The following is a 144,179-nucleotide window of genomic DNA, read 5'->3' on the forward strand; positions in this document are numbered from 1 at the left end:
TTTATTGAATAGTTTTTTATTTTAAATAATATGGAGTAACCGTAGAAGAAAAAATCAAAGTATAGAAGATATTTTGCCATTAAAATATTTTCATTTGACTGCTTCCAAATTAAACTGGTACTTTAGTATAGACAAACATTTTTTTAAAAAATATCAGCAATAAAGTTGCAGTTCAACATGAACATATTTTTAAAATTTTTACCAAATAGCTAAGGAGAAAATGTTTCCTTTTTTATTGTGAGCCTGTGTAATACTGACCAGATTGAGACAACAAATAATGGCATGTGAGTATTAATTATAAACAGTACAAAATATTTTCACAGTACAAAAATAACATTAAATTTCCGTAATTTCAATGAATTTCTCATAAAATATTCAGCAAATGCAAAAAAAAATATTCTGGAGTTTCCTACTAATTACAGAGTCTATTTGAACAAATAAATATGGAGCTTAAACAGCACTATCAAAGTATGTTTACTTTTCCCCTAAGTTATGTGTGTATCCCCACTTATAAGGGATCAGGGAACATAATCTATCTAATCCCCTGGGGAGATAGATTTTACTCCCAAAGGTTCATACTCAAATCATTTAAATCTTGGAGCTGCATCCAAGAGGAAGTTTAACAATAGTGATTGTTTATTTTGTAGATTTTAAAGAAGCTAGAGTGCCAGAGAAGACCTTTGAACTGTGAAGAGATTTCCTGTAATTGAAGCCAAAATGTCATTTATAGATCCTTATCAGCACATTATAGTAAGTTATTTGCTGTTTATATATTCTTTCATTGGGGGCAGGGGGTGGGGTGGGGAGCACAGATATACTTCTTTACATGAGTATTGCAAGCATTCCTAGTAAAGTAAAATAAAACTGTGACAAATCTTGAGTGTTTTAATGAAATGCATGTGAACGTGATGTGATTCAAATAGGCTAAATACATAATGAAACTAACCCACTTCCTAGCCTGGTAAGTTTCCAGAAAAGAGGGACTTGGAGGAAAAAATACCACTACATCTCTTACATACGGAAATTTCATGGAACATTTAAAAAGCATATTTATCACTTAGCAATGATCAGCCTGCATTAAGTTAAAGCCTTCACATGAATTGGTGGAGAAAAGATAATTATTAAGGTGAGAATTATATTTTAGTATGCACTGCCAGGGTAATATTCCCTTAGTCTGATATGTTTTTAAAAACTAGTTAATGGGTGGTTAATTTTTAGCAAAGACTTGAATAATTCACATTTTAGTATGTAATTTTCCAAACTCCATTGAAAGTATATGCTCACTCTTCTGATTAAAAAAAAGAGAGAGATGTTTTTGATGAATTCAACACTTGAGATCTAATGAGATTTATAACGACATGAAATAATTTTTATGGATATTGAAGAATATCACAATGTCATTTTTACTTAAAATAGAACACTGTTCTCTTACCCTACAAATAGTATACAATGGTGTATATACCATTCCCTGTCTTTCCCTGCCTAGCTAACAAAGACTAGTGTATCACAATTCTTGCCATTCACAACTAGATGCATTAAATATTGGACTCAGATCTTCCACTTCAGGAGAAGGTCTTCTCAAGGATCCTACTGGTGCTGAATCCACTGGATTCTTCACTTGCCTTCACCCCTGCCTCTGTTGGTCATTCTCTTAACCTTAAAACTCTTCTCAGATTTCTCTGCATCTGTTTCTTCTTGTCTTGCTTGTTTGTTTGCTTCTTGTCTTGCTTGTTTGTTTCTTCTTGTCTTGCATCTAAGTTTTCTTTTGCAGCTTCTCTTTCTGTTTGACTTTTTTTTAAATTGAGGTATAGTATATAAAGTTCATAAATCTTAATGATTTCAGCTTGGTGGATTTTTACATATGTATTCTGCCTATGAATCTATCATCAGGAGGAGTTGATCATGTCACTTCTGGTGCTGTGATCTTAGTGTAGATAGCTATTCTCAACATTTTATGTATAAGATTCACTCATGTTGTGAGAAGCAGTTCTGCATTGCTATGTAAGTGTTTTGTTATCTGAATATACCACAAATCATTTATCTACTCTGTTGATAATCAGGTAACCATATACATGTGACTTAAATTTTTTAAAAAGATTTATTTATATATACAAGCACTGGGTACAGTCAGAGCGCAGGAGGGTGAGAGAATTCACCAGAGCCAGAGTGGGGAACAGAACAGGCAGACTGATGAAATACACTGCTGAGGGGAGCAGCGGGCGAGACAGGAGAGGTCTGCTGCGCCATGTGGGACCCTCGCCGTCGGCCGGGGATCGAACCGGCGCTGCAGAGGCTGCGGACAGCTTCGCAGCCCAGCACTCAACCGCTGCGCCACCAGGGGAGGCCCTTAATTTAAAAAAAAAAAAAAGATTATTTATTTATACAAGCACTGGGTATAGTCAGAAGCGTGGGAGGGTGAGAGAATTCACGAGAGCCACAGCAGGGAACAAAACAGGCAGACTGATGAAATACACTGCTGAGGGGAGCAGCAGGCGTGGCATGAGAGGTCTGTGTCGCCATGTGGAACCCTTGCTGGTGGCCGGGGATGGAATGGGTGCTGCAGAGCCTGGGGCAGCTTCGCAGCCCAGAGCTCAATCGCTGCACCACCAGGGGAGGCCTGTGACTTAATTTTTATTCACTTCCTTAGGTCTGCTAATCTTGTTTTGCCCAAATACAAATTTATCTTCATTTCTATAGCTTTAAATGTGTGTTAAACCCTCCAACTTTTGGCTATTTTTAGTCCTTGTATTTTCTTTTCTTTTTTTTTAAAGATTGATTTGTTTATGCAGGCCAGAGGTGCGGGGTAGGGGGGAGGTGTGAGAGGATTCATCAGAGACAGTGGGAAACAGAACAGGTAGACTGACTGAAATACACTGCTGAGGGGGGCAGTGGGCAAGCTGCTGATAGCGTCATAGTGCTGTGTTTAACCCCTTGCGCCACCAGGGAGGCCCAGTCCTTGTATTTTCATATAAATTTTGGAATCAGTTTGTCAAATTACAAACACACACACATACACAACTGCTAGGATTTTTTTCTACTACTGCCTTGTCCTCCCTAATTAAATGAACACCTGAGGAAGAGTGCATCAGTTTTGTGGGACAAGGGAAATTTCCAAAGTTCCTCTTTGCCACAGGAGCTTGCAGATTCAGCTACATTTCCTATCTAAGAGAATCCAGTAAACTGTCACATTGATGGCATCATAACAAAGGGGCATGTTTTCTCTCTTTCTTTTGTTTTCTTTATTATTATTTGGGGTTGGTGCTGGGATTTTTACTAATACTGTAATGATTCTGTATTAGAGGAGATATGACAAAATAATAATGTTGAATCTTTCATTAACAGCACATGAATCTAATTCAAAAGTAAATGCTATTTAAATATCTTTAATTTTCTCAGTAATGTATTGTTTTCAGTAAGAAATAGTGCATATCTTATTTAGATGTATTTCTTGATAGTTGGTGTTTTATCTCATTGTAAAGGTATTTGTAAATTTCATTTTCCAATTAGTTGCTGTATTTATATGGAAATACAATTGATTTTTGTAGACCCAGTGAACATCATTTCTTTATTCATTCTAAGAGTTTGTAGGTTTTTAAAAATATTCAACTTATACATTCTTGTGAAAAATGCCAGTTTTCCTTCTTTCTTTTGAATCTTTAAATGTTTATATACGTCTTTCCAGTTTTACTAATTGTAGACCATCTATTTTGTGGTATATCCTGTAAAATTTGGAAATACCATTTTCACAAGAGCTCAATTAAAATATTTTCCAACTTTTATTTTAATTTGTTCTTGGACACATGAACTATTTAGATATGTATTTCTTAATTTTCAAATATTTGGTCATTTTATGAGTTGTCTCTGTCATTGATTTCTAATCTATTTCTACTGTGTTCAATGGACATACTCTATGATTTTTTTGTCTGTAGTATGTTTACATGGCTATGGCCTAATATATTCTCTATTTTGGTAAATATTCCATGTGAAACAGTATGTTCCATATCCACCTTTCACATTTTTGAATTTTGAAGATATGTTATTAGGTGCATACAGTTTAAATTTTTTTGTTGAATTGATGTTTTATTATAATTATAGGCCCTTTTCATATCTAATAATGACTTTGCTTTAAATATTACTTTGTCTTTTATAAATATAACCCATTTTAGTCTCTTTGATTAGTATATGCATCCTTTAATTTTCGATCTATAATTTTTTTCTTCTACTTAAAATGTGATTATTTTTAAAAGAACACAACCAGGGATACAAAAAAAAAAAAAAAAGCAAAAAAAACTATGAGATAATCTTTGTTTTCTGAAATGGTATCGTATTTTCCTTTCACAATTATGGTTTTCAATACATGGATTTAAACAATAAATGTAGGTTCCTTTTAATTATTTTTATATTAACAAAGATTTTGTCTTAAGGGCAGATTAATTTTTTTCACCCTAGCAGCTTAAGAGCAGTGGGTAATTTCTGTAATTCTCAAAGAACTTAATAAAAACATTTATTTGTAAATTTTTAACATAAATTTGGCTTTTGGCACTGAAAAGGGAGAAAGAAGATAAAAGTCCATAACCTTGGGCCTCCCTGGCTGCGCACGTGGTTGAGCGCCGAGCTGTGAAGCTGCCCACAGCCTCTGCAGTGCCGGTTCCATCCCGGCCAGCCCGCGAGGGTCCCACATGGCGCCCAGACCTCTCCTGTCTCGCTGAAGCTCCCCTCAGCAGTGTATTTCGGTCCATCTACCTGTTCTGTTCCCCGCTCTGTCTCTGGTGAATCCTCTCACCCTCCCGCGCATCTGGCCTGTATCCCGGTTCTTGTATAAATAAAATAAATCTTAAAAAAAAAAGTCCCTAACCTTGAGTTTGAGGCAAAGATCAATGAATTCTAAATCCTAACATTTGGACTTTCAATTCACTCTACCTATTAATTTATTTCAATTTTTTTCTGAGCATTTGTCACCATTTATTGGTTGTTCATTGTTTACCACTCTCTGTCAGTAGGCATTGAATTCATACATACACCAAACAGAATTCCTGAACTGTGCTTATGTCTATCTGAAGAACCATTTATTTATAATAATCATAATTTTTAGTAAGAGTACTGATAAGAGACAATGAAGATTACTTTGGAAATATGCAACATGAATAACTAATAAAGGAGACTTTCTGGAACTCTTAAGGAAGAGGCATGTAAGCATAGATCAGAAAATTTAGAAGTTAGATAAAAAGGGAGGAAATGGTTTCTGATTTGGAAATAAAAAGAATATGGGAGGTAGGCTGGAGTTGACAAAATACATGATTTAAGAAAATGAAAGAAGTTCAGTATGATTGGATCATAGTACATTTCAAAGTACGTGATTATTTCAGATGACATTCATTTTCCTACCTAATCTGACCCGGTCTAATTACTACTGCTGAATATTTGCTGCTTGCTTCTTGTCCATGGCCTTATGATCTGACCATCCAGCTTCTTTACCATGGCAGAGTAAATATAAAATCCAGATTGTTTCTGGATATTTTAAGACTCATTGCTATCACCTTTACTTGCAAATTCTATAACTGCAGCTACATATTTAGGCCATAGTCATTATTTACGTGATATCTTAATATGATGAAACCCAAACCACGTTTTGTTACCCTATTTTTCTTTCTTTTTTTTTAAAGATTTATTTATTTATTTGTTTGTTTGTTTTATTTATTTATACAAGCACTGGGTACAGTCAGAAGCTTGGGAGGGTGAGAGAATTCACCAGAGCCAGAGGGGGAGCAGAGCAGGCAGAAGGACCGAAGTACACTGCTGAGGGGAGCAGCGGGCGGCAGGAGAGGTCTGCGCGCCATGTGGGACCCTCCTCTGGTGGCCGGGGAGCAGCCGGGGATCGAACCGGCGCTGCAGAGGCTGTGGGCAGCTTCGCAACTCAGCGCTCAACCACTGAGCCACTGGGGAGGCCCCCTATTTTTCTTTACCTTCCCCAGCATCAGAGTGGGTCATGCAAATAGTATTCCAATTACAGCCCTTTCAAATGAAGAGGATCCTAAAATTCTATAGTTTTGTTTGTTCTGCTTCTTGCTGATGTGTGAAAAAAAAAGTGCATGGGTGTGTGTGCATTGATTGTTTTAGCGACAAAAAAATCCCTCTTTTTTTCACAGAAAGATGCTTTTCAAAATATAGAGAACAATTTCAGTAAAAATGAAAGAGAGGGAAAATTAAGCAAGCTCACTGGTAATGAATGGTTCCAGAAAGGCCAACAGTTTTGGATGCCTTGAGGCACAAATTGGCCTCATTTTTACCACATCTGTGATGCAGGGACATGTTAGTGAATTCAATGCAGCAATTACAGCCAAAAAGTCCTGCTGCTTCAAATAGTGCTGATTTCCAATAATGCTGTTGAAAAGGGAGTGACAAATATATGGCAGAATTCAGTTAGCTCACTAATATCTAGCATTTTAAAGTGCTTTCTAACTTTAAGGATATTCGTGCCTCTAAAACATACAACTTGTGTCTCTAAAATTTTCTGAAGTTCTTTTAGACCAGGAAGGCATCCATTTGACAAGGATAGGTCAAGTATAAAATATAATAAAAGTTTCCATTCTTTTTTACTCTGAAAAAAATGAGTCATTTCCCTGGAGTGAAAAAAAATTCACAACTCTTTTCAATACCTGATAGAAATGGAGGGTCACTGCTCACCCCACAGAAATTAAGTATTTTTTTAATTACTTAATTTATTTTTATATATTTTTTACATCATTGTCCATTTTTAAACAGTGTTTGCTTCCCGACCCTCCCTCAGGTGTAGTCCCCATAGAATTTCCTTCACCAGTGCACCCGTGCACCATCACCTCCCTCCCTCCCTCCCTCCCTGTTTTTAGATTGAGATAGTTAACCACATGGTATACTAGCAGGTCTGCCTGCTAAAATATAAGGGTCTTTGAAAAATACCATTGTAGGATGACTGCAAATTTTATCAAAAAAGTAGAAAGTTATTATTCTGGATTATAGTAACAGAGGGAGAAAACACTGATAAGTAATGAAAGAAATAGTGTTGTAATGGCAGCTCAGTCTTCAGATAATTGCTGATAAGCACGTGGATACTGAGTCTTGGTTGCTTCATCTGGGAACTGGTAATGATCAATTCCTGCTGTGTCTGCTCCCCTGGGGCTTATATCAACCATGTATTATTATGTTTACAAATGCATTCTTTAGAAGTTTAATACGTTAAGTTAGTGTTTCTAGGGGACATCAGAAAGTGAGATATCGCTACAGGAAAATAAAATAATATAAACATGACAAAGGCACAGCATTGCACACAAACTAATGATGAGCTTTATGACAGAATATTTTTGTGATCATGAATAATTCTAGGAAAGTGAAGAAGAGCACAGTTAGTAATAATTTTCTAACTGTTTCTGTTCTCTCCTTGAGCTCTGATCTCTGTCCTGGTGGTTAAGGCCTTCCTATCTTGTTAGGTCTTTGTTACTGTATTAGAATTCTCCAGAGAAACAGAATCAATAGGAGATGATAAGTGACTGATAGATGATTTATAGGTGATAGGTAGGTAGGTAGGTAGGTAGGTAGGTAGGTAGGTAGAGAAAGAGAGAGAGAGAGAGAGAGGGAGGGAGATTTAATTTTCTTGGGCTCCTATAGCAAAATGCCACAGACTGGGTAGTTTATAGACAACGAAAATGTATTGCTCACAGTTCTGGAGGTAGAGAAATCCAAGATCAAGGCACCATCATGGATTTCATGGACACTTTCTTCCATGTCCTAACAAGGTGGAAAGGGCAAGAGATCTCGTTAGGTTCCTTTCCTAAAGGCACTGATCCCATTCATGTGGGCTACTTGCATCTCCCCAAAGGTCCTTTTCAAAGTCTCCTAATACCATCAACTCTGGGGAATAGGAGGTTAGGATTTCAATATATGAATTTTCAAGTTTTTGGGCATCACACATATATAGATAGATAAATCTAAATATGTATATTTAGATCTAGACATAGAGATTTATTATGAGGAATTATCTAATATGGGCTTGGAGGCTGAGATGTCCCTTAGGAAGTCTGAGATGTCTGCAGACTGAGGACCCAGAAAGATGGGGGCATAATTCAAGTCCAAAGGCTTGAAAACCCAGGGAGCCCAAGGTCCAAATAGTAGTCCAAGAGCAGGAGATGACAAAATGACATGTCTGAGCTCAAGCAGAGAGATCGAAAAAAAGGAGTGAAGTTCTCTTTTTGCTCTTTTCAGGTCCTCAATGGATTGGATTATGTCCATCCACAGTGGGAGTGACAATCTACATTCCCAAGTCCCCTGGTTCAAAAGTGAATCTCACCTGGAAGCACCCTTACAGACACACTCAGAAATAATATTTAATCCGGGCACCCTATGACCTATCAGGTTCACACATAAAATTAATCATCACAGTTATGCTTCAGGAAAATGCTTGCTTATTTTTGTAAAATGTTATCTTATTTTAGTTATTCTTTGTGGGAAGTCATCCTCCAGATTATTTAATTAGCTTTATTTGTGGAATTCCCCAACTATTTTTGATTTAAATGAAAAGTTGCCTCAAGAGCATTCCAAGAAGACAAGTAATCATCTTATCAGAAAAGATTTCCACAGATGGTAAATTTAGCCTCCAAATTTGATACTTAGTATTGCCCCACATGCAATTGTATGCTGGAATCTGGATCTATACCAAGGGAGCCCTGATAAATTTTGAGTATGTGGTGATACTATAACTGCTATTTTACAGATGAGGAAACCAAGGCAGAAATATGAGATAGAAAATATAAGACACTTTCTTGTAAGTACCCTTCTGACTTTTGTCTGTGTTTTTGCTTGAGTTTTTCATTTACTGCTCAATGAAAAGAACAAGCAACACAAGGAGATGATTTTTTAGTGTCTCTTAAAATAAAGATATATTATCCAAAATGGCATTGGTAAATGCCCATATTTTCAAGTCTGTTATGTCTGTTAGTGTTAAATTTCACATCTGGAAATCATCACTACAAAGACATCATAAATTTGAATGAATATGACATATTCCTTAGGTCAGTATTTCAGAACTAAATAAGTATCTGTGCTGCCCCTAAGGTCTTTGAAAATATGTGGGGAAAACTTCCCAAAGGCACATGGTATATTATGAGTTCTACACAGCCCCTCCAGAGGATGAAGGTGTGTCCTCATATATCATAGCCTTTAACTCAGCCATAGTTACTCCCAGGAGAGTCTAGGTTTCTTCAATTAATGAAATACGATGTTCAAATTTTTTTGGTGAGGGCCTTCCTGGTGGCGCAGCGGTTGAGCGCTGGGCTGCAAAGCTGCTCACAGCCTCTGCAGCACCGGTTCGATCCCCGACTGCCAGTGAGCGTCCCACATGGCACGCAGACCTCTCCTGCCACCCGCTGCTACCCTCAGCAGTGTACTTTGTCACTCTGCCTGCTTTGCTCTCCCCTCTGGCTCTGATGAATTCTCTCACCCTCCCGCCCAGTGCTTGTATAAATAAATAAATAAATCTTCAATTTTTTTTTGGTGATACTACTTAATTACTGCGGGTCTAGAATGTGTACCTCAATTATTTTTTAAGAGCTAACAATTTGAGTGTTTTAAGTATCTTGAATGTATTATAGTCACTATAAATTCATAATGAATATGTCATTAAATGAATATTTTAGACCTAAGCATTTACCATCAGATACTTTTTGTACTTACTGTTCAAGTGGCAAATTTTTTACTTATGAGGGAGAAAAATCTTGTCATATTTCTGACCATGACTTTTATAAAAGATGTCTGCAAGGGCTAACAAATTCTGTTGCCAAATTAGGTGTTTTGAAGACTAGGATAATTTGTGCATATAGCCAACCCATGACTAAGAATTCTTAAAGCAAGGTTATATAGCATTGTAGATTGTAAATAGATAAGCTGATCATATTTTTAAAAATGTGAAAGAGTAATAATCAATGCCTGTGCCTCTTAAGTTTTAGAATGAAATGCTACACCAGGAAGTGAAACCAAAAATAAATACCTTATATAAAAAGTATCATGACTCTTATATGACAACAATGCAGCAATTCTTTAAAAAACGTTTCCGAGATCTGTTTCAAGTTTCCTCCTATTGATTGTGGTGATGCCAATCTCTGGTTCAGTAATGAGATTCTCTGGCCTCCATCAAACTAACAGTCTTTCATTTTGGTTTGGATTAAAATTAATCAATGGTAGTGGGATCAAGAAAAAATACATGTTGAATACACCTTCTCTTCCATCAGATTTGCTTTGTGATTTGCTTTGTTTCTTGATTGTAACAATTGAACTTTCAACAGCTAGAACAATCATCAAATTGATTTTGTGTAAATTGACTTATTCTTTTTTACAACACCCAATCTTTGTAAAACAGATGCCAATGTAATTCTCCATAATGAATTTAATGCAGTAAAGGAATTTAATGCAGCCGCTTTCATAATGACTTTGGAAATTGTAATTGTGAAAAGAAAAGGGGTTGTGATTTTTCAGTGTGGAAAAGATCATCAATGAAGATAAACTCCCAAAGTGAGGTAATTCAAGGCTGAAGACCAGAAGGAGAGGCCTTAATCTTGGTGACTAAGTTAATGTTTGTTTTGAGCTTGTATATGACATCTCAATTGAAATATGGCATCTCCTTTTGCCAGCTACCAACTAGCATTGTGCTGAGTCATTAGTTTCCCCTGGGGAACACTGGTTGTGGATTCATTAATATAATTTCACCTGGCACCATCCCTGAGACAGAGGTGAAACTTTCCTCTCTGAATCAGAAACTTGCTAGCTCAGTCTATACTCGTTTGACATTGTATGTGATATTGACCCCAGGAAATGGCAAGAGATTATCAAAAGATTATTTGGGCAATCAGCCATATGAACTGAATCCTTTTCTTCAATAATTTATAGTTTCTTTATATATTCTATTATTGATTCTTACAGCTCATAGAAAGATATGGCCATGATTTTGACATTGTGTTTTGAAAACAATTTACAAGTGATCGGAAGACATGATGCTTCTAAAATTAACTTTAAAAAACAAGAAAGTGGCTGATTTATTCCTTCTTTGTTTTGAATAGTATGTAGGTGTTTAGTTAATTATAATTAAGATGTAATTGAGGTTGGGCCTCCCCGGTGGCACAGCGGTTGAGTGCTTCGGTCCTTCTGCCTGCTCTGCTCCCCGCTCTGGCTCTGGTGAATTATCTCACCCTCCCGCGTTTCTGACTGTACCCAGTGCTTGTATAAAAAAATAAGTAAATGAATGAATGAATGAATGAATGAATGAATGAATAAATAAAATCTTAAAAAAAAAAGATGTAATTGAGGTTATGAAAATAAAAGCAGGTTAAAGTGAAGAGCTGAATGATAATTGTAAATAACCCATTTACTTGAGGGACTTTAGATCAACCTCAGATATAATAAATATCTATGCCACTTAACAAAAGGAAATAGCCCTTTTTTAATTATCAAAGATATTAGTATTGGCATTGCTAATATCTGTGTAAGTAAAGAAATATATAAAGAATAAAAACATTTGGAACAGCAAGAATAGATTCTAATTCAATATCTTTTTACTAGGAGATACTGAGAAATTATTTAAGCTCTCAGAATCTCACTTTACTCATCAAAATGTAAAGAATATTTATTTTATATGGTTATTGAGAAGAGTAAGTGAGAATTCACATTCTAGTAGAATATCTAGCATATGATTTAGAATTAGCGTATTCCTATAATATCATCTCTCTGTACTAAAGATTTGACATTAATACATTTGCAGCAACTTAAAAAATCAAGTTTTAAATAATAATTTTTATGTCACAATGGAATTTTTGACATTTAAAAAACCATGTGGTATTAGATATTCAAGGATACGGAAAAAGCATAAATGATTTTGGGAGGGTGTGCTATTATTTATGCAATAGTTATTCTTGAAACGCTCTCTTTAATGGAGAAATCTAATCCCTAAATTGAAATTTTAAATTCAGTTTTGGCAAATGGATGTACAGTGGTTCTAAAACCATTCATTTCATTAGGTTATGAAATATGTTCGTAGTAGTCCTTTAGTGTTTTTCTAATGTCCATAGAATCTGTAGTGAACTTTTTTCATTCATTAATGACATTTGTAATTTGTGTTCTCTCTCTTTTTTCTTATTTAATGTAACTAAAGATGTATAGTTTTATAATATTTTCAAAGAACAAATTTTGAGTTCATTCATTTTCTCTATTGATTTTCATTTTCAATTTTATTTTCTAATTTTTATCATTTTTCTCCTGCTTAGTTTGGATTTAATTTACCAGACATTTTATAGTTTCCTGAAGTAGACACCTAGATGATTAGTTTTAGATCTTTCATATATATACAAAATTAAATGTTGTATATGACTTTTGCCACATCCCCCCAACTTTGATTAGTTGTGCTTTAATTTAGTTACAAATATTTCGAATTTTTTCCTGAGACTTCTTTGACAGATATGCTGTTTAGAAGTTTATTTTTAAATCTCTGATTACTTTGTGATTGTTCTTTCATTCTGTTATTGATTTTTAATTTAATTCCACAAAGACTGGAAATTGGATGATCATTCCAAGTGAGCTTAAGACAAATGTGTATTCTGCTGATATTGGATAAAGTAATCTTTTGACAATTTTGTCCATTCAATTAATAGTTGTTGTGTAATTCAACTATGTCCTTGCTGGTTTCTGCCTGCTGGATATGTCCATTTCTGATAGAGGGTTGTTAAAGTCTCCAACTATAATAGTCAAAAAAAAAATTTGTGGTGGAAAAGTGCATGTGATGTTCAGTTGTAGTGTGAGGCAAAATACTTTTTTGCAAACATTCATGTAGTCTTCATGGTTGATAATTTGATTTTATAGAATAATATTTGCCTACTCAGAGTTCTTCTGAATATAGTGTTCTCTGAAAATAAACTTAAGAATCATCTTGAGGGCCTCCCCGGTGGCGCAGCGGTTGAGCGCTGGGTTGCGAAGCTGCCCGCAGCCTCTGCAGCGCCGGTTCGATTCCCGGCTGCTCCCCGGCCACCAGAGGAGGGTCCCACATGGTGTGCAGACCTCTCCTGCCGCCCGCTGCTCCCCTCAGCAGTGTGCTTCGGTCCTTCTGCCTGCTCTGCTCCCCGCTCTGGCTCTGGTGAATTCTCTCACCCTCCCGCGCTTCTGACTGTACCCAGTGCATGTATAAACAAAAACAAATGAACAAACAAATAAATAAATAAATAAAAAACATGCCTCTATTTAAAAAAAAAAAAAAAGAATCATCTTGAAAGGTTTTACTTGCTTTCTGCCTTTTTAACAAGATATGCTCATTGTACATGACTTCATCTATATTTAATGCTGTATTGTAAATCTGAACATAAATTACAGATAGTGTTATCTTTAGAACTCCTAAATTATCTGTTAATTTTGACCCTGCATCCCACTATTCTTGTGAATATGTTTTACCATTTTTTCTTTCTCCTAGCTTTTATTGTCATTGCTCACTTCTCAATATTGTACCTTAGTTTGTTTATAGTCAACTATAGTCTTATTAAAATTAAGAAAGATGGAACTAGTTAATAAATGTGGACACCAATTCACAACATTTTTGGCAATTTCTTAAAATCATAAATATAAAACTACTGTATAATAAACAGTCCCACTCCCAGGGAGAGAGAAATTACAATGTAAGTCCATGTGAAGACTTACACACAAATGTTCTTAGCAATGCTATTTGTAGTAACCCCAAACTGGAACAACCTAAATGTCCACCAACTAGTGAAGGAAGATAAAATATGGCATATTCTTATAATAGTATGTAGTTCAACAACAAAACAACAAACTATTGAGACTAATCATGGGTGAAACTCAAAAACATTAAGAGAAAGAAGTCAGACAGTGCTACAGAACTGAAGCACCAAGGGAACTATGGCATGAGAGGGGGCAGGATGTGAGAACAAAGAGGGAGCCCACAAACCATGGGCTATGGTGGTGGGCACTATGGGTGATTTGGTGGTGGGTGCACTATGATGCTGATCCCTGGGTTTCCAATATTACCCCAATTAAAAATAAATTAATTAATTAAAAAAAAGGAAAGAAGTCAGATGAAAGAGACCACATGTAATATGATTGTATGAACTGCTCAGAAAAAGCACATTTATAGAGACAGAAAGCAGATTAGTGGTTGCTTGGGTTTTGGGGTATGAGGCAAGGTTTACTATAAATGGAATGAGGGATCTTCTGGCAGGAATGAAAAATGTTCTGGAATTGACTTATGGTGATGATTGTGCCACTTTTACACTTTCTATAAATTATGACTGCACTCTTGAATTGAGAAAATTTGTCAATATGTGAAATATACTTCAATAAAGTTGTTAAATAAAAGGCAAAAATGAAAATAAATGTGGGCCTCTCCTAAGAGTAAATAGAACTGTTTGAGCTTTTGATAAAAACTTTATAATCTTTTCAGCTGCTCGGAGAATTATGTGAGTTCCTGCTCTCCCCTTCTGTTTCTGTAGGTAAAGTTGTTTGATAATGAATTTCCAGTTAGATGAGGTGCTTAATAAAGTAATGTATGAGTACTAATAGCTCACATTAGACTAGTAGAGACTTTTAGCGTTGCATGTAGTTTATAACAAATACAATAAAATCAACATTACTGGGGCCTCCCTGGTGGCACAAGGGGTCAAGATTCAGCACTGTGAAGCTATCTGCAGCTACTGCAGCATGAGTTTGATCCCGGCCAGGGAGCTACTCTCATGGTGCAGCAGACCTCTCCCTGTCTCACCTGCTGCTCCCCTCAGCAGTGTGTATTTCAGTCAGTCAGCCTGTTCTGTTCCCTGCTCTATCTCTGGTGAATCCTCTCACTCCCGACAACTCTGGCCTGTATCCCAGTTCTTGTATGCATAAATAAATAAATCTTTTAAAAAAAGAGAGAGTCTTTCATTGAATAGTAACAATGAAATAAAAAAAAACAATAATATAACATTGTTCTGATGTTGTTTTTTGAAGCGAGACTTCCTAGTCACCCAGTGTAAAGAGTCATTGTGCTTCTAGAAACCCTGATTTACATGCTCTTAAACAGTTGGTTAACCTGGCAAAGAATTCTTAGTAGTCTGGCTGTGCTGACATTTTAAAGCATGAACTAAATGCCTTAATACTTCTGTGGTGGGAGAAAGGGAAGGATCAAAAAGAGGATAGGATCAAAGTATGTTTTTGGTATGCATGTCATTTACTCCCAATTACAATGCTTTTAATTATCTCAAGGAAACAGTGAGTACAATTTACTTGGACTCTGTATTGGAAGCTACAATTGTTATCTTTTTATTTCCAGGTGGAGCACCAGTATTCCCACAAGTTCACAGTGACGGTGTTGCGTGCCACCAAAGTGACAAAGGGGGCCATCGGTGACATGCGTAAGTTCTTTTATTTGCTTTTCTATTGCAAATTCATAGTTAGGGTTTCCCTTTAGATTATCCAAGTTCCTTGACGGGTTCCTTCTTCAAACAGGTCATCTCTATCTAGATCTTTGAATGATACTGTTTTGAGCAGTTCTTGATGCTTTCATTTGTCTGAATATTACTTCCCGTTGGCTTTTTAGTGGAGAGAGCATGGAGTCAGACAAAACGATTGTTTTATACAATACAGATCCTGGAATTCAATGAAATTGTATTTCATTCTGTCTTGGAAAGAGTGCTTAGTCAGGACTTCAAAATAATCTTCTCTGTGAGGTATTATGCTTTTAGGATTAAAAAACTGCCATCTGACTCTGAAGCCTTTGCATAGGTTTATCATGTGTGGAAATAGAAGTGACTGTAGCTTCTATTTTAAGTGACAGCTTAAAATAATGCAACATAGCTAAGGAAAATGTTGAATTAACTTGCTGGCAGTATCCCTCTCCATGCTTTTAAAAGCAGTTTTCTGTTTAATGTTACCACCCTGAATCATGGAAATGGGATTAAAAAGAAAGATGGGTATTATGATGAGTTTAGTTGAGTTTTAGATTATTTATAAAATATGGGAAAGACAATGGCAATTTAACTCAGGAAAAGGTTTTAAGGAAAGGACAGAGATTACACTTTACCCATCTGGAAAATGGGGAAGGCTTTCTCGCCTAAGTGATATTGTAAATTGTAAACTCTTAAAGGAGAAATATCTCAGTGATGAGAGCAGGTAGAAGCTTTGGGCAAATAGATAGCATGTGCAAAGTGCAAAGGAGAGCAGAATTATAGAGAGCAGTGTCATTTGAGAATATAAAGCAAAGGTAAGGGAGCAATATGACAAGGACTAAGGTTGACATTTTATCAAAAATACAAGAATGTGATGGCATTTGTGAGTTGTGGCAATGTGAGTTGCAGTCACGTGATGGATTTTCATTTTTAAAAATGTTTGTTCTGACCCCAGTATGTTAAATATATTGGGGGTGAATGTGAAATTTCCTTTTTAAAATTTTTTATTGAAGTAACTTTGCTTTACAACATTACGTAAGTTTCAGGTATACCTCATTATAAATCAGTGTGTGTATATATTGCATTAAATTCAACAGTAGAAGTCCAATTCTATCCTTTACCATATAGTTCACCCTTTTTTTTCCCCTCAATTTTTTTTTTTTTTTTTTGGACCCTTGCCGGCTGCCGGGAAATGAACTGGTGCAGAGGCTGCGGGTAGCCTTGCAGCCCAGCGCTCAACCGCTGCGCCATGGGGGGAGGCCCTATAGTTCACCCTTTTTACCTGATTTATTCACCTTCCTTTTCCCTTTCCTTCCACTAAGCACTAAGCCATCTTACATCTACATTTATTTTTGTTTTATTTAGTCCATGTGCTTGTTCTGTTTCTCTGCATACCACAGAGTGAAATACTGTTAGTTGGAATAAACATTTCTAATTCAACTAAAGGCTGTGTCTCTAACTAGTTGGGCAGGCATGCCATTCACCTAATTTGAATTTGAAAAATAGTTCTCTCTTATGCAAAACGCAGCAAGGCTTTCTATAAGTACAGCCTCTGTTATGCGGAGCCTCAGGTGGTTACTAGGGTTGAGTCCAATAGCAGTTCAAACTCTACACTGTGAGTCTCCTTTAACTGTTGTGCATCTGATTTCTTAGCTACATTTCCCATAGGCTGTAGGCGTGATCGCGATGAGAGTATTTGTGATAATTAGCACAGAGAACTATCTTTTGAAGGGTCAAAACTGATATTTCAGGGGGCCTCCCTAGTGGCACAAGGGGTTAAGTCACAGCACTATAAAGCTATTGAAAGCCAGTGCAGCATGAGTTTGATCCCCAGCAAGGAAGCTGACCCATCTGACACAGTAGACCTCTCCTGTCTCGCCCGTTGCTCCCCTCAGCAGTGTATTAAACCACGTGTTCTGCTCCCCACTCTGTCTCTGGTGAATCCTCTCACACACACCCCTCACCTCTGGCCTGTGCCCCAGTTCTTGTATGCATAAATAAATGAATCTTAAAAAAAAAAAAAAAAAAACCCCTGACATTTCAGTTATAGCATCTCACTTATTTCCTTGTTTTCACCTGAGGCTTGGGACAGCCAAGAACTAAGAGCTGCCAGTCCTTTCCCAGACATGCCTGCTAATTTCACTATTACTCAAATGTTCCATTTAGACCCAGTTGCCCATGCCAACCCTTCACTGTATCTTTATGCTCATGTCATACAAAGAGGCAGTTTGAAATTTTGGTTTGTACTTGGCTCACCATAGTCTTATTTTTAAACTAAGTAACTTGCAGTATTTTGGCAATACAAACATAACTCTTACTTTTTAAAGATATAGGAAGTTGTAGTGGATGTAACAGAGCATGTCAACACTGTGACTGGTGCTAAGGTATTGGTTGGATGAATTTTAAGCTCTATTTATATTCTACCTACAAATATATACCGAAGGACTGCACCACAGTAAAATTTCAATTGGTAATAGTTTCCTTTGTCCATATATGCAAAGAGACATTCACCTCTGTTTGCAAACCTCATTTTATAACCAAAATAAATGACTGGTGCAACACAGCGACTAACTCACTGAATTTCCACTCCTTTTAAAAAGTGTTGGAAAAATACAGCTCATGCGTGATATGGAGCAAGTCTCAGAATTCAGAATTTGATACAGTCCTATTTCTTTCCCTGAGATGATCAAATAATGAATACCATAATGTTTTTGAAGCAATAAAATATCATACCGACGTTAGATATATTTAATATCCTGATTGTACACAAGTACTGGGGATTCTTGTTGGCTTTCCTTTGACACTGCACCCTTTCTCCTTCCAGAATCAGCATCTTATGTTAGGGCTCTGAGGACAGTTGCAGACTGCAAACAGATCTACTTTCCTTCCATATTTAGAAGACCCCTGTTTAATGTCAACATTTAAAAGTGAAGAAAAAATAAATATCCTTGGGAGAGCTATGGATTGTATTTAAATCAACATCTGTGTCTTGGATAAGTGATGTTTCATTTCAGATAACCTCATAGTAAGATCTAGATCAAGTTCCTAATTTTTAAACGGCTGTGCCATTGCAGGCCTAAGGCTGACCTTAACTCTCAAGCAGCTTCGCAAACTTTAATGTCCATGTTACTGGGGGCTCTTGTTCAAAATGTAGAATGTGATCAGTAGATTTGGAGAATAGATTTTGCATTTTTAATATACAAGTAACACAGACATCACTGGTCTGTGGATCACATTTTGGGAGGCAGGCTCTAGACAGTGTCTTTCATGAGGTCTGCATAGCTTATGAGCAAAAAAAGTCTTTAAATATTCTGAGAAGGGATATGCTTTTAAGGTTTTTGTTCTGTGTTGAGCTTACTTTTTTAATAAAATAGCCATGAACTCCCTAATACTTTTTAATTCCTATATTTTTTAAAAAATACATCCTCAGTGAGAAGGATGGAAATAAACCTGTAACACAATTATATTCTGAAACTCCAAAAATCTTTAATATTGTAATCATGATCATACCGGATTTCAAAAAAGTAGGGCATATATTTTTTTTGTTTCAAACTTCACAGCACTTGAAGTTAAATGATCAAATCTATGGCATGTACTATGTGCACACAGATTCTTAAATATATACTTTCCTTTGTGTACATAAATATATCCTCCATAAATATTTCAACATTGAATGAAATATTTATGCTCTTCTCTCAAATGAAGTTTAATGCTCTCTCGCCTTATTTATGATTATGTGATATCTGGGACTGAAGTAAGAGCCCAGTAAGGGTATTTACTAGGTGCTCTATGTTTAACCACTGTAATGTTTGAAATATTATTTACCTTTCCCTTGCAAAGGGAAACGTTTGAATGTGAAATAAAACCTTAATTTTAAAAACTTTTTTAAAGTTGAGTGACTCTCAGCCTCCTTTTCATATGCTAGAGTAAATTCTCTGCCAAAAGTCATTATACTTCTATACTGAGATGGTGTGATTAATATAATTAAGTTTAAACACAGGTTAAATATTTCAAATTTTCAAATAAAAATATGCTCTGAATGTTTTTATGTTAAAGAAAATGCCTTTGTGATTCTAAAAGTTTAAGCACTTACGTGAAAATATTTAGTATATGTTATTTTGGCATACTTCAATATTTTGAATTTTTCCTTAAAAATTATGGAACAGAGAGACTGAAATGACTAGTTAAAGTTAAACTTAGCTGAGGTATAGTCTGGGAGTCTTTATAAATTTTCCTGAATCCTTGGAAGTCCGTTTCCACTCTCCTTCCTCTCTTGATATATCAATATAGATATATATATATATATTTAATTTATTTAATATTTCTTGGGGATTAGACAGTTTATTCCATTTTTTTAATTTTAATTTTATTTTTATATTCCCCATACAGTTGCAACCCCCTTATTTTGACCCCAGTCCCTCCTTTCCCTGCCCCCCACCCCCTATAGAGTGTCTCTGGTTCATAGTTGTTTGTTGATTTTGATTTTTACTTTCTTATAGTTATTCTTTTTCGTGGTCTCTTAATTAAGTTTTCTAGATTCCTGCTATGAGTGAGACCATTCGGTATTTTTCTTTTTCCTATATTTTTAATGAAATATTTCCGATAAAATTGTAAATAATTATTTTAAGTTGTTAGACCAGAATAATTCAAATCTCCAGATGCAATACGAAATGACAATCTTGAAATTTTAATTTTGGAAAAGAAATGTTAAAAAAATATAATTCAGTGTTTTGTTTTGTTTTCTTTCTTTCAGTAAGACACTATTATCAATAAATGCAACCACACACTATATGCTACAGTATTCATTCAGTGAGTTGAAGAAAAAAAATAAGATAAGCAGAAGGCTTGTGGTAGATAGCATCACTGAATGTCTGTATGAACCTGCAGAGGAAGCTAGAACTGGCTTGCTTACTTTCAAGTGCCCCTTCCACTCTTTATTAGCCACATGAATTTAGACCAGCTTTCCTGCGCCTTTTTATTCAACTGTTAAATGGAGTATGAATTATACCTTCCAAATAGTTTTTTTGGTATGAGGATTAAATGAGGTTATCAAATCCTTACAAAAGTGTTGATGCGTATTATACACAATGTGTTTGTTAACAAATGCTAAGCAGAGTTATTATGGCTGATGCTATATTTAATATAGCATAATTTAATTTTAGTAATACTATGAGATAGGTGCTGTTTTTAATTTTACAGATGAAAACATTATGGTAGAACTTAAATCTCTCTCGCTCTGGTGTTTAGTTGGGTAATAGTTTTGTCTTTGAGCATTTTAGGATCTAACTGGGGAGATGAAAACCAACCAAAGAGAGAATACATACTTAGCAAATGTGTGTTTAGATTATACAGTGTTGCTGATTTTGAAAAAATGGTGATATACTTCAGAGAAGACATTACAACTTGAATGGCGATTAAGATAAACTTTATAGTTTATGCAGAGTTGTAATGTTTGATATGGATTTGGGAGAAAAATCATAACAAAATATTTTGTTTTAAAGATTTTATTTTTATTTATTTATATAAGCACTGGGTATAGTCAGAAGCGTGGGAGGGTGAGCGAATTCACCAGAGCCAGAGCGGAGAAGAGAACAGGCAGCTGAGGGGAGCAGCGAGCACGGCAGGAGAGGTCTGCGCTCCATGTGGGGACCCTTGCCCTGCGGCAGGGGATCGAATCGAATGGGCGCTACCGAGGCTGCGGGCAGCTTCACAGCCCAGCGCTCAACCGCTGCGCCACTCGGGAGGCCCCCATAAGAAAATATTTTTTGAAGTAGGATTGTCGGGGCCTCCCCGGTGGCGCAGCGGTTGAGCGCTGGGTTGCGAAACTGCGCGCGGCCTCTGCGGCCACGGTTCGATCCCCGGCTGCTCCCCGGCCACCGGAGGAGGGTCCCACATGGCGCGCAGACCTCTCCTGCCGCCCGCTGCTCCCCTCAGCAGTGTACTTCGGTTCTTCTGCCTGCTCTGCTCCCCGCTCTGGCTCTGGTGAATTCTCTCACCCTCCCGCGCTTCTGACTGTACCCAGTGCATGTATAAACAAACAAACCAGCAAACAAATAAATAAAGCATGCCTCTATTAAAAAAAAAAAAAATAAAAAAAAAATAAAAAAAAATAAAGTAGGATTGTCACAGTATGCCTAATAGACATTATTATGGAGTTTTTCTTTTTTGAATGGTTTGTGCTTGTGAATGAATGTCAAATAGCTGGGATTATTCTTTGTTTTAATGCAGTGGTTCTAAATTGGGGGATCGATTTTGCCCCTCTGGAAAATTGGACAATATCTGGAGACATTTTCAGTTGCAAAATTGTGGGAGCCTACTGGGAGAGTAGGGGCAGCAACTCAGACCAAAGAATTACCTGACCCAAAATATCAATAGTGTAGAGGTTGAGAACTCCCAATTTAAAACAAAATTATTCTTGCATGCAGTAGAATGGTTAAATCATTTGCCTAAAATTAATAATATAAATTAATGTTTTATGATACTACATAACAATTTCTAGAGAGTTACTTGTCCCATTCAATCTTTACAGTTTCCAAGAAACATTTCTAGGTTATGAACTTTTAAAATACTCCAGGCATCCATACTGATAACAGTGGCATTTTAATTTCCTTCCAAAAACACATCATGGACATTTAAGTAAAAGGGCAACAAAACTTTCATTTCTGTTTTAGATCTACATTTAGCTTCCTTTGGGTTGCTTTGGCATGCATCTTTCTCTGTCTTCTCATGAATGTCAATATTCTTACAATCGTTTTGACACATTGGCTCGATGCCATTGTTAACCCACTTCATTAATGTAATGAGTCAATTGTTAACACAAAATGTACTGAGTCAAACTATGAGTTAAGCTTTCTTCCTGGTGTCCCTTTGACTGATGGTACATTCTGATAGTTTCTCTGTCTTTACTAAAGGAAACATGTGGCCTTAAAAAGTACTCTTGAGACTATGAGCAAAGGAAATGAAAAATAGGGAAAGCTGAAATGGGAGACTGCCTGATAAAGGGGTTTCAGAATGGTCTTAATAAAACTGCTTTGTAATTTCAAATGGGAGACAGGTGTACCTATGTTTGCTTGAGTTCCTAGTTGTCCTTTTCTTTCATATATATATAATATTATATATAATATTTGAATATATATATTCATTGCCAAAGTTCTCTTCCACTAAACCACATTGGAGTCTTCACTAACTTTTTCAGCTCCTGCATCTCTACGAATTCAGTCACTTCCCTTCAGCATCTATAGCCATAACAATTCCAATTTAGAAACCATTCTGAAGGACCAGAGGCTGCTACATGTAAATAAGCTGGTCCCCTGACACTCTGCCCCATTCCTGGGAGTTCTTAAAGGAGGCATGCTGGGATTTAAGCACTTTTTTTTTTTTGACATTTTAGTGCTTGAAATAAAAGTTGAGTAAAAATACACTTGAAAGAAAGTGTGACAGTGATTTATATTAAAATGCAAATAAATGAGGTGAAGACAAAGAAAGCACCCAGAGAGGGGAGACCTGTTACCCAAGAGTAAAAGAAAAAGGCAAAGAGGTGAGATTGCTGTGCCTATAAAGATTACCTTTCTGTAGTGTTATTCAGGGCTAGTCTGTCATCTCTTCAGCCACATTTATTCTGTTCCTGTAATGTTTCAGGCTTTGTGCTAGACTCTGACACAATATTGAATAGGAAAAATGTGGCCTCTGGCATTCTGGAGTTTATAGTTTAACAGAAACAGAAATAGATAAGAGTTGTTAGTGTCAGTATATTTCAAAGGGCAAAGAATTTGGCTTGGAAAGGCTAGGTTATAGTTCTGTCTATAAATGACCTTGATCAACTTACTAACAAACTCAGTTATCTACATGATAGAATAATACCTGAACCAGGAAGTTGAAGCTTTAGGTGAAATTACTTTTGTGCAGATGTACGCAGATGAGATCTCCAGGGAACATGACTCATAGAGACCAATTTTACCCAATAGCAATATGGTTAACTAGTCCACTAGGGATGTATGAGCTAGTTAAGGGAATAGAGGGAACATGTCTTTTCTCTCAGCAGTGTGCAGTGTGCAGTGTGCAGTGTGTCTGTGTGCAGTCTTTGGACTCTTTATCTTGTATCTTTTTAGAACAAGGAGAATGACTTGAATAACTTTCAGTTATCAGCTAGAATGTCAAAAGAAAACATGATGATATGCACAAATAAAAGGATGGCAGTGTTTTCTTAGAATGAACATTCCAGCCGCCACGTGACTATGTGGAATGTTCGAAACGTGGATTCCAGAGCTGCTTAACAGTTAAGTGTTGATCTGTGAGAGTGATCAATGTGTGGTGAAAGAAGATCTCTGACAGAGACCGTCTGCTGTGGGGGTTCTTGTGGGTCTTTCTCAGCACCTTTAGACTTGTCTTGATAGGTAGTCAAGTCAAAAGTATGTTGCCCCAAAATCCAAAAATGGGAGGAAATAAGCAACTATAAGGTTAATAGTCCACATGACAAGTGGTACTGCATTTCGTGGGGCAGTGATATTTTGAGTAGAATTGAGGAGTCAAAAGTGATAGGTGGAATAGGTAAAACTTGGAGACAGATGGTAAAAGGGAATGACTTATGTTTCTAGCTCTGGAACTAGGAATTAAATAAAATAGAAAATTGAGTAAAAAGAACAAGTATTTACTTTTAATTGGGGAGTCGTTTAGATTTTTTTCTTTTGTCTTGCATTTCGGGAAAGAAAGATAAAAAGAAAATGGATTTAGGGCCTGCCTGGTGGCGCAGTGGTTGAGCACTGGGTTGCAAAGCTGCCCACAGCCTCTGCAGCACCAGTTCGATCCCCGGCTGCTCCCCGGCCACCGGAGGAGGGTCCCACATGGCGCGCAGACCCCTCCTGAGCCCGCTGCTCCCCTCAGCAGTGTACTTTGGTCCTTCTGCCTGCTCTGCTCCCCGCTCTGGCTTGGTGAATTCTCTCACCCTCCCACAATTCTGACTATACCCAGTGCTTGTATAAATAAATAAATAAATCTTTATTAAAAAAAAAAGAAAATGGATTTGTCTTGTACACATTGAGTTTGGGAGATTTTCCAGGTATTTGCAAGACATACGGTGATTTTTCAAGGCATCCAAGATGAAAGGTTTCAGAGTAGAGGTGGGACTCACAGATGTGGATTAAGGAGACAAAATATTTATGTGCAATCCATAGTCAAGGAAGAGTTAAAGAAAATCCAGAATTGATTCAGAATGTTTCAAAAGCTTCCCCATCTTTCAAAACATATTCCTCAGCAATAGATTATATATGGACATGTAAACAAAACCTCGAATTTGTTGTGTTTGTACCTCCTCTTCTTTGCAGCCTTGAGGAAATGAGGGAGTACTTCATGGTTGCTCTTTAAACCTTGAAGAAAATTAGCTTTAAATGATCTGAGGTCAATTAAACTATAGGATTGATGATGCATTGTTGGCTGAGGGGGCATTTTAACATCATTGTTCATTTTTAAAGAATATTTGCTTCCACCCTGCCCCCGGTTTAGTCCCCATAGAATTTCCTTCCCCAGTGCACCTGTGCACCATCACCTCAGTCCCCTGTGCTCCTCCCTCCCTCCCTCTGATCCCTCTCCCTCCTCCTCCCCTGCAGGATGTCTCTGATTTATAATTGTCTGTTTTTGTTTTGTTGTGTATTGTATTGTTATTATTTTTTTACACTGATGTTTTATTTGGTTCCCCTATATTCGTGCTATAAGTGAAACCATCCGATATTTTTCTTTTTCCTTCTGACTTATTTCTCTGAGCATAATTCCTTCTAGCTCCATCCATGTTGCTGGGAATGGCATCAGTTTATCTTTTTAGATTGTCGAGCAATATTTCATTATATATATATATATATATATATATATATATATATATATATATATACACACCACATCTTCTTGATCCAGTCATCTATTTTTGGGCATTTGGGTTGTTTCCAGGTTTTACCTGTTGTAAATAGTGCTGCAATAAACATAGGGGTGCAAGTGTCCTTTTGAATCAATGTTTTAAATTCCTTTGGGTAGGTCCCTTGGAGTGGAATTGCCCGGTCATATGGTAGCTCCATTTGTAGTAGAATGAGGAACCTCCAGACAGCTTTCCACAGTGGTTGGACCAGTTTGCACTCCCACCAGCCATGTAGCAGAGTTCCTTTTTCATGTTGAGTGTTTTTAAGACTATATCAAGAATTGTGACAACTCCTTTACAAATTGGTTTTGACTATATGCACATTAAATGTCTTAAAGGGTTTGCTTCCTTTTGAAGGAATATTATAAAGATTTTTTAAGATATGTGAAGAGAAAGCCTCCAAATTAATGTGGTAAGTTAAGGGGGAAAAGTAAGGGGAATATTGAATATACAATGAAGAAACATGTAGATAGTTAGGTCTGGAATCACAAAATAATGATAAACCGATATCACAAAAAGAGACTAATTGCACAAAGATATCATGTATATGTATGCCAAAAATTGACAAAAAGCTCACTGAATTTTACATAAAGTTACAAAAAGGGCATGTTGGTCAAATGGGTCAGGGGATGAGGGAGATGGGGAGAGAGAATCAAATTATGTAAAGTTCCAGGTAAGAGAGGCACATGCTCTAGGGACCTGACATATAGCATGGTGACTGTCATTAATGCTTCTATATCATGAACTTGACAGTTGCTCTAAGAGAGTAGATCTTAAGTGTTCTCACCACACATAAAAAGAAATGGCAATTATGTGAGATGATGGAGGTGTTAACTAACATTTATGTGGTAATCACTTGGCAATCTATTAGGGTATCCCATCATTCTATAAATTTACATAATGTTACATATAAATTATATCGCAGTAAAACTGGAGAAGAACTTTACAATAGAGAGATATGGTAAGAAAGAGGAGAATAGTAGATTGGAAATTTATGGATAACAGGATTTATTTATTTATTTATTTATTTTTTTTTTTAAAGATGCATGTATTTTTTTTTTATTCATGATTTTTATTTATTTGTTTGTTTGTTTTGTTTATACATGCACTGGGTACGGTCAGAAGCATGGGCGGGTGAGAGAATTCACCAGAGCCAGAGCGGGGAGCAGAACAGGCAGAAGGACCGAAGTACACTGCTGAGGGCAGCAGCGGGCAGCAGGAGAGGTCTGCGCACCATGTGGGACCCTCCTCTGGTGGCCGGGGAGCAGCTGGGGAACGAACCGGTGCCACAGAGGCCGCGGGCAGCTTCGCAACCCAGCGCTCAATCGCTGTGCCACCGGGGAGGCCCCGGATAACAGGATTTAGGGTGAACAATTTTAGCCTATATTTAGTTTTTCAAAATCGTTGGTGGAGGAGAGAGAAGTTCTTGAAGAACTGGCAGAATTAATGAGAGTTTATTTCTTAGGATAATCAATGTTTGTTTCTATTTATAGATTGAGAGGAAGCAACCAAGGGCAAAGCAATTATGGCATAATTTTTTGAGTAGGGAAAAATATCTGAAAGGAAGTGGAATAGTATAGAATTAACCAAAGTGTTTATGAATACTTTTTCTTCAGAGACATGAGAGAAAACTTAAGTATGGTAAAGAAAAGTTTAAATATATGTATATTAAAAGTATGAGATATAGGGAAAAGAGATTGAAAGAGTACATCCAACCCTTTCATTTTGCTTTCCCAGTGAAGTGTGAGTCTTATTTGTGTCCTTATGTGAGGACTAATGAATATGGTAGGGGACTTGAGAAAGTAGGGTAAATAAGATTTTTGAAGAAATCAATACAAATCTTATGAATTGAAAAGTTAAAGTTTTCTGAACCAAGGACAAAAAGCTGACTGATAAGGAAACAGATGGGCACATTTGACTATATTCAAGGTAGGCATTTCTTTTTGTTAAGACATCATTAAAGTAATGGAAAGAAAAAAACCCAGGTTTTTTTTTTTTTTAATAATTTGTGTGTTTGTTGAAGGACTCATATCCAGACTATGTACTCTGCCAATCAGAAAAAAAAAAAAAAAAAAGGCAACCCAACAGGAAAACAATGGACAAAATCTTGAGTAGGCCCTTCATTAAGAGAATATCCAACAGACCAATACAAATGTATGAATAAATACTTAATCTCACATAGTCATAAAGGATGTATGAATTCAATCCACATGGAAGCACCATTACACATCCCTTTGATATTTGAAATTACTACACTTACAATCCTGAGTGTTGGGAAGGATATGCTGCCACATGACCATTAACATCAGGATATACAATGCTATAACAACTCTATGTTCAAGTAATTCTGTGTCCCAAGAAATTCTTGGATATTTTAACAGAAGCATTTGTATGTGTGTCAAAAAACATCTATCAAAAACCATGTACAAAAATGTTCATAGCAACACCATTGATAATTGTCTAAATTGGACATAATACAAATCTCCATTAACATTGGAGTAGAGAAACATTTTATGAAATATTTATAACTGTCCCTTTCCCTTTTTAATATCAATAATACATCAGTAATTAGTGAATATGAAATTTTACACATGTTGGTATGAATGACTCTCATAAACATAATGGTGGACAAAAAGAAGTCAGATCCAAGAGTATATTCTGTTTTGCTATTTCTAATTATAGAAAGATAAAAAAATTACAGGAAAATTATTTTCTTAGGATGAAAGACAGGTAGAGTCTCCCTCATGGAGGTGAAAGAGGGTTCTGGAATTCTGGTAGTGATCTGTAGCTTGATCTGGGTTGTGTTATCATGGGTGAGTTCAGTTCATAAAAATTAAACTACACATTTACAATCTGCCAACTTCTTTGTATTATCCTTTAAAATATTTACATTAAAAAAGGAAAGGGATAGTTACTGAATTTTATATATATGTGTGTGTATATGTATACACACACATATATATATTAAATATATAAAAATTTTATTTTATATCTATACACACATTAAAAAGGAAAGGGACAGTTACTGAAATTCATATATTTATCATGGAACTAATCATCACTTCTCTAGGTTTTATGCAAGCAACTCAGTCTACAGAGTGGACTTAGGGGTAGTGAAAATGTTGGCATAAAACCTTTAAGTTTTTAAGCCTTTAAGTTTTAAAGCTTTAAGTTCTCCATGTACTTACCACTATCATGAAATCATAGCTGTTTCAAAAGAATGACCGCATTTGACAACAGTATTTCAGAGGCATTTCTTTCAACAAATGCTTATTGGATTTCTGGTCTTGTTCTGGCATCACACTTGATGGTGACTGAAGCAGAACACTCGATTATCAGGCCATCATCCTCACTAGACTGCCAACCAGCACACCCACATGCACTTTATGCTTGGATTTATTTTCATGTGGCCACTTGAAAATTAATGCCTGGAGGGAAGCAGAAGTGAATTACTGCCTGCACTTGATACAGTCTATGGGCAGAATACTCCATGACAGAAGCTCAGGGTGCCCACTGATTTATGAATGCCAACACCTCTCTGCTTGTCTATGTGTGTTATTACACCATTGTTCTTTTTTTTTTTTATAGAGGCATGCTTTATTTATTTAGTTTGTTTGTTTGTTTGTTTGTTTGTTTGTTTTATACATGCACTGGGTACAGTCAGAAGCACGGGAGGGTGAGAGAATTCACCAGAGCCAGAGCAGGGAGCAGAACAGGCAGAAGGACCGAAGTACACTGCTGAGGGGAGCAGCGGGCGGCAGGAGAGGTCTGCGCACCATGTGGGACCCTCCTCCGGTGGCCGGGGAGCAGCCGGGGATCGAACCGGCGCCGCAGAGGCCACGGGCAGCTTCGCAACCCAGCGCTCAACCACTGCGCCACCGGGGAGGCCCATAATGGATTCTAGTAATATACTTTTAAATAGTTGTTCAAATGTATGTGCATTAGAATCATCTGGTCAAGTTGTCAAAAATGCAGATTTCCAAACCCGCTCTGAAGACTTAGTGAAGATGCAAGGTGTCTGCGTTTTTAACAACACTTCAGATGGTTCTGTGAAGATATTTTTGTGGACTACAATTGGAGAAACATTGCTTTAATTAAACTCACTCTCAGCAGACCATAGCTGTTAAGGATGTGATATCTTTGCTGTGAATCTGTGGGGACTTTTCCTTTTGGAATTTTTTTTTTCTGTATATCAAAAGGATTATAGTCAGTTATTAGGTCATCTTTATTTGAAACAAAAGGGTCAAGTTGCTTGTTAGCTAAGTGACTATGAGAAAGTAAATGGAGAATAATTAAAATTAGGAGTTTAGAAACTATCATCAGCTTCTATAATGTAATCATAAAATATATTACTTGGACAAAACCAAAATGTCAGATGGACCTGTTATTGATTTAAACCACTAAAGTTTACAAGAAGTTTTACAACCCTGGAATTCTGAAACTATTTTTGGTGCATGTAGTTTCATGCCATCTTTTGGGAAGATCTGTATCCCATACCACTGACATTTTTGTTTGTCAAGATTTAGATAAAAGGATGTGAGTCTTTGCCCACACATTGCCTCTTTGCTTCACCACTTGGGCTGGAAATAATTAAGGTGGAGCTGAAACAATGACTCAATACCTATTTACCCTATGGGCATTAATTCACCAAGTGTTGAAATAAGTACACAGTGTAAAAAAGAAACAATACTGTTTCTTTTCCTACATTAGACATTTGTTCCTTAATGCATTTCTAGGAAATTTTCAAAGTGTTGGGCTAAGTTTTGCTATAATTTATCCTTTTCAGAGCTTCCCTCTCCTTCCATGCCAGCAAAGATTACAAATTAAGTGAAGAAAGTGAACTGAGATGTGGTTATCATAATCCACTCTTAAACCAGCCTCTTAAAATTACTTTTCATTCTATGTCTCCCACTGCTACAGATCGTAGCTTGCAAAGATGAGACTTTATGCAGACTGCAGTATCAAAGTTTGCAGCCGTCAGTGGTTTTCCACTGTCCTGCATCCTTTGGCAGCTTAACTTTTGAAGTGGCTTACTAACAAAGCAAGAGGAGAAACTAGGAAAATTACTACTCTTGACAAAAATTCTAAAATATTGTCTTTACTGAAAAATAAAAATAAGAAGAATTGAAGGGGAGAGCTCCGCACTAGTTTCCAATAAAAGTCTATTGATATTTTGACCTATAAACACAGTGTAGCCATGCTGTTGTATGGTATTTTATCGTTTTGTCAGAATTTGAATTCATTATATGACCCACTGAGTCTACAATAGCAGAGCCAGCTGGTTATATCACTGTTAACTTCTGCCAATTCAATTTGCTGCACTCTCTTACCACCTGGTCTCTCCCAGGGAAGTTCCCGTTCTGCTTTCCCTTTCTTGTTTGACCCGAGAAAACCTCTCCCTCTTCTTCAAAGATTCAAATGAAGATCAAGCCTCAAAAGACACTTTCTCAACCCCTGCTTTTGACTTTACTTGTGTGTAATAATCCAGGTGACTGAGTTACGAGTCATTGGCATAATATATCTGGTTGTCTCCTGTTTATCCTTGCCTTTGAAATTAGGCTATTAGCATCTGACTCACTCCCATAATTCACATCTGCAGTTTTGAGTGTGGCTCCCTATCAAAGCCCAACTGCTTCTAGACAGACACTTCCTGGCAAATAGTAGTCACTCACATTTGTTGAATGAATGAATGATGTTTATGGTCTGCATGCCCCTCCTTCCCACACACTGTGTTTTTTCAGTTGCCTTTTGCCTAGTTACATGTTTTCTAATATTTGGGGGGAACATAAAAGAGATTGTTAGCCCCATTAGAAGGAATGAACCCTAAGGGATGATGATGAGATACATTTTTGTACATTTCATTTGAAATGCTAATTGAGGGTCTCTCTGGTGGCACAAGGGATTAAGCACAGCACTGTGAAGCCTCTGCAGCACAAGTTGGATCCCTGGCCAGCCAGGGGGCTACCCATATGGCGCAGCAGACCTCTCCTGTCTGGCCTGCTGCTCCCCTCAGCAGTGTATTTCTGTCAGTCTCCCTGTTCTGTTCCCCACTCTGTCTCTGGTGAGTCTTCTCACCCCTCACAGCTCTGGCCTGTACCCCAGTTCTTGTATGCATAAATAAATAAATCTTCTTTTAAAAAAAGAAGTGCTAATTGAATATTCCCCTTAAAATCACATGTTTACTTAACATTTTAAAATCATGTTTAAATAACATTTTTACTGCTCTTCTTTGGTCCATTTTCCTTTGCCACCCTCCCACTCAGTCTTTTTATTTGCTAGTTTGTCTGCCATGGCCCTGTTGGAAGATATAAACATTGAGTTAGAACTTGCAATAACTACCTGTTTCCTTTTCTCTAAAATAATATATCTGAAGTATAAAAAGTATAAAAAGTATCAGACTCAGCTGGATTATTAACTATCTCAGGCAGATTAACTAAAATGCAGACATCCCACTGTAAAGCTACTGATTATAGGTTTTAGGGGATGGGGGACAGGAGTATGTTTTCAGCAAGAACCCTAAGTGTTACTTTTGAGACTTAACTACCCTTGACCAAAAATGTATTAGCTCCAAACTGGAAAATTAAATATAAAACAGAACTATTTGTTGACTATTAATGTAAATGCCACCACTTAAGGGTTGTGCAGTACCCAACCTGCACAACCATACAAGGCAACCCTGTCACAATTAACAATATTTATCTCACACTTTCATTATTTTGTTTGGTAAATAAAAAGCTAGGTCAATTCTTCTAATGAAGACAAGCATCATGATCCTGAATCCCTGGTCTTGTCATCATCATGTTAATTATGTTAACCTTCCTTGTTGGGTGAGATCACAATGATTGTCTAGTAGTTGGACTGATATGTTGGCTGCAGTGAACAGAAATGTATATCTCCTCTAGGTAGACAGAGGAATTCTGGATAAATCACCTAATAACCCATTCCTCTCACAGAAGACATGCAGGGGAGAGGCATACTATGTAATAAGTATATAATCTGTGGTATTCTATATTATCTCAGACATTTTGAATAGATTCATTGAAAATATCCTTACAGCACATATTGATATAAACAAATTAGAAATCATAAATCACATTTTTGCCTTCTTCTTTTTGTGTTTTCTGTCTCTAGTTGACACTCCAGATCCATATGTGGAACTTTTCATATCCTCAACCCCTGACAGCAGGAAGAGAACAAGACATTTTAATAATGATGTAAATCCTGTGTGGAATGAGACATTTGAATTTATTTTGGATCCCAATCAGGACAATGTTCTGGAGGTGAGTGAATTATTTGGGGACTGTTAAATGGTCACCTTCATGTTGACACTGATGCTCAAGTAGGTGTGGTTGGCATCCAGCTGTGCAACATGGTAGTCTAGCTTGTAAATGGTGCTCATCAATTCTGTGAAGGTCCAGTGGAAATGAAGACATTATGTAGGGCTAGGAAGAAGCCATTATCCTCCCCCACGTACTTCAGAGAAAACATATTTTCTGTTTTAAAGAAGATCCAAGTATGAAAGAATAAAAATATTTTCAATTCCCTTTCAAATAAGTTATAATAAATCCTTTTGAATGTAATTGCATGGACTTCCTGCATTAATTTTTGTCTTACATTCCAAAATGACATTTCTTTTGAGAGGGGATAAAGTTCCATTTTTGAAAGCAGGATAATGAAATAGGTCAACTGGGAAGATTTTTTATAATCATCATTATTTCAATAGCAAATGTAGACTTCAGGAAGGAAAGACAGCTGTATTGTTACCTGTTGAATATTGAGGCTCTCAAATGAGAAATATGAATTAAAAAATTTAATTTGTTAAATGTCATGGGAATTTTTGGATGTAGATTCCATATATCCAAGGGAAACTTTATAGTCATGGTCTAGCTTTCCCTCTGTATAGATCACGTTAATGGATTCCAATTACGTCATGGATGAAACTCTAGGGACAGCGACATTCCCCATATCATCTATGAAAGTGGGAGAGAAGAAAGAAGTTCCTTTTGTTTTCAACCAAGTAAGTAACACAACAGAATTACATGCATGATAAAAAGATATCACCATACTATGAGATGTGTGCCTGTGAGGTGTGTACAGAGTGCTGTGGGAAGACAGACTAAAGATTGTGTTATGAGAAGAGGACAGGAAGGGCTTGGTTTCAGTAGATGACTTGTAACCTCTTGATGTGGGGATCAGCTTGGCATTTCAGGCCAGGCTGTTTGGTGTTTAAATCCCAGTTCTGTCCCTTACCATCTGTTTTATCCTGGTGAAGTCACTTAGCTCCTCTCCTTCTCAGTCTTCTCATCTGTAAAATGGAGATTATATCTCACAAGAGAGTCATTATGATTAAGTGTTTTAATTTTATGTACATATAATCTCTTGTGATACTGTGTATTGGCAATAAAATGAATATTACAAATGTATATCTTATATCCATTTAGATATTGTCATATTATTACGTGTAGTCGGGAGGCACAGTAGTGAAAGAATTCACCAGAGACCGAGTGAAAAATAGAACAGATGGATTTACTATGAGAGGCAGCAGACAAGACAGGAGGGGTCTCCTCTGCCACTAGTGAGGGTCCTGGGGCTCTTTTTATTTATTTTTTAAAAGATTTATTTATTTATTTATACAAGCACTGGGTACAGTCAGAGGCAAGGGAAAGTGAGAGAATTCACCAGAGCCAGAGCAGGGAGCAGAGCAGGCAGACTGACAAAATACACTGCTAAGGGGAGCAGTGGGCGGCAGGAGAGGTCTGCGCGCCATGTGGGACCCTCGCCTGGTGGCCGGGGATAGAACTGGCACTGCAGAGGCTGCGGGCAGCTTCTCAACCCAGTGCTCAACCACTGCGCCGCCACCGGGGAGGCCCCCCAGGCTCTTTTTATACTCCAGGCACCATTGGTTAGGGTGACTTGTCTTGGGTGTGTCCTAGCTGATTATGTGAATTAGCACAACAAAGCATCAGCTTTTTGGAGCATCAGCTTAATACTCAGGTTTCCATGGCAGTTCCACCTCCTCCCTTTATCCAGTCAAGCCTCCCTAACTTGCCTGCTGGGCAAGGAATGGGGACTTGGGTTTTTAAATTTAGCAATGAGGGTCTCCCTAGTGGCACAAGGGGTTAAGACGCAGCACTATGAAGCTACCTGCAGCCACTGCAGCACAAATTTGATCCCTGGCCAGGGAGCTGACCCACCTGGCACAGCAGGTCTTATCTCACCTGCTGCTCCCCTCAGCAATGTATTTCAGTCTGCCTGCCTGTTCTGTTCTCCACTCTCTCCCTGGTGAGTCCTCTCACCCCCCACACCTCTGGCCTGTACCCCAGTTCTTGTATGCATAAATAAATAAATCTAAAAAAAGATAAATTTAGCAACGATACCATGAGTTACCATGAATTATAATTATATTTCACTTATATGAAATATGATTATATACTACTTAGTTTATCTTTATCAACACATAATTTATTAGTTAAATATATAATAATCATTTATTATAGAAATATATGTAAGTGCTATACTCACATAGATGTATCCACATCATCTAGTGCATCTTAGAACAGTACCTGGTACATAGTAAACATTACGTAAATGCTTATTATTTTGGTTGCTGCTGTTACTGTACATAAAGAAATTAAGAATTTCAGTGGTCAGAGAAGCAGTTATGAGCAATCCAGGCAGAAGAAACCGAAAAGACATGGAGTCTTAAAAGAAGAGAGCAAGTTAAGGCCTGGCAAGTTCAAGGGCCTGGTGGGTAAGGGTTGTTGAGTAGCAGGGTAAAGAGATTAGAGGTAGTCAAAGGTTAAAATCACAGACCTCACCAATTACGCGGTGCTAGGATCCCATCTCACTACATGTTTATTGAGACCTTTGTGAGTGTGAATTAACTTTCCAAAGTGTACTGCTTCCTTCCACTTTTCAGTCTCTCTGACACAAAGATTGATTCTAAGAGAAGATTTTGTGGGAAAACATGTATTTCTCCTTCTCTGGTCATTTCCTCTGCTTAGGTGTATACCTCCAGGGTCTAAAAAAGGCTTTTAGATATTGTCATATTATTACATGTAGTCTGGAGGCTACAGACTGTTTTTTTCACATTCCTGAATTTAAAGTAGCTTACATGCTCAGCGAAATAAGTCAGAAAGAAAAAGAAAAATACCGGATAGTCTCACTCATAGCAGGAATCTAGAAAACTTAAATAAGGGACCAGGAAAATGAATAACTATAAGAAAGAAAATATCAAAATCAACAAACAACTATGAACCAGAGACACTCTATGGGGGGTAGGGGCGGGGAAAGGAGGGCTTGGGGTCAATATAAGGGGGTTGTAATTGTATGGGGAATATAAAAATAAAATTTAAATAAAATGTGGAAAAAAAAATAAAGTACCTTACATAATCACTTTTCTTTTGTGTGGCCTGAGGAAGTGGTTAGCCAAACTGCTTTTCTTCATGCTGTGTTCTGAAGTCCTTTACAGCTTTAATCTGAATGACAGTTCTGTGACAGTGTGGGGAGAAGGTCAGTGTGTGTGGCTGTTGGGGAAGCCCCCTCCTCCTCAAGTCAGGAATGGCCACATTGCAGGTTTTCTATGATCCAGCAGACCGGGTAAAGGAGGAATCAGAGTCCTCAGTGGTTTTGCAGGGTTTTATTGGTATTGCCAGGTACACAGCAGGCAGCGGTACTGGGGCGCTGGGAGGCTGGCAGGCCTCCCAGCCCCCAGCAAGTCTTCACTCTATCCGGGCTCTCCGGCCTTCTCTCTGCTTCTCTGCTCTTGGCTTCTCTTTCAGCTTCTTTCTCTGCTTCTGCTGGTGTCCCCGTGACGCCACCCTTAAAGGCCCAGTCTTAGCCCAGGTGAATCCCATCTACCTATGCCCACACCCTACTCCAGGTGCCCGCCATCAGGCATGCATTCAGGACCGCAGGGTTCTGTCATCTATCCTAATGGCGGGAGGGCAGAAAAGCCTGACATTTTTTCCTTACTCTACACGTGCCCTCCTGCTAGCCTTTCAGTCTCTCCTCATCTCTGAGAGATCAGTCTTTTCTCTACAATCTTCACAGAGAACATTATCAGTAAAAACTTCAAAGTTTTGTCATCCTGAAGTTATCCTAGGTCAACACAGAGTGATGTCTGTGTCCAGGAGCCAGCTGCAAAAATAACTGGGAATTGGGAAAGTCTGAATCTCATTTTGTCTCTATTGCTAACCCTTTTCCAGAATGTTTAACTTATCATTCTCTCCCTCTGTCTTATTTTCTTCATCTTTAAAATAAAGGTTTTGATTAACTTATTTCTAAGATCCTTTCTAATTTATATAATTCTGTGATGTAGAAAGAATGCTTTATTTTTCATTTGACCATTTTCACCCAAAAGCTTTCAGTTCTTCCCATTTTATAGATAGGATCACAAAATAATAATAGTGCAATAATACAAATTTTTATTATTTAATTTTAAATGTCTGACCTGTCAACAGATTATTTTTCTTAATAGGATAAGTTGAGCTTTTATTGTGCTCTTAAAACTTTGCTAAATATTAAAGATACTGCAAAAATGCCATACCAAGGAATTTGTTTGAAAAGGAATACATACTGATAAGTAATAAAATAATGCATTTATGCACTCATTTACCTACTTAGGAGTTATTTATTGAACATTTGTATGTTCTAGGCAAAATTCTATGTGATGGGTAAATAGCACAGGGAATGATACATGACCATTTGGTTCCTGGTTGTAGGGTAAGTGTAAAGGGCAGGACATGGGCACAGGGCAGGTTTTCTGATCCCATGCAGACCGGGTAAAGGAGGAGTCAGAGTCCTCAGTAGTTTTGCAGGTTTTTTTATTGGGGTTCAGTGGGTACGTGGCAGGCAGGGGTGCTGGCTGGGGGGCTGGGAGGCTGGCAGGCCTGCCAGCCTCCCAGCCCCCCAGCAAGTCTTCACTCCATCTGGACTCTCTGGCGTTCGTTCTGCTGCTTCTCGGCTTCTGCTGCGACTTCTGCTGCTGCTGCTGCTGGCGCCCCCCCGTGACGCCGCCCTTAAAAGCACAGTCTTAGCTCAGCTGAATCCCATCTACCTATGCCCACACCCTACTCCAGGTGCCCGCCATCAGGCATGCATTCAGGACAAGGATCCATCATTCTATCCTGATGGCGGAAGGGCAGAAAAGCCTGATATTTTCTTTACCCTACAGTAAGGAAAAATGTCAGGCTTTTCTGCCCTCCCGCCATCAGGATAGATGATGGATCCTTGCGGTCCTGAATGCATGCCTGATGGCGGGGACCTGGAATAGGGTGTGGGCATGCGTGGATGGGATTCACCTGGACTGAGACTGGGCTTTTAAGGGCGGCATCATGGGGACACCAGCAGAAGCCAAGAACGAACAGAAGCCAAAAGAGAAGCCAAGAAAGAAGTAGCAGAAGCCGAGAGAGAAGCAGAGAACGCCAGAGAGCCCAGATAGAGTGAAGACTTGCTGGGGGCTGGGAGGCCTGCCAGCCTCCCGGTCCCCCAGCACCCCTGCCTGCCATATGCCTGGTAAATCCCAATAAAAGACCTGCAAAAGCCACTGAGGACTCTGACTCCTCCTTTACGCAGTCTGCTGGATCAGAAAACCTGCACTGTGGCCTGTCCTGCCCATACACTGGGACATCTACATTCTAATGGGGAATGTCAGTGGGTGGCAGTGAAAGTATAATCAACACAGTATCAGTGAGTGATAACTACTGTATAGTGCTACACTATAAAGAAAATAAAATAGATAGTGTTACACAGAACAGCTGGTGTGCCGCTAAAGTTTATATAGTTAAAGAAGGCATCTCTAAAGCATAATTTTCCCCCAAATTTTATTATAAAAATTTTCAGGGCCTCCTTGGTAGCATAGGAGTTAAGTCTCAGCACTATGGCCTCAGCTCCTGGCCAGGGAGCTAACCCACATATGACAAAAAACAGACCTCACCTGTCTCGGCTGCTGCTCCCCTCAGCAGTGTATTTCAGTCAATCCACCTTTTCTGCTCCCCACTCTGTTTCTGGTGACTCCTCTCACCCCTCTACCTCTGGCCTACACCCCAGTTCTTCTATGCATAAATAAATAAGTAAATCTTGAAAAAAAATTCAAATGAAATAAGTCAAAAGGAGAAATACAAATACCAGATGGTGTTACATGTGGAACACAGAGAAGCGATACAAAGGGTCAGGTAAAAATGAATCATAACAAACCCTAAAAACCTGACTGTAGAACTGAGCCAATGCAAGGGGAAGGGTGAGAGCAAAGCCATGAGGGAGCTCAATAGAAGATGGTGGAGGATAATGGTTGCCTTGGTGAGGTGCAGTGTGGTAACAACACCCGAAGGAGGAGATCACAATCAAAGTACAATCATAAACACTGCAAATCAGTGTTACCACAATTAAAAATAAATTCATAAAATATAAAGAAAATTTCAAACTTAAAATGTCGAAAGGTTTAGGACCTCCTTGGTGGCACAAGGGGTTAATCACAGCACTGTGAAGCTATCTGAAGCCTCTGCAGTGTGAGTTTGATCCCCAGCTGGCCAGGGAGCTTCCTACATAGCATCGCAGACCTCTCCTGTCTCTCCCGCTGCTCCCCTCAGCAGTATATTTCAGTCAGTCTGCCTGTTCTGTTTCCCACTCTGTCTCTGGTGAATCGTCTCACCCCCCACACCTCTGGCCTGTACCCCAGTTCTTGTATGCATAAATAAATAAATCTTTTTTTAAAAAGCTGAAAGGTTTATAAAGCAAACACCCATACTACTCCCTCCTAAATTCCACAATTAGTTCTACTCTATTTGTTTTGCCACATCTCTCTCTATCCTCCTAGCAAACCATCTTACTTTTATGATACATTTATAAACAAATTACAGACCATTGATATGCTTTACCACCCCTAAACACTTCATATATCATTAAATACAGTTCTGTATTCACATATTAAAATTTTGTGACAAATAAATCATGCAGACAATATGTGTAATGAGAGTTATAACAAGTTATTCATTTAGCTCACAGATAACAATTGAGCACCTACTATGTGGCAATCTTTAGGCATTCCTTGCTCTTCCTTGCTCAGCAGCAAGCAAAACCAACAAAAATCGCTATCCTTGCTAAATGTATGCTTAGTAAGATAAACAAGAAGCAAGATGAATCAGGAAAAGGTACTTGTTTTAGTGTTAGTAATAAGTGCTAAATAAACTCGGAAAGGCAGAAAGGGGGTTATGTATACGAGTGTGAAAGAAAATACAGATGTAGTCCCCAAAATGTTATAAACACTTAAATCTTTTATAAATTTGTAACAGTTATAATGTAGTCACGGATATTTATAATTCCTAGAAGAGGTGGAGTTCTTCTCACCTAAGCCTCTCTGATGATACCTGAGGGCAGAGGGCACTCTGAATAGAAAGGTCCTGAGTAGAGGTTTGCTGGCCAATTGAGTAGCAGGAACATGATGAGCAGTAGGTGGGGCAGTGGAGATGAGGACAGAGAGGCAAAAAGCTTACAGGGGGTTTTGGTGGACATCAGTGGCTTAGACTTATGTGGTTGGATCACTCAAGAGGTAGAAGGTTGTCTAGTGGAGAGAACTACCTGAGCTACTCATAGTTTTGGGACTAGAGGGGAAAAGTATGTTCCAGAAACAGTGTCTCGATGAGTTGATGGGAACGGGGCATTCATGCACGGAGGAAGAACAGGTACACTGGAGTCAGACAGTAACAGCTCAAATTCCCAATGTCAGAATGTGGATATTCTCTTTCTGAGTTACAGAAGGGAAAAATTATATAAACAAGCTTTGACTTTTTCCTCAGTAGCTTTAGTAATGATACAGAGAATATCTGATACTGAAAACAGAAAGTTTTTTTAATTATTGACGTAACATTGATTTATAGTATATATATTGGTATGTAATATTTTCCATATTAATAAACTTTATATATATATAACTTTATATATAATATTATATATATATATATACATTTCAGGTGAACACAATGATCATCTGTATATGTTTTCATTCACCACTAAAAGTCTATTTCCATCCTTCACCACACAGTACACCACTTGAACCTGATTTACTCATTACCCTCCCTGCTTTCCTCTAATAACCACTAATTTAGTCTTATGATCCAACAGTTTATTTTCACTTTATTTAGTTCATTCATTTCTTTATGTACCACATATGAGTGAAATCATATGGTATTTGTCTTTCTGTCTCTGACTTATTTTACTCTAAGTCTATCCACGTTGTTGCAAATGGCAGGATTTTATCTTTTTTATAACCCAGTAGTATTCCACTAGATATTTATACCACATGTTTTTTATCTCGATAATTGCACTGATAATGCTTAAGTTGTTTCTAACCCTTAGCTATTGTGAATAAATGCTACAATAACATGAGGATAGGTGTATCTCTTTGAATTGGTGTTTTCTATGCAAAAACACCCAGAAGTGGGATAACTGGATCATACAGAATTTTTATTTTTCGATGTAGCTTGTAGCCAGTCTTCCTCTAGTTCCCCTGTTCTTGTCCCTCTTCCAACTGAATGTCTCCCAATGTACACATCCGAAATTGTTCTCTATGTGAAATTCAAAGAAGAGATTGTTGTTTTCCACAAGAATATATGATGAGGACAGCCTCCTTCTAACTTTTACAATTCCTGCAAGAGATGGAGTTCGTTTCGTTTGCTCTGGCTCCTAGCTATGTATCATGGCTTTGGGGCGAGCGGGGAGCTTTGGTTACCTTTTCTTCTAATTGCCTTGATAATGAAGCAACCTGGAAGATTGTAAATGCAGAAATGCTTTATACAGTGTGTGGGAAGGAGTTTACAATAATTGTTCAATGCCTCACAGGAAGTACATATTTTTGTGGCTATTTTATCCGAATGACATGTTCCAGCTAAAAAGGGGTAGAGAGCTTGTGAATGTCAATCTTCATAGCATGTCTGAACATAGTACATCTAGTGCAGGAGTTTAAAATGGCCTCTGTTGTGAGGAATTCACTTGAGCAACATGTGGAAGTGAGGCACCCAGTCTGTGTGACAAGAACCATGCCAACACATTCTGTAATACTCCCAAATGCCAGAAAAGTCCTCTGTCTTCTTGTCTCTCAGCCAGCCTTCATTTAAGAATCATATCAATCTGTCTAGGATCACGAATGACTCAGCCAAGAGAATGCCATAGATGGATGTAGAAGCGACGTTTTCTGGAGAAGACAAATAGGGCCATGAACACAGCACCATTGGTTTTCCTTTAATTTATTAAGTTTTCAGGACAAGTAGGCATTAAAGATATTCAGATATTGAATACCTTAATATATGGTTGCTTAGGGATCTGCCAATTGGGAAACTAGCCTTTTCCTGAACACTTTCTGTCATGAAGGTCTTCATTTGATAAGCGGGTTCATATCAGCTTTCACATCTTTCCACTTGTTAGAAAAAAAATCCATTTTACTGGATTTAATTTCCATTATCCCATGGTACTTCCAGAGATAAAAACATTAAATCTAATTTCACTTTGATGTCAGCTTTCAGATATTATTTTTTGGGGGGGAAATAAGGCTGTTCTGCTCATGTTTTTCTTACTAAATATCCAGAGTAACCTCATTTAATACAAAATGTTTTCCAAACCCTCATTGGGAAAGACTCCAAATAAAATTTGGAAGTAGAAAATAGACATAACATGTGGGATGTGGTGTGAACAGTGCTTTCATTGATATATGACAGCAACCACCTTCATTGTTTTAAATCCAATCACCTTCTGACTTATAGTTGAACTATGATTCATCTGGGCATATATAATCCTGTTTGTACTGGGATTCTAGATTATTTTATTGACTTGAAAGTAATATTTATTTGCTCCTTGGAAAAATAAAAGTTAATGGAATTCCAGACATAGGAATTGCTGTGTGGGTTAGACCGTCATGATTTTATCTCTGGTAGTAATTACATGTTTCTTGACAAAAAAAAAAAAATTTGCTTGATCTGCCACACACATACACACATGCATGTGTGCACACACATATACATGTGCACCATGATTCAACAATTTTTACTGAGTATATATTGTATCCAATTGCTGTGCAATGAGTTAGTAACAGAGGCCTATGTAAGACAGAGTTTACAGTTTAGTGGGAGAGGCAAGTTTTTGTACTGAGGGTTTCAATTCCTTTTTCTTACTTATTAAATTCTAACCTAAGAGCTATCAATTAACTTATTTTAACCTTTTAGGAAAGTTCCTTCTAGTTGTTTTTTTTCCATCCCAGAAATCAAAAGGTAAACAGAGCCCCAATAATCTATAGCATTTTATGTTGGTTCTAAAATTATCTTCATATTTTAAAAGGTACATCCATACGTCTACTTGAAGGTATTGAACAGATACATTCTATATTCTTTTCTTTAAACATTTATTTATTTATGCATACAAGAAGGGGGGTACAGGCCAGAGATGCGGGGGCCGGGGGTGACAGGATTCACCAGAGACAGAGTGGGGAGCAGAACAGGCAGATCTACTGGAATACACTGCTGAGGGGAGTAGCAGGTGAGTCAGGAGAGGTCTGCTGTACCATGTGGGTAGCTCCCTGGCTGGCCAGGGACCCAATTTGTGCTGCAGAGGCTGCGGATAGCTTCACAGTACTGTGTTTAACCCCTTGTGTCACCAGGGAGCTGCGGATAGCTTCACAGTACTGTGTTTAACCCCTTGTGTCACCAGGGAGGCCTCATTCTATATTCTTATGGTAACTGATATAATAAAAAAATAATAGCAGCAGCTTATAATTAGGCAGCAACTTCCAAAGTATTTTCTCATTTGGTCCTCATAACAATCTAAAATTACATTTTTTCGTGAATAATGGCATAGATAATGTTGAGAAGTTCTTTCTATACAAAAGATTTAAAGTGTCTGAAAGGACATCTTTAAATATCTCTTCTGTGCTGTAGATATTGTTAGTCAGTCTTTTCCATTAAACAAAAATTGCACCATTAGAATGATGGGGTCCTCCAATATATTTGGTTGGCTCATATACATGTTGAAAAAAATTAAGGCCTAAGCCCCACATCCCATTGGCAGATATTTCTTGAGTGGACCAAGTGAACTGGCCCCTGATTGCCGCTGCCCATCTCGGCTTGGTGCCCTGCCTACTCCAACCCACACTTACCACATGTAGTCTTGTGAATTTTTACACACACTTTTTTTTAACTTCCCAGCCTCTTCTGCCTTTGAATTTAAAGCCTAGGGAGAGCTCCTCAGTAATTAATGCAACATCTCAATAGTTCTTAGATTTCAGGCAATCATCATGTTTTGGGAACGATGATTATGGAACTGAACTACTTCATCTTAGTGAAAACAGAAAGCACCATGAAAAGACAATTCTTTCATTTGCTAAGATTTTAGCAAACATGAAATTTATTGGCAAACATAAGAATTGCCTTTTTATGTTTGTTTTATTTTTTTATGTTCTTTTTTTTTTGGCATGATCGTTAAGTACTTATGAAAAATAGCAAGAAAAATATATTGAAATATATTTGTAATGGAACTCTTACTTTTTGTTTTAGGTGTTTTATTAGGTTAAAAGTAATCTGGCACTCAAAAATTATTTTGACTTTGCATTCTATGTAATACATGTCCATTTATCATCTAATCTGATCAATATATCTATTTTAGGTCACTGAAATGATTCTGGAAATGTCTCTTGAAGTTTGGTAAGTGCACTTATTTCATTGGATAGAAAATATTGGGAGTGATCTCCAGACCTATTTTAATTGATTTAAAGAATGTATTTTTATATGTGAAATAATAATCCTGACAGCTTGGTGTTCTTCTCCACCCCCATTTTCTTATACTCTCTCCTAGCTAAATGACATTTTTAAAAACTCGCAAATATACCATTCTTTGCTTCCATTTTTTCAGTTGGTGATTAATTGATGTCAGGGTAAGAACTTTTAGAAAGGGCCTTTCCTCTAGAAAATTGAAGCTATCAGATGGGGATGAAAATGGTGTGAAGTAAAGTGTGGAAGGGCCCAATTGGGTATGGTAGATGTGGTCACATATACTTGAAGTGATGTGAACCTATACCTCCAAATCATACGATGTTGTACACCAATATTCCCCCAATAAAAAAAGACACAATACAAAAAATAAAATAAATGAGATTTTTCTTCTAGCTATTTTTGGACTAATCTCTCTGAACAGCTATATTCATTGCTTTGTTCATAGATTTTTTTTTTATTCCTGCTTTTTTTTTTATTCCTGCTTTTTGTACTTAATGTAAAATAATGATCAGTATAGCATATTATAGGAAAGATTGATCCCAGAATAAAAACTGGATTTAAATCTCCCCCCACTAATTATGTTAAAGCTGAAAAATTTCTAATTACATTTTTACTCATGTAAAATAAGAGTACTTTATAAGCAGCTCTATTGTAATGATTCAATCAGATGTTCTTTCTAAAGAGGATATTTTTAGGAAACTTTTCCACATTCTCATAGTGTTACTTTTAGCGATAGTTTCAAAAAATGGAAGCAACCTTAATGTTAATGGGTAATTATACTATACTCATATAATGAAAATGTTCCATAATAGTAAAAATATTTTGAAGTAGTTCTACTTATATAAACAAATGAACCTCAAAAACAAAATGGAAAAAAATTTTACTGAATATATACTGTTTCTAGCATTTATTTTAAGTCTATAAAATGATTTTACATGTTATGTAAAGACTGCATGTATATTGCAAAATTTTGAATCAATACATTAGAATAATAAAAAAGCAAGCTTAGGGAAATAGTTTACTCTGAGGAGCAGGAAAGGAAGTGGAAATGAAATTGAGAGGGATTCAGAGATACAATTGTGTGGGTGGGATTTTTATTTTTAAAATGGTTAAATGACAACAAACCTAATATATTGTAATAATAATAGTAATAGAAAAAGAATTTTCTCCAAGACTTGGCTTAAAAAATAATGTTAATTCACTATCTTACTCTTTCCCCTCATTACATAATCTTTATAATAAACAAAATTAATAATTGTGTAATCCAAATCTTTGATATATAATTTAATGACCACTTCCTTATTACTGAATATTATGATTAAGTGAAATTTTCAAAAATTTCAGTTACTTAAAGTAGATATCCCAAAATACAATTACGGGGTAAAAGGGTGCACACATACGTAATTTCTTTTTGATGTTCATTGCCTGACCATTTTTCAAAGTATATTGTGAATATGCATTCCCAAAATAAATGTATGAGAATAGCAATGTCACAGTCATTTTCCAGAAAATAGATATTTAAAATATTTTTAAATATTGCCTCAATACATTTTTTAAAATTATTAGTCATACTATTTTTTAAAATTTTCATGGAAATTAAATATTTACAGTTACATTTTTCAGTAACAATCATACCTCTTCTTTTTTGGGTTATTTAATTTGTTCTTTAGCAAGTAGTAATTAAAATATTATTTGTAACAATCAAATATTACCATAGAATAAACAACCCAGACCTCCCCTGGTGGCGCAGCAGTTGAGCGGTAGGCTGCGAAGCTGCCCACAACCGCTGCAGCGCCGGTTCGATCCCCGGCTGCGGAGCGAGGGTTCCGCATGGCGCACAGACCTCTCCTGCCGCACCCACTGCTCCCCTCATCAGTGTCCTCCCTCTGTCTGCCTGTTCTGCTAGAATTCTCTCACCCTCCCGCACTTCTGACTGTACCCAGTGCTTGTATAAATAAATAAAAATAAAATCTTAAAAAAAAAAATACACAGCCCAGAGGATTGACATCTCTTGTTCTATAGTTCACAAAGAAGAAATATAATGACCAAGTGGAAATTAGTTTGAATTTCTAATTCAAAATAGATAGACTTAAATTTAATTCATTCTTAGAGAAAAGACTTTTATAAATGTTAGCAAGATCATATTTTATTAGTGATAGACTTTCTACATTTTGGATTATTCATAGCACATTATAGAATATTAGTGGTTTTTTGTATACTATTTTACTTATTTACTTGTTAATTTTTTAATAATATATTTTTATTGAACTACCATTATTTTACATACTTCTTCACTTTTTTTAAACTATAGATTTCTCCCCTCAAATGTAGTCACCATAATTCTCCCATTACCGAAGCACCCATAGTCCTCCACCATAGTCCCTTATGCTCTTCATTCCTCCTTTTCCCTCCTGCCCGCCCCCCCAATACTTCAGATCCATAGTCAGTTTTCAAGAGTTGGTTTTAAAATTTGTAAACTTGGGCCTCCCCGGTGGCGCAGCAGTTGAGCACTGGGTTACGAAGCTGCCCACAGCCTCTGCAGCACTGGTTCGATCCCCAGCCACCAGGTGAGGGTCCCACATGGCACGCAGACCTCTCCTGCCGCCTGCTGCTCCCCTCAACAGTGTACTTCATCCGTCTGCCTGCTCTGCTCTCTGCTCTGACTCTGGTGAATTCTCTCACCCTCCCGTGCTTCTGACTGTACCCATTGCTTGTATAAATAAATAAATAAATAAATAAATAAATAAATCTTTAAAATAAATAAATAAATAAAATTTGTAAATTTGAAACTTGACCATAGATCTAAGGCATACAACGGGCAGGGAGGGGGGGAGGGAGAAGGGTCAAAACAGGGGAGGAAAGAACTCAAGGGACTATGGTGACAGTTCACAGGTGATGTGGAAGAACCATGGGTCCTACACCTGAGGGGAGAAATCAAATATTGTACAAAACAAACAATGATATAAGAAAATAAATAAATAAATTTTTTAAAATTAAAAGTTTGTCTTTATATATACTATTTTTATTTTTTTAAGATTTATTTTATTTATAAAGCAGCAGGTGAGTCAGGAGAGGTCTGTCACGCCATGTGGGTGTCTCCCTGTCTGGCCGGGAATCGAACCCGAGCTGCAGAGGCCGCAGACAACTTCACAGGACTGCGCTCAACCTGCTGCACCACCTGGGAGGCCCTATATATACTATTTTTAAATTCAGTACTTCAGTAGATGGTTTTAGAGTTCAGTATTAGGACCGGTCTTTGTGTGGCATTGGTACATGGTGGTAAGCACATCACCCATTTGTCCTGTGATCAAACCTCTCAGAGTTTAGTTTTTATTTTTTATTTATCGAGATATAACTGAAACATGACACTACATTAGTTTCAGATGAAAGCATAATGCAACAATATTTCTATCTATTGCAAAGTGATCACTATGTAAGTCAGGCTAACATTTGTCCTCAATTTTTCTTCTTGTGATAAAGGCTTTCATCAGAGCCTCAGATTTTTTGATCAGTAAAAACAATTTGCAGAAACAATAGTCTATTGCATATTAATGTGCAATATTTATTCCTATAATTGTGGCAGTAATACATGTATAATTCCTACCATGGTTTCTGGTGTGGTTTAGGAGATTCTAAAATACTCCAGAGGTAAACTCATTTGTGGTTGTCTATGATTCTACTAGAAATTCCTTTCTTTGTCATAGGGAGACATCCATTAGACAAGGTAATTTATTGATATTTCTGCAAGTATGCATTTCGAACACAGTCTCTTTGGGTTTCTGTCTTGTAGGGGAGAAAGGGTGAGGGACACAGGGGAAGCGATTCTTTATCAAGTAAGCTTTTGAATCTACATGAAATGGATTTCTTTTCTGAAACATTTCCCAAAGTCTTTACTGTCATAAATATCTTCATACCAAAGATGACTGTTGTTGTGATTTTTTTTTTTTAAAAACATCTTTTACTCCTTGTTTTCTAAAAACAGGCCTTGGAACATCTGATCTCAAAGAGTCATCATTTAGTACTCTTGTTTTAGATCCCTTCCTAGGAAATAGCTTCAAGGAATCCATGACCTTTGATCACTGTAGCTATCAGGGATGGATCGATTACAAGGCCACTGGGGACCACTGCTTATTGCCTGTTATTGTAGTATATGTTGTAATAAGTTATATGTAAATTCATGCCTGTTTATTGTGCACACAGCTCTTCCCCAGACCTCCGGTTCAGTATGGCTCTGTGTGATCAGGAGAAAATTTTCAGACAACAGAGAAAAGAAAACATAAAGGAGAACATGAAAAAACTCCTGGGCCCAAAGAACAGTGAAAGCTTGTGTTCTTCACGTGATGTGAGTCAAAATGTTTAAAATGTTATTTCAATGTAATAATGATTTTCTTTGGATGCTTTCTCCCATCTTTCACCCAAATTTGGAAATATTGATATTGAGCTTTATTTCTTCCATTTTTTAAGTTAAGGTGTTTTATAAATGGAATTGATTTTTAGGAAGAGCATCACAATTGCTGCCCATATTTAGATACTGATCAGATGTCGTCTTTAAAAAGCATATATTTATGTAAAAACAAGATATCCTATCAGTAGGAAAATTTTAACCTCAAGATTCAAAAGGATCATTGAATTAATTCTTTTCTTGATATCAGTAGATACCATATTGCACCCACCAATTTTCTACTACAATTCACCATTATCATCCTTCTAACTACCCTTCCCTTTCCCCTCTAACAACCACCATATTTTTCTCAGTGTAAACTTAATTCTGTTGTGTTTTGTCCTAATTTGTCAGTTAGTATTAACTAAAATTAAACAGCCTTGAAAATTATCAATATTAAGCAAGAAGAAAATTCTATTAATTTGATAATGATAATATGATCAACAAGAATTAGTAGATATAAATGGGGCAATAAAAGAAGATATTCCAAATTCTTTATATTTCATACTGCTGCAGGGCAGGGAGAGGGGTACCTCAGGACCCCCGCCAAACTACCTGCTCTAAATAGCTTCTGCCATCTCTGCATTAAGACAAAATGTGTAAGACCTTTAATGAAAAGGAACTTTAATACAATTAGTGAACAATAAAGAAAAGACAAAGAATATTGTTTCTAAATCAAGCACCCAAAGTTACCCATCCCCTTGTGGGTAAGAGTCTACCCACCCAAACATGATTGGCCCAGAGCAAGGCCCGAAAACCTGTCACAAGTCTAAAGCACCTTCCAGCAGGAACACATAGAAAAGCATCAGAAACAGCCAGATCGTTCTGGGGGGAAAGAGCAAAATCAAAATCAAGATGAAACGTGACGTTGTTAACCTCCCCACTGGTCTCCCACCCACATCCATTTCAACCAGTCCAGGACCAAGAAGCAAGTGCAGTTTCTTCATGTGTCTCTCTCCTCCATGTGCCTCCTCCAGGTCTCCCTCTGGCTCTCCATCCTGCTTCCCTCTTCTCGGGTCTCCTTTCCTGCTTCCTGTTCTCCCCACTCAGTTCCACCTTCTTTGGGTGGGGCAGGGAACCTGGACCCTCCCCTTTTTCCTGGGCACCACCCTGTTACATTACCAGAGAATTAAAAGGAATATCATTCAAAATTGACGAAATAGTTAAAAACAATGTTTTTTTAAGTTATGGTGCTTATTAATGTTTTTACAACTCTAATTATAGCCATCTTAAAATTAAAATATTTTTGTGAAGAAATATTAAAGTGTAAACCTTTAATTATACTTTAATTTATTTTCTTTCCTTTGAATTCCAGCAGAATATAGTAAATTTATGAACCAATAACTTGTGCTGTGCAATCTACTTTTTAGCTTTTTATCCATTCATTTATCCCTTCACCTCTCTCTCTCTCTCCTTTCTTCCTTCATTCCTTTCTTTCTTTAGCTCTATCTACCAAATGATGATTCTATTCATGCATCCATCCACCCATCTATCCACACATCTATCCTTCCATCCATCTGTTTATCCACTGGTGTATCCTCCTATATGAAATCTGAAAAAAATAAATAACTGCAATGATGTTTATCATATGGTAATTATAAAATTTCTTATTGGCATATCAGTAATTTTTTACTTATTTTCTTTGAATTTTTCTGCTAATTGAATATTTTAAATGAGCATTATTTTTAGAAAGTTACTTTTTTTGGTGACTGCCTAACACATATGTACATACTCCTTTGTGTATACACACACACACAAACGCACACCAGGGGCTCAAGATTATTGTAAATTAAGGGCAAAACACCATTGGAAATGAGACATAAATTCTAACTAAGGAAATCATGTGGGACAACCATCTTCCATGTGTGCTCACAGATTTCCAAAGGTATTTTTATGTGGGTGCTTGGGTGGGAAGCCAGTCTTTTGAGGTTATTGTGGTTCCTGTCATTCATCTAAGATAAAGTGATGTTTATGGGGAGCTGTTACTGAGAGGAAGCTAAGAGCAGAAGTGAAAACTCCATTGAAGTTTCAATTTTTATAAAACAATGGAGACTTCTCTACTCTGTATCTCACTTGTCATCAGACAAATCTCAGGTAGAATTTGTGGTTGATTATTGCCTCAGGATAATAAGTCCTTGAAGACACTTCCTTTTCTACAAGTGACTCAGAAGTTTCTAGCTTCTAGGGAAGGTTTTTTTGTTTCTTGTGTTTTTCACATATCTATAATCAACCACTCGGCTGTCCATACCTTATTTGATATTGTTGTACCCTTGGAAGAGAAAAATGACATTCTGAATTCCTTTCATTTCTGTCTTTGTCATGTATTGAGACACTGCCCTAAGTACTCTCGAGGTTAATACAACTGAAATACTTAAGCCTGAACAGTCAGTTTCCTCAGTGAGTTTAAATTTTAATTGGGGAGAAAGAAATTTAAGCAGATATCACAGTGATGTGGTAACTTCTTTGAAGAAGAGGAATGTAAGGACTTCCAACACAGTGACTTGCAGTAGAGAGGATGGTGATGGGGTTCAGGACATGCCACCCCAAAATGTAGCACCTTGACATATGGAATATTTTAGGCTGAAGAAATCTGGGCAAATTGGAGAAGCAAGAAAGTCTCTCTGACCTTTCTTCGCTGACTCAGATCACAAGACCTTGTATGAGGGCTATATTCCTTTTACCTGAATAAAGGAGAATCCTTATTTCAAAACAGAGACTCTGAGAAGTATCTAAACAAATAGGCCTTATTAAAGTTCCTGCAGTTTACCCTGCTTTTGTCCTACTCTCTGACCTATCATGTTTATACATATATTTATACATTACCCCTTCTTCATCACAACTAGCATAAAAATACTCAGGCCCTGTTTCTGAGGTATTATGAAGTCTCCCTTGCCATGTAAAATTTAGATTGAATAAATAAATATGTATACTTTCTCCTGTTATTCTCTCTTTGTCATTTTAATTTTCAGACTCAGCCAGGGAACCTAAAAAGGTTGACAAAATCTTTTCCCTACAAGGGAAAATCCTCTTTGAGTCTAAGACTGTTTGGCAGGAATTGGATGAGTTTGCTGGAAGAAATAGAAGGAAAATTCCATTGATTCATGTTCATCAACTTCATTTGGGAGACTCCTTACAATCTTAGTGTTTCCCTGCCTGTTTGCTTTCTACATATTTGCAATAATTATTTTCTTCACTCCCAGCTGTGAACTCACCCTCTGCTCCCTTTACTGCTCATAGAATGGTCCCCTAAAGGAAGAGAAACTAAAAGTCATCAGATGACAAAGCCTTCATTTCTCACGGTAGGATTGAGAAGCTCCCTGACCTAAATTTATCCTTTGCCACTTCCCTCTGAGTTCAAGGGAGGAAATGAAACGGTGGTTTTTCCTTCAAATGCAGATGCATGTCAGATATGGACGGTAATCCCCTTTAGGGACCCCCAATATATCAACTGTCGAGGCCTCCCTGGGCCACCCCCACCTCTACTGTCTGCCTGTCCCTCTGTGAGAATACATCATTTAAAAATATAAACTTGATGTAAACTCCAACATAAACAAAATAACCTCCCAGGAATGTGCATTCCTTCGCCCTTCTGGTCCCTTTATCTTCACAAACTCCTCCAAAGTTTTCTACCCAATCTTATTCTGTTTTCCCACTTTCGTCAGGTTCCTGTCCTCCTCATTGCACTTAGCAGCTCCACCCGTCGCCCGTGGTAACTAGTAGACACAGAAGCACACCTTCTGCCCTCTATTACCTAACCCTGCAGCTGAATTAGCAAGTGTCTCCCTACTTTCTGAAATAGTCTCTATTCTTGCTGCTAGCTTCTAGTATTCAACAAGCCGGTTTGATTTTCTTTGCCACATCTTCCTCCTCTGGGCATTCTTTAAGTAGAGGATCCTCAAGACTCAGAATTTTCTCTCCCTGCATGGTGTCCCCCAGTGCCCACGTGCTGAGGATTGTGAGTGACAGTCAGCCACTTAGCACCCCCTTCTGAGCCTGAGGCCTGAACATTTACCCTGCCTAGATCTCTTCTATGTGCTCCTCACGTCTTAGATGCTGCATGTCTAATCTGAACAGACTCTCCTCGCCTGTACTGTTGTGCCTACCTGCTCACCCACCTTCTGACTTTCTATTCACACTGAAGTCAGAGTGATCTTTTAAGCACAAACCTGATTTAAAAACTCAATTTTATTTTTTTAATTTTTTAATATTTTTTATATTAATTTTTTCATTGTTTACATTTTTAAACAATATTTGCTTCCCCCCACCCCCTCCTGTGTAGTCGCCATAGAGTTTCCTTCCCCAAGGCACCCGTGCACCATCACCTCAGTCCCCTGTGCTCCTCCCTCCCTCCCTCCATTTCCTCTCCCTCCTCTTTCCCTGCAGGATGCCTCTGATTTATAATTGTCCATTTTGCTTTGTTGTGTTTTGTACTGTTATTATTTTTTTACACTGATGTCTTATTTGGCTCCCCTATATTCCTGCTATAAGTGAAAGCATCTGATATTTTTCTTTTTCCTTCTGGCTTATTTCACTGAGCATAATTCCTTCTAGCTCCATCCACGTTGCTGTGAATAGCATGAGTTTATCTTTTTTGAATGCTGAATACTATTCCATGGTGTATATATTCCACATCTTCTTGATCCAGTCATCTGTTTTTGGGCATTTGGGTTGTTTCCAGGTTTTACCTATTGTAAATAGTGCTGCAATACACATAGGGGTACAGGTGTTCTTTTGAATCAATGTTTTTGTGCCCTTTGGGTAGATCCCTGGGAGTGGAATTTCCGGGTCGTATGGAAGCTCCATTTTTAGTAGACTGAGGAACCTCCACACAGCTCTCCATAGTGGTTGGACCAGTTTGCACTCCCACCAGCGGTGTAGGTGTAGGAGAGTTCCTTTTTCTCCACATGCTCGCCAACATTTGTATGCAAATATCTTTTTTTTTTTTTTAACAAAATTTTAAATCTTTCTTCTGCTTTTAGGATCTTGGATCCATACATTCCTCTAGTTTTGTTTTGTTTTTTATTTTTTGACAGTCCATCCCAAATTCCCCACTCCTGCCAACCCTCATGAGGTGCTGCCCCTCCCCACTTCCTTCCACTCTCTACACAACCCTTTCCCACTTGGCGCCTTTCCACACATGGTTGTTTTCCCAGCAGAGCGCTTCTCCTGTGCTCTCCTCTCCTCCTACCACCATGTGCTTTTCAGTTACCTGCCCCCCTCCCATTCTTTACTCAGTACAGTAAGACCCTTCTCTGACACTTTCTCCCTCAACTCCGGTAGGGTCAGGAATAGACACTGTGCAGGTTTTCTGATCCAGCAGACTGGATGAAGGAGGAGTCAGAGTTCTTAGTGGCTTTTTGTAGGTCTTTTATTGGGATTACCAGGTACATGGCAGGCAGGGGTGCTGGGGGGCCGGGAGTCTGGCAGGCCTCCCAGCCCCCAGCAAGTCTTTACTCTTTCTGGGCTCTCCAGCCTTCTCTCTGCTTCTCTGCTCTTGGCTTCTCTTTCAGCTTCTTTCTCTGCTTCTGCTGGCGTCCCCGTGACGCCGCCCTTAAAAGCACAGTCTGAGCCCAGGTGAATCCCATCTACCTATGCCCACACCCTACTCCAGGTGCCCGCCATCAGGCATGCATTCAGGACCGCAAGGATCTATCATCTGTCCTGATGGCGGGAGGGCAGAAAAGCCTGACATTTTTCCTTTACCCTACAGTCCACCCCCTCAGGGTTTTCTGCCATATAGTCTTCATATATACAATTTTCTTAGCAAACATAAACAATGCAGCCATGGCCCACAAAAGCAAATACATCACAATATAACAACAAAATACAACAGAATACAAATAAGTCCAGGCAGGGCCCCAACCTAGTGCAAAAGACAATTATTGGAACCAGCAGATGAGCCACCAAATCTGCTGCCAAAGGCACTGCTCATACGTGGGAGGGGAATCACTCATGGCATCTACTGTAACACACCAGGAGCCATCAGGCTTCCTGGCCTTCTCTGGCTGTAGTCTCGGCTACAAGCCACACATCACATCCACCCCCAGGATGCACTAGCTCTGGGATTGGCGATTCTATTCTGTTGGGGGTAATCGCCAACCCTCAGGGCTTCTGTCTGCAGTCGCTCCAACACTCGGCCTTCATAGCCACCAGTGCTACTCGCAGACCCCTGCACTCAGGCCAACCCACTGCACAAGCACATGGGCCGGGGATCCAAACTCTACATTTGGCTTGGGCTCCACCCCAAGCCACGTTCCCCACCTGTCCCCCAAGGACGGGTTCCTCAGCTCCTCACCCTCACTCGACAACGAGCAGGGCATCACCCACAGGTGATTTTACGAGACTCACAGGTCTTCAGCATACTCAGGCTGCTTAACAGCCACTCAGGGTTTCCCAAACTTAGCATTAGCACCAGCTTTTGCCTTCTCAGTTGGCTTTTCTCCTCCGCCTGGCTGCTGGGCATACACAGGCTGCTTTTGGCCATCAAGGCCCACTGGCTACCCCCAGATTCCCATCTCCTGGGGTTTACAAACAATAGCATCCTCCCCCAGGGTCCCAAAACAACATTAACTTGCCAAAGTTCCTCCGCCTTCTGGTGGGATTGTCAATCCAAGTTCATCAGTCCAAGTCCATTAGTCCAAGTCCGTTGGCCTCTCCCTGCATCAGCACCGGTGAGCTCCGAATCGTGGTCCTCTCCTCCCCGACAATTCTGCTGCCTCAGCAGTTGTTGGCTGGTCCTTTCAGGTGTCACTGGCTGGTCCTCTCGGGCGTCTCCTCCTCCAGGCGTGGTCTTATTCCGTAGCTCCCGGACCTTGTCCATCAGTCCCTCCAGGTCTTCGGAGGGCTCCATACCCGTCTGCATGGATCATCTTGCCGACTTACGCCAATTGTAGGGTCAGGAATAGACACTGCAGGTTTTCTGATCCAGCAGACCGGATAAAGGAGGAGTCAGAGTCCTTAGTGGCTTTTTGTAGGTCTTTTATTGGGGCCAGGTACATGGCAGGCAAGGGTGCAGGGGGCCGGGAGGCTGGCAGGCCTCCCAGCCCCCAGCAAGTCTTTACTCTTTCTGGGCTCTCCGGCCTTCTCTCTGCTTCTCTGCTCTTGGCTTCTCTTTCAGCTTCTTTCTCTGCTTCTGCTGGCATCCCCGTGACGCCGCCCTTAAAAGCACAGTCTGAGCCCAGGTGAATCCCATCTACCTATGCCCACACCCTGTTCCAGGTGCCCGCCATCAGGCATGCATTCAGGACCGCAAGGATCCATCATCTGTCCTGATGGCGGGAGGGCAGAAAAGCCTGACATTTTCTTTACCCTACAACTCCTCACCCCCAAGTTAAGTCTCTCAGTTATATTGTCTGTGGCCCCCTTAAGCATGTTATCTTCTTAGCATTTACCATAATTGTACTTAAACAACACTTCTGCAGCCATTTATTCAATGTCTGCTTCTCCATTAGAACATAAGTTTCAGGGGGACCAGTACTATGTCTGGCTCACTCACCTTTCTGTCTCCTTCCCTAACCTAGCTCCCAGCATCTGCCAGATGCCCAGTGAGACTTGTTGTGTGAGAAAGGGCACAGATTTCAGCATTGCCTCCAGGGGATGAGTTAGCTGCAAAGACAGCTGTCAGAAAGGAGACACAGGTCGAGTAGGTTGGGGTGAGAAGGTTCCATTAGGAATTGCTGAATTAGAAATATCTGGGACACATTGGTGCAGACTTTAACTTGGCCTTTTTCTCAGGTTTTCCTTTTTAAAAGGAAAGTTGCTGGGCCTCCCTGGTGGCACAAGGGGTTAAGCACAGCACTGTGAATCTATCCGTAGCCTCTGCAGCACAAGTTCGATCCCCAGCAGCCAGGGAGCTACCCACATGGTGCAGCAGACCTCTCCTGTCTTGCCTGCTGCTTTCTTAGCAGTGTATTTCGGTACATCTGCCTGTTTTCCCCACTTTGTCTCTGGTGAATCCTCTCACCACCCCCTTCCCTGCCCCTCTGGCCTATACCCCAGTTCTTGTATGCATAAATAAATAAATCTTAAAAAATAAAATAAAGTAAATAAAACAAAGTTACTGTGATAGCCTCTGGGTGCTCCTCCTTTGGTGGGAAGGAGTCTTCCTGGGAGAATGAAACTTAGACTGATGTTCACATGAATTGGCCTACAGCACAAAGGGAATGAGGTCATGGTGCTTTTTCTGTGGGACAGCCTTCAAAACTATTAAAGTCATGTATTTGGAAGTCATTCCTAGAGTTAAAAGTTTTGTTGTCTTGGTTTTGGCAAAAGACTTTCCTTTTAGTAGAAATCATCAGCTTAGAAGCATTCAGCACCTCCCATTCCCATAACACAAGTAACATTTCCCCATTTTCATATCATTCCTGGGCATGTCATTCCCTATTCCTGTTCTCCCAGCCAAGATCTTCACTTTCTATGCAGTGCTGGCTGAAGGGCCTCCTTAAGGCAGGAAGGAGGGACTGTGGTAGCTGTTTCTGTAGAAAAGGAGAAGGCGAGGAGGGGGGGAGGGAGAGGAAGAAAAGAACAGTCTTACTCAAATTTCAGTGCAGAAACAGCCTGTTTTGTTCCCAATTTTCAACAAATAGATAACATCAAGTTTAGGACCTTTAGAATTAAAAGGTGGAATGAATTTGGGCAATATGAATTTAGATGAGTTGCTTCATTTTTGTATTAATTTGTAAAATGGAAGCAATGTCTCTTACTAGGTTCAAAGGATGAGAAGAATGTTTTAAAAGCATCCCACAGGCACTGTGAAAAGCACAGGCAAATTACTCAATAATATAATATCTACACTAGATATTCTTGAGTGTTGCTATTCTGTTGCAAAGCGCTGCAGAACATGATTGTCAATTTACTAAAACCTTAGCTTTTCTGTCTGGATAATAAATTAGTCAAATAGTTAAGATTTCTTATAATATAAGAGTTTTAAATTTTGTGTTGATTTTAATCTCTTAGGAGGAAGTCTTTCTAAAATACGTCATTCCTGGCCCAGCTTAAGTTGATCTGAGAGATCTCGTATCTTGTTTCCATTGCAATCAACTGCATTTCCTCCATGCTCTGTATATTCACTTGAAGTAATTTCTTCACATCATCTTGTTAATTGAAATAAAAGTTCCAGGGTCTCCCTGGTGGCTCAAGGGGTTAAGACGCAACACTATGAAGCTATCCGTAGTCACTGCACCAAGAATTCGATCCCCAGGCAAAGAGGTGACCCACATGACACAGCAGACCTCTCCTGTCTCGCCTGCTGCTCCTCTCAGCAGTGTATATCAGTCAGTCCAACTGTTCTGTTCCCCACTCTGTCTCTGGTGAATCCTCTCACCCCCCGCATCTCTGGCCTGTACCCCAGCGCTTGTATAAATAAACAAATAAATCTTTAAAAAAAAAAGGAAAAGAAATAGAAGTCTCCATGATAGTTAGGCAAAGACTTTATTAGATAATCAAAGTGAGGATACCAACCCAGGAAACAGTTTAAACAGATTTTCATCTGTTAGAACATCTCCAATAACCACAAGTTTAAGGCCAGTGTATATACCTTGTTACATAGCAGCATGTGTGTAGGGGAGGAAAAAGAACTGTGAGTCATTGATCATAAAAATGTAATTATTCTTGACAGGGGCCTCTGCTTTTTGTCTGTAAGTTTAGATCTTTTGATTTCCTAGGTTATCGTGAAGAAATACGGAAATGCCGTCAGTGTGCAGAGCAGGGAAAAGCCTAGGGTGTAGACACTTACTGACTTCTAAAAAATGCATTATGGAGAAGCAAAGACTAGATAGATCCCCATTGTTAAAATCTACTTTAGTTCATCATTAGCAGAGGCTGAAAGGTTGGTTTACCCACAGGCATCAGATTCTTGTGTGACTTTCACAGAGCAGAAACTATTTTGATTTTAAAACTGTGCAGATGCCTTTGCTCTCTTGCCTGCTAAGCCAGGAAGGAGGCTGCAAAACATTCAGGACATATTCACAACTCCCTTCACTTTGGACTTTGTGGTTGTGCAATCCAAATTTTATTTTATTTATTTATTTATTTATTTATTTTAGTTTCTTTTTTATTATAAATTTTATTTTTATATTCCCATACAATTGCAACCCCCTTATTTTGACCCCAATCCCTAATCCAAATTTTAAACAGACTTGTTTTTGGAACAGTCTCTGGGTAGTGTCAATTTTCCATTGAAAAAGTGCTAAGAGAGCTTTGCCTGGTGGTGCAGGCGGTTGAGCGCGGTGCTATGAAGCTGTCCACAGCCGCTGCAGGGCCGGTTTGATCCCGGCCAGCCCAGCGAGGGTCCCACATGGCGCAGCAGACCTCTCCTGTCTCGCCCGCTGCTCCCCTCAGCAGTGTATTTCGTCAGTCTGCCTATTCTTTTCCCTTCTCTGGCTCTAGTGAATTCTCTCACCCTCCCGCGCTTCTGACTGTACCCAGTGCTTGTATAAATAAATAAATAAATCTTTAAAAAAAAAAAAAAAAGAAGAAAAAAGAAAAGTCAAATGAAAACCATTAGAACTCCCTCTCTAGGAAAATTGTAAGCCAGAAACAAAACTGCCATCCTGGAGGAATCATAAAAATTCATGGTACCATTAAGGACTTGAAAAATGCAAGAGTAGGGCCTCCCTGGTGGCACAAGGGGTTAAGTCTCAGTACTATGAAGCTATCCGCAGCCACTGCAGCACAAGTTTGATCCCCAGCCAGGGAGCTAACCCACATGGCATAGAAGGCCTCTCCTGTCTGGCCCACTGCTCCCCTCAGCAGTGTTCTTCAGTAGATCTGCCTGTTCTGCTCCCCACTCTGTCTCTGGTGAATCCTTTCACCCCCCTCCCACACTTCTACCTACACCCCAGCTCTTGTTCGTATAAATAAATCTTTAAAAAAAATGCAAGAGTGGGCTTCCCTGGTGGCTCAAGGGGTTAAGCACCACACTATGCAGCAATCCACAGCCTCTGCAGCATGAGTTCGATCCCTGCCCGCCAGGAAGAAACCCACATGGTGAGGCAGAACTCTCCTGTCTTGCCTGCTGCTCCCCTCAGCAGTGTATTTCAGTAGATCCACCTGTTCTGTTCCCCACTCTGTCTCTGGTGAATCCTCTCACCTCCCCTCACCCCCACATCTCTGGTCTGTACCCCAGCTCTTGTATGCATAAATAAATAAATCTTTAAAAAAAAATGCAAGAGTGGTGATTCCAACCACATCCCTATTCAGCCTACCTATTTGGCCTGTTGAGAAAACACATGGATCTTGGAGAATGACATGGATTATTATAAGCTTAAGCAGGATGGGGCTCCAATTATAGCTGCTGTGTCAGTTAGAGTTTCTTTGCTTGAGCAAATTATTCATCCTCTGATCCCTAGCTTGTAGCTATTGACCTGGCCAATGCTTTTTCTTCACCCCTGTTAATAAAGACCACCAGAAATAGTTTGTTTGCAGCTTTTCTTTCTTATCTCAGGGATATATCAACTCTGTACCCCTCTATCATAATTTAGTCCACAGGGGTCTTGATCACCTCTCCCTTTCACAAGATATCACACATATCCATTACATTAATGACAGTTTGCTAATTGGATCTAGCAACCAGTACTTTAGAAGCAGCAATTACTTTAGACTTATTAATAAGATAGTAGGAAATAAACCCAACATAAATTCAGAGCCTTATACTTCAGTGAAATTTCTAGGGATCCAGTGGTGTGGGGTTAGTCAAGATACTCCTACCATGATGAAGGACAAGTTGTTGTGTCTGTCCCCTCCTTCAGCCACAAAGGAGGCACAATGTTGAGTGGGCCTCTCTTTGGAGTGTGTCACTCTGCCGCATTTACCAAGTTATCTGAAGATCCAAAAATGCAGGTTTTGAATGGGTCCCAGAATAAAAAGAGGTTCTGTAGCCGGACCCACTCACTGGCTATGCAAGCTGCTCTGCCATTTGGGCCTCCTGATCATCTGGGCCCATTGGTGCCTGAATTGTCAGGGTCCGATGGTTGCCTTTAGCAGCCCCCTCTAGGTAAATTGCAGAACAGGCACTTAGGATTTTGGTGCAGGTCCTGTTAGCACAACAGCTACTGGGTGTCCTACTTTTAGAAAGTGAACATTTTACCATGTGTCACCAAGTTATCATGATCTGAGTTGCCCATCATGAACTGGGTATTATTCAGTCTGTCCAGCAGTAAAGTTAGATGTGCACATCAAATGGAAGTGCTATATATAAAATAAGACTGAACATGTCCTGAATATATAGCTAAGTTGCATGGGGAAGTGGCCCAAATGACCTCAGTGGTCATGGTTCTTTACCTGATGGGCGACTTATCCCTCCATTACTAAAGGGTCTGGGCCTTTATCTGTCCTGGGTCCTGATAGTTTTCCATTGACTTTACTCAGAGATCAGGCTACTAAGAGAGTATTACCTTGCCCATGACCAGTTGAGGTATCTGATGAAGGCAAAGGGGATGCAGAATGGGTAGTGTAAGAAGGTATTTAAAAATAATCAGCTATGACTATGTCACCAGTTATAGGAATGAGAACTACTATTGTCATGAGTATTTCTTCTTTAGTTTGTCATGAATATGTGCATGTGTATACACACAGAGATTCATGTTTAACTTAACAAGACATCAGGAAGAATAAATGTCATCTAAGTACATTGCATCCTCTTCTGGAGAAGGATTAGTACATTTCCGGTTGTACACAGGATAGTGGCATCATGTTAGCCAAAAGTTTGAACTTGTGATTATTTTTATTTGGAGATTGAGTATGACTTAAGGATATGTATGTGGATACCAAGTTAAAAAGTGGTGGACTTGTGATAGTTAACTTACGTATCAACTTAGAGGATGTTTCTCATGAATAAACATTCTAATCAGTGATATTTGCGTAAGCAGATTGCTGTCCACAGTGTGGGTGAGCCTCATTCAATTAGTTGAAGGCCTGAATAGAAAATTAGACCAACCTCCCCAAGCAAGAGGGCATTCTCCAGCAGACTGCCTTTGGACTAGAACCACACAGTTGGCTCTTCTGATAATGAAGTCTATTGATTCATGTTGCAGATTTGGACTTGGTATTGTCAAAATTGCATGAGTAAATTCTAGTGAACTAATTTACAATGATGATAAATAATAGATACAGAGAGAGAGAGAGAAATAAATCCTATTGGTTCTGTTTTATGGAAAATTTTGACTAATGCCAGAGCCAAGGGGACAAACGTCTTTATGTAATTATCAGACCTTAAGATCTTTGAAAATTTAAACAAATCCTTGAGCATGTAGTATTTCTTTTGCAAGAAAGGAAATTATCTGTAAGCCCACGTAGCAGGGCAATATAATTAAAAGAAAAAAAACAGGGTTTTTGTAACCCTGTTCATTTCCTGTAACCATATGAAAGAAGTATGAGAAATATTAATAACACAAAAATGCTATCATACAAATACGGGTGCCTTTAGGTCTAAATATAACCTATGAACTCCCAACAATGTTGATGTTTGGATTCTTTTAGATGTACAGCCAGAACTAACAGCTGCACCTTATAATTCCCCAGTTATTTCTTCGCAAGTTATTTCAGAATGACTAAGACTATTAAAATATCCATGTTTTTATCCACATTTTAAAATATCCACATATTCATAAAATTGTTGCATAAAATTGTGCTGATATCAATTGAATTGATACATGAATGTGAAATATAGTTTGGATAAATAGCCAGTGGTTTCTCTCAATAAAGATTTCTCCTTTCTTTTGGAATAATGTAAGAGGAATGAGCACTAATGTTGGTGGAGATGACACCTGATTATACTTAACTTATTAGCTTTATGCATGTGAACAAGGTATTATGTTTGCTTAACTCCTTATATGAGACACAGAAATTATAATGATCTCTTTTTGAGGACTGTGGAGCATGAAAAGAAATAAATTGAGTGAAAGTGTCCTCACTAGTGCCAAGCACACAACATTTTCTTGATAAGTCTACTTTTTCTTTAGTTTTAGATATCCTAGAGCAGTGATTAACTCTGTGGCCTCAGAAATCCTTTATCCACTTTAAAAATATTGGAAACTGGACCTCCCTGGTGGCACAAGGGGTTAACACACAACCTACAAAGCTATCTGCAGCCACAGCAGCTCGAGTTTGAACCTGGCCAGGGAGCTACCCACATGGTGCAGCAGACCTCTCCTGACTTGCCCACTGCTCCTCTCAGCAGTGTATTTCAGTCAATCTGCCTGTTCTGTTTCCCACTGTCTCTGGTGAATCCTCTCGCCCTCCCGCACCTCTGGCCTGTACCCCAGTTCTTGTGTGCATAAATAAATAAATCTTTAAAAAATATATTGGAAACTCCCAAGAGATGTTGTTCATATAGATCATATCTATCAGTGTTTGTCATACTGAAACTGAGAAAATCTGTTGGAGCATATATTTATTTAAATAAGTCCATTTCATATTAATATAAATTATAGTTTATGAAAGTAATTGTTTTCCCAAGCAAAAACCTGTAAGAAGAATGGCATTGTTTTACATTTTTATAAATATCTTTAATATTTGACTTAACAAAATGCAACTGGAATCCCAGGTCTCTTGAATTCACACTGCTTCTATATCACATTTCGTGTAGTCTCTGGAAAACCCCACTGTATACTCATGAGAAAATAAGAATGTGAAAAGGCAAATAGCATCTTAATGTTCTTATGAAAGTCATTTTGACTTTGTGGACTCCCGAAAAGCTCTGAGAGCTACTGCCCTATGGTACAGAGAAACTTCTAGCCGTGTTGGTTCAAGAGACGAAGGCATGACAATCTCTTCCTCTGCAAGCACACATGTGCTTTATTTATTGGCGGCCTATGCTGCTCTACTTTACTGTGAAAACTCTTCATTGATTCTCACTGCCTCCATTTCCAAAACACTCTTCTGCCCTCCCTTATTCCTCCCTGGTGAATAACAGTGCCTCTTTAAGAGTAAGTTCAGGTTGTCCTATGCACTATCTTTGTGCGTTGTTAGTAATCAATGTATTAATTAAAACGCTTTGACACTGTATTATCAAAAATACAGTTTCTCCCCCTTTATCTGTGAAGTCTACTCTGCCCCTCCAATTCCTCTAATGGGAATTGTCCACATCTCTGGACCCTATGTCCATCCAGCCTGGAGCACTTTATAGCAGAGAGGTATTATTAACCTAAGCCAGCATTTTTGTATAGGAAACATAATTTTCTTCTTTTCAAGGGATGAATGAACTTCATGATTACATAATTAAAACGAAAAGGATATGTTTTATGATTTTACTTTGCAAATGATCTCTGTGTTTCATTATTCCAGGTGCCTGTGGTGGCCATACTGGGCTCTGGTGGCGGGTTCCGAGCCATGGTGGGGTTCTCTGGGGTGATGAAGGCACTGTACGAGTCAGGAATTTTGGATTGTGCTACTTACATTGCTGGTCTTTCTGGCTCCACATGGTTAGTATACATTTTAAATCTCAGTTATATCACCCTAAATGTTTATCATTGATCAATATGAAACAATAAAAAGGAAAAGGTGATTTATGAAACTGAACATTAACTTCAAGTTACTGAAATGTTCCAGCTTGATATAGCAATTCACTCCTTAAAAATGTTTTTAAGGCAAATTCATAACTAACAAAGATTTTTCATAAATGATCATAAATGAAATATCATAAATTTCTCCTTTTAAGCCTGCTTGTAATTTAAAATGTAGTTAAATATATATATACATATCAATTAAAATAAGTCTATATAAAATACTCCACCCATAATTAATTAAATCTGCTGATTTGTCATCTTTCAGCAATCGTGTCTAAGTCTCCGTGATTCACTAGGTATTCATTTTCTTCTTTAGGGCAAATAGAATAAAATGCAAGATAATTCAGTACACAGAAGAGGGGAAACACCTTTTCAATGCAGAAATGTAATATACTTCACTGATTTGTATCTAACTAATTATGAAATTAATGCTTTAAATATGTTTAAGCTTACTACATTGAAAGAAGAGTGTTAAACCTGCATTTATTTCTTCGTATGCTGTAGATATCTTTTTTCACACGTATATAAAATGTTTTCAAAAAAAGATACTAAATGTTTTTTGCTCTGCCTACCTTTTTAGCACATTGGAAACCAAATATTGTCCTTGCTTAGATTTCCCAAATAAGAGTATCATCTTATTACAGCATGTCTGCTTTGATTTACAATGCTTTTTAGTCACTCAGCTATGGTAAAACTCTTCCATGACAAGATTGCTTTATATGTCTGTCATTTTTAAATGTTTGTGTCTTTTTATCCTTCATTTTTCCAGTAAAGAGAATTTGACTCAGAAGTCAAGTAATTTGTCCAAGGTCATCAGTAGGGTCACCGTAAACTCAAGCTTCTGTTCCTCCTATTTGGGATTCTCAACTAATCCACAGCCTTCCCTTAGACAGTTGTATATTGCACATACAGATTTACATTTAAATAATCTATGGTTTTTTCAATATTTGAACCAGATGCTGGAGCTAAGTAATGAAAACCTGGAACCATGGTTACCACCTTCTTTTTGAGTGTACCCTCAAAATGATTTATCTCTTTTGAAAGAAGGGTGTAGGCCATCATTATTCTTGTCTTTAAAGGAAAGAGCAGGCACCTGCCTGTTTAATGAGTAATGTGATGGGAAAATTTGGACCTTTACATTATTTCTCCGACTCAAGTATTTTGTTATTACTTGTCAGTGGTTTTCTTTCTTTGTTTTAACTACTTGTTAGAGCTCTATGGTCTGTCACTGATGAATATACTCAAGAAGCTCACTTTCTTAAACTCAATAAAGAAAGACCAGATTTGAGTGCTGGTTTGGGTGTATAAGAGTTTGTGTTTGGACTGGTTAGAGCTGCTGTCATTGCTTTGGTTAGATTTATAGATCTTACATAATGCTGTCAGGGTTCTGAAACCAAGTGTAATTAAAAGAATTTGAAATGTGATAGCCCAATCATTTAAATATTACAGGCCATGTGTTTATATATATATAAATGTTTGTTCTATCCTCAATGTCTGATTTTCCCAGAGATTAGCTTTATCTTATTTATTTCACTTCTTGAAAGTCTACTCATTCTACATTCCATAAACTAGATTTTCACCCAAAGACCACCTACTTTGCAAATAGAAGGGGGTCTTTTCTTATTTTTTTACTTTTCTTGGAAGTCAGGGAGAATTTAGTTGGAGGTTAAAATGCTTCACACCTTGATTTTCTTTCTTTCAAATCACTCCTATCATGCCTTTTTAAAAATCTGCTCTGATTTCTCCCTCCTCCACATATACCTTTTTGACATCCACTACTTTTCTCATTAATGTGAGTTTTCTGCCAGGACTCCCTTTTGTCTCATTATATCTTCTTGTCTACCCTTGGTAAAGTTGCAAACTTCTATCCAAACCAGTTCCTCCTACTGATAACTTAATTCAAGGAATTCTAGAACATCCCAAAAGTTAGTGAACCAGAGAGGGACAGAAAACCTCAATGAAGACTTCCAAGAAGCCATCAGAGAAGAGAATCAGGTACAAAAAACTCAAGGGTGGGCAGGGAGTAGTGACTATTTTAGTAGTAGCATTCATATGAATTTAACATTAATGTTTATGCCATTTAAAAAATATATAGTGAATATTTTAATAGCGTGGATACCTGTGAAAAGCTTAGCTTCAAAATAGATTTGGTAATCTTTGTAGTTTGAAAAAGATTTGTTACAAAACAAAAGTAAGGGGCATCTTTCATCATGAAATTGTAAGCATAAGAATCTAGTAGAACATTAGAGAGAAAGGTCAGAAGGTAAACCTAGTAAGAACCAGCTGTTTTTCAAGAAAGGAAATCTAGGACCCAGTGAAGGGTTTTTGTTTTGTTTTCAGAATTTGGGAGTTGAGCATTTTTGTAGTGTAAGGTGAAGAAGGCAGTATAGAAAAACAGATGAAAGGTAAAGACAGAACTGGATCATGGGTAGAAAAAGATCAGAGACAGGACCGATGAAAAGTGCTGGTGAAGCTGTTAACCATGGGGAAAGAAGATACTTCCTGAGACGGAAGGAAAGTCAGCCAGGATGATTCACGTTAGCAATTCTCTCTTGAAAAATATGGGTGAGAAGGTAAAAAGTTCAAAGGAAGGAATTCGGAAAGACTTGGAAAAACAAATTACACTCCTGTGTTGTGTAAGTTTTTACAGTCTGCTGATTATGACCATTGCTTGGCACGCATAATGTAATACGGAAATATCTGAGAAGCCCTGGACCTCCCAAAAAGCTTTTTGTGATCACTAGAAAGAATGTTACGTAGGATAAAATTTCCCTGTAACTGCTACTGCATTTGTTTCTGAAATTATTTTTGGATGATGCTTGTTATTCAATTAATGTAAAAGTATATATAAAACCAGGAGAACTGACATGAGTGAACTGGGAGGATCATGAGAGTGATCCTTGTTCTCTTATTTGGCACAGTTCCTTTTCAGTACAGCTGTTCACTGTTGGTATCTTGAGGGGCTATTGGATACTGCCTGCCGTGTGTGTATGGCATTCCCCCTTAGAGGAAAATGAGAACAGCTCCATACCCACACATAATGGAGCCAATTCATTAAACTGACTAAAATGCCTTTGAAGAATGAGAGCTTTCAGTTTGTATATTTTTCTCATTTTGTTTTTGTTCTCTAATTGCTTATTATTTATTTTTATCTTTTAAACAACCCTGTTTATTTTTTCATTATATAGGATTTCTCTCCTCAGGCATGGCCACCATAGTTTTCCCACCACCACAGTACCTATAGTCCTCCACCATAGTCCATTGTGCTTGTCTACCCTGTCTCCTACTCTCCTCCTCGCCCTCTCTGTCCCCTCCTGAATGTTTCAGATCTATTGTCTGCTTTCAGTTTTATCTTTGTCTGTGTCTTTGTTTGGTTTCTCTAGATTCTTGCAATGAGTGAAACCATACTGTATTTCTCTTTCTCCTTGCTCACTTCATCTAGAATAATCCTTTCTACTGCCATCTTTATTGCTGCAAATGGCCTGAGTTTATCTTTTTTGATCATTGAGTAGTATTGTATTGTGTATGTGTACCACATCTTCTTGATCCACTCATCTGTTCTGGGGGCATTTAGGTAGTTTTACTGTCTGAAGAATTTCTGGAACATTGAAAAATAAAACAAGTTTAATAAGTGTCACACAAGAGGTGATGGGTTAAAAGGTCAAGATGGGGCCTCCCTGGTGGTGCAAGGGGTTAAGCACTGCACTATGAAGCAATCTGCAGTCTCTGCAGCACAAGTTTGATCCCCGGCCGGCCAGGAAGCTACCCACATGGTGTGGCAGGCCTCTCCTGTCTTGCCCGATGCTCCCCTCAGCAGTGTATTTCAGTAGATCTGCCTGTTTTGTTCCCCACTCTGTCTCTGGTGGATTCTCTCATCCCCTGCATCTCTGGCCTGTGCTCCAGCTCTTGTATGCATAAATAAATAAATCTTCAAAAAAAAAAAAAAGGCCAAGGTATATGTTAGAGAAAACAATACTATACTGGTCTTGTTCACTAATGAATCTCTCCCACTTATCATGTTTGATGACTAAATGAAGACTTTATAAGTAACTGCATTTGTAAGAAAATTGATCTAGGAATTCTTTAAGGTTTCTGGATATTTGCTTGACTAACATCAAGAGTCTTCTCAAGTCATTCCAAATCTTAGCTGTGTATGAAATCATCTCTGACACTTTATAAGCACAGATATTCTCATTCAGCAAATCCTAAGAGGCCAGTCAGTGATATTTTAAAATATTGACCATGTGATTTGAAGGCAGGGACTGAATTAAGAATTTCCTCTTCTCTAGTATGCTTTAGCTTTTAAATTTTCACAACTAACTGAAAATGCTAACTGTGAAGCATATGGAGAGAATGAGGCGTTCCATCATATAAATGTGGTGAAAAATTAGAGGCAATATTTTCAGATTTATAGAGGTAAATTAACTTCTTATAAAGGTCCTCCTACGTGTAAGACAACTTTTGAAACAATTTGTATAATTGGGAGTCATTACTGATAAAGTTTAAAATCAGGGTGATATTTATGTGTTTTCAATCATAGCTCCGACACAGAAAACATTAATAGTTGAATCCTGCTTTGGTGCAACCAAGGAAACAAAAACGATATTTAGGAAAACTAGCCATTGCCTACTACTCCATATTTAGCTATCACCAAAGTCAAAATCCAAACCTTGGATGTCACCACAATGATAATATGAAAAGTCTGTCAACTCACACATAAGAATTTTAATGAAAGTCTCCCCTGGTGGCCCAGGCGGTTGACCACAGCGCTGTGAAGCTGTCCGCAGACTCTGCAGCGCTGGTTGGATCCCGGCCACACGGCGAGGCTCCCACATGGCATGGCAGACCTCTCCTGACTCGCCCGCTGCTCCCCTCAACAGTGTATTTCGTCAGTCTGCCTGTTCCGCTCCCCGCTCTGTCTCTGGTGAATCCTCTCACCCTCCCATGCATCTGATCTGTACCCTGGTTCTTGTACAAATAAATAATTTTTTATAAAAATAAAAAAAAAAGAATTTTAATGAATATGGGTTCAAAGATGCCAAACAGAGAACATTTACCCAGTGGGAATGGTTGAGGTATTCTAGGTCTTTCTGTCTCTCAATAGAGCTTGTGTTATCAAGCCAGTTACATTGGAAGGGAGAGAAAGAGGGAGATAAGGATGGAGGGAAGGAAGGAAGATTGAATTGATAACCTCTACATTTTGATCTCTTAAAAAGATCTACCTCTCTGTGGTACAGAGTTCTAGATTTTGGACAAATCCTTAACCCCAAAGAAAGGATTTTCTTAATCTACATTCAATGACTAACACTGGGAGAAAGGGAAGAGTTTTCAGATCTTGCTGCTTTCAAAGCCTTCTGGATTGCTAAGGGTAATCATAATGCAGAAGTGCTTTTTAAAATCACGAGTTAATTCATTTAAAGATCAAATATAGATGAGAGGGCATCAGATATAGATCATCATGTAAGTGAGATTTGAGTCATTACATCATCCTTCTGCACAGTTAAGAATAGTAACTTCCATTCGCCAAGTGATTATATCATTTCCTTTTCACCTACCATTTAAAATAAATCATTCCATGACTAAATTGATCTCTACTGACATTAGGTCTGATTCTCTTCTTATTTTACTTTTTTGTATTAAGGAGTGGATTTAATGTATCTTATTATGAAGTAAAACTGGAATACACACAATAAGGATAGAAATAAAGTGTAAAAATATAGCTACAAAATAGAGTATAAGCTAATGTTGTGATCTACAGCTTTGGAAGGCATCAGACACAAGCCTAGGTTTAAATTTTCTAGGATTCAAGACAAAAATCCAAATTATATATAGTTACATAATATACAGTTTGTAGCATTTTCATAAAGAATGAAACATATCTTAAATATTTCCAAAGCCAATCACCATATAGACTCAAACGGGTGTTTGATTTTTCTGTTTTTTTAATATGTTCTTAACTATATATAAAGCAGCATCATTGCTCCAATGCAAACAAAAAATTGAAAAGTATGATGATCTATAGTTGCTTGTTGATTTTGAGTTTTACTTTATTATAATTAGTCTCTTTCCTGGTCCCTTATTTAGGTTTTCTAAATTCCTGCTATGAGTGAGGCCATCCGGTATTTTTCTTTTTTTTTTTTTAAAGATTTATTTATTCATACAAGCACTGGATACAGTCAGAAGCGCAGGAGGGTGAGAGAATCCACCAGAGCCAGAGCGGGTAGCAGAACAGGCAGACTGACGAGGTCTGCGCACCATGTGGGACTACTTACCAGTGGCCAGGGATTGAACCAGCGCTGCAGAGGCTGCAGGGAGCTTCGCAGCCCAGCACTCAACTGCTGCGCCACCGGGGAGGCCCCATTTTTCTTTTTCTTTTTGGCTTATTTCGCTGAGCGTGATTCCTTCCAGCGCCATCCATGTTGCTGAAAATTGCAGTAGTAGGATCAAAACAAGGGGGGTGGGAATTGTATGGGGACTATAACCAAGATGAAAATGCAAAATTATGCAAAAATTGTGCAAAAATGAAAAATTATGTAAAATATATATAAAATAAAATATAAAAAATGGAATTGATGATAATAAAAAAAAAGAAAAGTATGATGAAGTCCTAAAAGCTAAATCTTTGTGTGTGAATGGATCATGTGATAGATCTTGGAATAGCTATAAAAATGGGTGGACTTTGTATCTTTCCAGCAATCTAAGCTGCCATTTTTGTGGTTACTTGATGATTATGCCAGGCTTAAATGCAGAGTAAGCCTATTTAACATGTACCATGCATTTGTGGGACATGTTAGGATTTCAGCTCATGTTATAAAGATCTTTTAAGAATTTGTTATATTCTTTTGCAGAGTATATGTTTCTTCTAGGTCTATCATCCTTGCCCATTTGCTACTTATAATTATTCTTAATTTGTCTCCAAGTAACTTGAAATCCAAAAAGAAATTCTAATTTAATGTGAAGTGGGAGAGTTTGGTCTCTAAGAACTTAAATCCTATGTAAAATATTTTTTCAAAATAAGTCCTTTCAGTTAATAGGACAAATTTTCAATTCTAATTCTTCCTTTTTCAATTGGGACATTATTCATTGTAGTTCTATGGAAACAATCCAAGTGCCCAATGTCAAATGAGTGCATATATGTTTTGGGATTCTATACAGCTATTAAAAAAGATGAACTTTTGTCATTTGTGACAATGTGGATGGAAATGGAGGGGATTATGCTCTATGCAATAAGCCAGAAGGAGAAAGACACTATATTCACTCGTGGAATATAAAGAAACAAAATAAAGAAACTGACAAAACTGAACCAAAGTAAAGTCTTGGAATATGACACAAAATAGAGGTTATTCGAGGGGAAGAAAGAATAGGGGCTTGCCCAGTAGTAGATGGTAAAGGGATATGGTTACTCTGGTGGGTGTGGTATGGAGGTGTTTATCTGAAAAAGTGTAAATCTGCCCCCCTAAATCATAAACAGTGTGTTATCAACCAGTGTTACCTCAATAATAAATTCTTTAAAAAAATGCATTTGTTAGGAGAATTAGGAATTGATAATAGTTCAACCAACACATTTCCTCTTTGTAAATAATCACCATGGAAAATCAAATTATCATATTGTTTGACCGGTCTTCTACCCAGATGAGTCAGTTTGCTTCATGACTCAAATATGCTGTCATCTAAATGAGATGTCCATTTCTGAGGTAGACAAGTGGACAGTGGTCTGGTGGTCATCTCTTCCTGACTGTGCATGGAAAGTCCAGTGCTTCCTCTGAGACCTGCCCTTTATCTTACTTTCATTGTAGACCAGCTTCTTCCTGGTCGATGCATTCTTTCCTTGAATGTCTTCAATCAGATCATTAAATGAACCAAACAGTCCCACTATTCTTTATTTCTTTTATGGCAGAGTGCTTGCTTTCCTTAGAGACTACCATGCATTGTCCTTCATCTTTATACCGATTATCATTTGTTTCCTCCACAGGTACATGTCAACCTTATATTCTCACCCTGATTTTCCAGAGAAAGGGCCAGATGAGATAAATGAAGAGCTAATGAAAAATGTTAGCCACAATCCTCTTTTACTTCTCACACCGCAGAAAATTAAAAGATACGTCGAGTCTTTATGGAAAAAGAAACGCTCTGGACAGCCTGTCACCTTCACTGATATCTTTGGAATGTTAATAGGAGAAACTCTAATTCACAATGTAAGCTATGGCTCCAGCTGCAATCCTTTTATACAAATAGACTACGTCAACTATAATGTTGTAAATAAAGCAAAGTGTAATGCATTTTGTAAAAGACATTTGAATCACATTACCCTTTCAACAATCTGAACTGAGCTATGCACACTCCCTGCCAGACACAACTCTACATTTCAAACTAGTGTTACTAGTTCATCCTAATTGTGTATCACAGAGAAGTGATTTTCCTTTTCCTTGGAAAATTTACAACGAATGTCTAACTGCTTGTTTACCCCCATGATAATCTTATTAGATAAGGAGATGAATAAAAATAATTTTTTACAAAGTAGAGAAAGAATGGAGGCTGCGTGGAGAATCAGAAAAGGAAGTGAATCACATGGAACAAATCCATTTGACACATGATCATGGCGTGACATTTCATCTGAAGATAAAACAGGGGCAATAGAGTATGTGCCAGGGAATCCGGGGGCTAAATTCCTGGCTCCAAAACCACCAATCATTCTCCAACTCAAATGTAGACATAGTCCTTAGAGTTATGGTTGTTTTTAAAATGAAAACAGTTACTTCCATAGAGCTTACTTTTTGTGTGTTTTTCAGGACTCAGAATTCTAGAAGTGAGAAGACATTATAAATATTTTGGCTGTGAGTGGTGAATATGTATCTTTAGCTACCTAAAACCATTTCTTCTTTCCTCTCTGGGCAGAGAATGAACACTACCTTGAGTAGTTTGAAGGAAAAAATCAATGCTGCGCAATGCCCCTTACCTCTGTTCACCTGTCTCCATGTCAAACCCGATGTGTCAGAGCTGATGTTTGCAGGTATGTAAAGACTCCTTCACTTCATTTCCTGTAAACTTTGCACTGTGGTTTCCAATGACTTTCTTTAGAAGAAGGTCACAAAGCAATTTTAGTGGCTTATTTATATATATATTCTGGAATATAATAACATTGGAAAATATTAAACTTGGTGATTTTCTAGTTGCAGCAACTATTCCATGAAATTAGTTACTACTATGTCTTCCTTGAGTTAGTACAGTAAACCATAAAAAATAAATCATGGTTAAGATCAATAACATGATTTTAATGACCAATTTCTCTAAGACTTTTAATACAATAATGTGTGTGCCTAGCCCTTTTAGACCATGAATAGTCTTTTGTGTGCTGGATATAGTCTCATTAATTTGGGTAATTTATTATATGTTGGTACTCAAAGCACTATTCCGATTTTTATAATTCAGTGCCTAAAAAGTCCTAATCTGTGCTGAGGCTGGTGAACAAATGCCTCATTTTGTTAATTCTCAGAGGTTAACACTGGTTTCTATGGCTGCTTCTATTTTTTTTTTAAGATTTTATTTTATTTATTCATGCATACAAGAACCGGTTTACAGGCCAGATGTGCGGGAGGTGAGAGGACTCACCCAAGACAGAGCAGGGAACAGAACAGCCAGACCTACTGAAACACACAGCTGAGGGGAGCAGCAGGTGAGGCAGGAGAGGCCTGCTGCGCCATGCGGGTATCTCTCCGGCCAACCGGGATCGAACCCGTGCCACAGAGGCTGTGGACTGCTTCACATTGCTGTGCCCAACCGCCTGGGCCACCAGGGAGGCCCTGCTTCTGTTCTTGTAGGGTGTTCTAAAGCTATGTGATTCCATCCTTCTGAGGGACCTCTGCCAGTCCCAGCCTGCAGTGTGATAACATTTCTTTCTGTGCCTGGTAGGCATCATAATATTTTTAGGAAAAATTTCTCAGTGACATCAGTCACACTATTGCTTAAAGAAATCATCGTGAACAGCATCTGCTTAACAGATTTATATTCAGAATCTTTTTGCAATTTTTAAGTCTCACTTTTTCTTCAAGAGATGATTCTCAGGCAAGAATTTTTAATAGTTTATAAAATGGTGCTTCTGAAATTTATTCATTCAGCAAGTGTTTCTCAACTGTTATTTTTTTTTTCCTTTTATTGAGGTAACATTTGTTTGCAACACTGCATCATTATATGACTAAAATATGTATCATATTTATGGCTCAGAAAGCACTTATATTTATTATCTTACTCACTTTTTACTACAACCAAGGAGAGGGGTGTATTTAGCTTTATTTCACAGAAGAAGGCATAAATCTCTGAAAGATTAAACGATGTGTGCATTACCACACAAAAAGTAAGTAGCAGACCTGAGAATTTGGGTCCCAAAAGTCCTTTGTTCTTTTTATTAAAATATTGGTCTCTAGAATGGAGCAGGCCACATGTAAGGTGAACTCCCCTCTCCTTTCACAGTGTTTTGTCCCTATCCTATATGACCTTATCTATTCCAGGAATGTATAATACTATTTAAGAAGGCACAAATGAATATGGAAATGTCATATATTTTATCCTCAGTTTCCTCATCTGTTACATGTATTGTGTATTTTTCTAAATAACTGAGATAAAATATATAAAATAGGGCCTCCCTGGTGGCATAGGCGTTGAGACGCAACCTATGAAACAATCAGCAGCCACCGCAGCACAAGTTTGATCCCTGGCCAGCCAGGGAGCTACCCACATGGTGCAGCAGACCTCCTGACCTGTCCGCTGCTCCCCTCAGCAGTGTATTTCTTCATAGTCTGCCTGTTCTGTTCCCTGCTCTGTCTCTGGTGAATCCTTTCACCTTCCATGCATCTGGCCTATACCTCAGCTCTTGTATGCATGGATGGATGAATCTTTAAAATATTATATATATATATATATAATATTTGGCTACATAAAATATTTTATATTATAATATTATACTACATATAATATAATATATAGTATAATATTATAATATAATATATAATAATTTGGGTAACAGATCCAAATTAAGTTTCTGGTAAATCTTAACAATTTAGTGTGTTCTATGAAAGCTGTCCTATAAAAGCTGTATGAGAAAAACGAGAGGTCTGGACCTTAAGGAGGAATAGACTGTGCTTATGAATGGTAGATGGAACCACTGGATGGGCAGAGGTGGCAGCATCAGGCTAGGGCCCCCCTTGGGCTCAACAACAGTGAGAACCACACCTGACCACCAGGGGGTCACAGAGAGAGTGAAGAGCTTCTCATGGATGAAAATTATGTGCTACAATGAAATTGTTCTTTCTTTGTTTTTTTTTTTTTTGCTTTCCCATGGCTATTGCCTTGTGACGTCTTGATTCTTGGAATTGTTTTTTAAATACCACTAGTTTGCTAGTCAAATCCACATATGACCAAATAGCCACCTTTCACTGCAGAAATGTTTGGATATGGTGAAACAAGCAGTGGACTAATTGGAAGCCTTGTCCTGCTTCTAAACTGAAAAACCTCAGGTGGTCATTTAATTCTGATTCTTGTTTTTCTCATGATGGAAGAATATCAATAAACATTAGGTTTATCTTGCAGAGCAGCTAAGACAATCACACAAGGCTTGCATAAAACTGAATGTGATAGAGACATAAAGATGTACCAGGTTTGTTATTGAAGTTACAATTGTTACAGTAGCCTCTTTGTATTCTGAACTTTGGGTCACTAGTCATTCTGGGAAAAATCTGACTCAAACAATTAAAGAATAAATATACTTTAGAGAGAGAATATTTGGGAATATTTTGAAACAAGAATGTTTTATGTCCAGTTGGTAGTCTTTGGACCTGAATGTGTCTGATTTGGACTCGCTGTCCAACTGTGATATTGTTGCTGAGCTGAACAGTGTACTTTCAAATAACCTTCATTGTTTAAGCTGAAATGATAAGAAGGTTCAAGCTGTTTTTTCCTGCAGAGTTGAACAAAGCCATCAAGTATTAGTCATCTGGATTTTGTACTCAGATCAGACATCCATAGTGCATATTATGAAGGCTCAAGTAGTTTTACTTGAGAAAGAGAAGTAAACTCAAATGAAGACATGTTGATATTTTGTTTCTTTAAAATTTGCTTAGTTTGAAAAGGAGTATTCGGAAAAGTCAAAATATTTCTGAGTTGTATTTTAAAAATCAAAGAACCAAATTATTTTATTTCACAGAAATTTTATCAGCAACTTTGCTCCAACAATATCAGAGAATGTCTTCCTTCCCTCTTAGAATAGCTTTAATTACTGTCCCCTTTTAAATATTTTAAACAAATAAATGTTAGTTGTTTTAATTGTTAAATAGTTTTTACTTTTCCCTCTCATTACCTTGCTGTGGTAATATAAAATTTTCATTTTGAAAGTACCATTGGTCAGTAAATTGCATTTAATGAGCACAACATATGAGCAACACTTCAGTAGTAAAATAAAATATTTAAGCCATTCAGCATAAACACTTTGCAGTGTAATCTTGTGAGTTACAATATAGGAGAATAAGCAAAAGTAAGGATGAGGAAAAGGCAAATGTTAGAAAACACTTTCTTCCATTTTTTTAAACTGTGTACATTAAGAGAAAGAGTTTAATTTGTTCTATCACCTTCATGGACTTTATATCTGAGTCAGCAATTTTTAGTTTTCTGTTCCTTAGAATTAAGATGGGCTTTACAAAAGATGTCTTGAATTTTTTTCTTGATTACTCCACATTTGTATTCATATTTTGATATTTTACTTACCATATAATTAAAAGTTATGTTTAATGATATTTGTGTGACTTTTTTAGTTAAGGTAACATTAGTTGACAACACTGTACATGATTTAGGGGTATAGGTTCACACCAATTTAGATGCATGTTACCATACCTCACATCACCAAGGCACCCACAGTCCTGTACATAGATTATGGGGTCTCCTGCCCCTTTACAAAAGTTATTCAGTTGTATTCTATCTTGTTCATTTATAAGATCCCCCTGACTTCTATAAATGCAATATACATAATGGACAACTGGTTATTTTTCCTGTTTTCTTCTTTCTATTCTATTAATTTTACTGAAGTAGCATTGGTTACAACACTGTATATGATTCAGAGATATAGGATCACATCTCTTCAGGTGTATGTTACAACACCACACCTACTACCGAGGGTCCCAAGGTCCTCCACCATAGTCCATTGGACCCCTTCCACACTTTGCGCTCTACTGTCCTCTGCTCGCCTTCATTCTACAGATTTCTGGGGTTTGGTTTTGCCTGACCCTTTGTTTTGTTTCTTTATATTCTAAATATAAGTGAAACTATCTGGTATTTGTTTTTCTCCTTCTGACTTAATACACTTAGCCCAGTCTCCTTCAGTTCCATCTGTGTTACCCAAATGGCAAGAGTTCATCTTTTTTTATATTTGTTTAGTATTCCATTGTGTATAGATACCACATCTTTTTATTTATTTATTTATTTAAAAGATTTATTTATACAAGCAATGGGTACAGTCAGAAGCGCGGGAAGGTGAGAGAATTCACCACAGCCAGAGCGGGGAACAGAACAGGCAGACTGACGAAACCCACTGCTGAAGGGGCCAGTAGGCGCAGCAGGAGAGGTCTGCGCGCCATGTGGGACCCTCGCAGGCCTGCTGGGGATCTAGCCGGCGCTGCAGAGGCTGTAGGCAGCTTTGCAGCCCAGCGCTCAACTGCTGGGCCACCGGGGAAGCCCTAGATACCACATCGTCTTAATGTTATATAAAAGAAAGAGAATGATCATGTCATTGTTGAAGTGATCTTTAACTGCACATCTCTGTAGTATTTTCCTATAATGGATTGCTTTTTATGAAAAAAAATCATTTTTCATTTTTGTTGATTGCATGTTGAAATCCTAATGTTCTGATACACTTGGTCAAATAAAATATGTTATTGAAATTATTTTTCACCTTTTTTTCAACATGACTAGTAGAATAATTGAAAATTACGTACTTGGCATGTCTTATATTTATTTTATTTGTGTAACATTTGTAATTTTTCAGATTGGGTTGAATTTAGTCCATATGAGATTGGCATGGCTAAATATGGTACTTTCATGGCTCCTGACTTATTTGGAAGCAAATTTTTTATGGGAACAGTTGTGAAGAAATATGAAGAAAACCCTCTGCACTTCTTAATGGGTAAGTGATCAAAATCTACCACTAGTTTGCTTGACAACTAAAATCTGTGTGCATTCTAAGATTTTTCTGTTTTTGCTTTATTTTAGGTGTCTGGGGCAGTGCCTTTTCTATATTGTTTAACAGAGTCTTGGGAGTTTCTGGCTCACAAAATAAAGGTTGCACAATGGAGGAAGAATTAGGTATTGCAACAAAATATTTACAGTGATAACTATGCTACATTGATAAATTACATTAAAGTATATATAGAGGAATTTAAATTGCCAAAAATGTTGTAATTTCTCTAAAGTTATCAATAATTTGGTTTAATTTACTGAAACATTTCCTAAAAATAACGTATACACACAGACACAAATACATGACAAATGTTATTCTGACATAGAAGTTGTAAAATTCATAAAAATTTTGATTTCTAAGAATAATTTTTACTAGTGCTTGATTCCTTTTATTTATTATACATCTACACAAAGTATTGTTATTTGTATAGCGAATACTCCTATATCAAATAAGGGTAGCTTTTTAAAGATTGGATTCATCAATAGTTGAACTTAAAGATAAAAACATGCCTATCAGTTTGCTTACTCTTAAATACTAACTTAATAGAATTCTCTTAGCTTCTTATAGCTAAGTCATACCAAAAAGAAGGGAAAAGTGTATCATGTCTAGTAAATTAATATAAATGACTTTCTTAAAAATAAGGACATTTGCCCATAATTAGAAATAATATTTACAAAACTTGAAAAAGTAGACAAACTTAATTGAGGACTAATTAAAGAATGATAGGAACATAGATGCTAGAGGAACTTGAATTCGACTTAAAGCAAACAAAATATGACATATCAATACATTCATTATCTCCCTTGCCATCTGTATTATGATCAACACTAGAAACCAACACTTGATTTAATTAAAGGTTTGCAAACTTATGCAAAAAAGAATACAATTGTAACATATTTACAAACTAACTTAAAATTTGTATATTATGTACAGTAACTTTCTGTAATTTTTCATATTTTCTTTTTTTAAAGGAACTTTATTTTTTTATTTTTTAATTTTTATTTATTTTTGCAAAGAAGAACTGGGGTATAGGCCAGAGGTGCAAGGGGGTGAGAGGATTCACCAGAAAAAGAGTGGGGAGCTGAACACGCACATTTACTGAAATACACTGCTCAGGGGAACAGCAAGCAAGACAGGAGAGGTCTGTTGCCCCATATGTGGGTTAGCTCCCTGGATGGGGATTGAACTCAGGCCATAGGGGTTATAGCACTGAAACGTAACCCCTCGGCCACCAGGGAGGCCCATTCTTAATATTTTCAACAGTGTTAGTTGTTTGTTGGGGTAGTTTTCAATAGGTATTGGAAAAGTGATCTAATGATTGCACTAAAGCCAAAATTTTTTTTTTAATAATAAAAACAATTAACAAAAGCACTTGATGTCTTGTGAGCGTCCCTCAGTTAGAAGCAACCAAGGTTGGTGGAACTCCTGAGCCTGCCTGAGTATCACTACAGAGCCACATTCTCGTAAGAGCAACCACAATTCTGAAATGCATTGGTTTGGTTTATTTTAATAACTATTATCTCCCAGATGAATATCTTGTTTTTGACTCTAACTTTGTAGAAATATCAAACCTTCTCTATTTTATGTGAAGATTTCTGAGAAAAAGAAAAGAAGTATCCCATGCTCTGAAGCTGGTTCCTTCTGTTCCTTCTCAGCTGAATAATCCAGATAAGACTAGGGTTTATTATCATTTCCTCTTCAGTCAGGAAGCAAATAGAGCAAAAATAACACATCTGAAGGTGGGTGAGACAGTGGCTGAAGGCCAGGGAAAAGATAGACTTTTATTCTGCATAGTCTTGTTCCAAGCCTCCCTCAGAGGCCAGTGGTTGATGACATTTTATTTATGTCAGATTTGGGGAAGGTGGTACTTGAGATTCCCAGTCAACAGGATACGTGTTATCTCAGATTAGGTAATGGGGAGACCTGAGAGGTGACTGAGGGGATATTTGGGCCCTGTGTCATCCACTGGCCGACTAAAGTCTACCTCATAGAGGAGTTTTCAGAGGTGGCTTGGGATTTTTCTTTCCCTTCTGAAGAAGGCCTGGAAGGTAAATCTGACTGCAGGCAGATAACTAAATGAAAGTTGTTGCCTTTCAAGAAATTTTGAATATGAGTAGTCTGAGCTTTTTATCAGATGGAATTATACATTATACTGTGGTGGAAAATAGATTAATACAGAATATCAGAATATTTAGATTTTCATATCATGAAATGTTCCTTATAAAAAAATAATAGCTTGGTTAGCCATTATCTTAAAAGAGAATATCAAATGTATCCACAAAAAAAAAAAAATAAATGCTTTAGAAAAGAAACTCTTTTCCTACCCAAATGCATATAGAACTAGAGACACATGTGTTGTATGTGACATCTGGAGTAGATCATTTCTTTTTTCTTTTTTAAAGATTTATTTATTTATGTGTAGAAGAACTGGGATATAGACCAGAGGTACTGGGTAGGGGTGTGAGAAGATTCACCATAGACAGAGTGGGAGCAGAACAGATGCATTTACTGAAATATACTGCTAAGAAGAGCAAGCTGCAAGACAGGAAGGTCTGCTGTGCCATATGTGGGTTAGCTCCTTGGGGAGAAACTGAACTCAGGCCCTGGCAGTGATAGAGCTGAGACTTATCCCCTAGGCTACCAGGGAAGACCTGCAAGGAGGCCCTGGAGTAGATCATTTCTTAATATCTCCCTCTTCTCTATAGCAAAATTACTTTGTGTAATAGTTATAAAGTAAAATGTATAATAATACTTACTCATGAACATTTTATTTTATTGAATTCACATATGCAATCCTGCCAGTAGTATTAGCTGTGTAAAGTTAAAAACAATGTCAATCTCCTCAAGCATTTATCAACCCTTTCCTATCCATTCTTGGTCATCTGTCTACATAACACTATGTGGGTACAATAAATAAACACAGGGTAATATGGGGAAACCAATAATCTTTAAAAATAAAAATTGTAACTCTAGAAACACATAGAAAAAGTGTCACTATACAGATAATATTTTCACATAAGTATCCAAAGTAAGTTTGATTTTTCTACAAATGATGATTATAAATCATTTGTGTGCTCCATAATTAAGGCACTTTTATTAAAAAAAAATAACTGGTTATGATACTGGGTTCTATGCCTGTCTGCTTTAAGTATCTGTGGCTATGTTTTAATAACTGCACAAATTAGCAAGACCAAAAAGAAAACATATTTCATCAGACAACTTTCAATGTTGTTGAAAACGAAAAAAATATTAGCTTTCATCCATTTGGTCAAATGTTCTGTAACCCAGTATTTTTTGGTTTTATCCTACTTTTATCTTCATAAATACCATTTGAACATTTAATTAAAAATATATACTTTCTTGGTATAACATGGAGTTTCCTACAGTCAAGTTACTTTTTTTGAAAAGATTTATTTATTTATGCATACGAGAACTGGGGTACAGGCCAGAGGTGTAGGGGGTGAGAGTATTCACCAGAGACAGAGTGGGGTACAGAACAGGCAGACTGAAATACACAGCTAAGGGGAGCCGCGGGCGAGACAGGAGCGGTCTGATGCACTGTGTGGGTATCTCCCTGACTGGGGATCGAACTTGTGCTGCAGTGGCTGTGGCTAGCTTCATAGGTTGTGTCTTAACCCCTTGCTCCCCTTCACTTGGGGAGGCCCCCAGTCAAGTTACTTTTATCGGAATTAAGATAAACAAGATTTCTCTCCTTTATATATATGAATGATTAAATTTTAGCCTAATATTTCATGTTCAAGAAAATTTTCTTCATTGAGAAATTTGAAAAAAAAACTAGTATTCTAATAAGTCTAAATTTACTAAATTGATCTAACTTTCCACTCAAGTCTGGTGGACCTCACTCTGTGATTTTGGCTCAGATTACTTCCTTACAGTAAATTTAATTGTGACTATTGACACCTGAGATCTTTCAACTGATTTTTTTTTCTTTCCACAGAAAATATTACTGCAAAACATATTGTGAGTAATGATAGCTCAGACAGCGATGATGAATCACATGAACCCAAAGGTAAGTCAGAGAGCCAAGACCTTGTCTAGCAGAAGTCCCTTCAGAGAAGATCTGACTCATTATATCCAATTTTCTTACTGAAGATGCTAATGGTTCATGGTTTGCTCAGGCACCAAAATGATAGAATTGTAACTTCTTACTCAAAGAATCAAGTGCTGTATATGCAATAAAATATGCAGCACAAAGACATCCCTTATTCTTTTCTTTTTAATATCTCAAAAGTATTACCAGTTGAGCAAATGAAGTACTGAAATGGTAGAAATTCTAAATTCATTTGCAGTCTTATTTAGAGCACCAGACTTCTTGGCATGAAATCATGATTCGGGAACATTTTTATGTGGCTTTAAAAATTGAAATTTTATTATTATATTACATGTGATTTCTAGCTCCGTTCCTGAGACTTATCCCATTGCCAACACTCCACCTCTTAGGAAGGGGACAATGATGAAAATGGGTAGAATTACCCAGAATTTTGTTGCATATATTACTTTGCAGGCTAGATGGGTCCTTCTACATTTTGGCAAGGCAGTTTTCATCTTGGTGTGGCTGGAGTCAGTCAGTGATGGAGTCGGGGGAGGGTAAGCCAAGATCTGGGATATTTGTTGCACAAGTTATGTGGTAAAATGGAGTGTACAAAGTATATTTGACACAGCCATTTCTACAAGTGTTCCCACTAGTTAAAATAAACAGAGATTTTATAACAAATAGTTGAACATGTCCTATTATATTATTTTAGATCTGATCATCTAGAGCTAAGAAGATATTAAATGTTTTCTTGTCCAAAACTTAACAAATTTCACCAGCCATGGTATAGATACTGGAAAAGACCACTTTATCCTTGCCAAATTATTTCTGAAATTGAAATTCTTTTCTCATAGCTGGTCTGCTACTTCTTCTTGAGTTTTGGTAAATTAGAAAAAAGCATCTTCCCTGGGAAATGCAGCTTGACAGTGTGCAACCACCTGTGCAAGTTTTCAAAAAGGAAATCCACCCCTAGGCAGAGCTCTCAACCCAACACCAGACTTGCCCAGTAGGGGTGATCTGAATTTGAGTCCCCATTAGCCTATCACACTGCTATTGCATTATGCAAACAGTGATTTGCCTCATTAGACACAGTAGCCCTGATCCTTAGGTGGGAACCCCAAAATAGCCCTACCCTGGAGGGAAGCGAGCCTTAATTATGGCTCCTTCATAATTTACATTTAAATTAGTTTAGTTGCTTAAGTCTTTTTTATTTCAAATGTCTTTTTTTTTTCCATTGCAGTACCCTTTGTTTTTTCAAAATACTTCCTCTTTTTTTTTTTTTAAACGAAGTACCACTGTTTTACATCCTTGCTAATATTTCAACAATATAGGATTTCTCCTCTCAGGAGGTCAATGTAGCTCTCCCATCACCAAAGAACCAACAGTCCTCCACCATAGTCCCTGGTGCTCTCTGCTCCCCAAACCCCATCCCTCCTGGATGACTCAGATCTATGGTCAGCTTTCAATGGCTGATTCTAAAGTTTGTCTTTGTCTGATCTTTTCCTTGCTTTCTCTATGTTCCACATATAAGTGACAACATCTGGTATTTATTTTTCTCCTTCTTGCTTATTTAATTTAGTTTAATCCTGTCTAGCTCCAACAAAAGAAGTTAGTCAGTACAAAGGAGCTAGACAGCATATACCTGACATTTCTAGAATTAAGTATGTATTGGTTTAGGCACTATCAAGTAGGCGTGAGAATGGTCTGTAAATTATTAAGTTAATTGCTATAGGTTATCAGTACATTTGATCACCTATATTAGTTGTTTTTGTCTTACGTCTAAGAAGTTTAAAATTTAAGAATAAGCCAAATGCCACTGCCAAGAAAAGGTATATCCATTTACAACTTAAAATAAAAACAACTCTTTAGCACACTCTCAATAAAAGGTAAAGTGAGAACAATTTAAGAACAAAACATGATTAACTGAAATATTTGTTAGCTTATTTTTTGTTAAGATTTATTTTTATTTATATTAGAACTGGGGTACAGTCAGAGTTGCAGGAGGGTGAGAGAATTCACCAGAGACAGAGCAGAGAGCAGAACAGTCAGACGGACCACTGCTGAGGGGAGCAGCGGGCGAGGCAGGAGAGGTCTGCCACGCCATGTGGATTTCTCCCTGGCCGGAAGGGTATCGAACCCGCACTGCAGAGACTGCAGACAGCTTCAAAGCGTGGTGCTCAACCCGCTGCACCACCAGGGAGGCCTGTGTTCTGTTAGTTTACAACAATAGGTGTTTGTGAGATCAAAAGTCACAGAACTTCATGGTTCATTTTAATACTCAATTGTCCAAATAACATCTTTTAAAAAAATAATTATGCATACAGGAACTGGGGTGTAAGCCAGAGCTGTGGGGGGTTAGGAGTCACCGCAGAGAGTGGGGAGCAGAACAAGCAGAACTACTGAAATACACTGCTGAGGGGAGCTTCAGGTGAGACAGGAGAGGTCTACTGTGCCATGTGGGTAGCTCCCTGGTAGACCCAGGATCGAACTTGTGCTGCAGTGGCTGGTGATAGCTTGATAGAGCTGTCTTTAACCCCTGCACCACCAGGGAGGTTCCCAAAGAACATTTTTTTAAAGAGAAAAGTGGATATGAGAATCCATATCATGATCTTTCTTTTTTCCTTAGGCACTGAAAATGAAGAAGCAGAAAGAGAATATCAAAATGATAATCAAGCAAGTTGGGTCCATCGTATGTTAATGGCCTTGGTGAGTGATTCAACTTTATTCAATACCAGAGAAGGACGTGCTGGGAAGGTGCACAACTTCATGTTGGGCTTGAATCTCAATACCTCCTACCCACTGTCTCCTTTCCGAGACTTTGCCACACAAGAATCACTGGATGAAGATGAGTTGGATGCCGCTGTGGCAGGTAAGTACATAAAATATAATCCATGGCAGCTAATAGTCCATTGGTAGAGAGAGACATTATCACTATTTTCATGATTTACTCATTTATATTCAACTACACCAACGTGCAGTTAATGTGTCCAGGGTTTTGAATTACTGGTTTGGGGAAGAAATACAGTCCACGGCACAGGAAATGGTCAGCAGGACATAATGAGAGAGTCCTTAGATCTTCTCTGTGGGTCAAGGGCCACTCTCAGAAAACAGGAAACGCTCTACCATGTTTAACTGAAAGGGATTTAAAGTAGACAATTAGGTTCTTACAAAATTGTTCCAAGGCTGGAGGAGCAGGCTTCACACTGAGTGTACAGGAATGACTCCAACACTTCAGAAACATCCCATCACTGTGCTTGGCTGTAGAAGAGCAGAAACATAACCTGTTTCATTTCCCCGTTCACATCTCACAAGGGCGTTTCTCCCTGGCAAGGAACATGTCTCAGCAGATCAGAGCTGTAAGGGAGTCTGATACCGTGGCTTTTAGGCCACTGCTGGGCAGTAATGCATGCAGCATAGGGGCTGGAGCGGAGTTGAGCTCGCCAGTCTACAGTGTCCATCAGATCTGTCCCGCAGGTTCGGAAAGGTTAGGTGACTTCCTCAAGGTCACATGGTAAGAACCTACTCATTTTCACATTTGTGCCCTACCCAAATTCCCAAAAACAGTCCTCTTTATTCTTCACTTCCATGGAGTCCCCAAATCAAAAGTTAACTTTGCTTTGGTGACTACTTAGTAGGCAATACTTGTTCTGATTATTAACATATCTAAAATTTTTCTACTTCATCATACCATCATTTTTCCCTTAACTGCCCAAACGTCATTTCTCAGTTAGTTTTGCCTACAAACATTGACAGGATACTACAAAAACTTAAGTGGGAATTTTACCAAAAGTTTTTCTACTATTCTTTAAAAATCATAATTACAAAATATTTTTGTATTTTTTGTATGAAGTCATGAAAATTAGGATGTGACTTTATATTATATTGTTGCTTTGGTGGTGGTGGTGTTTTAAGATTTATTTATTCATGCATACAAGAACTGGGGTACAGGCCAGATGTGCGGGAGGGTGAGAGGATTCACCAGAGACAGAGTGGGGAACAGAACAGGCAGACTGACTGAAATACACTGCTGAGGGGAGCAGCAGGCGAGACAGGAGAGGTCTGCCCCGCCATGTGGTTATCTCCCTGGCGGGCCAGGATCAAACCTATGCTGCAGAGGCTGGGGACAGCTTCACAGCACTACGCTCAACCACCTGTGCCACCAGGGAGGCCCTGGTGGTGGTGTTTCTATTTGTTGTTTGAACTTAAGGGATATTGCAAAAACATTACGTTACCCTTGTTGTTTATTTTATTTTAAGATTTTATTTTTTTAATTTAATTTTTTTCTTTTTTTTCTTCATAAAAGAACTGGGGTGTAGGCCAGAGGTGGGGAGTAAGAGGATTCACCAGAGACAGAGTGAGGAGCAGAATAGGTAGATCTACTGAAATACACTGCTGAGGGCAACAGCAGGTGTGACAGAAGAGGTCTGCTGCCCCATGTGACTTAGCTCCCTGGCCTGGCATGGAATTCAGACCATAGTGATGATTGTACTGAGACTCAACCCCTAGGCCACCAGGAAGGCCCCTACCCCTTCTGTTTAAATAGAAGGAACAGAAACTCACTATTTTGTATATTTATGGCATCAAAGTCTAGGCTAGGATGCAGAACTGATTACATATCTGCAACCCAAATCTTTTTACAATAACTATAATAAAAGTCTATTTGTGATAAAAATCAATGTCTATTTTAAAATTCATCCAAAAATTGGAAAGCACTTCATCATGTAATCGGCCAAGTCATTGTCTTATTTTGTGATGCATGATTATACTTACTGCTGTTGCAATATCAAGTAAATGTGTCTCTTAGAAGCTTGTATTTGTGAATGAATGATGATAGTCTTTTTAAATAAACTCAGACTTGGCATTTAGAGGTAGAAAAAGTCTTCAGTTGTTTTACTCCATTGAAAAGGATGATCAAGGAAAATAGTTAATCATCTTTGCTAAAATTGCTCAACTGAGTTAGCATTAGGACACAGGCCTCTCTGCTGCCCAGAAGCCTTTCCCTTCTGTTTACACGCTCATCCGTGTAGTCCTTTATTTGATTAGTCATCGTCTTACTGATGTAAAATTGGAAGTTTCCTTTGTGTGTACTTTATTACATCTGTTTTAGATTATTACTTTGATGACATCACCCAACACAGAACCTTCTGTGGTTTACGCAGTCTGTATTCTGTGCTCCATATTTTAACAACTTCCTGGTAGTTTTGCAATATTTTATATAGATTCAGAGGTGTTATCATCACTTAGTAAAGTACTGGTTGCTCAGTTAAATTTGAATTTCAAAAAACGTCTTATATGTACATATATGTGTGTAAAGATATATATACACACACACACATATTTATATACAGGGTATATATTGTAAATATGAATCTTGCAATATTTGGGACATATTTGTGCTAAAAAGTTGTTTTTCTGAAATTTACATTTAACTGGGCACCCTGTATTTTTTTATAATTAATTTATTTGAATGTATTTTAGATCAGGTGTAGTCCCCATAAAATTTCCACCACCAATTCCACCACCTGCGCATCATCACCTTAGTATTTTTTATGGATAAAGTTGATAATCTTTATCCTCACCTTTTTTCAAATTGTTCTGCATTCTCATTTTTCTTGTTTCCTACGCTCATTCTTGAATTCACATAGTATTTACAGAATTACTTGGTTCTAGGGGTCCCGCAAAGATAGAGGTAATCCTTACTGTCATAAAATTAAAAACCTTTAGATTCATGAAGAAAAACTCTGATATATCTTAGTAAACAAAAATACTAAAAACCAAAATACCTGATTTGATGAAACTGTAAGTCAGTTCAAATGTATATCTCCCTTGCCCTCTGTGTTGTGTTTGGAGAATAATAGTTATACATTACCTTATCTGACTTGTTCATTTGGTGCTTTTGGAAAGAAGAGTCAAAGAGTTTTCATAAAGTAATACTAGGAAATACAAAATATTAATTATCCAAAAATATGGTATTATAAACACTAAATATTTCTTTTTTTGAGATATTTTCTAATTTTTCACCTTAAATTTTGTTAAATTAATCATCTTTGCAAGCAACTTTAAGTTTCATTCTTTAGTGTGTATCTTATTAAAATTCTTTTCACCCAACTTTTGTATTTATCTAATTGAAAATTGTTTATAGTATAGTGTTTTTTTAATCAAAATTCATAGGTCAGTGATGAGTTTGTTTCAAATTTATTGTTGACAGATCAACATCACTAAAAATGACTATTATAGACTGAATTTATTAAGTTAAATTAGTGCTTCTCAGGCAAGGTCTTTATTAAGTTAGTTCCTTTTTATCGTCTTCTGGTTATTTCCAATTTTGCAATAATTGTGTGTGGAATGAAAAGTTAAAAGGTTTGTTATAAACCCTAATCATTTGGTTCATAAAATCTCCATTTAAATATAGTTACTATAGATGCAAAATACCATAATTTGATTAAAACATTCATTAAGGTTGCTATTTTATTTTTTATCTCCCCCATGCAGAAAAAATATTTTTTTTAATTTTTTTTTCTTTTATAGAGGCATTTTTATTTATTTGTTTGTTTGTTCGTTTGTTTCGTTTATACATGCACTGGGTACAGTCAGAAGCGCGGGAGGGTGAGAGAATTCACCAGAGCCAGAGCGGGGAGCAGAGCAGGCAGAAGGACCGAAGTACACTGCTGAGGGGAGCAGCGGGCGGCAGGAGAGGTCTGCATGCCATGTGGGACCCTCCTCCTGTGGCCGGGGAGCAGCCAGGAATCCAACCGGCGCTGCAGAGGCTGCGGGCAGCTTCGCAACCCAGCGCTCAATGGCTGCGCCACCGGGGAGGCCCAGAAAAAATATTTCTAATCTAGATATTATATTATTAAAATCTTGCATTTTAGTTTATACTGTGATAATTTTATATATACAAATTAAAAATTGAGCATCTTAGAATTTATAGAACAATCCCTCAACCTAACATGAAAAAATTTGTGTGCTACCTTTGCGTCTGTTACTTTCCTTTGCAGACGATCTTTTAAAAACAAGAGAACTGATGAGATGAAGAAATTCCCCTCATTTGTTTATTTTTGAATAGTTGTATAGCTGGAGAATCTGTCCACTAGCCATGTGCCTTCTTTCCTGTTTACTTTTGTGCTTATGTAATTTACTGAGATACACACCAGCTGGAATAAGAATTGAAGAGATGTCTTAATTTAAGTCAGAGTTCAAAATACAGACATCAAATATTTATAAATTTGTAAACTGAATCTGTGTGATGTGTTTATAAAATGGCCATCACAAATATCCCCAGCTGAACTGCTTTAAAGAAGTCTTACATAATTAAAAACTAGCTTATCTCTATACAATCAACTTGTTCACAAGTTTGGAAGCCATGTATGCTTTAAGTTATAGGAGAATATTCTTCCATAATTGCATTTATCAAACTCTCCACATGACATATTTGTACGTTATACAAAAAGTCAGGATAAGGTTCAAATAAATTAGGAAAAACTAACAATTCCACCCCCTCTTTACATGTAATGGGCTACTATGATTATGAGAAATCCTACTTAAATATGACTTGAGTATAGTGTTTTCAAAGGACACTGGCTTACATTTGATCCCAAATGATATTTATTAGCTGGACAATGTTAAGCCATTGCTTTGCATAAGCTTGGGTTTACTTATAAAACAGAAATAACAGTGGTACATATGCTACAGAGGTAGTGTGAGGACCAAGTAACATCTTCATTAAAAAGTGCTATTGATACAGGAATTGTGATGAGAATAGGAACACATAACACAATTGGGTGTTACTTTAAGCTATTGAGTCTTGTACTTCTCAAACGTATTTGATCATAGATTTTACGTATAGAACATCTACTGATCTTGCAAAACTGTGTCCTTTGCAAGAAAGTTTAGCAAGACCACCTCCTGTCAATATATCTAGAAGATTGGAACTGTGGTGTCCGGATACATGCCAGAGCAGGGAATTGTACCAGATAGTGATTTTTCTTTCAAATGTAATCTTGAATTTATAAGAGGAAATAAGTAGAATAGCAGTTTCATGATGAAAATGGGCAAATCACACCAAATATGAGATAATTGGTCTGCGTTAGTCTTTTAGCAAAGATTTTAAAAAGCACTAATTTTATGAAACCAAAGAAAAATATTTGTGAGTTATTATAGTTGCTTATATTAGGGGAAATCATGGCTTTTAAAAAAAACCTGTTGACATGTTTTTAATTCTTCATATTTAATTGTGATCAAATATAAATATTAACATAGGTTAATGATTACTACATGCATGTGTAGATATACATTGTAGCTATTGCTTTTTAAAGTATCCACTTTAAAGGCTTTTAGTTTTATGGCCATGCCACTTTCTAAAGTGACAGTGTCACGACCTGCATAGAATTTAGACTTTGTCAGCCTGGCTTGGAATCTTGATTCTCACCATCAATGTGAAAGTAGACATCTTGGGACTTTCACATCTTTAATATGAAACTAATGACACTTCCTTTGTAAGGGTCTTATAAGGATAAAAAATCTGGGCCTCCCTGGTGACGCAAGGGGGTTAAGACACAACCTATGAAGCTGTCTGCAACTACTGCAGCATGAGTTCAATCCCTGGCCACAGAGCTACCCACATGGCTCAGAAGACCTCTGCTGACTCACCCGCTGCTCCCCTCAGCAGTGTACTTCAGTCAATCTGCCTGTTCTGTTCCTTACTCTGTCTCTGGTGAATCCTCTCACCCCACACACCTCTGGCCTGTACCCCAGTTCTTGTATGCATAAATAAATAAATCTGTAAAAAAAAATAAGGCTAAAAAATCTTACATGTGAAATTTTAGTGTATCACAGATACTCAAAAATAAATAAAACTTCTTGTAGGAGAAATAAAAGTACTCAATAATGAATTTCCAGCTTCTTAGTAAAATATTTAAAACGACATAAGACAGACTTATAATTTTTCACCTTTAAGTTCACACATGTGGGAAAAAAATTCACATGCAATTTCTAAACACTTAAAATTTCAAGGGAATAAACATTAAAATTGGGTTTAATAATATACATCTTTCAATTTGCCAATTATCAGACTTCAGTTTCTGTGATAGAAATTTAGAATCTTGGCTGGTGGCAAAGTACATTATTACTGAATAATTATTATTATTAATTGATATTGATAAGAAAGAGAATTAGCTGAAGATGACTGTTTATCTCCTCTCTCCTTATTGACCTAAGTACTCACCTTGAATATAATATGACTTGTTTTTTTTTCTCTTTAACTTGGCCCACCTTTTTATTCAGTCATGACCTTATTCTTATTTATTGCTCCCTCTCCCTCATAGCTTGCTTGCTTTCTTTTTTTTCTTTTTTTTTTTCTTTTTCTTTTTTGGTAGCAAATGTGTTTTTTATTTAGGACATTCATTCACTCCTTTTTCCTTCAGCTTTTCTGGGCAATATAAACTCCCTCAGCTGTAAACTCTTTCCTTCCCTAGTCATAAACATTAGTAAATCTTTATAACATTCTTATTCTGTGTTTTAGAGATGGAAATTTTTAATAGACTTGAGAAAAGAAAATACATGTTTTTCTGTTCACTCTAGATACTTAGAGGTACATTAGTATCTCCTAAGTAACAATCAAGGTCTAATTTAACAACTATTTCAGTTCACATTGATTAAATTTCATGGCTACTTTGTTCATTAGTGTTTTAATTTCAGCTTTTATTGTTGATGAAGATTGTGGATTTAATTGTCAATAAGAATTTAAAAACTTGCCTTCATTTTTGATCTCTTGCTCTCAAAATATAATAAGTAATATTAGCTAAAATAATTAGAGTGGGCCTCCCCTGGTGGTGCAGGCAGTTGAGCGCAGCACTGTGAAGCTGTCCACAGCCTCCTCAGCGCTGGTTCGATCCTGGCCGGCCTGATCCTCGCCCGCCCGCCAAGGTCCCACATGGTGAAACATATCTCTCCTCTCTCGCCCACTGCTCCCCTCAACAGTGTATTTTGTCAGTCTCCCTGTTCTGTTCCCCGTTCTATCTCTGGTGAATCCTCTCACCCTCCCGCACATCTGGCCTGTACCCAGGTTCTTGTATAAATAAATAATTTAAAAAAAGATTTAAAATAAAATAATTAGAGTCAGTATCACTTTATTAAGAACTATAGGGAGTAAACTAACATGGACTGGATTCTGGCCACCTCTATTTTCCTGAATATTTCAATGATTCTTTTTATCTAACGTTCACAACAGTTCCATGAGATGGTTAATAGCTATATTTTATAAGTGATGCTATAAATATGGGTTGGTCTGACCCTCTAGATTTTGTTGATTCATCTATGAAAATGCTTGCAGAATGGGTGTAATAGCTTATTCAAAGATCACAGTGTTCGTTTAGTGTCAACACCTTCATGCTGCTCTACTCTGCCAGACCTCCTGCTTCACATTGCCCATCTTCTTCCCAATAGGACAAGGGAAACCAATGTGGGAACAAAGGGCCAGACGCAGCAATTGCATATCATTTCATTCAACTCAAATTCAATTCTGATCACATTTCTTTTCCCTGGGAAGTGAGTTAGGAGCATCACACATAAATACGAAGAGCTTCATGTTATCAATATTATTTTTTCATGAACTTAATCATCTCCAAGTCCTGTTTTCCTTCAGACCCTTTGGCATCTGCTTCTACTCACCTTCTTGTTCCTCAAACATACCTTATTCCATCTTAGGCCATTGTTCCAGTTCTCTTCTCTTCCAAGAAAAAAAATACCCCCAAAATCTTTAGATTTCCAGTTCCATATTATTCTAGTCTTACCTCAAGGTCTCTTTCTCAACAAATTCTCCCCATGACCATGTACACTCTCTGTTATTTTCTTCAATGCATTTCTCGCTGCCTGAACTATCTTTTCATATATTTAGTTCCTGACTTCTAGGCAGTATACTCAGAATGTAAGTTTTGTCATAGCAGAGTTTGTAGCTGTCTTGTTCAATACCTAGAATAGAGCCTGAGGAGTAGGAGTAGATAATGAATGCACACCCAATGTGTTGGCTGGATTATTTTCTTCAAACACCAGCCTTGAGTTGGATGCACACCAACCACGAGAGAGACAGTGTGTGATGCTTGCAAACTCTGCCACTCACCAAATGTGTAATTGCAGAGATGACTTTTAACTGACTTCATCCACCATTTATAGATCTCTTCTACATCATGTGTCTGTTATAAGACTTAAAAAGATAACATATGAGGAAATGTTTTTAAGCCAGCAAAGACCTATGATAGGCGAGGTAATGCTAGCAAAAGAGTTGGGATGCACAGTTATAGTTAATGCCAGGACCTAATCTGGTCATGCACCATCCACTTAATCCTCAGAGCAGCCTTCTCTAATTGATTCAGTTACCCTGACATACAGGTGAAGAAAATAAGATTAAAAGACAGTCATTTACTTACAACTTTCAAAGTAGGACTCATACCCAGCTCTGTTTGTCTTATAAATCTGAGGATCTAACCCTATGGAATTCAGTCTCACAACTTGACATCAAAAATATTTTCATGTTCTAAACAATGTTAGATGATTGTTTGATTCATTCTTTTCTTTCTTCTCTAAAGATCCTGATGAATTTGAGCAGATATATGAGCCTCTGGATGTCAAAAGTAAAAAGATTCACGTCGTGGACAGTGGCCTCACATTTAACCTACCATACCCTTTGATCCTGAGACCTCAGAGAGGAGTGGACCTCATCATCTCCTTTGACTTTTCTGCAAGGCCAAGTGACACTAGTCCTCCATTTAAGGTAAAGAGAAGCGATGTAGCATTCTATTACCCACTGCCTTCTTTGGCATCCCTTGTAGATATCCTAGTTCTCATGACCCCAATTTCTTACCATTTTTACCTTTTTTTAATATTATTATGAATAATATTCCTAACACACTGATATGGCTCAATCATGTAATTAAAGAAGTTTTTCTTTTTATATCATTAAATTCATTTCCTTACATAGTTGCTCATTTTTGTACAGTAATTGGTTTCTTCCCTCAGTTGTTGTCCCTGTAGTTCTTCTAACACCATAGCACCCATGATCCATCATCACAGTCCCTTGTGCTCTTCCCTCCCATGTGACCCGTCTTCTTCCCTTTCCCCTACTTTAAGCCTCATGTCTATGGTCAGTTTTGTCTTTATGCAATTTTTGTCTTTTTTCCTGATGTCTTATTTGGTTCCCCTATATTCCATCTGTAAGTGAAACCATCTGATATTTTTCTTTTTCCTTCTGACTTATTTCATGGAGCATAATTCCTTCCAGCTCCACCCATGTTGCTGAAACTGGCATGAGTTTATCGTTTTTGATCACTGAGAAGTATTCTATGTATGTGTGTGTGTATACACACACACACACACACACATAAACCATATCTTCTTGATCCATTCTTGTTTTGGGACATTTAGATTATTTCCATATTTTAGCTGTTGTTAATAGTGCTGCAGTAAACATAGGCGTGCGGGTTTGCTTTTAATGGTTTTGTGTCCTTTGGGTAAATTTCTAGGAGTGGAATTGCTGGGTCATATGGCAGTTCCATTTTCAGTAATTTGAGGAACCTCCACACAACTCTCCATAGTTGTTGGACCAGTTTTCATTCCCACCAGCAGTGTAGGAGAATTCCTTTTTCTCCACATCCTCGCCAACATTTGTTATTGCCATTTTTTTTTAAAGATTTATTTATTTATTTATACAAGCACTGGGTACAGTCAGAAGCGAGGGAGGGTGAGAGAATTCACCAGAGCCAGAGCGGGGAGCAGAGCAGGCAGACTGACAAAGTACACTGCTGAGGGGAGCAGCGGGCGGCAGGAGAGGTCTGCGCGCCATGTGGGACCCTCCTCCGGTGACCGGGGAGCAGCCGGGGATCGAACCGGCGCTGCAGAGGCTGCGGGCAGCTTCGCAACCCAGTGCTCAACCGCTGTGCCACCAGGGAGGACCAGTTTTCTTTCTTTCTTTCTTTTTTTTAATATTGGCCATTCTCACTGGTGTGAGGTGATATTTCATTGTGATTTGATTTGTAGTTTCTAATAATGAGTGCAATTGAACATTTTTTTCATAAGCTTGTTGGCCATTTCTATTTCTTCCTTGAAGACATATTTATTTATTTTTTAAAAAGATTTATTTATTTATACAAGAACTGGGGTACAGGGCAGAGGTGCGGGAGGGTGAGAAAATTCACCAGAGACAAAGGGGGGAGCAGAACAGGCAGATGGACCGAAAACACTCCTGAAGGGAGCAGTGGGCAAGGCAGAAGAGGTCTGCCGTGCCATGTGGGTATCTCCCTGGCTGGCTGGGAATCAAACCTGCACTGCAGAGACTGTGGACAGCTTCACAGCACTGTGCTCAACCCACTGCCCCACTGGGGAGGCCCTGCAGATGTATTTAAAGAAGTTTTTAAATGAGTCCCTATGAGGCGCATTAAAGTTCCTGAAAAGACAAGGGTGATACAATGTATCTGAAGTTCAGGAAGGAAAATAGATTTGAAATAGATTTGGGATTTAGCAGGTCAAAGATAATTAAAACCCTGCCTGGAGAGGACATACTATTAGAAGAGAAAGGACATAAAACAGTACCTTGAATATTCAACAATATTATCAGGAAAAAAACTAAGGGAGTATAGAGTGTCACAAAAACCAACTGGAGATAATTAACTACAAGGAAGACTGGTGAACTGGACAAGAGCAAGATCAATAGGGTGGAGATGATAGAGATCAATGAAGGATTTCTAGCAGACAGGTGACTTCATGAAATTGGAATTTTAGGATGATTAATCTGACAATGGAAAGTTGGATGAATTGGAGAATGGAGGGCAAGATTAAAATTAGAGGGATTTACTGAAATCTAAGCATAACACAGTAAAATTCAATGCCAGGTAGGTGACTGACAAGAGCAGGATTTGATGAGCCACAAGCTGCAATGGGAGGTGAATTTTATTTTCTTTTTTTTAAAGATTTATTTATTTATACAAGAACTGGGGAATAGGCCAGAGACACAGGAGGGTGAGAGGATTCACCAGAGACAGAGCAGGGAACAGAACAGGCAGACCTGGTGAGACAGGAGTGTCTGCCACACCATGTGAGTATCTCCCTGGCCGGCCAGGAATCCAACCGGCGCTGCAGAGGCTGCGGACAGCTTGACAGCTCTGCGCTCAACCTACTGCGCCACCGGGGAGGCCTGGGAGATGAATTTTAATGGATGACTCTAAGATGATAGCTTAGCAATTGATTCTAGTGGTGAAAGAAACTGTATTATTCATTTTACCAATGGGAGTGGGAGTATAAAATATCAAAATCATCATGTTATATATGAATCAGAGCTTTAGAATTATTTTGTCCATTTCTTCCATTCTCCCCCGTCACCTAAATGTACTTATATCCTTTTATTATTGGTTTAGTATAGAATAAAATCTATCACTCAGAAAGTAGTGAATTGTATTTTCAGAGACTTAATATAAAGGAAATTTCAATGTTTAAATATAATATGTATTTTGTCCTCTAAATGTGAATTTCAGGAAATTCAAAGCGAACAAAATGAACTTTTCAGGCTAACTTGGAAAACTGAAGTGAGCTTTTTTATGGTTTTATGTTGTTGTAATGGTGTACATCCCTATATGGATCTAAAAGATTACTCAAATATAATTTCTGAATTGATATTTTAAAATTATTCCATTAATACTGAAGTAGTATACTTATTTTAGGTATAATGTAGTAAGATTTAAAAAATGATGAGGAGGTGGGGCCTCCCTGGTGGCACAAGGGGTTAAGACACAACGTATGAGTTGTGCAGCATGAGTTTGATCCCCGGCCAGGAAGGAGCTCCATATGGCGAGCAAACCTCTCCTGTCTCACCTGATGCTCCCCTCAGCAGTGTATTTCAGTCAGTCTGTCTGTCCTGTTCCCCACTCTGTTTCTAGTGAATCCTCTCACCCCCCACACCTCTGGCCTGTACCCCAGTTCTTGTATGCATAAATAAAAAAAATAAATCTTTAAAAAAAACTGATGAGGAGTCTACATGAAGATTTTTATAGAAAAGACGTTCTAAGGTAATTAGTAGATATATGAAATATTATTTCACTAAGTTGATTAAATAGTAAATAATTTTCTATTTTTGGCTAAAGTATAAATGATGTATAATAAAAAAAAAATAAAGCATAAATGCTGGGTTAGAAATTAGGACTATTAACTTTATTATACAATTTTGTTATAACTTTATTATACAACTTTATTGTAGAATTTTTGATAATTTTAGTATTTCACATGTGTAGTTACAGCTCATATTTTGTCAGGGAGATATAGAATGATAGGAATTATGGCTTTTGATAAAGGCAGCTACAGTTTGTATCACAATATGCTCAAACTAGCCTTGAAATTTGATGATGTCAATACTGGGTCTTTGTTTTGGTTTAATTTTTTTTTTTTTTTTTTTGGTTTGTAGATGCACACCCAAATGTTACTCCAGATATAGAATCTCATGATTCTAAATAATATTATTTGATTTAATAAAATCAATTCCATGTTTCATGTTTTGTTAACCTTGTAATAACTTAGACAGATGCCAAGCAAAATTAGTTAACCATTATGGTCCAACCCAAAATTCCAATAGCATTTGTCTTTAAAGTTGTTCATGAAAATAGGCCAAGATTTTTATATAAAAATCTGCAAAATGAGCAGATTATGAATTTTGGGAAGGAAAGCTTTGGATATTTTGAGAAGCAAGCAAGGATTATAGAAGAATTCAGAGTTTATTACTGGAGACTATTTTTTTTCCTTTGCCTTAAAAATCTTATGGAGAATAATAGATTCCAGTTACTATGCTATAAATTATGTTATTTTATATCATGTTGCAACATGTTGACCTAAGAAGAGTTCAGTTTTTCAGTGCTCTTTTAAACACATAGTAACCAAAATCCAGAACAATGGATTCATTCTCTTAAAAATGAAAGGAAAAAAGGAGAAAAGGAGAGGAAGCAATGATGGAAGGAGAGAAGGAAGAAAGATGAAGGAAAAAAAATGATAGAAGTAATGTATTTAAATTAACTTTATCACCCTGTAGTTTACTCAAGGTCAAAATTCCATTTAAACCCACAAATAACGGAAAAAGAATCTGTGTTTTTTCACACGAACCTGATTTATTAGTTGACATTAGAGTGCAATCCCTGTTTTAGAAGCTCCACATATGACTTCCTTTTGATTCTTAGGTTGGTTGACACCATCATGGTCAAACCAGTTCAACTGATAGCTCCACGGGCATCGATCCACCATGGCAGCTGAAGAGCGTGTTATTACTGCAGCATTTATACACTTACTTCTTGTATCAGTTTCCTGGAGCTGCCTTAACAAATTACCGCAATCATAGTGGCTACAAACAGTACAGACATGTTCTCCGACACTTCTGACAGCCAGAATCAAGATGTCCTCTGAGTTGCACTCTCTCCAAAGGTTCCACTGGAGGAGCCTTTTCTACCTTTTCCAATTTCTGGTAGTTTCAGAATTTCCTTGATGTGTGGCTGCTTAGCTCCACTCTCAGCCTTCATTCATGTGATTTTCTCTGTGGGTGTGACTTCTTGTTTGTCTCTTATAATGACATTTGTCATTGCATTTATAATTTACCCAGACAATCACAATAATCTCATCTCCAGACTCTTAACCTAATTACATTTGCAAAAACTCGTTTTCCAAATAAGTGCACGTATATAATTCTTAGAGGGGCACGGGGCGCAATAGGGCATGGTCTTACTTTTGAAAGGGCCACCATTCAACCCACTACACCTATATTGATCACTGAGAGGGAGCCAGATGTCTCAGAATGAGTAGATGTACCCAGTGTTAATTTCTTATATAATTTGTGAGTGTATAGTAAACTATTAGTGAAGAAGAAGAATTGTAAAGTTCTGTGTGAATTCTACACACTATTAGATGGAAAACATTATTTTCATACCCACTGTATTGTCAAGCTCTTGGATCCTAACTAATGCCAACATGCTTTTTATTGGAAGTGAGAGTGACCGTAACTACAAAACAATGAATTCTACATTGTATGTTCTATCCATTGCCACTTCAATAATGTTTTTTAAGATTCTATAAATTAACTTAATACTTGTCCTCCATCCCTCTCTTCAATCTAAAAATAGATCTACAAAAATAAGAAACATCTTAGAAGGCACATATCTTAAGTTTGTGTAGACAAAAAACTTTTTTACTCTAGAGAAAAGCTAATTTATAATACATATAAAGATAGATGGATTTATATGTTTAAATGTATGTTTGCATATTATATATTTAAATATATGTATTTATCTGCATGTGTAAATAAATAAAATGGCATATACATACTATTCATCACTGTAGTTTGAATATATCAGTATTCCTATGCCATTTAATGGATTTTCCTCTTCTTCCGGATGTTTTTGTAATAAGGTACAGCATGGGTGACTATGCTTATAGTCATAACTGGTTATGTGCATATAATCACTATGCTTATTATTAACTATGTTAATAATACTTGGTCTTAAAATTTCTCAAAATAAGCAAAAAATATAACTACATTTGGTGACAGAGATGCAGTGACCATTTAATACAAATATTAAATTCTTATAGTGCTCACTTGAAGCTAATGTAATATGTCAATTATGCCTCTAATGTAATATGTCAATTATACTAAAAAGATATTTTAGTACTCAAAAATGAATGCAAACATCTTACAAAGTATCCCTTGGAAGGATGCTGGAAATTTTTTATCTCCACAGAAAAATCATTTCAGTTTTAGTGCTATACAAATATGCCATAAATTAGTCTATAGCTGTGTGGAATATCTGAGGTGTCAAACAGCAGCCACAGTGGATGGTTGTAAGGGAACACTGTTCGACACAGCTCTGGCAAGTCACTCTTGTCGGGAGTGCAGCTGTTATTTTTGCTCACCACATTCTTCTAAAGACCTTTCAAACTCGTGTGCGCTACTCATAGTCTGTCTTTGTTTCCCAGTCTTTACAGAGTAGTGAGACATCAAAGAGGAGATGGTTTTTCCATCCTGTAATCACTGTTTGTCGTCATCAGTTTTTCATGTCTTCCACATCAGATTTGTCTAAGGAAGGAAAGGGAAAGTTTTCGTTGCTTCCTGATTCCAGCAGAATAGCGATCTAAAAATAGTTTCATCTTTTACCTCATGTGATTCCCTTTTCCTTTTTCTCCACACAGCCCCACACATCATTGGTCATACCTTTGAGTCATGTTTGTAAACACTGAAAAGCTTTCTTTCCCCTCTTCTCACGCAATTGATTCACAGGGTGAACTTTTGGGTTTGTTTTTATGTTGAATAATGTTGAATGAATAATTGTGAACAGTGCTAGACTAGAAATAGCAAGTTGAATAAGTCAGCTAAAGTGGGGGTGGGCATGGGATGGAGTTGGTGATAAAAGTGTTCTCAAGTTTTAAACAAGAAGTTATTCATAGGTTGAGATATTCAGTGAAATATAAACATATTCAGCTTAATGATTTATGAAAGATGTTTGAAACACATTATATCCTTTGCTCTCCCAATGATTATTTCTTTGTAAATGGCATTAATTGATCCACTTAAGATCCACATCACTTCAAAAGCATCCAAAAGTGAAAGTTCAATGAAGACTGTATTTTTCTCTAAATTTAAGATGTTTTCTCAAAGTACTTCTTTTCTTACTTTGACATTACTGAGGGATTTTTTAAAATACATTACTTCATTTAATCCTCACAGCAATCCAGAGGAAGATAATAGCATTAACTTTCTCTGACAGTGGTTGCTGAGAAAGAAGGAACAAGGTCAATTGCAGCTGCAATGGGATTGGAGCCTGCTGTGTGAGAGAGAGTCTCTGGTCCTGTTTGCTTGTTGTTATGTGTAACCCCACTCCCTCCCCCCCATGTTGCTATTAGGGGAATATCACTGCACACTGCAGCCCACAAAATAATTCCTTCCCTGTTGGGCTGTAGGGGCTAAGCAATTTGTCTCCTATCGCCCAATGGCAAGACAGGGTGTCTATATATGAGCTGGGTCTTTCCTACTGCAAAGCCAAGTCTGAAGCCAAACATCACATTCTCACCTCTGTCATCCTGCACTGTCACACACACTAATCTTCCCACTGATTGTCATCTCCAAGGACTAAGCATAGCAGGTGCCCAGAACATAGCAGGTGCTCTGGAAAATTTGTTGAATCAATTAATACCCATTCGGAAGCTATAGTCTAGGTATCTATAAAATCTCATGAATGGGGCCTCCCCGGTGGCGCAGCGGTTGAGCGCTGGGTTGCGAAGCTGCCCGCAGCCTCTGCAGCACCAGTTCGATCCCCGGCTGCTCCCCGGTCACCGGAGGAGGGTCCCACATGGCGCGCAGACCTCTCCTGCCGCCCGCTGCTCCCCTCAGCAGTGTACTTCGGTCCTTCTGCCTGCTCTGCTCCCCACTCTGGCTCTGGTGAATTCTCTCACCCTCCCGCGCTTCTGACTGTACCCAGTGCATGTACAAACAAACAAAACAAATAAAGAAATAAATAAATAAATAACATGCCTCTATTAAAAAAAAAATTGCAAAATCTCATGAATGATAAATGGTTTTCTGTAAAATTTATCACAGTTTTAAGCCTGAAGAGTTATTTGATTACTATCTCTCACCAACCAGGCTGTCATTCCACAGCAAGAGTTTTACGTCTCTATGTCGGAATGACAATAAATCATGGATTTTTGTTAATTGAGTCCGTGTGATGATGATAAAAGTTAATTTTTAAAAAGTTAAAATTATAATGATTATTTGCCTAAAATCTCCTATCTCCAGAAATTTACCTAATACTATTCCTGTTTCGCTTCCATTTTCCTCTTTTCTTTCCTCATTCTTTCCCTTCTATCTCTTTTTCTCTCTATTGGCATTTATTTATCAAATATTACATAGTGCATACTATGCAACAGACAGTTCTGAATACTTTACAAATGCTAATTATAATAACAATCTTATGAGATATGTATTGATATCATTACATCCCTATTTTATGTTAAAGAATATGAGTGTGGAGATATTAAGAAATGTGCCCAAGGTCAGAACTCACAGTGTAACTCATGAATCTGGCTGCAATACTTTTACCACCATAAGAATTTGTTTCTTATTTGTCTCAGTCCCTTTTAACTGTATTTAAATAGAAATACATTCTCTTCATTGCCCCTCTCTGTGTTAATTTGTGTTCTCGTTTAAAGTTACTGCTTATGTGTGTTCTTACTCACTGCCTAGTCAGCCTTGCTTCAGAAACAAGCAAACATGGTTGACAACAAACATATATGTCTTAGTCACATTTCAGGTCAGCAGCTGCAGATCAGCTGCTGTGAGTGTGTCCTTGTGTTTTCTGTAAGAGTCTTCTCATGGACAAGGGGCTAATATGTAGACACAGTCATACAATCTGGATACGCTCTAACTTCACTCCTAGTGCCTCTGCCCGGCCTACTCTTGGCCACTACACATAAATTAACAACACTGAGGTAGGAACTCAGCTTCCTTGCATAGATGGAAGCCAAAAAAAAGTGATTAAGAGTAACGCAAATTTGTACACATAAAATGTGTTAGTGTTTATTCGTTTTGCAGAGTAGACACATAAAAATTCAGTAACTGCTCCCCCTTCTGCCTCATCAGATGAGTCAAAGGACGCCAAAGGGCAAATAAACACATGATTTACAAATGCCCCAAACAATTATTTTTCTCTAACAGTTATGTCAACATAATTTCATTCGGTTCAGTTCATCAATGATTTTGAATTTTCCTAATGAGCTAACCCACTACCAAGAATCAAACTCCATAGCAAGTTTGTTTATGGAGTACTTTTAAATATTTTTGACATCGATGGGCTTCTGTAAAACAGGGTCTTTGTTTGTCCTAGCAAGGAGCACACTGCTCGCCTGTAGTAGCTACCTCATGAACAGTGAATGATGACCTGACCAACTGAGCAAAAAGCCTAAAGATTCCCAAATGTATCTTTCTCTGCCTCCCACAGGAACTTCTGCTGGCAGAAAAGTGGGCTAAAATGAACAAGCTGCCCTTCCCAAAGATTGACCCTTACGTGTTTGATCGAGAAGGACTGAAGGAGTGCTATGTCTTTAAACCCAAGAATCCTGATGTGGAGAAAGATTGCCCAACTATCATCCATTTTGTTTTGGCCAACATCAACTTCAGAAATTTCAAGGCTCCAGGTATGTTGGGACTTATATATATATAAAGAAATCTGGTAAAGGAGCAAGACTGACATTAAGCTGGTTCACTGCTATACCAGCTGTTGCAATTGGGAATGCTTCCCTTACCTTCATAGATAGCTATTATCCTGAGTCCCCAAGTACTCCCCCCTCTTTTATGCCCCAAGAGTCTCTGAGTTCCTCAAAATCCAGAAACTGAAGGATTAACAACTAGCTCAGTAAGAATGTCTAAAATTTTGCTCCAAAACCTCAGCTTATGTTTGTTTTAATTGATCAGTCCCCTCCCCATAGGCGTTGTTACATCTTTGAATCTCACCCTTGTATGGAACCCTTTCAAAAGAAATCATTTTGGCTGACCATAGATCACTGTAATCTAACAGCATATCATGGCTAGTAATTTAAGTAGTAATTTAAGATTGCCATGTTATTTTTCATAGAAAAAGAGGATCCAGCCCAAGGTATAATTGTTCTGTCTCACCACATCCAGAGAAGTCTGCAGACATTTCTGTATTCCAGAAGGAGATATAGGGATTGCCAGGCAAGATGCGGAAGGCATAAAAGCCACATTATTTTAGGGCCAGAAAATATTGTGAAAAGAGAGACACAAAATTAGTTACAGAAGCTTTGAGAGTAGACTATGGAATGGAAAGTGACTTTTTCTACTTACTGGAAAAAGACAGAGAAAGGATCAGAAGGAATGGAGGTTATTCTGAGACCTACTTCAAACCAGAGAAAGAGAGATGAATTGGCTGGCAGTTTTATTGGGTTGTCAGAAAAGTCATGACTTTTTTCTGAAGCATTTTTTCTGTTTTTCAAACAAAAATGTGTCATGACTTTTCTGAAAATCCAATAGTTATTGAACAGTGTATTCACTGAAATCTAGAGAATTTTCTATCACTGTTAATTCTCAAGACAAGACTGTGTACAGGAGTCTTATGAAGACAATTAGATAAAGTGGTTTGTGTTCTCCCAGAAGCAGATTCTGAGAAAAGAAATCCAGTGCACGTAGTTCCCAAGGAGGGAACTTGAATGAGGATGTGGGGAAACAATGAAGAAAGGGCATACAAAAAGATTGTGTTGAGTCTGCCACACAATAACTTGACCCTGCTGGGAAACTCTAGGAAATGGAATAGCTCTCATGGTCCAGATTGTCCTTCCCACTCACACAGCAAGACGCAGGGTATATTGCTCTTGAATATTTGTATACTAACTTCATAGAGTCTTTGGTTGATTGTTGCCTGGAAAAAGCATTATTTACTGGCATTTCTAGCCTGTTGCTAGTAAGCAAAACAGCCTTCTGCACTGGCAGGGAGCTGAAGAAAGCCGATAGGCACAGAGATGCAGATACTGGCAATTTGAAGTTGTCATATCAGAACACGCAGAAATTATCAAGTCCAGGGAATTTGGATGAAGGCCTAACAGTGTCTACGCAGATTATGTGACTCCTGGGGCACTCCCAATGCTGTGTTTATGGATATTTATCTATTTCATTCCCTAGAATTTAGAGATATTTTATAGCTTTCAACATAACTTCATTTGAGATTCTTCTGAAACTTAGGTGTTCCCAGAGAAACTAAAGAAGAGAAAGAAATAGCAGATTTTGATATTTTTGATGACCCTGATTCACCATTTTCAACTTTTAACTTTCAATATCCAAATCAAGCATTCAAAAGGCTGCATGATCTGATGCACTTCAATACCCTGAACAACATCGATGTAAGTATCCCCTGTGGTCACTGACAAGGACACCTATTTCCCTGAACACCGAGCATAGCAATGTCTCTTTGAAATTAAAGTGGAAAAATAAAAAGTCCCATTCTATTTTCCATGAGTTATTTTCTTAATTTCCAGAAGAACACTATAAAATTCACACAAAAGAAAATGAATGCCTCTAAGATGGCCAAGTCCACATTTATACTATTGTTTGAAGGATTGGTTAATGTGAAGCTTCTTTTCCAAAGAATCTAATGTATTCATCATATGATAAAGTCAATTACAAGTAAAAACAAAAGTAATGAAAAGAAAATATAAGAGTTGGAAAGTGAGTCTAACCAGGAGTGTAGTTAACCTGGAAAAAAAGATCATGAATTTTAATGAATATACTCTTGCTTTTAAATATCTTCTGTGGATTTGGGGAATTTCGCTGAAAGTGGCAGCCTCCCCATTTTTAGCTCTTGAGATATCAAGTACACTTTGCTTTAGAAACTTTAGAAACAAGTCATTCTCTCCATATCAGTCATTCCTATCACTACTGTATCTGCTGAAAAGATTCCACGCTGACGAGAAATTCTTTCATCTCTAACTCACCATTTGGGAACTCTGTTGTGTAATTGGAATCAAAATTGTAGGGATAGGCCCTGGGTGTGTTATCTTTCACAAAATGTGCCGTCTGGGTGGTCAGGTCCAGAGTTCATCTGTGGTTATAAATCTCAACATCCAACGAAGCATTATTGGTTGTGAAAACCCAAGTTCACTAGTGTAATGGGATTTTGCACATTAAAAAAAATAAAAGTGGAAATGGACACCATCGTGACTGATTTGCTGGAGCATGGACAGTGTGTGGAAGAGTTTTCTGTTTATATCAGATTTGATTCTATTTTGTGAGCTAACAGAATTCTGGCATCTCGTCTGCTCATTGTTGAATTAGCCCTGAGACTAGTACTGATTGGTCATGTACAATTATAACAGATCATCGTATGTTGCTTAGTCAAAATCTTTAATGCAGTTTTCCCCAATAAGCTTCAGTTCCTGCAAGTCTAAAATGCTTTCTTGTCAGCCTTCATTCGTGGGTAACATGTCACCTTTCACATAAAATATGATTAATGAAGTTTATGGTGTAGATCATTTTCTAAATATATTTATTCCTTTTCTTATTCCTTTCATTTCACAAGCAGTTGATATCTGAAATCTATAAGCTACATCTATATGCTACATTTCTGTGGTGATGGTGAATACTAAAAGAAAATCAGTATTATAGGGAGAAAACATTCTTAAAGTAATATTGTGTTTTATAAAACTCCATGCTGTTAAATAAGAACTAAGAGATAGAGTATTTCTATTTTTTTAGTATGAAGTCAATAAACTCAAAACTGGGACCTCCCCTGGTGGTGCAGGCGGTTGAGCGTAGTGCTGTGAAGCTGTCCGCAGCCTCTGCAGCACAGGTTCAATCCCGGCCGGCCAGCGAGAATCCCATATGGCAAGCAGATCTCTCCTGTCTCGCCCACTGCTCCCCACAGCAGTGTATTTCAGTCAGTTTGCCTGTTCTGTTCCCTGCTTTGTCTCTGATGAATCCTCTCACCCTCCTGCGCATCTGGCCTGTACCCTGGTTCTTGTATGCATGAATAAATAAATCTTAAAAAAAAAAAACTTAAATAAATAAATAAACTCAAAACTATATATTCCTGGGGATGAAATGTATTAGGCTTGTTCAGCTGTCTTTAAGCAGATTGTAGGAATATATAAACATACTATTGGACTTGGGAAAATGACAGGATATATATACATATATATATGTAAGTATGCAAGTAAGTATATCTGTATATATGAAAGGATATCCATATATATACATACATATATTTATATCAGATTATATGTAATGTATGACATGTATTATACAGTATATATATGTGTTAAGTACATATATATATATATATATAACTACATTTCTCTCATTATTTTCAGCCCTGTTTTGTAGAAAACCTGCTAGGCTGCTTGCTACAAATGATGATATAGTTCTATTTATATATTTTACATACATTCTTCAAAGTAGTTTGACACAAAAATGAAAAAGTTAAAGCCTAAACAAAAAATACACTGAATTCCAAAATAGCTTTCCTCACTTATAATGTCTCAAATGTTGCTTCTTCACAAACCGTTTAACCAGGCAGGTTTTTTATTGTTTGCAAGACCTTTTGCTTCCAAGAACAACTTGGAGAAGCAAGGACACGTTTTGGTTCACATTTCCATCCCAGATGGGCTGCATGTTTGACATCTTTTTATTTTTTTAAAGATTTATTTATTTATTTATACAAGCACTGGGTACAGTCAGAAGTGTGGGAGAGTGAGAGAATTCACCAGAGCCAGAGCAGGGAGCAGAACAGGCAGACTGACGAAATACACTGCTGAGGAGAGCAGCGGGCGGCAAGAGAGGTCTGCCTACCGTGCGGGACCCTTGCCGGCGGCCGGGGATTGAACTGGCGCTGCAGAGGCTGCATGCAGGCAGCTTTGCAGCCCAGCGCTCAACCGCTGCGCCACCGGGGAGGCCCATGTTTGACATCTTTTTAAAAGAAAACATGTAATATCACCACTGTAGTGTTTTAAGTTTTTTGAGCCTCAGTTTCCTCATTTCTGATACAAGGTACCAGCAGCTGCCATTGAGACCGTAGTGAGTGAATCTTTAGCCAGGTGGTGTGTGAGCAGTACTTTCCCTGCAAACACAAGCTTCTCGTTAAGTGGGACCCTCACCTATGGGTGCCTACAGCCTGTACCTTTATGGTTGCATCCCCAAAAATTTACAAATGTGCAGCATTAAAAAATAATAGACTAGTCTGTATAGGTAAGTAGCCTAGGCTATAAATAAATATTTCTATAAATGAATGAATGTAGGCTTCCTTTCAAATTACATGATAACTGAAACTTGTGTTCAAGTGATTGTTGATTGTGTATGTGCACACTAGCATGTACACTCTAGCAAGATCTCCAGTTTTCACTGATATTTTATTTCTCCCTTGTTAACTCTCTCCCCAACGCACCTCTGCCACACTCCACCTGCTTTTAACCAAGAAAACATATTTTATGAGAATCAAAACTTCTTTATAATGGATAAAGAACAGGGCCTCCCCTGGTGGTGCAGGCTGTTGAGTGCAGCGCTGTGAAGCTGCCCGCAGCCTCTGCATCGCGGGTTCGATCCCGGCTGGCCAGCGAGAATCCCACATGCCGCAGCAGACCTCTCCTGTCGCACCCTCTGCTCCCCTCAGCAGTGTATTTCGTCAATCTGCCTGGTCTGTTCCCCGCTCTGTCTCTGGTGAATCCTCTCACCCTCCCGCGCATCTGGCCTGTACCCTGGTTCTTGTATAAAATAAATAAATAAATCTTTAAAAAAAGAGAGAGAGATAATACAGAACAATAAACTGCTGAGGCCAGATGCTGGAGAGCTCACCTGAGCCCACCAGCTGCATCTCTCATTTATTTGTGCACCATTTGAATAGAGTGGGTTACTCATCTACCTCAGCACCCCCACACCTGTTTTCTTGCACTGTGAATATAAACACTTCTAGTGCAAAGACACTTGGCTGCCAGTCCCACAGAAGAGCTTTCAGCTTTGGGTCACAACCACTTAAAGCAAATTTTTCTCTTCAACTCACATTCTGACTTAAATGTTCCCTTTGAAAAGGCCACCCTGCGTCTGACAGCTGCATTTCCTTGAAGGTGCTAGCTGGCTGGCTTTAGTGAAGTTCAGGTCCAGCTGGTCTTGAGAGAACTTCTGCCCTGTTTCTGCTTTCTCAGCTGACAGCGACCTGACTCCCCAGCAACATCAGGAGTCTGCTCTCCCTCAGTCCTCCCAAGTTCCTGACCCCCTCATGCCTCTGTGCTTTTACTGTGGCAACAGCATTTCGTGTTCTGCTTATCGTTGTTTTTTAGAAGCCAAATATACAGTATAATATATAATATACAAATATATAATATACAAATAATATATAATATACAATAATATATTATAATTATATTATATATAATTGTAATTATTATAATATAATAAATTATAATATAATATAATATACAATAATATAATATACAAATATACAGAAGCCAATCTGTATACAAATATACAGAAGCCAGTAACACTGTATATTTGGAACAGTCTACGCAGGTGCTTTGGGGTCTTACAAATTGGTTGTTCTAACCTTGCTTGCTGAATCTTGGCTGAGTGATCTTGGGCATGTTGGATGACCTTTCTAAATGTGACTTTCTCCATTTGTAAGGGAAACAATGATACGTATCTTCTAAGATTGAATGAGGATTAAATCAAATAATTTCAGGGCTTGGCAGGTAAGCGGCAATCCCCAGAAGCAGTTAATATGATAATAATAATTACAAGTATCATATTATATTCTGCTATTAATTATGAATTGAAACCTTTTAAAAATAGTGAAAAATTCTCCCACTGGAGAGGCACTTGCAAGTTTGAGTTTTGTGTTATTCATGAAGCCTGCTGAAGTTCTGGGCGAAGTTTTGTGTCTGGTGTCTCCCTAGATGCTCTATTCCCTGTTTTAAACTTACTTTCAAGGAGACGAAACTAGGCTAGTGATATGATAGATTAAGGTGTGCTGATTTTGAGTTGCTAATAGCTGTTGTTGGTATTACGTGTCTCAGTTTTCCCCACAGTTGTCTAACTGGAATTCTAAAGGGTTGTTATTTTCCTAATTTCTTTTTCTTCTTGTTCATGATTTGTAAATAAAACACAACTAATTTTCATGTGTAATCTATCACTTGTGTTCACATATTGGTACAAATATATGATTTCTTGGTGGGATCTCTAGGGTTTTCTATATATTGTACCAAATCATCTGCAAATAATAACTTCTTCTTTCCCGATTTGGATTCCTTTTGTTTCTTATTGTTATCTGATAAGCTAAAATCTCTAATTAAATTAAACAAAAGTGGTGACAGTGAGCATCTTTGTCTTATTCCTGATCTTATAGGGAAAGCTTTCGGTTTTCCACCATTAAGTATTAAAATAGCTGTAGGTGTACGATATGTGGCCTTTATTATATCGAGTTAGGTTCCATCTATTCCCAATTTGTTCAGAGTTTTGTCATAAACGGTTGCTGTATCTTGTCAAATGCTTTCTCTCCATCTACCGCTATTATTGTGTGGTTTTTAACATTTCTATGGTTGAGCTAGTGTATTTCATTGATTAATTGATGTATCTTCCGTGATTAAATCCCACTTGCTTATGATGTATGATCTTTGTAATAGGTTGTTGAATTCGTTTGGTAGTATTTTGTTGAAGGTTTGTTTTTCAAGATTTATTTATATATATATAAGAAGTAGGGTACAGGCCAGAGGTGTGGGGGTGAGAGGATTTACCAGAGACAGAGTGGGGAGCAGAACAAGCAGATTGACTAAAATACACTGCTGAGGGGAGCAGCAGGCGAGACAGGAGAGGTCTGCTGTGCCATGTGGGTTAGCTCACTGGCCGGGGATAGAATTAATGCTGCAGCGGCTGAGGATAGCTTCATAGTGCTGAGACTTAACCCCTTGCGCCACCAGGGAGGCCCCTAGTTGAAGGTTTTGTATTAATAATCATCAGGGATATTAGTCTGTAGTTTTCTTGTGCTGTCTTTGGTTTTTGTATTGGAATAATGGTTGGCAACCTAAAAGTTAATGTTAGGAAGCATTCCTTCTTAGATTTTTAGGAATAATTTGAGTAAGCTGGGCATAAGTTCTTTAAAGGTTTGAAAAATTTTCCTTGTAAAACTGACCTTGGGCTTTTGTTTTTGGGAGATTTTTGATTACTCATTCAATTTTCATGACTGTGATTTTTTTTCAGCATTTCTATTTCTTCATGATGTAGTTTTAATAAACAATATTGTTCTGGAAGTTTGTTCATTTCCTCAGCGTTGTTGAGTTTGTTGATTTGTAGTTGTGTGGTAATCTCGTATGACCCTCTGCATCTATGTACTGTCTATAGTAATTTCCCCGTCCTCATTTCTAATTCTGTGTATTAATGTTTTCTTTCTTCTTTGTTAACCTATCAAAAGATTTGTTGATTTTGTTTACTTTCCTGAAGAACCAACTCTTTGTTTTCTTTCAGATGGTCTTTTTGGTTTCTTTTTTTTTTAAGATTTATTTATTTATACATACAAGAACTGGGGTACAGGCCAGAGTTGTAGGGGATGAGAGGATTCACCAGGACAGAGTGGGGAACAGAACAGGCAAATTGACTGCTGAGGGGAGCAGCGGACAAGTCAGGAGAGGTCTGCTGTACCAATGTGGGTAGTTCCCTGGCCAGGGATCGATCTCCTGCTGCAGTGGCTGCGGCGAGCTTCATAGGTTGTGTCTTAACACCTTGTGCCACCAGGGAGGCCCTCTTTTTGGTGTCTATGTCACTTATTTCAGCAGTTTGATTATAATGTGTCTTAGTGTGTCTGTGTTTGGACTTATTTTGTTTGTTACTCTTTGGATCTCATGGATCAGGATCTCTGCTTTCTTTCCCTGATTAGGGTAATTCTTGGCTATTTTTACGTCTTTAAATAAATTTTCTATGCATTTCTCTCATCTTTTGGGACCCTCATGATATGGATATTACTTCTCATTAAATTACTCCACAGAGCTCTTATACTGTTAACTTTATTAGATTCATTTTTTCTCTTTGCTGTTCTTTTTGTGTGTTTTCCACTACCGTGCGTTCAATTCATTGATTCTATTACTTGCATTTTTCTATTATTTGGGCCCAGAACTGCATTTTTAGATTCAGTTACAGTACTTTTTAGAGTCTTTAATTCTATTTGTAATCTCATATTTTCTATTAATACCTTTCATATTCTTATTTTTATTGATCCACTGTTTTTATTTCATCATGAAATAACTCTTTGTGACTCTTTATAACTGTTATTTTAAACTCATCAGAGTCCACATTTCTACTATTCCTAGACATCTTTTGGATTTTTTTTCACTCTAGTATTTTTGATTTGTTCTTCTGTCTCTCCAATTTTAGTTACTCCAGCATTTGTGATATGTTCTTCTATTGTTCATTATGGATTCCGATTAGGAGGTTTCTTTTCTGGCATTAATAAACTGACCTTACACCATGCCTATAGGTTCTGGGTATAAGCCTGGGTTTTTATCCAGTATCTATATATATATGTGTGTCTGTTGTTTCATAAACTATAGCCTCTGCATCTATTTGAATGACTAGGACACTAGTGCCAATAAGAGGTAGTCATAGGAACTGGGAAAACAAGACACCAAAAGTGTACCTCCAATGAGCACCAAGGGTTCAAGCTTCTAAAGTGCTGCAGGGGAGCAAGCACCCAATTTGAGGGTGGGTATACATGAACAATCTCATATCCCTCAACTTCTAAGCTATGGTTGAACAGCAGCACTGAGAAGAGATTTGAGTTGAAATGTTCACAATACAGGATTTATTCTCTTTGCCTTTCAAGTATGGAACTTGCCTTTAGGCATTTTCTCCAGTTCTTGGTCCCAATTGTTTTGAAATCTGATTAATGACCATGTACTATTTAGCTGTTATTGCGGCTTTGGCCCCTGGTAGGAGTGAGGCAGGTGTTTCACATGCACAGCTCCAGGCTGCAGAAAATAGCCTCTTCTGTAGGGAAACAGGCATTCCAAGCAACCCTCCCTGGCTATTCAGGTTCCAGTTATTCTCCATTAGGAGATGTAGGCTCAAACCAATAATCACCACCTCATAGACTCCATACTGGCAGTCACCAAGACCATGTCTGCTCTCAGTTCCCCATTTTGGTGGTGTGAGGTGCTTCATTCTCCAGCTCAGGGTGCCCTGTTGCTCTCCAGTGGTATATCTCTGTATTTGCAGGCATCTGCCTCCTCTAGCAGTGCTCTGCCAGGGGGTCTCTGCCCTCTTATCTCTGTGCCTGTTCTCTGATAGTGCACCCTCCATCCTGCAGGCCAGTTGTGTGCATCCTTTCTGTAATCTAGTCCCCCGAGTTCTATTCTAAAGTCCCCGATGAGCTGTGAACCCTCAACAACAATGGCAGAGAGACTTTGGATAGCCGCCTTTTCTCCCTATGGGATCACTCTACGCAGTTAAATTACTGAATTTCCTACTCCCTTCCTCTGTGTCAGCCCTCTCGATGCCTACAGTGGTCATTTTCCATCTTTCAGGAGTTATTCTCTGTTTAAGTGTAGTCTGGTTGTGAATATGTTGTGAGGAGGGGGAGGATGAGGGTAACTTGGCAGCTTCACTCTTCTACCATCTTGCCAGACCCTAGTGTTAAACTAATAAACACATGCATGACCCCAAAGCGTCTCTCCTTCTAAAAGAATACTGTGATAAAAAGATCAATTTGATTTTTGCTTTGACCAAACAAATGTTTGAATGAGTTGAGAGCAGCACTAATTTAACATGTTTTGCCTATGTCTGTAGGTGATACAGAATGCCATCATTGAAAGCATTGAATATAGAAGACAGAATCCATCTCGTTGTTCTGTTTCTCTCAGTAATATTGAGGCAAGAAGATTCTTCAACAAGGAGTTTCTAAGCAAACCCTCTGCATAGTTTATGCATAAAAATGGCAGGAATTTCTGAGCTGAGGCTATTTGCAATGTCATGACAACTGGATTTAAAAGCACAGAACCAATCGCAAGAGACTGACTGATACTCAACGTTGCAGTTATTTGGCTGCATGAGAATATCCTGATATGTTTGTTAGGTTGACAGATTATGTTAATTATGTAAAAATACTGATCTGCATTTTCTATCAGTATGAATTTCCTAATGCAAATGTACGAACATATACTGTATTTTCAGATATCCCTGACCAAGCATCTAATGTGTCCTTTTATAAAAATGTAGTTTCTTTTTAGAATATTTAACAGTTCAATCTCAATAAGTATGACTTTGTACTGTGTGTAAATGTTACTCACTGACTGGATTTATTCATATTATGAGACAACACTATTTTTATTTATGTATGCATATATACTTATATGAAATAAATTCACCTGTATGCGAATTATTATAATAACTGACTTTTTGATTATCCTTTATAATGATATTTTGCTTATAGGATCAGTCTCCCCAAGAGGATCACGTAGGCAAAATTTTCTCTATATGCCCTGAGTAGGCATATTAAAGAGTCAACTGAAAGCAAACCCAATGGCCAAAGCCATTAAGCAGCAAAATACAGTAGTTTTGCATTATTATGGAAAATATAAAACTCCATGAGTCCATACAGAAATAAATACCTTCTATGTAGAAGACATTGTATTATTTATGTAAATACTCAGCCCTCAAGGAGGTGATAGTCCCTTGAGATGTGCATATTGTGATTTCATCAAAGAGAACATATGCTGTGGACAAGGAAGGAACTGGACAAATGCTACTTCTGCCACATGAACAAAGGCAGTATCAATAATGACCAGAAAATGTACACATGCCAGATGATTCATTGTGACTTTCTCATTTTTTTCTAAAGAATCTTTGCTTTCATTCCCTTCCCATGCATGCATTTTTGGAGTAATACAGCAGAATCAGATAGTTTCAATTCACAAAAATAAACACATTAGAAGAATATAATGCGTTCAAGGAGTTTTTTTCTAGCTAAAGAAACGATGTGATCAGGAGGTGGTGGGAGCAGGCAACAAACTTCGTATGGGCAACTCTGACAGATTTGATGAGGGCAAGTCCCTCACAGCATGAAACATTCCAGCATATACACACCACATCTTCTTGATTCAGTCATCTGTTTTTGGACATTTAGTTTCCATATCTTAGCTATTGTAAAGAGTGCTGTAATAAACATATGTGTGCAGGTTTCCTTTTTAATGAATGTTTTTGTCTCTTTTGGGTAGATTCCTGGTAGTGAAATTGCTGGGTTGTATGGTAGATCCATTTTAGAAATTTGAGGGTCCTCCACACAGCTTTCCATAGTAGTTGGACAAGTTTGCATTCCCACCACAGTGTACAACAGTTCCTTTTTCTCCACATCCTCACCAGCATTTGTTGTTAAGTTTTGTTTTTGTTTTTTTTTAACATGGGCCATTCTTATTGGTGTGAGGTGATACTTCATTGTGGTTTTGATTTGCATTTTCCTGATTATAAATGCTGTTAAAGTATTTTCATAAACCTGTTGGCCATTTGCATTTCCTCTTTGGAGAAGTTTCATTTTAGTTCTTCTGCCCATTTTTTGTGTAAGTTCTTTGTAGAGCTTTGAGATCAGTCCTTTATCTATTTTGTGGAATGCAAATATTTTCTCCCAATCTGTAGGGTGTCTCTTTATCTTGGTGGTTGTCTTTTTTTGCTGTACAGAAGTTTTTAGTTTGATGAGACATATAGGGAAACCAAACAAGGGGTAAGGAAAGAAAAAAAGAAAACTAGCAGGCAACTATAAATTGGAGACATACAGCAGGAGAAGGGGAAGGAGAAGGATCAAAACAGGAGGGAAAAGCACAAGAGATTATGGTGACAGTTCACAGGTGATTTGGTGGTGGGAATTTTATGGGGATTATACATGAGAGGAAAAATCAAACATTAGACATAATGAACAATGATATAATATATTAATATATATGTAATATTTTTTTTCTAAAAAAAAAAAAAAACTGCCTGGCAGCTGCTACCCAGCAGCACAGATGGCCTAGAGAGGATTTAGAGAAGGAGCTTAAGTGTCTAAGTGAGGTCTCTCAGCAGCCTGACTTGGAAACCCAAACACTACAATATTTCAGAATTGCAGATTATAATGTTGCTACCCCTAAGCACGTAGCTACATAAATAATGACAGGTGTAATCTGGGATTATTTGTGTAATTAAATTCAAAAGCAATTTGAAAGGCTACTTGAGAACTATGTTAGACCCAAAACACTATTGAGAATATAAAAAGAAAAATATTTCTCCTTAGTTAATGATTGTAAACCATAGGCAGCCCATCATGAGGAAATGCTTCAATTACAAGGGCTGTCACATTTAAGAATACTGGGATAAAAATAGAAGATTGCTTCATTGATTTATCACAGAACAGAAAAAAAGAATGTTTTAATTTATGAAATTACAATCAAATTAGAAAAAAGGGAAGGTTATATAAGATGAAACTATGGCAGTTGTATAAAAGGGTAGAAGCCATTATTTGTTTCTAGGAAATGTTTAACACCTTGCTTAGCTCACAGCCTTCATTTAATATGAAAATTTTCTTCTTTGAATTTAAGTATGCAAACCTTTAAAACATGGATAGGCTATGTATTTCAAATTCAGTAAACATGTGGGATGGTCTCACATCTCATAGTTATATAGTCAGTATTTATATCTGTATAAAATAGCAAGTGAAGAAATACACTAGGATGAAATCAAATCATACAAATAGATTTTTTAAAAGGTTTATTTATGTATTTATTTATTTATACAAGCACTGGGTACAGTCAGAAGCGCGGGAGGGTGAGAGAACTCACCAAAGCCAGAGCGGGGAGCAGAATAGGCAGACTGATGAAATACACTGCTGAGGGGAGCAGCGGGAACGGCAGGAGAGGTCTGCACGCCATGTGGGACCCTCGCAGTCAGCTGGGGATCGAACCGGCGCTGCAGAAGTTTCAGGCAGCTTTGCAGCCCAGCGCTCAACTGCTGTGCCACCCGGGGAGGCCCTCACACAAATAGATTTTTTAATGTAGCTTATTGTGGGATGATATTTTCCATCCAGTAGAAAAAAATTTATAAAGATCTACAACAAAACATATCTTGTCCAGTAGAGTCAGCTCCTATCTTACAACACATGAAAGGAGTCTTGAAAGCATGTGTGATGAATGTAAAACTTAGGAGGATACCTGAATATAATATCTGAATGAAAAAAATAAACCAGAGAGAAAGGAATTTGGAAATGTGCAAATAAGGGGATGCAAGCATTCATTCAAATAAATTAAAAGACACCATCATGCTTTTTCTTCTAAAACTGATTGACAAATTTTGCTTAGTACCATCATTTCCAAATTTAGAAGTGGTCTTGACAATTTCTTTTAATAAGAATAGTTGCAGTTGGGGGGGGGGGGAGAGGGGTGAGTGAGGTTTCTCTAAGCTGAGAAATCATAATACACGATAAATCTCTCAATTGAAAAGGAGATAACCTAACAGGTGTGTGTGTGTGTGTGTGTGTGTGTTTAACTGGAATCACATTGGCTATGACATTATATGTTCTAGGTGTACAGCAGCTATATTTTGCATCATGAATCCTATCAAAAGTCTAGTTTGCATCCACCACCATATGTTTATCCCTCCCCCAAGCCTCTTCCCTTTTGATAACTCCCAAGTTTTGGTAACTTCTGTATCTAAGAATTTGTTTTGCTAACAAGTATATTTTTCAAATATTGATAAGTTTGTTTCTTTTAAAGACAAGAAAGTAAAATTATAGTAAATTCTGCTCTTATAAGTATTTCAACTTTAAAGTAATATTTATTACACCAATTAGGTTTTTAATACTTTTCAACCACTTCAATATTGTTGCAAAAACTAACCACTGAAAATTAATAAAAGTATGTACAAACTGGAGGCATTTTCCCTTTTACCTCAGGGTGGGGTTCCAAGGACTTGGCCTGTGGCTTCTAGCTCATTCCCAGAAAGTCCTGGTATTTAGTATTATGAAAGAAAATCAAGTTTTGGGCAAAGACAAAGGACCTGCAGGGCAGTCAGCAGGTCAAACACATGTGCTATTACTTGTCCTGCAGTCAGGCCTATTATCTATCAGCAGGAATCACATCTGGGAGCTAGAGCCCCCACTGCACCCCAGGAACATTCCACCGACATCCTACCAAACAAGTATTTCCTTATGATGGAATCTTTTATCTCCTGAATTACCTACCATAGATAACGAGTTTAAGGCAAGCATGTTACCTGTCTGGAAATTAACTTATGTCCCTGAGAAAAATACCCTAAAAAAAAAATTATTTGTTTCTGCCAAGACCTTGTCTCAAATGTATCTCCCCCCCCTTTTTTTTTTCTGAGAAAAACCACCAATCTCAACATCTTACAAAACCAAACCCTACCTGGGGGAAAGTTGAAGCAACTAGCTGGGACCCTGTTTTGCAAGTCTCTCCTCCCAGGTTGGAATCCTCACTTTGATTATCTAATAAATGCTTTATCTATCGTCGACACTTTTATTCCAGTTAATGTATTTAGTATATTCATACCCCAAATGCTCTTAATTTGTATCAGATACTTCCCAAGAAAAAAGCTCCTGAATCTGTATAAAGTTAACAAATAATAATGTTAATAAACCACAGGGTCTCTGATTTAGTCTTCATGTCTCAATGGACATTTCATAAAATAAATCTTGTTCAAATATTGTGAGAGAAAATAAAGAATAAAACATTGGGAATGGTCCCCAAATACAAAGGCCTGTGAGGTTCACTGACAAATGTCCGTGAGAGGCCACACAGACCTCCCTCCTCATCACTTAGCACCACAGAAAGCAGCTCACTCACATCTGAAACCTCCATTGCATCTCTCTCAGGCTGCTAAGCCTGCTGGAAATGGAGCTCAGGTTCTGACTGGGGAAGCTGTCCCAAGTCCTTGAGACTAAAATTGCAGGTTTATGCAGAACTGAGGAGGTTTTGGTGAGAATGGGAGTGTGGGCGCCCTCTGGTGGCATAAGAAAAGAAACGGCTGTATTTCTGTTTATGGTGTCGGCGCGCCTCCTGCTGGTGCTCTTGGGAATCACTGAAACTCTCAAGGCCAAGGTCACTCAGCAGGTGGTTCTCTGAGTGCTCTGCTCCAGCAATCCTGTACTCTTGACTGGGTCTTGCTGACATGGCCAGGAAAATAAGAAATCTTTCTTTTTGAGTGTTGAATGAAATATAGAATTTGTAAATCTATATACGTAAACTTTAAACACAATCTCATAAATATAAACTACAATTTTCCAAATGCTAAGCAATAGATAATTATATTTCCTTACCAAAATATTTGCATCAGGGCCTCCCTGGTGGCGCAAGAGGTTAAGACGCAAACTATGAAGCTATCCGCAGCCACTGCAGCACGATTTCGATCCCCAGCTGGCCAGTTAGCAACCCACATGGCACAGCAGACCGCTCCTGACTTGCCCCACTGCTCCCTCAGCAGTGTATTTCAGTACGTCTGCCTGTTCTGTTCCCTACTCTGTCTCTGGTGAATCCTCTCACCCCACACACCTCTGGCCTGTACCCCAGTTCTTGTATGCATAAATAAATTAATTTTGAAAAAAATATTTGCATCAAATAAAAACACCCTTTACACTATTTTTCAAATTTCTTTGTTCATTTATAAAACTAATTCCCAGTCACTTTAAAACCTATGAAATTCAGTGTCCACCAGACAGGTTCTCTGGCATACACTTCTGGAACATGACAGTTTATTTTAAAAACTGCCAATAATGTGCTGGGTGACACATAGAGGACAGGGTTAGAAGGCAAACCTAGAGGGAGGGACACATCTACTGTGACTTACTCATGTGTCCTAGGCTAATATTTTCAATGATGAATGCTTTAGAGGTGGCAGATGAATGAAATAACATCTATCATTTCTGTAAGTAATTTTTTCAGATAATAATTTCGCCTGTTCGTAGCCACAGAAAAGCTCAGTAAAGACAGACATTTTAGTTTCTACATTAGAGAAAGTTGTAATACTTTAAACTGCCTACCTGGCGCCCAGCAGGGCAGCTCAGCAGTGGGCGTGGCAGAGCAGCCACCAGTGCACATTTCTAGCATCAGGAGGACCCATTCTCAAATAATTTTGGTCATGGGTCTTAATGTGTCTGTATGCACTTCAAGGACCAGTAGAAAGGCCTTTGTTTTGCCTGGCTTGGAGTATTCTCAGGGCAGAGTCTATTTCACAGGTAGCTTTTGCCAAAAGCATAAAGACGCAGGTGCTGGACTTGGAAACTGGGGCAATTTAAGTTCACTGGGTTGAGGTGGGATTTAGATGGGGTCAGTGTATCACTTGATGTTTGCAGCATTGCCGTGTGTGCCTGTGTGGACTCTTGTCTAGGGACTGGGTTTACACCATTTCCAGAATCTCAAAGAAAATGTGATCCGCAATTGTGGAGGAATCGCTGGTACAAATGTTCCATTGAGACCACGATGAATCTAAGTCTCTGTACTCACTCGTCAGTGCATTCACTCATTGATCAACCTGTTCCAGACCTTGTTTTGTAAATGGCTGATGACAAAATGTCCCGACACAAAGAGCTCCAGCTAGTGGAGGGAGGCATGAAGAAAACCAAGGAGACAAACAGATACAATATATGATTGTACTGTTTGAAGTCTGGGAGTGCGATACCTCCATTCTCCTTCTTTTTAGTCAGGAGGGCTTTGTTTATTTGAGGTCATTTTTGTGGCTCCATATGAATTTCATCAATATTTGTTCTATTTCTTTGAAGATTGTTAATGAAATTTTTATTGGAATAGTGTTGAATCTGTAAATTGCTTTCAGCAGGATGGCCATTTTGATAGTGTTAGTCTTCCAATCCTTGAGCAGAGGAGGTCTTTCCATTTCTTTGTGTCTTCTATTTCTTTTAAAAATGTTTTATAGGGCCTCCCCGGTGGCGCAGCGGTTGAGCGCTAGGTTGCAAAGCTGCCAGCGGCCTCTGCGGCGCCGGTTCGATCCCCGGCTGCTCCCCGGCCACCGGAGGAGGGTCCCACATGGCGCGCAGACCTCTCCTGCCGCCCGCTGCTCCCCTCAGCAGTGTACTTCGGTCCTTCTGCCTGCTCTGCTCCCCGCTCTGGCTCTGGTGAATTCTCTCACCCTCCCGTGCTTCTGACTGTACCCAGTGCATGTATAAACAAAACAAACAAACAAACAAACAAACAAATAAATAAATAAATGAATGAATAAAACATGCCTCTATAAAAAAAAAAGTTTTATAATTTTCTTCATCTCCTTTGTTAAGTTTATTCCCAGATATTTGATTTTTTTTAATTTCAATTATAAAGGGGTTGGTTTTCTTGGTTTCTTCTTCTTCAGATTGATTATTTGCATATAGTAAGGCTACTGATTTTTTTAAAGATTCATCTATTTATACACACAAGAACCGGGGTACAGGGTCTCCCCTGGTGGCGCAGTGGTTGAGCGCTGGGCTACAAAGCTGCCCGCAGCCTCTGAAGCACCAGTTCCATGCCCAGCTGCCAGCAAGGGTCCCACATGGCGCACAAACCTCTCCTGCTCCGCCTGCTGCTCCCCTCAGCATTGTATTTCATCAGTCTGCCTGTTCTGTTCCCCACTCTGACTCTGGTGAGTTCTCTCACCCTCCCGCGCTTCTGACTGTACCCAGTGCTTGTATAAATAAATAAATCTTAAAAAAAATCATTTCTGATTAAAAAAAAAAAGTGGGCCTCCCTGGTGGCACAAGGGATTAAGCACCGCACTAGGAAGCAATCCGCAGCCTCTGCAGCACGAGTTTGATCCCTGGCCGGCCAGGGAGAAACCCACATGGCAAGGCAGACTTCTCCTGTCTCACCTACTGCTTCCCTCAGCAGTGTTTTCCATCAATCTGCCTGTTCTGCTCCCCACTTTGTCTCTAGTGAATCCTCTTACCCCCACACACCTCTGGCCTGTACCCCAGCTCTTGTATGCATAAATAAATAAATCTTTAAAAAAAACAACTGGGGTACAGGCCAGAGGTGTGGGGAGTGACAGGATTCACCAGAGACAGAGGGGGAACAGAACAGGCAGATCCACTGAAACACACTGCTGAGGGGAACAGTGGGCAAGTCAGGAGAGGTCTGCTGTGCCATGTGGGCAGCTCCCTGGCCAGGGATCAAACTTGTGCTGCAGTGGCTGCAAGATTCATAGGTTGTGCCCTAAGCCCTCGAGCCACCAGGGAGGCCCAGTAAGACTACTGATATTTGTTGTGTTGATTTTGTATCCTGCTACTTTACTAAACTTATCTATAATTTTTATTTGTTTTTCTGTGGAGCTTTTAGGGTTCTCTCTGTATATTATCATATCATCTGCAAAGAGTGATAGTTTTTTAAAAAGATTTATTTATTTATACAAGAACTGGGGACAGGCTAGAGGCACAGGAGGGTGAGAGAATTCACCAGAGACAGAATGGGGAACAGAACAGGCAGACCCACTGAGATACACTGCTGAGGAGAGCAGCAGAAGAGACAGGAGAGGTCGGTCACATCATGTGGGTATCTCCTTGGCCAGCTGGGTTCGAACCCCCACTGCGCCACCTGGGAAGCCCAATAGTGATAGTTTTTACTTCTTCGTTCCCTATTTGGATTCCTTGCATGTCTTTGTTTTGTCTTATTCCTCTGGCTAAGACTTCCAGGATTATATTGAAAAGCAGTGGTGAGAATGGGCATAGTTGTCTTGATCCAGATCTTAAGGGACAGTCTTTCAGCTTTTCACCATTGAGAATGATGTTGGCTATGGGCTTGTCACACATGGCCTTTATTATGTTAAAATATTTTCCTTAGATCCCGAGAATTTTGAGGGCCTTCATCATAAAGGGATGTTGAACTTTGTCAAATGCCGTCTCAGCATCTATTGACATGATCACATGGTTTTTATTTTTGTTTTTGTTGATGTGTTGGATTACATTTAGATGCTGAACCATCCTTGTGTCCCTGGAATAAATCCCACTTGGTCAGGGTGAATTATCTTTTTGATGCATTGTTGGATTCTGTTGGCTAGGATTTTATTAAGGATTTTTGTATTAGTGGTAATCAGGGAGATTGGTCTGTAGGTTTATTTTTTTGTATTGCCTTTGTTTGGTTTTGGTATTAGTGTAATGTTGGCTCCATAAAATGTATTTGGTAGTACTCCTTCCTTCTCAATTTTTTGAAAGAGTTTGGGTAGGATAGGCACTAACTCAATTCTGAACTTTTAGTAGGATTCATTTGTGAAGCCATCTGGTCCTGGGGTGTCAAGTCATGCACAAAAACCAACTCAAAATGGATAAAAGACTTGGACATAAGACCTGAAACCATAAGATATATAGAAGGAAATACAGACAAAACACTACATGACACACATCTCAGAACCATGTTTAAAGACACATCCCCCAAAGCAAAGAAAGTGAAGGAAATGATAAACAACTGGGACCACATCAAATTAAAAAGCTTCTGTACAGCAAAAGAGACAGTAACCAAAACAAAGAGACACCCTGCTGACTGGTAGAAAATTTTTACACACAATACTACTGATAAGGGACTGATCACAAAGATCTACAAAGAGTGGATGCAACTCAACAAAAACAAAGCAAACAATCCAGTCAAAAAAATGGGTAGAAGAGCTAAAAAGACACTTTTCCAAAGAGGAAATGCAAATGGCCAAAGGCATATAAAAAATGTTCAACATCACCTATAATCAAGAAAATGTAAATCAAAATCACAATGAGATACCATCTTACACCAATAAGAATGGCACATATTAAAAAGACTAGCAGTAACAAATGTTGGTGAGGATGTGGTGAAAAAAGAACATTCCTGCACTGCTGGTGGGAATGCAAACTGGTCCAATCACTGTGGAAAGCTGTGTGGAGGTTCCTCAAACTACTAAAAATGGAGCTTCCATATGACCCAACAATTCCATTCCTAGGAATCTACCCAAAGGACACAAAAACATTAATTCAAAAGTATACCTGCACTCCTGTGTTTATTGCAGCACTATTTATAATAGCTAAGCTATGGAAACAACCCAAATGCCCAAAAATAGATGACTGGATCAAGAAGATGTGTACATATACACCATGGAATATTACTCAGCAATCAAAAAAGATAAACTCATGCCATTGGCAGCAACATGGATGGAGCTAGAAGGGATTATGCTCAGTGAAAGAAGCCAGAAAGAAAAAAAAATACCAGATGGTTTCATTTTTAGGAGGAATGTAGGAAAATCAAATGAGGGACCAGGGGGAAAAAAATAATTATAATAAATTAAAAAACAAAATTAACAGGCAACTATAAATCAGAGATATTATGCAGGAGAGGGAAGGGAGAGGGATGGAAACAGGGGAGGGAGAAGCACAAGGGACTATGGTGATGATGCAGGGTGAAATGGTGGTGGGAATTCTAAGGGGTGTGTTACGGCAGTGTCCTAGAGAAATTAGATGGCACTCAGAGAGTTGGAGGGAGAGATTTTCTTGTCACAAAGGCTGAGCACCCAAGACTAAAAATGGCAGGGTTTTACAGTTTGTATGAGGAAACTTGCTATCCCATCCATCAGAGCATAAGCATTCTTTATTATTCCAGAAGGGGGTCAAGGTACCCATGGTTCCCACTGTGAACAAACAGTGCAGTACACCCAGTAACTTCTCCACTCCAGCAAGCAGCAGAATGTAAGGAGCAGACACCCCAAGCAGCAGACTTGGGAAATTTCCTGCTTCAAGAGGAGAAAGCATGGGCCGCCCCGGTGGCGCAGCGGTTGAGCGCTGGGTTGCGAAGCTGCCCGCAGCCTCTGCTGCGCCGGTTCAATCCCCGGCTACTCCCCGGCCACCGGAGGAGAGTCTCACGGCTGCCCGCTGCTCCCCTCAGCAGTGTACTTCGGTCCTTCTGCCTGCTCTGCTCCCCGCTCTGGCTCTGGTGAATTCTCTCACCCTCCCGCGCTTCTGACTGTACCCAGTGCTTGTATAAATAAATAAATAAATCTTTAAAAAAAAAAAGGAGAAAGCATACATTGTACAAAAAGGAAGAATGATGTAAAATATATATATAATTAAAAATAATAATAAACATTAAAAAACACATGATTGTATATAGAAAGGAGAGCGTGATAAAAAGAAGGGAAATTTTACCAATTAGCAATGAGAACCTGAGAGGGCTGTGGGAGCGGACCAGGTGGATTACAAAGTCATTTAATTAAAAAAAAAAAAAAAACTCCTGCGTATACTGGGTCTTGGTTTTACTGTTATTTGCCAAATGCTTCATTAGAGAACCAGCCCTGAGAAGCGCTGACGTGCCTCCGGCGTGTGCAAACCCCCGTAGTGCGTGTCTTTCCCAGGGCGCGCTAACCCACGCCCCGAGTCTTGGTGGGAGCTGAAGGCCGCCTCTGCACCCCCATGTCCTGTGGTATTAGAGCTGCTGGGCCCACAGAAGGGGGTGAGGAAGGCGGGGAGGAAAGGGAAAGGAGAGGAGAGGGACGAAGGGTGAGGGTCAGAATGGGGGGTGGGGAGGGGAGGGTGAGGTGGGAGTGGGTGCTGGACACTGGGGAGAAGAAGGGTGTCAGGGAAGGAAGGAGGGTCCCGGATCGCAGTGAGAAGGGTTCAAGGTCAGTGGCTGAGCAGGTCAGAGGGGGCAGGTCAGCAGGACACGAGCTGCAAGCCAGTGGCAGGAGTGGCGGGAGCAGGCGGCGGGGACAGGGCTCTGTCTGCCTCCGAGTCTTCTCCGGTTTGGTCCTGGCCTCGGCAACGCGGGTGCTTTATACCCTGTCTCCACCAGTCCCTGCCTTGTCCCTGTGGCATCCCCGGGGACACCCCAGTGACCTCAGGTGGCGCATGCCCCTCCCCCACCTGGTGCTCCCCCATGTTCCCTCCATCCACCTGAGAGATTCTCTCTGGAGCCTTCACAGACTTCAGAGTCCACATTCTGCGTCCCTTTCCTCCTTGCCCACCGGCAGCCGCTGTAAAGCAAATGCAGCAAATGTGTGGAGCTGCCAAAAGAAACAAACATGCAAGCAACTTGGGAGGTACCTCGCTGTCCCCCTCCCCGCTCCCCAGCATAGAAGCAGGGGTGGGGGATCTGTGTCGCTCACCCGCCAGCCCGCCTACCCAGGACTTTCACCAGGAACCCAATTCGGGGTAGGGGGAGTCCAAACTGACTCTGGTCTCCTCCCAGGACGTCCAGGAGCCTGATTCTGTTCAGCAGCTTTTCCTTTGGGGTTGGGGCACAGCACCCAGCGACTGAGGCCAGGGGCCGGGGAAGAGCCCAGCCCCTCTGTGCTCTCTGGGTGTGCCCTCTGGGTGTGTCCCCCTGGGCCCTGAGCTGAGCTGAGCTTTCCAAAGTCTCTGTGACGGGATCACAGCCTTCCAGCCCAGCAGACCCCGGCCAGACTGACGTCCCTGCGGCAAATCCACCACCTTTTATTTACAGATTTGTGGAAAACACCCAGCATGTTCCCACAGCCCTGTTCAATCTCCGTCCTTTCCAGAAAGACAGGAGGAAAACTGTGCAAAACCAAATCCAAGGGGGCAACTGAAGACTTACCCTCAAGTCCACTGAGATGCTGATGCTGCCCAGCGCTGGGTGTCCTGGATGATGGGAGCAGAGACCAGATGGAGAAGGGCTGGCATCTGTCTCCCCAGAGATGATGGGAGAGAGAGAGGAGCCACCGGAGCACAGGGGTGTCCAGGGAGGGGCAGGGCTGCTCTGAATATTGCATCCCTGCAGGAGGAAAAGAATGAGTAAGGTTGTGATGTCACCTAGAGTTGGGAGATGATTGGTGCAGCTGAGAAAGCACTCCCCAAAGCCAAGTTCGGCATCCCAAGTTGGGGAGCCCTTTGTGAACCCTGGAGACAAACCAGGAGTTTTTGGATGGAGACCCGCCATGCTGCTCACTGCTGTGGGACCCTGCGCAGTTTCCTTCCTTGAAACAGGAGTGTCTGTGCCCAATTCCACACACTCTTGAGGACAGTTGAAGCCACATACTCAGTGCCTGTGCACGCTGGCATTGTCATCGCCCAGGGTCCTGTGATCCCAGGACTGGCCCTAGAAGCTGCATGGCCATCCGAGGCAAGAAAGACCCTCCACTGGACCCTCCATGGCTTTGGTGAAACCCTGCATGTGCACTGTTGTCTCCTGGGACTGAGGCCAGGACCATCTCTGAACCCTTCCCAGAAGACAGTCAAATTTGCAGCAATCAGATGGAGGGCTGGGCCAGGCAGAGAGAAGGGCCAGAGTGGACTCGGGTCTTGGGGGGATGTTGGGAGAGAAAAAGGAAGAAATAGAGACTCTACAGGAAGAGGGGACCAGAGAGGTGGACCCCGGGCCTACCTGTCTTGGCATCAGCTCTGCTCAGATGGTGAGGATGAGCCTGGCACTCCTGGTCAAACCTCAACTCTTCCACCTCGCTCTGATGGCTGGCATTGCTTGATGAGGATAATATTGTCGTGGAGTCCTCCCAAAGATGTCATTCTGTTGTTTTGTTACTGTGGGGAAGGGTACAGCCCATGCTGGCTGGCGGCAGGGTCTCTGGGAAACTTCTCACTCCCTGTCCTGAAATCTGGGTCTGCAAACCTCCATGTAACACCTCAGCACAGCCTGTCAAGATCCCTGTCCACTTTTGGACATCTTGGAACCAAGACACAGCCCTGAGAAGGCCCTGCTGTCATACAGCAGATGCTGGGTTGACACCAGAAAGCACGCCCCTCTGTGACAGCAGAGGGGATGCCATGCCAGGGATATTCACCAATCTGCTTGCAGAGACTTTGCTGGAAACCAGTGTGCCTGGTTGGTTAGAGGCTGGTGTGTGTGTGTATGTGTGTGTGCGTGTGCGTGTGTGTGTGTGCACGCGTGGCGTGCATGCTCACGCCTGTGTAATCTGCATGCATGGACCGGCATGTTAGATCCCTAAATGTATTAGGACATCAACAGAGGACAGGAGTTTTCTACCCTGTGGCTGTCTCTGGGCATCTGTGCCATGGGAAGTGACTGAGCTTGTCCTAAACTCACTTTCCTTGTGTATGAAATGGGTTAAGTGCAGTTTGATTTGTCATCAGATTTTTGGAAACATCTCACACCATCTGGCACCATCGTCATCGACATTACTGCCCATGCGTGTACAGTTCAGTGCCTAGAACCTTGTGGGTATTTAAGTGTTTGCAATTTGTCATTGTTACATTACTTCAGATGACACCATTTAATTTAGAGGGTCTTGAGCCTCCCCGGTGGCGCAGCAGTTGAGCGCTGGGTTGCAAAGCTGCTGGCGACCTCTGCGGCGCCGGTTCGATCCCCGGCTGCTCCCCGGCCACCGGAGGAGGGTCCCACATGGCGCGCAGACCTCTCCTGCCGCCCGCTGCTCCCCTCAGCAGTGTACTTCGGTCCTTCTGCCTGCTCTGCTCCCCGCTCTGGCTCTGGTGAATTCTCTCACCCTCCCACGCTTCTGACTGTACCCAGTGCATGTATAAACAAAACGAACGAACAAATGAACAAATAAATAAATAAAAACATGCCTCTATAAAAAAAAAAATTTAGAGGGTCTTGCAAATAATCTGTATGAATGAATGCTTGTTGAGTCAATGAATGCACACTCCAGGGAAAAAAATGCTTTAACTCCCTTTTTGGCTCCACTGTCCGGAGCCGCCTGGAGCATGCGCTGTATTGCACATGCGCGCGATAAGTTAAATTTCAATTTACCATTTCGCCTTCTGAGAAACCACCCCGTTTTCCTGTAAATCATATGGGACTGGGAGGTACGATGGGAGGAGCTACCAGGTTATAAGAAGGGAACCACGAGAGAGTAAGAGGAATACTGCGAAGAGACTGCAAGAGGAAGATACTGCGAGAGGTTACTGCGAGAGGAGCAGAGAGAAGGCCAGGGAAGGTAGAAAGACAGAGAAAAGAAAGACATGTAAAAGTAAGAGAAGGTAAAGGAAAATAAAGAAGCAACTGCTAGCGTCAGGTTGTCTCAAGCCCCTCATTTCAATCCTCAGCCCTTCTCTTTTCGTGCCTCCGAATCCCACGGGTCAGGACACTCCACCACTTACTGGCTGTGTGATCTGAGCAAGTGAGTTAAGTGCCTATACCTCCGCTTTCATGTCAGTGAGAAGGATACAAGAACAATCAACCACTCGTTAGCTTGTTTTTTATTAAAGATCTATCTATTCATGCATACAAGAACTGGGGTGTAGGCCAGAGTTGTGGGGGAATAAAAGAATCCACCAGAGACAGCGCGGGGAACAGAACAGATGGACTGACTGAAATACACTGCTGAGGGGAGCAGCAGGCATGCCAGGAGAGGTCTTCTGTGCCATGTGGGCAGCACCCAGGCCGGGGATCGAACTCGAGCCACAGTGGCTGTGGCCAGCCCCATAGGTTGTGTCCTAACCTCTTGAGCCACCAGGGAGTCCCCTATTAGCTTATTGTTGGGGATAAATGAGCTAGCGCATAGTAAAGACTCACCAAATATTAAGGCATCAATGTCACACATAAATGTCTATAATCCTCTTCAGTCAAAGAAGCCCACAGCGCCCACTGGGAGCAAGCATGTCCATGCATGTGCAGACGTGGTTCTCTCTCCACACCGGCTCCAACATGCTGGAAGAATCCCCTGCACCTCCTTCCCAGGGTCCACACACAAATAACATGGCTGCAGATCAGCTCCCTCCCTGCCTGAGAAGTGGGCCTAGGCTTACTAGCAAGCTGTCCTGTTGGCCCAGTAGAGGTAGCTAAATGATCAGGGTTTCCTTCTGTGATTCTGAGCAGGTGGCAGGTATGGAGAGACCATGGCCCTCAGGTCTGAAGGTCTGAGGTGGTGTGAAGGCCACATCCTGGCTGGGCCTGTTGGCAACCATCACAGTGAAGCCGAGGCCCATGAGAAGGCTGGGCAATGTGAAACCTGGGATTCTTCACTCGCTGTGCAAGATTCCAGGATCCCAGCCTCCTAGCACACTGCCCTGGGAAAGGAAGGTGACCTCTATGCTGCCCATGCTTTGGGCTGGCTCAAGCAACTCTGCCCAGCAGGACACGGAGCCTCAAATCTCATCTGCAACTTGAAATTCTGCATATTAGACCTCAGTAGGATTTGTTTTAGAAACTAGAAAATGGGGCCTCCCCAGTGGCACAGCTGGTTGAGCACCGCGCTGTGAAGCTGTCTGCAGCATCTGCAGCATAGGTTCGATTCCCATCTGGCCTGGGAAAAACCCACATGGCGTGGCAGACCTCTCCTGTCTCGCCCGCTGCTCCCCTCAGCAGTGTCTTCAGTACATCTGCCTGTTCTGCTCCCTGCTCTGTCTCTGGTGAATTCTCTCACCCTCCCGTTCCTCTGTCTGTACCCCAGTTCTTATATAATCTTTAAAAAAAAAAAGAAACTAGAAAATAAAACAAACACAAATACACCTCCCAAACTCCAGAAGCACTTGTTGTCAGTATAACCTGCCATGTTGGGGTCAGTAGACTCTAAGCCAGACCAGCTGGTTCAGAGCTGGCTGCACCCTGTCCTACCTCCCAAAGTTGCAGAACTTTGCTTCCCAGTGACTGTTTCCTCATCTGAGAGACTGTCACCATTGGGATGCAGCTACTTACACAAAGCACTGAGGAGACTGTGCCTTCATAGAGCAGTGACCCCATTCAGGGTCACAATGATGCCCATGATGGTTTCCTGTGTTCTGTGTGGCCCACCAGGAGTGCCCAGGAGAATAAGCTCCCCCAATCGATAGGGTACAGAGCACAGTCTCCCTTCCTACCCTTCCTTGAAATTATAGGAGTCTGTGATGACTTCCTTGCCTCACTCCCGGGAACGTCACTTGATTGTTCTCCTAGTTGTGGGGGTGGGTCGGTGCACTTACCCCAGGCCACGCCTGGTAGACATGGACCTTACAGAATGGGACTGAGGGTTCCTTTACCACCTCATGTAGAAAAGGCCGCGTGAGGACCTCTCTTGACTCAGGGTCAGCTGCCCCTCCCCAGTGGCATTGCGTCATCCTCTCCCTCCCTCCCCAGGAAGCAGGGGTGGCCTCCTCCATCACTCACTCAGTTGTCCCCAGAGTGGTCCAGTCCCCACATGCCACTGCCTTGTCTTCACTGAATAATTCTGCTAGGAGAACTGTACCCCCTGGTAGACGAACTCTCAGAATTTGAGGATAGTGAGCCATACCCCAATTCTTGGCAAATCCTGCATCTGGCTCTACCTGGAGACTTTTGTAATCTCTCTGAAGCTACTGTCATGACTGGCAAGCATCCAGTCATGTGACTGCTGAGGTAGAGTATTATACTTCTCCAAGGAGGAAATGCAGATGGCCAACAGGTATGTGAAAAAATGTTTAACATCACTTATAATCAGGGAAATGCAAATCAAACCACAATGAGATACAACCTCACACCAGTGAAAATGGCCCATATTTAAAAAAAAAAAAAAAACTGGCAACCACAAATGATGGGCGAGGATGTGGTGAATAAGGAACTCTCCTGCACTGCTGGTGGGAGTGCAAACTGGTCCAGAAACTATGGAAGGCTGTGTGGAGGTTCCTCAGATTACTATAAGTGGAGCTACCATATGACCCACCAATTCCACTCCTAGGGATCTACCCAAAGGACACAAAAACATTGATTCAAAAGAATACCTGTAAAAAAAATAGACTATGCCACTCGTAGCAACATGGAGCTGGAAGGAATTATGCTCAGTGAAATAAGTCAGAAGGAAAAATTTCAGATGGTTTCACTTATAGGAGGAATATAGGGGAACCAAATAAGGAATCAGAAAAAAAATAACAAATAAACAAAACTAATAGGCAATTATAAATCAGAGACATTCTGCAGAGGAGCAAAGGGAGAGGGATCAAAACAGGGGGTCGGGGGGAGAGCACAAGGGACTATGGTGATGGTTCAGAGGTGAACTGATGGTGGGAATTTTATGGGGACTACACCCGAGAGGAGAAAGCATGCATTGCACAAAAATGAACAATGATTTAAATAAATAAATAAATATAAAAAATAATAGTAATAAAGCAGTGTGTTTATTCACTCATTCATTTAACAGAGGTAACATTGGTTAACAGCGTTGTTCAAGAGATATACAATCACATCCATTACTAAGGCAATGTTGACAAATAACTCATTTTGGATGGCATTTCAGCATTAAAGATTGCATTAGAACATGAAGCCTGTTATTGACTGTTAAAAACACAACATTTACAAGGTCACTGGCGTGTCAATTCACATCTGTTGAATGAATTTCTTCCTAAGAAATGACCACATTTATTCCTCAGAGAAAGCCCATCAGGTTGGTCTCATTTAATTGAACTATTAAGAGAATGGCAGCTCTACATGCAGTTTCCGGAAATAATGCAGCGATCCCTGCTATCCTTCACCCAGCTTCCCCGATGGCTACATCTTAAAGAACTATAGTTTGTATCACAACCTGGATATTGACTTAGAAACAATCCACCACCTTCCTCAGATACTCCCAGATGCTCACCCCCAGGAAAATGGAGATGAAAGACACTCTCAGCACCTGCCCTTCCAAGGTGTTCACTTAATGTAAACCTTCTCTCATGACATCATTATTTTTTTTTTTAATTCATAGCTATGATTTTTCCTTCTTTCGTTTCTCAGATATCAAGGGCCCCTCTACCTGATTGGCGTAAATGCCAAAGATTGCCAACTGGGTTTCAGGAAAAGAAAGGTCTTTGTGGAAGCAGGCCTGCAGTGGTAGGAAGCCCAAGACCAGATCTACCTCTGCGGAGGCGGGAAGGCTCTTGAATCACATTATGGAAGCACCTCTGGAGACAGAGTTGAATCACGCTGGGTGGAAAGTGGACAGTGGGCACAGAGCTGCGTGTGTGGCAGGAGGTCCTTGTTGCGTGGACAGGGGCTCCGAGAGTTCCAAATCCACCTGGGGAAGAGCCTTCTCAAATGACTGGAGATTCCTGATGGATGGTCCCTTTGCTCTGAATGCAGGATGGGTGGTTCCTGTCCTGTCTTGTTGGTCCCCATATCATGGACACTTGGTTCAGGCAGGAGGACTCGCAGCTGAGCATCACAAACTGTGGCCTCAATGTAAACAAGCTCAGAAGACAGCTCAGCACACGCAGCTGCTCTTGCCCACAGGTGGGTTGGCCAGGGCTTCACTCTCCCTTTATACCCAGACACCCTGCTGGAGGGACAGTGGGCGCAGCCTGTGCTGGTCTGGACCGCAGGCGACATCGCTAGTCCAGCACATACCTCCCCGAGCCCCCCTGGCTCACACAGGTAAGGCTGTGGGTTTCCCTCCCTCAAGGCAATAGAGCTACACTCAAAATTAGGCCCAACTTTCCAGCTAGGAAGAGGGCTCATCCACCCCATCAGCCCTTAACACTTTCACATAAGGTTAAAAGCAGTTACAGTTTTGTGCTTCTGTCACCCATCTGGTACCAGAAGTTTCTTCTCCTTGCCCTAGTAGTCCTGTTTCTTTGCTCCTGATAACTTTGCTTGCGGGGACAAAAAAACAGAACAGAAAAGCAGACACATGGACTGAAACAATATGCAACTAGAAGACAGACACGGATTAATCCACAACCTCTCTCTCATGGTGAAAACATCCCCCAGGACAGAGCCAGTCAAGACCAAACATGGAAAGAAGGGGGCATGCATGCAGGTCCTGGAAGCCCTGACCATTACCCTGAAATACTCTGGACTCAGAGTCTCGACCACTCTCCTTCCTTAGTATTCCCGCAAACAGTCCCGGCTTCTCCCCAATTTGGGGAGGCGGCCTTTGTGACAGGGTGTGCCCTGACCTCGGGTTTCCCAGACCTGATTTATTTATTTATTTATTTATTAATAATAAATTTTATTTTTATATTCCCCATACAATTGCAGCCCCCCCATTCTGACCCCAATCCCTCCCCTCCCACCCCCGCCCCCCTAAAAGTGTCTCTGGCTCGTAGTTTTTTGTTGATTTTGATTTTCACTTTCTTATAGTTATTCGTTTTCCTGGTCCCTTATTTAAGTTTTCGAGATTCCTGCTATGAGTGAGACCATCCGGTATTTTTCTTTTTCTTTTTGGCTTATTTCGCTGAGCATGATCCCTTCCAGCTCCATCCATGTTGCTGCAAATTGCATGTGTTTATCTTTTTTGAATGCTGAGTAATATTCCATGGTATATATGTACCACATCTTCTTGATCCAGTCATCTATTTTTGGGCATTTGGGTTGTTTCCAAAGCTTAGCTATTGTAAACAGTGCTGCTATAAACATAGGGGTGCAGGTGTTCTTTGGAATTGATGTTTCTGTGTCCTTTGGGTAAATACCTAGGAGTGGAATTGCTGGATCATATGGAAGCTCTATGTTTAGTAGGTCCAGAAATCTCCACACAGCTCTCCACAGTGGTTGGACCAGTTTGCACTCCCACCAACAGTGCAGAAGAGTTCCTTTTTCTCCACACCCTCGCCAACATTTGTTGTTGCTAGTTTTTTTAATATGTGCCATTCTCACTGGTGTAAGATGGTATCTCATGGTAGTTTTGATTAGCACTTCCCTGATGACAAGTGATGTTGAACATTTTTTCATATGCCTGTTGGCCATTTGCATTTCCTCTTCAGAGAAGTTTCTTTTTAGCTTTTCTGCCCATTTTTTGACTGGATTATTTTCTTTGTTGTTGTTGAGTCTCATCAGCTCTTTGCAGATTTTTGTGATCAGTCCTTTATCATTAGTGTTGGGTGCAAAAATGTTCTCCCAGTTGGTGGGGTTTCTCTTTGTTTTTGTTATTGTCTCTTTTGCTGTGCAGCAGCTCTTTAATTTGATGTAGTCCCAGCTGTTTATCTTTGCCTTCACTATCACTGCTTTGGGTGATGTGTCTGTAAAGATGTCTTTGATGTGCAAATCACGTAGTGTTTCGCCTATATTTCCTTCTATATATTTTATGGTTTCAGGTCTTATGTCTAGTTCTTTAATCCATTTTGAGTTGATTTTTGTGTATGGTGTGAGGTAGTGGTCAAGCTTCATTCTTTTGCATGTAGCGACCCAGTTTTCCCAGCACCATTTATTGAACAAACTTTCTTTGCTCCAATGCATAGTCTTTGCTCCTTTGTCAAAGATTAGTTGACCATAAATCTGTGGGTTTATTTCTGGATTTTCTATTTGATTCCATTGGTCTGTATGTGTGTTCTTGTTCCAATACCATGCAGTTTTGATGATTATGGCTTTGTAGTAGAGTTTGAAGTCTGGGAGTGTGATGCCTCCATTCCCTTCTTTTTTTTTCAGGAGAGCTTTGGCTATTTGGGGTTTTTTGTGATTCCATATGAATTTCATCAATAATTGTTCTATTTCTCTGAAGAATGACATTGAAATTTTTATTGGAATAGCATTGAATCTGTATATTGCTTTTGGAAGGATGGCCATTTTAATAATGTTTATTCTTCCAATCCATGAGCAGGGGATGTCTTTCCATTTCTTTGTGTCTTCTTCTATTTCTTTTAACAGTGTTTTATAGTTTTCTTTGTATAGGTCCTTTACCTCTTTTGTTAGATTTATTCCCAAATATTTGATTTTTTTTGTTTCGATAAAAAAAGGAATGGTTTTTTTGATTTCTTCTTCTTCAGATTTATTGTTTGTGTATAGGAAGGCTACTGACTTTTGCGTGTTGATTTTGTATCCTGCCACTTTACTGAACTGATTGATGAGTTGAATTAGTTTTTCTGTGGACTTTTTGGGGTTCTCTATGTATATTATCATATCATCTGCAAATAGTGATAGTTTGACTTCTTCTTTTCCTATTTGGATTCCTTATATATCGTTCTCTTGTCTTATTGCTCTGGCTAGGACTTCCAGTATTATATTGAAAAGCAGTGGTGAGAGTGGACATCCTTGTCTTGTTCCAGATCTTAATGGAATTGCTTTCAGCTTTTCACCATTGAGAATGATACTGGCTGTTGGCTTGTCATAGATGGCCTTTATGATGTTGAGGTATGTTCCTTGTATCCCAAGAATTTCAAGGGCTTTTATCATGAATGGGTGTTGCACTTTGTCGAAAGCTTTCTCAGCATCTATTGATATTATCATATGGTTTTTATATTTCTTTTTGTTGATGTGTTGGATAATGTTGATTGATTTTCGGATGTTAAACCATCCTTGTGTCCCTGGAATGAATCCTACTTGGTCGTGGTGAATTATCTTATGGATACATTGTTGGATTCTGATAGCTAAAATTTTATTGAGGATTTTTGCATCAGTGTTCATTAGAGAGATTGGCCTGTAGTTTTCCTTTTTTGTGTTGTCCTTGTTCAGTTTTGGTATTAGTGTAATGTTGGCTTCATAGAACGTGTTTGGTATTGTCCCTTCCTTCTCAATTTTTTGGAAGAGTTTGTGAAGGATAGGCACTAATTCGTCTCTGAATGTTTGGTAGAATTCATTTGTAAATCCATCAGGTCCTGGGCTTTTGTTTTTGGGGAGGTTTTTGATTACCATTTCAATTTCGCTGCTTGTAATTGGTCTGTTTAGGTGTTCTATTTCTTCTTTATCTAGCTTTGGGTGATTGTAGAGTTGTAGGAATTTGTCCATCTCCTCTAGATTGTTAAACTTGTTTCCATATAACTGTTCATAGTAGTTACTGATTATTCTTTTGATTTCTGCTGTGTCCGTTGTGATTTCTCCTCTTTCATTGATGATCCTGTTTATTTGTGCTTTCTCCCTTTTTTCCTTTGTGAGCCTGGCTAGGGGTTTGTCTATTTTATTGATTTTTTCAAAGAACCAGCTCTTGGTTTCGTTGATCTTTTGGATTGTTTTCAATTTCATTTATTTCTGCTTTTGTTTTTATTCTTTCTTTTCTTCTACTGGTTTTGGGGTTTTTTTGTTGTTCTTTTTCTAGATCTTTGAGCTTCGAGATTAGGTTGTTTCTTTGAGTTCTTTCTTGTTTCTTGATGTGAGCTTCTATTGCTATATATTTTCCTCTTATTACTGCTTTTGCTGCATCCCATACATTTAGGATATTGGTGTCCTCCTTGTCGTTCAATTCAAAGAATTTTTTAATTTCTTCTTAGATCTCCTCATTAGTCCAGTGGTCTTCCAGTAGTGTGGTTTTTAATCTCCATGAGGTAGGAAAGTTCCTTGCCTTCTTTTTATGGTTTATTTCTAGTTTGATGCCTTCATGGTCAGAAAAGATGGTTGATATGATTTCAATCTTGGTGTATCTGTTGATGTTTGTCTTGTGCCCCAGTATGTGATCAATCCTGGAGAATGATCCATGTGCGCTTGAGAAAAATGTGTGCTCCGTTTTTTTGGGGTTTAGTGTTCTATAGATGTCTGTTAAGCCCAATTGCTCTAGGTCCTTATTTAGAGCTTTGGTTTCTTTACTTATTTTTTATCTTGTTGATCTATCCATTGTTGATAGTGGTGTGTTGAAGTCTCCCACTACGTATGTGTTTTCTCTGATGTCTGTTTTCAGAGAGGACAACAGTTGTCTGATATATTTTGGTGCTCCTTCGTTTGGTGAGTATATGTTAATGAGTGTTATTTCTTCTTGAAGTATTGTCCCCTTGATCATAATGTAGTGACCATTGGGGTCTCTTTTTATCTTTTTGAGTTTGAAATCTGTTTTATCTGATATAAGTATAGCTGTTCCTGCTTTCTTTTTTGGTCCATTTGCTTGTAGGATTGTTTTCCATCCTTTAACTTTGAGCCTATTTTTATCTTTTGTAGCTAAATGTGTTTCCTGGAGACAGCAAAAGGTTGGGTTTTGTTTCTTAATCCAGGCTGCAACTCTGTGTCTTTTTATTGAAGAGTTTAGTCCATTTACATTTAGAGTTAATATTGATATGCTAGCATCTGTATTTGCCATTGTGTTTGTCTTTCCTTTGATTTTATTTATTTATTCTTTTAATAACTTTTTTTTTTGGCCTTCTTTCATTGTTATTCGTCCCTCTGAGGTTCTGGCTTTAGGACTCCTTGTAGTATTTTTTGGAGTGGGGGTTTAGTTGTAATGAAATTCCGGAGTTTCTGTTTGTCTTGGAAGGTCCATATTCTTTCTTCAAAGAGGAAGGAGAGCTTTGCAGGATAGAGAATTCTTGGTTGGCATCTGTTTTCTTGGAGACTGTTGACTATGTCCCTCCACTCTCTCCTTGCCTGTAGTGTTTCTTCGGAGAAGTCTGATGTCAGCCTGATTGGCTTTCCTTTGAATGTTATCTGTTTCTTCCCTCTTGCCAGCTTCATTATTTTTTCCTTGTCCTGGATTCTTGGGAGCTTTACTATTATGTGTCTTGCTGTATTTTTCCTTTCGTCGTGGAAGTTTGGTGTTCTTCTTGCTTCTTGTATATCAATTTTCAGCTCCTTCTTCACATTTGGGAAGTTCTCTTCAATTGTCTCTTTGAATATTTTCTCTGTTCCTACATCTCTCTCCTCTCCTTCTGGTATTCCTATAACTCTTATATTTCCTTTCCTCATGGAGTTAGATAGTTCCCGAAGTCTTTCTTCGTTCTTATTCCTTCGTACTTCTCTTTCCTTTTCTGTTTTGGTTCTTTTTATTTCTGTGTCTTCAAGAGTACTTATTCATTCTTCCATTTCATCTATTCTGCTTTCATTGCTTTTCCCAGAATTCTTTAGTTCTTCCATTAATTCTTTGATCTCCTGCATTTCTTTTACTTCGCTCTTTAGGGACTCAATTTCATTCTTCTGACCATTGTTTTCCCTCTTTAGGGACTCAATTGCATTCTTCTGATCGTTGATTATTTTTCCCTTATCATTGTTTTCCTTTATGACTTCTGTCAGTTTTTTAATCACGGCAATTTTAAATTCTCTTTCTGGAAGGCTCAGAAGTTCTTCCAAGTTACTGTCGTTGCAATCTGGGGGCTGGTTTTCTTTTTGTGGTGTGCTTTTTCCCTGGGGAGTTGCTAGGTTGCGTGTAGTTCTTCTCCTCCCTACTGTCTGTTTTCTAATTTGCCGTATGCGTTGGGACACTGTGTAGTTGGGACTGGCCGGCATCTTGGGTGAGCTTCTCTGCTCTCCTCTGGTTCCTCCAGGAGTCATCTGTCAGTTTCAAGCAGTCTTTACTGGAGAAAGGTCCCTGTTCTAAAATGCCTATGTGGGGACACACTCCCCTGTGCACCTGGTCTGCCCCGGGGGTGGGTTCCTGCTCCCCCTCTGGGCTTGGACTGCAGGCCAGAGGGGGTCTGGTGTGGGCGAACTTCCCCCACTCACCTCTGGCTCCTGAGGAAGCCTTCTGCAGGTAGTCTTTACTGAAGAAATGTCCCTGTTCTAAGATGGTGATGTGGGACACACTCCCTGCGCGTCCGGTCTCAGGCACACTCTTCTGCGCGCCTGGTCTGCCCTGGCTGTGGGTGCTCGCTCCCCCTGTGGGCTCAGACTACTGGTCAGAAGGGGCCCGGCATGGGCTACCTCCCCAGCTGGCCACTGGCTCCTCTAGGCGCCTCTGCTGGCTTCAAGTCGCTAGGTGGCGCCAGAGATCTCTCCTGGAGCCCTTGGGGAGCTGATTTTCCACCCCGTGGGACAGGGAATAGAGCGGGAATGGTAGGGTAAACCTCAACGGCTTTGGGGTGCTGTGTCTGCCTTGTGCCCCACCGTCGTGGGGAACCCACGCCCCTAATTTCGTGCCCCGGGTGTCAGTTCCAAAGCCCTCAGTTCCAGGACTCAGGCTGTAGCCCAGTTCAGTGGCACGGGAATGGCGCCTTTTGAATCCCGCTCCCATGCCTGGGCGCCAGGTTCCTGCTCACTCAGGGAGGGCCTCCGCGCGTCTCCCCTCAAGCCTAGGTCGCAGGCGCAGGGACCTGGGCAGCTGCGAATTGGATCCGCGTTTGCTTTTCAACTGCACTGCTTTTCTGCGCACGATCCCGATTCCGATCCGCACTTGGTTTTCCAGCGCGCCACTTTTCCGCGCAATCCTGATCCCGATCCGTGCCTGCTTTTCCAGCGCGCCGCTTTTCCGTGCAAGCTTACTGGGCGGCCGGGGCTGTGTGCTGGTGCTGGCCTCCTCCTGGGGCGGGGGCTCTCTTTAATGGCGCCTGGAGCTCACCGCCACTGCAGATCCTGCAGGGTTCTCCACATCTCCCGTTCACGGGGTGTGGTGGCTGCAATAGTTCCTTTCCACTCACAGTCCCGCTTGCTGCGTAGTTTGTTCTTGTTGGTCCTTTTAGTTTGTTGTTTTCCTCCTCTCTGCTGGTTGGAGAGTGCCGCCTCTGTGGGCGGGGGAGGGGAGCAGGGTTCTGTGCTTTCCTCCCTTCTGGTCCTCTTTTATGGCAACTTTCTTCTTCGGGCAGTTTGCTGGCGTCACCCGTTTATCTTCCGTGTCCCGGTTCTCACTGGGACCTGCCGCTTTTCCTCCCTATTAACTTTTTTTAATGAGAGATCTTACTCGCAGCGTCTCCTCGCCGCCATGTTGCTCCGCCCCCCCTCCCAGACCTGATTTAATCTGAGTTCTGCAAAACATTGCTTGCTCTTGAATTATGGATTATGAACATCAAGGAGTCAGACCAAAAATACCGTTTCACCTCCACCTCTTGTTACAGCCTGGGGCTTATGACCCCTGCAGCAAGTAGGGAAACAGAAGAAACATCGTGTGGTGCACAGGACTGGGCGTGTACACACCTGCCTTTGTGCCTGACATACCTGTACCTCACCCTCCACAGCACCTGATTCTGATTCTCACCCACACCTGGATGGCTCCAAGTTTGTTTCTTTATATATAGTATTGATCAGCGTTAAGCATGTGAAGGCATCGACGCTCAGCTGTCGTGCTGAATGCATCCACCTCCCATGCAATCATTACTTCCTTAATATCACTGTCATCTCTGCCTTGCAATCACAGGATGCAGGTGCTCACTACACAGACTCAGAACTGAGAGGCCTGAGGAGCAAGGAAGCCCTAAGGAGCAAGGAAGCTGTGGGACTGTGAAAAAGCCCCACAGTCTGCAAGGGCATTACTGGGGAGGGAAAGGATGGCTTCCTGCCATCAGCGCTCCCCTTTCCGTGCTCCCACCCAAGTCCGTGTGCACGCACACGGAACACAGTCTCCAGAGAAACAAAGAAGAGACTGGAGGGACCTGCAGTACACTGACATGCTTCACAGAGGAGGAAAAAAAGACAAAAACACTCTGACTGAAACGTCAACTTCCCTCATCAATGCCATGAAGGACGAGAGCGGCGGCTCAGAGTGACATGTTTGTGTGAATGTTACATTTACTGTTGTCTGGAGGTGGGTGTGGACCAGCGCAGGCTTCTCAGGCCGTGCCCCACACAGGCACCCCAAACAGCCCAGGATTCCCGGCCCTATGCTGCCATATGTTCGGGCCATGGGTCACCGACCAGGAGTCAGTAAAACCCAAGCGCGGGTCTTTCAGCTGTTCAATTCTTCTATCACCGTGGGAAACAGGCTGCGACTCAGCCAGAGCACGGATTTGAGTTTCACTTCCTCCCCCAGAGTGGTGGCCTTCCCACCCCTGGGTGTCCCTTTTTCTCAGCATCAAGCGGGTGTCTCTGCGGGTGAGTGGAGAGCCGTTACAGAGCCCTGTCCTAGGGGCAAGAGCCAGTCCTGGGCCCAGAGGCGCCGCTACCTCCTGAGTTCCTCAGGTTTTTCCCCGGGCTGCGCCAGCCTCTAGGGACCATTTCACTTGCGGTGAACTCTGCTGGGCACTGCCCTGCCCATGGTGTGTCGAGGCTGCTGTCCAGAGCCCTGGTGTGTTCACCGGGACACACTCATGGGCTCCTGCATTGTCCCCTGTCAGTGCCGCGCGCGAACTCTGCACACAGCACTTGTCTGTCCAGCGTCTGCTCCACACTGTGGTGCTCAGGCCATCTGAGGGCTTCCCATTAAACAACCTACTAACAATTCTTGAGGACTGGATTTACAGGCCTTATCTTTCAACATGCGGGCTTGGGGAACTGGTCGCCAAGCACAATTTCCATCCTCCTAACACAATCAGGAAAAATACACACTTTTTACATAACACCTGCTGCAACTTTGACAATCTCAGCAATGCCGACAGTTTTACATTCCCCCATTCTACTTGGAGCCTGTGTCAGGGCCTCCTCGATGGCGTTTGTATCCAGGTCATGGAACTCCTGCATAGTAAGTCCTGGGCACCTCTCTAGTGCGCTCCTGACCATGTCATCCCTCCAGTGCCAAAAAGCCTTCAATCAGCTGCAGGGCTAGAACCTGGGCAACCAGGATCTTCTGTTAGTCTTTAGCTTCAAACATATCTAGAGTCTTTCCTCGGCATTTACTAGAGAGGTTTTTCATGTTAGTCTCTACCTGAGGCGTTTTGAATTACTAATCAGGGGTAAACAGCATGGATTTGTTTGGGGTCCTTTATTATGACTTCCTAAACTAACTTTTTTTTTGCAGGAATGAAGTTACTGGGGTGCCTATGTTTAAGGGGCCCCCTTCAGCACAACATGTAGCATCATCTCTGTCAAGGGAATTTTCACCCAATGAACTTCCATGTTACCATAAAGCCCATACTGCATAAGGTAATACATTGATTTTTCCTTTCCTAACCATTCTGATTCTGCATTGATTACTCATCCTGCCCAGGAAGATCCTAAATAGATACGGATGGTGTCCTTGGAGCCAAGACAATAGCAAGCTTCAGGCAGAGCCCTGCGGCAGGGGCAGAGGTGCTTGGCTCTGCTCTTCTCTCATGGGCCTGGTGGAAAGAAGAGATCCATGTCAATTAAATCTTTTCTAGAAATGTTGGCATGATCTAAGTTAGATGGCTATGAAAAATAACACCACCATGTGGGAAAAAGAACAGATTTATTCCTGGATTCAAAGTTTTCAATTATCCTTGAAAAGAACAGTGTGTGGAGGACAGGGTTCCTGCCAGATGCTTCCTCAGCCCTCCCTGTTAAGATCCAGCTTACATGGCATTGGGACAGGTGAGATGTTCCAGTTAAATAAAAAAAAAAAAATTCACATGCTGGCAAGAGATTAGAGAGACAAAGACTCATTTCCATAAATAATTCACTGCCAGGGCAATGGGAATGTTTCAAATTCAGGACATAATTATCTTTTCTCTGTGCAAGGAAGGCAAGAACTTGAACAGATAAAACATGGCATGAGGAATACCTGCTTAGGTTGATGAACAAGTGTCTGAGTTGCTCCAGGATAGGAATATGCCAGGATTTCAGAGGGCAGATGCCACAATTCCTGTAGATCTGGGGTGACTGGTAGGGTCAGCGGTGTGCTTTATTCCCTTGCAGAATGTTTGATGACAGAACAACTACAGAAGGAACACAAAAGAGCAGATAGCATTTCTTCCCCCAAAACGATGATGCCAATTAGCATCTTGTTGGGCGCATAGTGGTGATTTTATTTTTAATTTTGTAAAGCATTCCTTTATTTAAAATAAATTTTAAGTCATTGGAACAAAATAATTTTCTCTCTTTATTTCTAAATAATCTGAGGATCCATGGGCTGAACCCAGCAACCATCAGCAGCCTGTCTCTGAGCTCGCACCACAGACAGAGGAGTTAGGGACAAACAACCCCACCTGAGTGCTCCATCCTTTCTGAGGCCACCAGATAAGGTCTCCGATGCATTGCAATACTCAAGACTAATAAGCCACTCTTCTTTACATATTGTGTCTGTGTTATTTGAAGATTTATTATTTATTCTCTGGAGGGTTTTCTTGAGCCCTCACTCATGCAAACCTTCCAAAGAAGTCAAAGGAGACAGACACTGCTCTGCCACACTCTCTCCCAGTATGTCACGAGAGTGACTGACTCTACCACAGTCAGGGATCCTCCATCTCTTCACCCAGTCGGTTCAGAACATCAATGTTCTCCAGGAGCCTGACCATTCGTTGCAGTGGGATATCCAGTAGGTTTCTCCAGCTTCTCAATAAAGGAGATTTTTACTCTTCTCTAACTTCTAACTTCTGCATACTATACCTATTGCTCATTTCATTTCACCTGCACTGAAAATATTTTACTTCTTGAGCTCTCTACCAAAACTTAAAGATATGGTTTGATACACACTACCCAAGTTGTAAAGCCCCAAGTGCCTCCAGAATTCAGTCATTCCTCCGCCTTCCACCCAAGATCCCTGCCCCAGAGCAGCCCATGTGCAGAGTCCTCTCACCTGACACTGCCACAGAATCTCATACCACTGGAGCTGATCACTGGAATGAGTCTGTAGGGCCGCCGTTTTTTGGAAGGATTCACAAGCACAAAGGTTCTGGAACCCTCCCCGGGTATCTGGGGACCTAGAAGCTATAGGTCATGCAGCCTGCAGCTGGAGATGGTGCCTGCAGACTCAGGGCAGGTGGCAAGTGCACCACCCTCACCATCCCCTTATGCCCCATGTGCTTGAACATAATCTTCATTTAATGCACTAGCAAAATTTCTTCTTTGATCAATACAGGGGGCAAGCCTT

General features: G+C 39.2%; 1 protein-coding gene across 2 annotated transcripts; it reads left to right on the plus strand.

Moving 5' to 3' along the window:
• Nucleotides 1-717: 717 nt before the first annotated feature.
• PLA2G4A (phospholipase A2 group IVA) lies at nucleotides 718-113,768 on the plus strand (the record flags this gene model as incomplete). 2 transcript variants are annotated; one of them, XM_084249715.1, is made up of 17 exons in its annotated part: nucleotides 718-750; nucleotides 15,323-15,404; nucleotides 32,470-32,618; nucleotides 33,242-33,355; nucleotides 43,984-44,021; nucleotides 48,291-48,432; nucleotides 63,814-63,950; nucleotides 72,007-72,229; nucleotides 72,930-73,044; nucleotides 78,061-78,198; nucleotides 78,285-78,377; nucleotides 82,211-82,282; nucleotides 84,933-85,175; nucleotides 93,889-94,073; nucleotides 103,312-103,507; nucleotides 105,066-105,223; nucleotides 113,637-113,768. In XM_084249715.1, the coding sequence occupies 17 exons, from the start codon at nucleotides 718-720 to the stop codon at nucleotides 113,766-113,768; spliced, it is 2,250 nt and encodes a 749-aa protein (XP_084105841.1). The 2 variants fall into 2 exon arrangements, with proteins under 2 accessions (XP_084105841.1, XP_084105842.1); XM_084249716.1 differs by lacking the exons at nucleotides 43,984-44,021; nucleotides 48,291-48,432.
• Nucleotides 113,769-144,179: the final 30,411 nt, after the last annotated feature.

Source organism: Talpa europaea (assembly GCF_964194135.1).
Source record: "Talpa europaea genome assembly, chromosome: 12".
In the NCBI taxonomy this organism is placed as follows: domain Eukaryota; kingdom Metazoa; phylum Chordata; class Mammalia; order Eulipotyphla; family Talpidae; genus Talpa; species Talpa europaea.